Consider the following 144,179-nt stretch of genomic DNA (forward strand, 5'->3'; position numbering starts at 1 on the left):
CCATTAGCTTAGTAACTGAATTAACAAGCATGGTGTCAGCGCGCGCAGGCAAACATGAATAGATCACACTCGATGACCGCAGACAACCACTGTCAGAATACTGGCGTGAGCAAGCATGGCACCAGCAGCAACCGAAGGTTCGTGCGATCTATCGCTTCAACGGAAACTGAGCGGTGAAAGCACAGCCCATACAAAGGTAAGAGCTGTGTGGAGATCGCTTTCAAGATACGGTGCGCATGATAGCCCTCGGCCACACAAAGTACAAGTACGCAGTTGCTGGCAGAGTAGAAGCCTCGCTCCCGCACTGCTTTCTCGCTTTCCTCCTTTCGCGTGGGAGATTGAGTCGCCAGTTCCCCTTGCGCCCGGTCACAAGATACGCATTTGGTGCCGCAGCTAAACGCCAACTCCCATCCCCCCACGGCCTCTTCGCACGACGGAAGTTGTGTTTGCTCTCCGCCGTGTGTTCGCTCTCCGTGAAAGCGCGCGTCCCTCGCGCGCTTTCACTCGCACATACATCATACAGCACAAGGCGACGATTTTATCGCCGTTGGACTTTATACAGAACCTCACGGCAACGACAGAAATGCGCTTGGGGTGTCCATATAGTAATTGCTATCGGAATAAAATACTGTTCTGCATGTAAACTACTATCAAAAAAGGTTGCAACCTTACACTTATTTCTATTCTTCACATACATACATGCCTGGGTGTAGTCAGTATACACTGAAACCTGAACAGGAAGAAACTAATATGTATGCACTTCACCTATAATTACAATACAGTGCAATCTTCAATCATTGTGCCACTTATTAATCTGTAGTCCCAAAGCTGGTATTAAGTCAGAATCATGTAGTAAACGTACATAACAATGTTGAGTGTAAAAATTCAAATGTGTGTTCATGAACTTGGACGTGCCTGTTTTTTAATTTATGCTCATAGTGCTACATCAACGCCACCCGGCCGAGTCATCAGTGACCCACACACAATACTAGATGTCACCTACAATTTCGTGTTTGTTTTACATGGACCACTAGCACCAAGTCAACCACGGATAATGATGGTGTGAAACATTTGTTTTTTTCTTTATTCGCACAGGTTGCCAAACACCAAAGCAAAAAAATGAAGAAACAAACTACGCAGATCCACTGCACATTTTGTAATCTATGTGAAACAAAGCTTTATTGAAACGGTGAATTAAGCGCTATATCAAAGCAATACATTTAATTGTGTTTACTTCCATCCTATGCAATGTGTAATCTGTTGCGATGTTCATGTTTATGCACCACAAAGTTCACATTTTTAATCTCAATACTTTTATGTTCACTTACATCGCTCACAAGCTACGCCAAAATGCAAACACCAAATCAGGCAGATGCAGACTGTGAGACAACTATGCAGTAGGAGTGCGCGAATAGTAATTTTGGAGACCAAACTGAATATGACGCATGTCCATTCTGGAGGATTGGCCACAAATGTGCACATAATGAATGGCTAAATTAACAAAAATCAAGTAAATCGAAGAATCATATAATAGGCTATTCGATTAAGAGATCAATGATACCTCAGGGATGGTAGCGGTCAAGGAAGTTTTGGAGCAGCTCGAGGGAGCAGCAAATTTGGCACATTGGAGCAGGTTTGGAGCATGAACTGTCCGTTTTGGAGCAGTAAATACACATCTTGGAGCAGCTTGGTAAAGGTCAATATGAGTGAAAAACAGGTAGATGAAGAAAACGTGTTCTTTATTTGACTTTGCAGAACACTACTGGTTGGTTTCTCAGAAACTGTCATTAAATTACAAACCGGATGTGCCAACTAAATGTGGCCAAGAAAAAAATAGAGGAGGGCTTTCTGCGAACAGTTCGCACTTGATGTTGATAGGCTTTTGTTAATGCTAGTCGAGCTTTTTTTTCGTTGTGAACAAAAAACAAATATTTAAGTTTAATGAGCTGAAATTTATTATCTTACTTATTCAATAAGATGCCAACGCAAAGGTTGTGGAATATGTCGAATAATGACCGATAACAGCGTATACGGCAACCTAGGTACTTTTTTTTCCGACAAAAACAAAAAGCAAAAACAAGAAAAGCCTGTGAAATTAAAAAAGAAAGGTTTATGTGAAAAAATTTGCCCTTCCCCACACAGTAATAAAAACGGTCTCACAGGTAATCGTTGTCATCTAGTACATTGTGTATATTACGTACGTGCAAACCAGGGCCACGGTCTTACAACGGTTCGAAAAGTGAACCGTTACAAGACTGCACTACCTCGCATTTGATAAGGACTTAATAAGCACCGAAGATGCACACCAAAAACTGCTGATGAGCAAAAAGCGCGGACGCTCGTTCCATGCCCCTATTTGACGAGACTTGTGTAAAGATTGATGCAATCTTTGGTACACAGAAGCGTTGTGATGGTCACTGTGCTTTTATTGCGATAGCAATTATATGGACACTCAAAAGCAGATTTCTGCCGTCGGCGTCGCCGTGAGGTTCCGTATGACGTCATTTGGAGATGAAATAGTCGCCGCGCGCCGAACGCTGTATGTGCGAGTGAAAGGGCGCGAGGGGCGCGTCTTTCACAGGGAGTGAACGCACAACGGAGAACAAACGCGCGTTCTGCGCCGTGCTCGCTTAAGGGCTGCAGATGTAGGCGTCTCTTTTCTCCTTTACAATCACCATATATGTATATTTTTCTAGAGGGTGTTGAGCAAACGCGCCTTCTTCAGACGCGCGAGAGGCCGTGGGGGAGGGGGAGGGAAGGGAGGCGACGTTTAGCTGCGGCACCAAGTGCCTATTTATATCAGAGGCTCCGGCAACAGTCACTAACGCCGCACGCATTTTGAGCTAACGCGGGCAAAACGCCGATGGCGTCGACAACATTTCTGCGTGTTGCCGATGCTGCTGCATGTCCAAGTTTATACAGCTGATAAAGCTAATATCATTACTCCGTATAGCTCTCTACAAGTTTGCTATCGCAATTGATGCTTCGCCTTTCAGGTGAAACTGCGACAACTTTTTTTTTCTTTATTTATTTCACAGGCTTTGTCTTTCGTTAAAAAATAAGGTTTTCACGAATCCTAAGTTGCTTTAAGTGCTGTTATCGTTATTTCTCGTCACCAACAACTTTTTCATTGACATCTTGTTGATTCCGTGAATTTATAAATGTAGCTAATTAAACGTATTTGTGCACAATGAACGAGAAATATTCACAGTTGGTCACCATGTAAACACCCACCAAGGTACAGTTACAGTGCACTGTAGTACAGTGCATGCCATTCACGGTGAACCCTGTGGTAATTTTTATTTCTTGGCGACCTGCAGTTAAGATGGCAGAATATCGCACTATAAATGTGAAGTGACATAATATTATGGTCATTGCATGTTGGCCAGTTCACAGGTTTTCTAATCTGCTTCACAGATCAATATTTTGAATAAGCTAGATTACTCGGGCTTATTCGCAGTTCCACCACAGGCGCCATTAAGCCAATGTAAAACGGCAACCGATAATTTGTGTGCCGAATAACGGTTTATTAAACTTTTTGGTCTCGATCTGCGCAAGTTGTGTCGTGAACATCGTTGCCACGAGTGCAATATCGGACGTTCACGTTTTCGCCCAACTTTTAATTACGACCACCATTTAGACACTAAGGTTGATTAAAACAAAACTTTACATTTTGGCTTGCCTTCTGCGGCGGCAAAAGCCTGATTTTGTGTGGTGTGGCTGTGAAAAAAATAGTGCAGCCCGAGTGCAAACTTCAATGACGATTGCGGTTGCCATTGGATATTTGTGACCAAGAAGTTTCATGAAAGCAAGCAGGTCGTTTGTTGGAGTGCCGCATTATCATCACGGTAACCGGACGTGGTGCACGTGCTAAAGAGTTAGAATAGACAATTTTAGTTGGGTGTCCGCAACAGCTCTGCGTACACAGGAAACCCGCGGAGGCAACAGTGCACATGCGCAGTACGCATAAGCACGTAGGAGATCCTGCGTGCGCACGCAGCTTTCCAAAGCTGCGCAGCGTCCGCTGTCGGCTCTGCGGGACGCTCTCGCGTGTCCATGAGCACGCGGTTTTTGTTATGGCTCCGTCCTTGATTGCATTGCAATTCTCAAAATGCACGACTCTGCGAGATTTTCGTGGTAGATAGGCAATTGGTGGCTTGACTTGCTCGTGGTTCGACTTCGTAGTGGCTTATAACACAGTTTCAGAAGCTGACGTATGGCGGCCCTGAGTAGCACACTACCGTGCAAGTCAGCAATCAACTTCTCAACTATTGCGTCCGGCCAACTATTGCCGTTTCGAGTGCGCACGCTTCGCTACGTACGCACGACCTCACACGCTTGCGTACCTGGGTGGTTGCGGATGCCCAAATCAAACTGTCTAATATCACAACACGGCATTTGCCCATTACTCGACGCGAATGTGCCAATAGAGCGTGAAAGCGAGTGCTAAAATGTATAGCGAAACTATAATGAGCCAAACGCTGAGCAAACTGCACAACCTTATTCATTTCAGCGCGTCTTTCCTTCCCAACTTCCCCATAAAATAAGTGCCAGTTCAAGCTATCTTTAGCTGGTCTGCGTATGCGCAAACACATAACACTTTCAGGTTCTCATTTTCTTGCGGCCTAGTTACAATTATGACAACACACCCACACTAAGGACGCCAGGCACTTAGGCTTGGATCACAGGGCTAAGCGCTAGCCAACGCATGTGTGGTTGCCACTGAACATGCACACCCCGCTAAATTTGGCATCATTCGAAATTAGTGTTTTGGCGCAGCTCGACGGTTTAGCGCAAGATGGGGCAGCACTTCCATCCCTGACAACTGTAGGGAAACCTGTAAGCTGACATTATATCTTTAGGTTTTATGCAGACGTTTTTTTATTATGCAGAAAAGAGGTGCCATTTACTGGCACTACTACTTCATCGGTCAGCATACAGGGGTTATATAAGAATATAGGGGTTAATAAGCCTGTTTCCTCGTACTTGCATATCGATACACATATATCATCTTCATATATGTATCCACAACCATATGCACTCAGATTCTACTGGATCCAACAGCAGCAGCCACACAAAACCCAGGAGGGTTGCGAAGAAAGCTTTGCCTTAAAAATAAAAGGTGCAGAGCCACTTCCCATAGCTACCGGAAAAGTAGTGTTTACTTGGTTTCAACGATGCCATTGCAGCTGACATCTCTACTTTTGCTTCGTGCCAAACTTACTACTTTGCTATGCACATCAACATGAGGCAGCAGTTATGGCAAACAGTACAATCTATGCAAACGCGCCCCTTCAAACAATGGACATGTTCTATACTTGCATTACAGCCACGTGCATTGACAGTAAGAATCATGTTTACACTAGAGTAGAACATTTGTTTAAAGCCCTATGTAGGCTAATACAGCATAGTTTAGATGCGATTAAGAGACGGCAAATAAATTCATGTACTTAAAATGATTTCCAAGAAAGTAAACGTTCAAGCCTCTAAAGATTTGCAGCAAAGCACACTTTATAAACACTGTATGCATTCTTAAGATGCTGAAAAATGAACATTAACATACTTTAATTTGGCCGATGACAAACTGCATGTGGCTATTCTAGACTAAAAAATATAGAAGGCCCTTCAAATTTCCGCGTTCTTCCTGAAGCAGTTGGTGTAATGCGCAGACAAACTCTTCTCTTCCGAACAATGGAAATGCCAACTGATGTACTATAGAAAATCTTGTGCGAGGATTCATAACATCACGATTAATTTAGTAGAGTATCAGAAATATGCACAGTACAAAATGTTTCTGAATACCCAACCAGCCTTAATAAAATAAAATAATAGTATGTGCTGTTTAATGACTAAAAGCTATACTTTAGGTATGAAAGGTGCCCAAGTGGAAGGCTCAGTTTAATATTCTACCCACCTGGGGTACTTTAAAGTGCTATAAAATCTATGTACACAGGCTTCCCTTTTTTTTTTAATCCAGTTCTGAACCAATAGTGTTGGCCATATTCTAGATTTCACATTTTCTGAGATATCACCAGCAGTGCAAAGCGATTGGATGAGCCACTGGAAGTAGGTGTCGCAAAAAAGAAAAAAAATCACCCACCTCCCGTTAGCATTACTTTCATGTTGCATCGTTCACGAGAGAGGTGATGAAATGCCCACGAGACTAGTGAAACATCAAACTCGTGCATCATCACGCAAAAAATGAAAACACCTCCGAAAGCAATAGGAAATATAGCCCCATGAAACAGCACCTGCTGAGTTACCAAAATGGGTAGGCATTAATAAAAATGTGTGAAATTCCATGAAAATTCCTCTGTAAATCAATTTACAAAGTAACTTAATTAAATTACCCTTTAGTGAATCAAAAAAGGTTCACTGAATACATATATATTTTTTAATTCACTGTTCAGCTTGCACTCAGCTCACTGGAGTTGGCAACTGACTGCGCAACTGGTGGTTTCACAATGTGTTGAAGGATGGATGCCATTTTGTGTGTATGATCACAGTCTATCCGACTCTTGGATATGTGTATTGGAGGCAGAACAAACTCCTCACAATCACACTTTGCACCCGTCACAAAGTCAAAGGATCCCAGCCGAGCGTTGCATTCTGGGCAGTAGAGTTTTCCTTTGACCCATTCACCCTGAAAAAAAAAATAAACTACTGTAGATACACAATCACCACTTAAGCTGAAAAAAGAAAGCGGCATTTACACAGGAATCTGCGAGTGAATGGTTCACATAAACATGAGTAGGCAGTGACTCGAATTTTTATCTCCATTTCCCGATATCTGTAGCCAAACTACAGTGCTCAGCAATTGAAACACGATAATCAGCAGGTGTGGTGACCAGCGTTTTTTGCACCACAAGTGATAGAACACGGGGGGGGGCCAAATGCAGTCGCAACGCATCCACAAGAGCCCTTGCTTTCATAGTATACCACAATGCATCAGCACAACGTACCTGGCACCCACCGGTGGCACAAGCGACGGCTACCATGCAGGTCGATTATCGCATTTGTATCAGTGAACATTTATTTTTCAAGCACACAAAAACAAAGGCGCTAGTAAATGTTTGGCAAGCACAAACATGGAGAAAAATGAGTGACTGCATGGAACAACAGGCAGTGTCTAAATTTGGAAACAAAAAACATCAAAATTAATAAAAAGTGTGATCACAGCAATGGCTATTGAGGATGAACTGTCACAAAACCATTACTGGCCGGTCTGCTTCCATGATGTGTATGGTGCAAAAGAGAATGACATCACAGCTATGGAGGTACTGTACATACAACTGTTTCCACATTTACCGTATCTGCACAATTCTACTGCACTACCGATTATAACGCACAGTTATATTACCGCCCAAATATTAAAAAATAACTTGGTGCCGATTCTACCTGCACACATCAAGTAACGAAACCTGAGTTGACGCGTACCATGTTGAAACGATCTTATGAGACATACAAAGGCACACAGACACGCGCACAGCTGAACCTTAACGAGTAGTCGCAATCAGAGTCCGACGACGCCTCCTTCTTGCTGTCTGCCAACCGCAGAAAGTCATCTTCAGTTCCACTTAATGCATTAGAAATGCCACACTTCTTGAAGGCTCATGCAACCATCAGTCTGCGGGAGGGCATTCCATGCACCATGGACCCACCTTGCAATGTCAGTGAGCGTCGCCTTCTTTAGAGGACCCCATTCAATGGCAATGTGGCTAGCTACCTTGCATTGAACTTTTCGCTTTTAGTAAAAATCGATTTCATTGTTTATTTTTAGTAGAATTAGTTAAGACTGCAATGTTCATGCAAATTTGAACGCACATTTTATTGAAAAAAGATGTGCACTACAATCATGCAAATACGGCACTTACTCATATAAGAAACATCATCTGTCAGTCAAAGGCATTAATCTAGCTGTTTCTGTGCCTGCTCCTGTCATACTACATGCGAATTCAGAACAGGAAAAAACGGAACTGCCCATTTATTTGCTGGCATCAACAGCAAGTCTACAGCATGCTACGGAACAGTTTATTTGGATTACTTGCGCCTATATTTCTTTCTCTCACTCGACAGTATCTAAAACATCACCTTTAGGAATATGGAGCGCTAGTAGAGCTTATGGTGTTTCCCACAGTGGCACTTCAAGCAGCAAAGAGGTTGTGAGTATAAACTAGAAATTTTCTTGACTACATCAGCAACTGGAGGTGGTGGTGCGGAGGAGCATTTCTGGGTGTGATGTACATTCTACAATTGCGCTTACTTATACTGAACACAGATATATTTCTTTTCTACTGTCTGTACTAAGCAGCGGTAAATTCACTAAACCAAATGATGCAAACATCTTACATTTGCGACGTGAGCTTTCCCTTACTTGAGATGCTGTATGGCCTTAGTGTGGAAACACCTCTCCTATTGTCCGAACTGTGCATGATGGTTTTAGCATGTGCTCTGCGGTGTCAGGAGACACACCTTCAGATGCTGCATGGTCGCAATAACAACCAATAACAGCCTCTTACAACATCATCAGTCAGCCTGATATTTATGTCCACTGCAGGATGAAGGCCTCTCCCTGCTATCTCCAGTTACCCCTGTCTTGAGCTAGGTGATTTCAGCTTGCGCCTGCAAATTTCCTAACTTCATCACCCCACATCTTTTGGTTTAATTAAAGACTACTTTTGTGCACTATGACGCTTCATCCATGTGTACATCCTGTTTAGAGGTGAAGAGTGGCAGGAACAAAAGTGCCACATGTTTCTGGTGTACAGGAGTCTGTGTTGTAGCACTGTATGAGGGTGCTTGTAGCAAATAATACGCATGTCGCAAGAAAAGAATAGTACATGTAACACAGCTTTTGGAAATACTGTTCAAAAATCAGCCATAGTAGTCTGTGACAGGCCAAGAATGCAGCAGCAAGGCCCCTCTAAGAGAACATATTACACAACCATCATCTTCACGAAAGGGAACATGCATAACGTGTGGCAAATAGCCTCATCGACCAGATGTTACTGTACCAGGGTGAGATGCGAAAACAAAAGGAGAGAAGGACATTGTTCCTTTTGTGCTTGCACCTCCAATGTGAGCATTTTTTCATCTGAAGCATTTCTCGTGACAGGCCCACGGACAAGACCAGTTTCATTAGATTTTGATATGGACACCGGCATCTATTGCAGCATCGCAAGCAATTGGAGGAAGCAGTAAGTGACAGGTAGCATGATTGCCCTATTAGATTCATCTGTTCTCCGTTCGTGAGCAGTACTAAAAGAGAAACAAGGAAGCATGCAAGGGGATGCAGGCACCAGACAAAGATGATAACAGTTCCCTTACACAAAGATGATAACACTACATGCACCAGCAAATCATCTCATCCTAATCTCCATCTCCTTCCTTCCCCTCTGTATCTACATCTCTGCCTTTGCCTCACACTGAAGCTTGTCACACTGCTGAGGGAAGCCTTTTGTTCAAGTGCGAGTGATAACCACTGTGAAAGGGAAACAGCAGTGTTGTACGGAACGGCGTTACTGGAACTAGTTCCTTTTGGGTAGAACGGAGGAATGCCACCGTTCCATTAAGGGTCGGTGGAACTGTAACGGTAACTCGTTAGGTTTACGAAGGAACGGCAGAGGGAACGGCGTTCCCTCTGTAAACACTCCACGGCATTCAACAAATGCACACACGTACGCAGCATATCATGCAGGGCGGATGGGCGACCGCGTGATGCGCAAAGAACTACCAGCTTTCCTGTCACGTGAATATGGTGCATTTTTTTTGTGTGTGAGTTCTCCTATACAATTTTTTATGACTAGGCTTCAAGATTGTCACGTGACGCTCCCTCCTGTAGACCTTCTACATAAACACAGAGCTAGCTGAGGTGACCAAACCAGCCAGCGCAGATGTTGCCACCTTGTCCGCGCCCGAAGATATCTTCTCGTTCGGGCACCAAACCATTTGCAGCCGAGGAACAGGATTAGCTGTCCTGGTACCTGCAGGTACCAGTTTACTACCTGCTGTCAGCAGATGAAGAACTTCGAAGGACTGAACCAACTTTTCTTCAAGTAAAACATGACAATGCCCTCAAGTGCTTCCAGTGGAATGGCTCTTCGAAATTGCCAATGAAGTGCTGACAAAAAAAAAACGGGTTCATTTGTCGGACACCAACATTGAGATGCAACTATTGTCGAGTTCAAACAAGGGACTTTACTAAGTTGTGAATACGTATATTGCACATTTTTTTTTCCCCACTCATACTGCAATACTGAATCATCATTGACTAAACACCTATGTATTGTTCCATTCGATGCTGTTTCTTGTGCAAGTAATTTAATTATATTGGTGCATATGAGTAACTTTCTATTTGCACATCTGAAGCGCAGTATCCTGACTGCGCATTTGAAGACCAAAGTGGAAAGTACCATATGTGTTGCACTTGTAAGAGACGGGTACCAAAGTTGCAGTTAGACATGTCTGGATTATGTACGATGCTCCCTAAACAAATTTGTCTAGGAGTGTTTCATTGGATTCTTTTTATCTCCAGGTAATCTGCTGCTGGCGATGTTCAAATGCGTATAATATACATAGTAAGATGTGAGTTCTAAATTGCTGACTTTATTTCGCCTCAGGATCATCCAACACTATATCTTAATTTTAAAAATCAAATGCAACATTAATGTAACGACACATTCTAATGTTCGATGTGTAATTGGAACGCGTTCCTTTCGTATTAAAGGAACTTGTAACGGGAACTCGTTTCAAGATTGGCAAGGGACGAGGAACGAGCTTTCGTTCCTGTTTTCGAGGAACGTGTACAACACTGGACCACAGGGGCAATTCAGCCTTTCATGGTATCTCCTTGGCAGTGGCATGCACTCACACACAGGACGAGGAAAGGGATTTGCAACGAAGTGTTTTGTACAAGAGGTCAGGCAAATCCCTCTGCTGATCCTTTTTCAAACGACCCATCTGTGCTGGGAGCTGTCATCATACCCACATTTTACAATATTGGCTGTTGGTGCGGGTGGTGCGAAACCAAGGCATGCTCACTGTTGCTGAACTGGTGTTCCTCACTTTAAGAGCCGTTGGCACCTGCAAAAGCACCATTTCCCGAACCGAGGAGGGACGAAGAGCTGGTGCAACACTTATTTTTGGAAGGACTATCTCTTCTATTCTTAACTTGTCACTGACTGAACTGTTATAAATATCACACTCACGCTGTCCAACTGCTCCAACAGCCAGTCAGGAAGCTTTTCGTCTCGGACATACCAGACCGTGTCGACCTTGTTGACTGGGCACGAAAAGGCCACATGACCCGACCATGGATCACCATGGGACGAAACCATGTGGCTGCTGCTGAACAAAGTGCGACGACACTTTTTGCAGCGAAAGCCCGCTTCGTCGCTCATTTCGATGACCACCAAGCTGAAATAAAAATACTAATGAAGATAACCTTTCAAAAAGTGAACACGCGCATTCGTGCCAACGTTAAGTAAGCGAAACACGAGAGATGAGGTAAAACAAATTTTCACGAAATCCAGAGAAACACTTTGAGACTTCTATAAACGTTACTGTATTAAAGATAAATCACAAGAGCAGCCCCCGAAAGCATAACCTTCGAGTGAAAGGGGCAATGTGCCAGTCGCACACGGAGATGACGCACACTGCCTCCGAGTTTCAAGGATGCGTGCTTTAGCTGCAGAAAATGCTTTGCACATCCTACTCTTTTTATCTCACTCGGCTTCTGCGTTCAATAAAAGTTTGTGGCCAATAGCACAATGAAACAGATACTCAATGCCATTCCACACATAAGCGCCCTTCTGCACATAAGCCTGAAGCGCATCGCTAAACATACAGGAAGCTCGAACGTGCCACAACGTTCATGCATTATGTGAGGAGTCCAAAACATCCTTACACCAGACAACAAGCTATCACTTCACAAAACTCAAACCACTTCCGACAACTTCACAGAGCAGAAACGACGAAACCACCATCACACATTGCGCGTCGGTAAACTGGATTGAACTGACTAGGATTGGATTGGACAGAACAATACCTAAAAACTAGCCTCAGTCGTTATGGTAGCTTGTGCTAGCCAAAACAAACATGTAGGTAGCTTTATGCACGCTTGACGGCACGTGCCATTGTCAACTCTGTCTATTTGCTGTTGGTATATTTTACTCACTGCTGTGCAGGCACCAAGCTAAATAGTTTGTTTCCAGACGCACAGCAAAGCAAAGACGCAACTACGGCCAATCTTCACTGCGTGCAGCGAGAGTAAGAAAAATGGTTGTTTAGGTGCCCTTTGAAAAAAACGTGTTCAGCGGCGTGTTCAACACACAGTGACGGCTTCGCCCGCTGCAATTTGTCGACTGTGACAACTATCGCGGATATGAATGGCAACAGGTACAGAAACACCAGACGTCCTCCGTGGCCTCAAAGTAACAACAGCCAGCGTTGGCAGCCCCGTTCAAACGTGTCCACTTTCGGCTACCGCCGTCATGAGCTCAACGAGAAGTCGCCGAGCCCGTACCACAGGCAAGGCGCTTCTGGGGACAGCGTAAAGTACAGTGAAGATGACATTGACTTTGGTTTTCGTAGACAGCAACAGGACAACTTTCAAAGTCGGGATTCCTACGACGCCGACTCTGGAGATGGTGAGCGAACATTCCCCGCGTCTCGCAGCGTCGGCAGGCACGTCGCAGGAGCAGCCGGGCTACGAGGTTCACGATTTGATGAAAGCTGCGTTCGACACCGACTTTCGTCTTTCTCCCCGCCCACATCACGCCTGAAGAAAGACGCAGGCACGATTGTAACTGGAATCCCTATCGGACGGTGTCTGCCACAGCTGCACAACAGAAGCTGCCGCCGCCAATCTTGAAGAACAAAACCTCCAACCCGTGGAAGGCGGAAGAATGCGGCACTGGAGACATCGCCCGCCGCGACACCGCACCGATGCAAGCTCACCAATCGAGGAGTGCGAATGTCGACCGTTCCTTTTTTGTTGACCGCGCGGTTAGCCCAAGACCGCGCAGACCACCCTCAAGAGCACCACCTCAGTGCCCCAGTCCTGTCTCAAGAGCACTGCTACCTACGCCCAATCTCTCGCCGATTCCCGTTCGGCCGAAAACTCCGAATCCCGTTCGGCCGCGTACTCCGAATCCTACTCGACCGCGAACTCCGAATCCCGTTCGGCCGTACACGCCTGCTAGGATCACTTGCCCGGACGAGCCTGCCGGCTGGGAAACGCCGCCACGCAATGTGGGAACTCAAGGTTATTTTGAGTCGTTGAGGCATCGCGAACAAGAGAGAAACCTGTTTGGCAGGAATCATGTACCACAGAGCAGTTTCAGGGTGGACGGTCCGTCTGTGAACTGTGCCCGGCAGACAACGCACCGCGAACTGAATTTTACAATTCCGAGCTCCGACGAGACGCTCACATTTACGGACTTTCGCATCAGGGACGCTAAATCTGGCGGCCGTTTCCTCGGCAATGACAGTGGCCCTGAAAATGTTCCCTCCATTGGCTTTCAGGGAACTTGGAGGGGAAGAGGTCCAGAGGGAAACAAAATGAGTAGTACAAGGAACGTTGTAACTGGCCAGGAGTCCGAGGGAAACCAAGTGAGAAGCAGTTCAAGGAACTTTGTAACTTGCCAGGTGTCCGAGGTGAATGGTGCTACTTTTGCAGCAAGGCCTGAACAAGCTCCAGGTCGTGTGGCTTCCAAGAGGCAGAACATAGGAGATGCCCGCCTCATCCTGGACAAGAAAAGAAAGTGTACCTTTGAAGAAGATAGCGAGGAAAACACAGAATCATCTCAGCACCAGCCTGCTAACCACACGTCCCTTGCGAATGCTCAGCAGTCTGCCAACAAATCATCTCTTGCCGCGGCTCAGTTCCCTAAGCAGAAGGTCATGAAGGAGAGTGTGCAACACAACACAAGGCTCTGGGTTGAAAGTCATTTCTTTGAGGTATCGATAAATTTAATGCATTTGGTGTTACTTGCCTGTGTGATGTAACCACATAAAGCCAACACTGCAACGAAGCCAAGGAAAGCATCAGGGAAATTAAGTGTAGTTGAAATTGGAATGTAGAAAATAATGAAGAAAAGGGGGGGGGGGGGGGAAATGAAAGTGGACGAAAAGATAACTTGTCGCCGGCGGGGAGCTGAACCCGCAACCTCCGCATTACGCATGCGTTGCACTACCAATTGTGCTACAGCGACGGCCATCAATTCGTCCACTAACTTGGGTATTTATGTTTACTAGATCTAGCCCTAGGAGTGTTAGCCAACGCCACTCAGAACCATGGTGGGCGGATGTGGAACATCCTTTTTAGCCCGATGGCGTCACAATACACGTGATCTTGGGAGAGCAGGCTAATAAACCCTCGCACGCGACCTAATGACATCAAGGCTGCCAGATTCGAGACCCTCGTAATGAAATACGAAAGAAGAATGGGAACCGAGGGGGCTCGATTTTATTAGTCATAACCACATAAAGCCAACAGACAACGAAGCCAAGGAAAGCATCGGGGAAATTAAGTGTAGTTGAAATTGGAATGTAGAAAATAATGAAGAAAAGGGGGGGGGGGGGGGAAATGAAAGTGGACGAAAAGATAACTTGTCGCCGGCGGGAGCCGAACCCACAACCTCCGCATTACGCGTGCGTAATGCGCACGCGTAATGTTATCTTTTCGTCCACTTTCATTTTCCCTTTTCTTCATTATTTTCTACATTCCAATTTCAACTACACTTAATTTCCCCAGTGCTTTCCTTAGCTTCGTTGTCTGTTGGCTTTATGTGGTTATGACTAATAAAATCGAGCCCCTCGGTTCCCATTCTTCTTTCGTATTGCCTGTGTGATGGCCACTTATTTAACACTTGTTTTGCAGACACACACTTGGATGTACTTTTTATTTTTATAAATTCTATTTTTTCAACATCTCTTGGCAGCTATGATGGTGCAAACTAGTAAAGAAAATGCATGATGTGTCTGTGTAGCCCAATAGAAATGAATGCACCTTGACAGCTGTCTTCAGCATAGTTGCATTCAGGTATTGTTTTTACTGTTAGTTTACGACGTGTGCTACAAGTTTACTACAAGTTGGTTCTGTCACGGTATATCAATAGTTACAATTTGCATCTAGACAATCGTGTAGCTTCATTGCAGATATTGAACCGTGCTTGTGAAACATAGTTATGCTCATGTGATGGCTGGCCAATCTTTAAAGCGATAAACATTCTTTGTGTACTTCATCTAGTTTCCTGTATGTTTGTCTGTCTGGGGGGGGGTATCTCACCTCTTTCATGCCAACATGGGTCACTGGGTAATAGTCTAATGGGTAGTGCATCAGGCTGCTGTGCTAAGGGGACCGGTTTCGAAACCAGCCATCAGACCAAGTTTGTTCACTGGGTATGCACCGCTCTTCATGCCAACTTTGATCACTGGGTGCGTGCCATTGGGTATTGCTGCGCTGCAAGACAAAAAAATATCCTTTAAAATTTCGGGCGGAATCGAACCCGCATCATGTATATTCATACAGGGTCTGTCCCTAAACTTCCCGTAATTTTTTAAGCATCAATTCAATATCATTTTACAGTCTTTTCAGAACTTTTCAAAGTATTCTCCCTCTGCTTCGATGCACCATTGCCGAACGCTTCACCCAATCATTGAAGGCGCCCTGGAAGCCGTCAATGGGAACCTCTTTCAGTGAGGTCGTCGCTGCTGCTTTTAACGTATCCAGCCTCCCATGTCGTGTTCCTTTCAGGGTTCTTTTGATTCTTGGGAACAAAAATAAGTCCGTTGGTGCCAGATCGGGGCTGTACAGGCGGCTGGGGCAGCGTTACCGCACCCATTTTGGCCAGCAACTCGTAGACAATGAGCACGGTGTGGCTTGACGCGTTTTCATGGTGCAAGATCCAATTGTCGAGAATTTATTTTCGGACACGTCGAACCCTGTTGCGCAACCGTTTGAGCACTTCACAGGAAAACTCCTTGTTGACTGTTGGTCCCTGTGGCACGAATTCACTGTGAACCACACCTTTTCTGTCAAAAAACACAATCAGCATTGCCTTGATTCGCGATTTGCTCATCCTTGCTTTTTTCGGCGAGGAGACTTTGTAGTGTGCCACTCGCTGCTCTGACGCTATGATTCGAGATCATACTCAAAAATCCACGTCTCGTCTCCTGTGATCACTCTGTCCAAAAATTCTGGGTCCGTTTGGTAGCATTCATGCAATTCCTGGCACTTCAACAAACACTCTTTTTTCATCTCACTCATCAGGACTTTTGGCACCATTTTCGCGCAGACTTTCCTTATTTGAAGATCCTCCATTAAAATGTGATGAACGATTGTTTTGGGTATTCCACACACCTCTGCGCTCATCTGAACACTTAATCGCCGGTCCTTATCCAAAACTTGGCGCCCTTTTTGCACCGAGTTGTCTGTTTGTGGTGTCGATGGGCATCCTGAGTGGTCGTCGGTCGTTGATGGACTCCTGACCTTCCCGGAACCTCTTATGCCACATGAAAGTTTGGCTTCGTTTCATCGCGTCGTCACCGTGGACTTTCCAGAAGCATTTCGAGCGCCTCCGCCCCATTTTTGCCCAGTTTCACACAAAACTTGATTACATAACGCTGCTCCAAAAGATTACATAACGCTGCTCCAAAACTGGTCCATTTTTTGACAAGGGTGCAGTAGATAACCTCTGCGTGGAGCGTGACCTGCCTCAACAACTGCCCGTAGGCAACTGAGACCGGTCTCATTTAGAAACTTAGATCCCCCACCAACTTCTCCGCCCGAAGCCCTGCCCCACCAGGCGGCGTTGCCGACTACAAAGAAATCATTCTGGAAAGTTTTGGGACAGACCTGTAAAATCTTGTCTGAATGTAGTGCGTTGCTGCATTACTTCAGTGTGAATCGGATTAACGTCAGCAGTCATTCCAGGATGCTTTCTACCTGAATTTTTTTTTTCCAGGGTGATCCTGCCACAACACATGCGCCTGACATTCATGAAGTTGACGAGAGCAGGCTCTTGCCAACGGGCATCCAACCAGAAACTATCAGCTATGTTGTTTTCCTGGACATTGATAAGAGGAGGCAAGTGCATTTGTAGCCATATTGTATTCACATGGCAGACGGATTAAGTGTAGGGATCATAGCTTGTGTTAGTGTAAATTCAAGATGCACAGACAAGAGACCAGGGTGTATTGAACTTGCACAAAGATTAATTATGGATTTATACCAACTAGGTTGTTGCCAGGTTGGGATTATTTTTATAATAGGAAGAGGTCATCTTTACATCGTTTCTAGCATACGTCTTCCTTATTGCCTTTTAGAATAGCAAGTCTGGGTGCCGCTGCTGAGAAAATGTTGCAGCAAAGGCTTAGAGTCTAACCCCTCCATCCGCAGCTACCGACTGCTGCAAGTGGGTGCAAATGTGTGTCTTGCATAGCAGTGCTCAATTGTGTTTGCTGCCTGTTTTTAACTTGGAACCTGAGCATTAAAGTTTTTCATGCAGCTGCTTTGAGGAAGTCCAGCAGCCTTTCTTGGCTGGCACGCTACTGTACCTGTTCTACAGTGACCCCTCAGTGCTGCTGCCCACGAGGGAGCATCCGTTTTACAAAGATAACCGTGGCAGCTGGGCCCACTTCTATCCGGACTGCGGCACCGAGTACGGCTCCTACCTGGTGGCTGCACCAGCTGTGGTGAGCACTTCGTTGCACCCATGGGCAACCACCGCCGAAACTTTGTGTGCCAACAGCAGTGCAATAACACACAGCCTAGCAGGTGGAAGAAATGGTTTTAGTATAACATGCTGCGACTGCATGTCCGCAAGTTCACTGCTCCTATTGAGGCCTGGCGTCTGACTTGAAAGGGCACTGATGTGCTAGAATGCAGGCACACACGCACTGCGCGAAACATGCATGCTCATGGATAGGACTTGGCTGAATGTGTTGTGCATTAGCCTGCACTGATACCCTCTGTGTTCATTTGAACACAACTTTTTTTTACCTCCCTATTGGATTGTGTCAACATATTTTAACAGGACAGTCGAACTGCCATAGCAGCCCCTGGCCATTGCTGGTTTGCTATAGAGTTTCCCTATAAAAATACTACTGTCTACAGTAGCTGCAAGTATGGTGGGTTTGGCCAGCATGGTAATGACGGAACAGTACATGGGAATTTGTCTAAACTTACTCCTCCTTGCTTCAAGTGGCTTTGCAACTTTGCAAATTGATTGTAAACAAAATATTTCATTATATAGCCTACAACTAGCAATGGTTATGCGTATGTGCAAACATTTATTGCCTTGCTGTGTTTAGAAAACTAGAATGGCTTGGAAAGTAGAAAAATAACGCCGCAAGAATGTCTCAAACCACAAGTACGAAGAATAGACAAATCCATGTGTGCTACTCATCGTTCCCATGGTAGCTGTACGATTGCAATTCCAGATTTCCCTCTAGTGAGTTTTGTAAGAAGCTCAATGATTGCACCAGGATGTACTGCTGGGCAAATGTGTGATGGTTCATCTAGGGGGCATCAGTGCAGGTAGACTGAACACAAAATGGACAGGTTTGCATCGTCCACGTGTCTCTTTCTGTAGTCTACATAAACTGACACCCTTACGATGAGCTCGGCTTGTGGATGTCTTTCTGTGATGATGTGGTCAAGGCTACAAAATCAGATTCGATTGTCATTTTTGAAGTGATAAATGGGAATTTTCTTTTTCATTACAGTAGAGCCTCATTATAACAAAATCGTACCAGCCACAAAAATACCTCCGTTACGTATAACCTATATTCATTATAAGCACACAAGCAAATTGTGACGATCGTGTGATGTCACCCCGGCCATATTTTAGTTGGCCCGCTAGGCTCAGTGGCCCGCCGAAGCTTGGTGGGCAACATTGGTTGACTGCATCTAATAAACAGCACGAGCACAGCTGCTCAGCGTTCAGTCACCGTTCACCACCACCACGCTGTACGTCGTATCTGGGACGCGGGTTCCTCGGCCCCCCTTCCGTTCACGGTTCGGGGCAGATGGTGACACAAATATTGGTGGGAAATCTATGCAAAAGAAATGCAAGCAGGCTGCCTCTGACGGGCCAGACAAAGGATCTCCTACAGATTTTTATAACCCATTGACATCTTGCCGTGCCGATATGAGGCACAGGAACAACACTAAATTACATATGCGTGCTATGCACCACCATGAATACATAACCGTGTGATAGGTAGTATCATGCAGGATCGGCATGATGGCTTGCCGACTTCAAGCCAAGCTGCTCACCAAAATGTGTATGCCGCCAACATATTTATTGGATATGGAGGGGACTACACGTAGATCCATACTCCGCTCTACAACAGTCAGTCTACCTCGTGCATCTGATCTCGTGCTGAATCGTCAGTAAGGTGTACAAGTGCAAACATAATGCACACGTTGCTGACTGACTTTTCGGACACGGACGGGACCGCACGTGGATCTGTATTCTGATACTACGGCTGTCAGTCTAGCCCGTGTGTCTGATTTTGTGTTCAGTTGCCAGTAAGATCCACAGGTGCCAACATACTGGTGGCGAGCTTCTTGACAGCTTATCACCAGCCACTACACTGGTGGCACTGTTTAGGTCGCTAGTCCTAATGAGCACCACTTTGTCAAGAATTGGTAGCCAAAGTTGCTGTTTCGTGCCAGTCGAGATGGCAGGAGCTTTGTTCATGGCCGTCGTGTTTATAGCATCACATCCGCGGTTCATTGCTGAAACACCGTGCGGCGTCCAAAATTTCGGTTAATGCCGTTATAGATTGGTGCTAGGGATAGGTGGCGGGGCTGCACGAACTCTGCAAGTTTGAGAAATCGGACGTCTGAAAAATTTGACGACTGTATTTGACACTTTGGCTACCCGAATACATATTTTGAGGCATACGCAAACAAAAATTTGCTACGCTGTAGCTGATACCTTGTCGGATTCTGCAATTTTTATTTTGTTAAAGCAGTAGAATAATCCATTGAAATAGAGCATGGCCAACCAACTTTTATATTTACTTTACTATATCGTGTTCGTCATATTGAAGTTCAACTTTATAGTGTCTGGTATTTTCAGAAAAAATATACACTACCGACATTCACATTTATGTCTGACCCAAAACTAGATGAGTGGTTATAGCATGCACACACAAAACAAATAGCACTAGGGGACATGGCAACGCCTGTGCCACTCCTTCAACCATTAATTTTTATCAGAAGAGATGAATGGTACAAGACACTCTTTTTCCCTTCATCTTGCCGCACAGCAAGAAACATACAAAAGCTGACCATACTCACACTCACTTTACCTCAAGGCTGTTGCACACCATCATTAGTTAGCGTTGCATCATTGTTGCCAGCCTGTTCGAGTCTTCTGCAGAGCGAATACCTCTCCCAGTGATCTCCAGTCGCTCCTACCCTGTGTGAACTACTAATTTCATCCATTGCCTGCAGATTTCCTAGCTTCATCGCTTTGACTAACCCGTTGCCACCCTCAGGTGTGTTCCCTTCCCCTCCACCCTTTCTATTACTCTGATGGATGACTATGTATTACATGACCTCCCACATTCATTCTCACTGGACATTACATGAGCTCCACCTCTTTATCTCAAAGGGACACTCAAAAGAAACACTAACCCCCGTATTTGGAAATGCACCTTAACTTGAAGCCCACTGATGTGAGCTGTTACCTCACATGTGTGTTTCATCTTTCGTCTTTATTCTCCATTTTTGGTTCTCAGATAAGCTGGATGGACCAGAAGCTGCCTCAGAAGGTCAAATTTCTGGTTCATGGGCACCAGAAACTGCTGCACTTGGACAACCTCTCGAGGAAGGTCATCTACTACCCAACATCAAGGACGCTGGATGTGCAGTTGCTGAACAGAATGCTCAAAGGAGACTTTGGTGAGTACACTGAATATGCAAGTTCTTCAAACATTCCTAGGAGGCAAACTTGTTTTTTCTAAAAAGAAGTATCCATGTGATTACATTACATGAAGTCTACCACGTCAGAGCAGGGATTTCGTTTCAAGGCCCTACTTACAACCAGTCACAAAGCTTTTATGTACAATCACGAACCGATTGCTCAGATGCCGGATTCTTCTGACCTGCCTGGTTATTTGGACCCCACAGCACCTGCCTTCTGAATGAATCTGAATGAATGCTTATTTCAGCTTCTTGTACAGAGCATGTACAACAACTGGGGTTGACGAGAAAAAAGCAGTCTTCACGACCGCTTGACAAGCCTCATTAACCTTACAACTCAGCAGTGGTGACAATAATATAATGAGATCAGTAACTACAACAAAAACAGAAGCAAGTAGCATAATATATGAATATGTTTGGCACAACCGACATAATATAATCTCAAAATAGCAACAACAACAAAACAGATAGCATTGACTACTCCGTAAAGTCAATGTATATAAGGGTGTCAGTAATTTGAGACGCTGCATGGTGTGTTGCTAAATTTTTCGGACTGGTCCAATGCGCTATGTTGTAAATATGGCGGGTGTAAACAAAGTTTCCGCCATTCTGGCTGTCTGCCATTCTATCACTTTCGTTCTTGCGGTGATTCCTTGGCTTTCTAAGTGCCATATGGCCACTGTGGAGAGAGTTCAACTCGCCACCAAACTTCAATTCCTGTCACCGATACCCATCAAAGTGCCGCTGGTGAGGCCAAATCAGCGGTAGTAGCAGATGGAAAACCAGATGGCAACCAGGAAGCTCGCCGTTGACGTGTTACTACCTACCGATAGACTGCATCAGAGATCAAGCGCGAGGTCACTTGCACGGGCTGCACTGAGGGTCGTGTGCACGAAGGGAAGTTTGGGTCTGTGGGTGATGACCCGGAAATCACCACGAATGCCTATAATTAAGTTTATATGTGTGCACTGAAAGGAACAGCGTAAGGCTCGCATGTGGGCATAAAGCTCCAAACTAAATTTGCGCCACAGAGCCTAAACTGCCAGCGTCAAAGATTCAGGGTTGTGTGCGCACAATATCTGCACCTCACGATCTGCAATGCGCATAAGGCTGCACCGTGAGCAACAGCTAAAAAAACCCACGGCTTGGCCATCACAAAATTTCAAATACAGTACAGACCATTTACAACGTAACCGCTTATAGTGCAGGACCGGATATAGTACGGTCTTTTCAGACTCCCGTTAATTTTCCCATAGCACTCCATGTATACGCATACCGCTTACACTGCAGCTGCATGAGAAGAAATACCGGTTATAGTGCGGCTTCCGCGGGAAAATCTCGCCGACAAGGGCGGTAGCGAGCACGCTTCGTAACGAGGTGCGCCCACCAATGGGAGAGGAGATCAACGAGGGTGATGCGGAGGAGGAGCATGAGTCCAAGGGCGATAACATCGTCGCCGTGCGCTGTATGTGCGAGTGAAAGCGTGCGGGGGACGCGCACCTTCACGAAGAGCGAACGCACAGCGGAGGGCAAACGCAACTTCTATCAGGCGAAAGGCCGTGGGGGTATGGGAGGGAGGGAGGGGTGGGCGACACTTTGCTGCGGCACCAAATGCGTACCTTGCAACCGGGCGCAAGGGGAACTGGCGACGCAGTTCCCCTTGCGCAGTTCCCCTATAACTGTCGCCAGTTTCCCTGAACTGGCGACGGTTATAGTGCAGTACCGCTTATAGTGCAGATATTCACGACTCCGGCAACTTACGTTATAAGCTGTCTACACTGTAGATATTACTTTGGTGAAACAGAACATTGAGCAAGGTTTGGTACGTGATTTTGCCGCTGTGCTGCCATTGTAAACAGACAATGAAAATTAATTTACCAGCGAAATTCATTTTTTCTAGATTGCCCGATTGTTCGGACATTTTTGCAGCCACGGCCGTTTTCCTTTGAAAAATGGAAAATCGATTGGCAACTTTTCATCATAGCCAAGTTACTGCCAGGCTAATGAAATTTTGTTTTTGAATAGTAGGTGACATATTGCACCAGAATATCTGCACATTCTGTGAGCGATTCACATTAGCAGCACTTATAGTGCAGAACACCTCATGAGTTTGGTGGCAATTGGCATTAACATTGCCGTAGCTAGTTAAAAATTAAATTATGGGGTTTTACGTGCCAAAACCACGATCTGATTATGAGGCACGCCGTAGTGGGGGACTCCGCAAATTTGGACCACCTGAGGATCGCCGTAGCTAGTATTAACAACAGGGCTCAAATTATTTGTGACTGAATTTTAATGCAAATAGCATTCTTTGCATTGTCAGTTCAATTTTCTTTCCAGCTAGTTAACTATCTAACCAAAAATATGGACCGATCACGAAGTTAGTGCAGTCTAGAAATGTGGGTCTAACCTCATTCACAGTGCTATTCAATAAAAAAAAACTAAAATTTTCTGGTGCTCGGTGGAATCAAAACGGTGTGCAAGTTCCTCGAGCACAGCAGCCCAGCACCTTAGTGGCTGCACCACGAATGCTTGTGGGGAGAGAAGAATTAATTCACAGTGTCAGCACCCACTGGTGAGCTACGCATCTCGAAGAGCACACGCAGACTTCAAGAGCCTGCAGTATACCGCTCATACGCACTGGCACACCACCATTGCAGTCTCGGAGGCCATGCAAAGGACTTCGAAGCGGCACTGCCTGATAGTGCAGCGTGTGTCCAGCGGGAAGCGCAAGAGAAGAGCCCGGCTGTAGTGTGTGCCTCATACATGACGTGTTTCGGCTATTTGCATACTTGGATAGTCACCGTGGATTAGTTCTGTTAGAATTTCTGGGTATTTAAAAGTCAAATTAATTATTTGGCAAGTTAGTATTTGATCTAAGTTAAATATGTTTAGGCTCCCTTCAGCGAGACCCCATGCAGTCGAAATTAATTCAGAGCACTCCATTATGGCATCTCTTGTAGTACCAGGTGTTCCTTTGGCATACACCCTATCGACCATTCATCCAACTCTCATGTTTGTTGTTACTTTGTTACTGTGCAGACTCCGCAAAGCGTCTCAACGCAGCTGCTGCACCTGTGGCAATGAAAACCATCGTCATCAGGAGCGCAGCTGCACCACTAGAAGGCAATCCCTTGCCCACACAAGCCACTAGGAACATTCCGGCTCATTCTCCACGCTCACAGACTCCAGGCAGCAACAACAGCTTGGATGTTCAGCCCAAATCGCCAACAGTATCCAGGAAACGAATGCCCATCCTGGCCCCAGGCCAGTCACCACCAAAGCCGCCAGAGAAGCCGCCACGGCAGAAAGTGCTGTGGGACCTATAGTTGCGCTTGATGATGCCTTACTCATTCATTGCCCATATTCATCACAGTTGTACCAAGGCTATAAGTGCCTTGCAAAGATTTCTAGCCTTCAAACTTCAGAGGGACACCTCATATGTATATGGACCATCACGTTTCTGTACCATTGATAAATCATTGTTCAATGTTTTACTTACCAGCAAAGACGCTGGAGGTATTGTGTAATTTATTAGTGCAGGGCAACTTTAACCTATGCACAAGTCATACCTCAAGTGTATTTCTTTTCGCTTGTCATTACTTGTTTTGTTACTGTTCTGTGATAGTCACACCATGAAGTACATGGAGATGCTTGTCCTGTTTTTCAGAGAAATATAAGCAAGTTTTTGTTATAATAATTCTGTTCTGCATTTAAAAGCCTGCAAGATGCTGCGAGGTTGCCTACCATTTCTCAGTATGATGTTACATAATAACCATACGTGAAAAGCCAATTTCTGTGGACAGTGCCATGAAGCGCGTGGAAATGTTTTTCCTGTTTGTGACGAAATACATGTGTTTCTTTTTTATAAAAGAAGAAATTGAGGTATTTTTGTCTTCCTATTTAAAGCAAGTGTAGAGCTGCAAGTTTATCATGGACCAGCATGTTTACAACATGCAAAACTGTGCTACAAAGTTTCACTGCAATACTTTTGTATCTGAGTGCAGCCATGGATATGCACTTGGATGGACGAAAGGCACAAAAGGTGGTTAAACGTTTCCTTTTGTAGACTGAATAAGCCGTACTGTACACACTTACAATGTTAGTGCTTGGATAACATTACGACAATGACACAAGGTAGTTCTTCCCATTATAGATTTTTCTACAAATTCTACTAGAGTGAACTCTAGTGCTAATGTTAATAGGAGCTGCGAGTTGATAGTTAAGCAAGTGTGGGAATGACAGTCAGCACATGGGTTTACCTAAACTTTGTCCATCAGGCTTCAAGTGGCTTTGCAACTTCAAACATTGATCATTTTCAACAAAATATTACATTGTAAGGGCAACCATTTGCAATGTCATTCACGTACGCAGAAACTTATTGCATTCATGCATTTAGAAAACTATTTCTTAAGAACTTCTGAAGGTCAAGCGTAATAACGGGCCAAGAACATCTATACCTATACACAAGTATGAAGATTAGACAAATCTATTCCCATGATTGCTGAACAACTGCAGTGCCAGTGTGCCCACTAGTAACTTCTGTAGGGAACTATGCTCTTCAGCAGCTGCAAAATAGGAAACAATACTACAAACATGATCATCATCAGCCTATATTTATCTCCACTGCAGAACGAAGGCCTCTCCCTGCGATCTCCAATTACCCCTTTCTTGCGCTAGCTGATTCCAACTTGCACCTGCAAATTTCCTAACTTCATCACCCCGGGAAAGCCCGGGAAACAACGCAAAGCCCATAGCAGCATTTTTTCAATTATTGATAATCCAGATGACCACTTACAATATAATTACTGTGCTAATTAGGTATGAGTTCGAATAACATTTATTGTGTTTTTAGTGTGAGATAATGTCTATGACCATAAATAGAGGTGAAGAGGTGTTAATTTTACTTTATGTGCAACAGTTTGGGCTTTGTGGGAATATATTACTCATAGGGGAAGTTAATAGTAGTTAGGATGTTAGTGGGAGATTAATGTATAAAACATATGCATTAAAACAAAACGAAAATGGGTCAGATTCAATGAGTTAAGGTTTCGCACGCCAGAAATTGAAGTGAGGCAGGAAGGTTGTGAGGTGTGGCATAGCAGCAATACTATCTTCAAAACCACTTCTCCAATGTCGCAGCCTGGCCACAATTGGCTTGGCAACTGGAACTATAACTAAAAAACACCCCAAAACTTTTGTAGCTATCTTTAAGCAGAACGCACCGACGCCTGTCAATAAACCGCAAATACCTACGTGACATCATAAATGGCAATGGTTCCACAGTTTGAGGCATCAAAAATTCGCACTGGCTTTAGTCTTTAACCAAGTGCTTTGAATGCATTCAACTAGTTCTACTGGTGTTATCCACTCTGAGAAGGTGCGTTTACAAGGACACAGACTTATCTTGGTTGGACTGTCTCCGAAATTTGGCTCTAATACAGTTTATGGCAAATCAGTTCTGTGGAAGCCGAAGTGGAGAAAAGTACATGAAACGGAAAAAATGTCATCCACCCAAATTGCGGCACGAAACTACAAAGGAAACCAGTATGGGCTTCCTTTGCAGCTGCATGCTAAAATTTGGATGGATGACAATTTTTTCTTTTCGTGTAATACAGTTACACAATGTCAACCACTTTTATCAGCCAAAGGCAAAAGCAAGTGGCATTGCAGCCAACAGCTTGTTAATTTCCCGATAGAGGAACACCATTTCCTTCCTCCACAGATTGGTCTGAAAACATGACTATATTACTCGGCTTGTGCACTTGGCCTTTGGCTCAAACCAAAAGTGGCTCCAGGTCTAGCTGCTCCGACAGAAAATGTGTATTCCACCAACTAGATGCCATTAGGAAGTTCAGTCCTGACTGCGATTTCCTCTGCTAAGTCCTTCCAGACTGAGGGCTTTTGAGTGAGTGATGGTAATCGGCATAAATTCGAACGCGTACAATTTCGAAACAACTCCAATGCATTGTTCTATTTCTAGGTTCACCTGCATTTGTAAGTGGCTGAACTCCAGACCTACAAAATAAATTTTACATGTAAATGATTACTTGTAATCAATAACATTTTTGGGTATTTTTGTAATTGATTAATTTTTTTTTACATGGCTCACTGTAATTCGGTTACCTTTTTCAGTAACCAATTACATGTAACCAGTTGCTTTACCCACGAAACAAACCGCAACAGGTAATGTAGCTTTGATTACTTGAATGTGGCAGGAACTGCAGTAAAACGCCTGCAGTGGAGCTACGCGGCAGACTCGCATATGCGCCATGTTCAGACAAGCAAGCACAGCACTCTGCATTTGTTTCCTCATCTTAAGTTTCCACCAGATGTAGGTTGCTATAGCTCGATAGCGATGGCCACTTCAAATGTTGATTTTATTAAATTAGCTATAGACAATTTTTTTCAGCTTTTCAATGTCACTATTGGAAGTGCCTTCTCAGAGTCCCGGCAACAAAGAAGTGCTGCACTTCATAGAGGACCCAGATGCGAGCATCGTGGCATTTAGTAGCCACTGTCTTGAGCGTAAGATGTTTGTATAACACCGCCCGTCCATTCAAAGCGCACATCTAGTGTGTTAGCACTGTCATCGCTGATGTCTTCACAAGAAAACGAGAGAAGATGACAAAAATTTTGAAAAGCAATTGTTAGTAAAGGTAACGTGTGAAGGGCTGCAGGCTAGACCAGCTCGTTTTATTTACTGTAAGAAAGTTGGCGAGGAAAATAACAAGTAATCAATTACTTTTGTGGTGTACCAATTAGTCACTGAAATCAATTACATTTTTAATGAAGTATAACTGTAATGGGATACCTTGTTGTTACCAATCTACGCTGATCAACCGCGAGTTCACAGACCGCAGGATCTGAGAAAAAGTATAATATAGCTGCAGGCTTGGAAGACAACCTGGTATTTGGATTTTCAGCCTGTACTGGTACATGCAAACAATGTCGTGTTCTACAATTTTACTGGCTACATTCACGAACTGCTCAGAAATCAGCTTTCTCGGACTCTGCTGTCCGTACGCTTTTGCGGTTAACTGTACGAGTCTGGTATGCTTTAGTATTGGCTTTGAGCATCCAGCTAAAAACAGTCAAGTCCCAAGAGATTTAGTAAAACTGCGGGACCAGTTGAAATATAATTTCGAGCCACAACCAGGGTGCTTTCTGCCCTAATGCAAACTCTGCCAGACATTCAGATGCACATATACAGCCACACTGGAGTACTAAACAAAGCTTTCTAGTTTCAAAGAACTAAAGAGAAGTGCATAGCAGCTGCTCAATCCGCATGCTGGACAGCCTCATTAACTGCCTATGACATACCTACCAGCTCTGCCGAATAATTCGCAAAGTTTAAGAACTTGGGCTTGTTCTGCTTTTACTAATTTTGTGTGAAGTTTTACAAAAAGCAGATTCTCTTAGCAAAAACTGCATCTGAAGAAGCAGTTGTGGGGTACCTGTGCCGCCCTGATGTGGCGGCATGTGACACCATATACCTGAATAACTCTCTTAGGGCAAGTTTATTCTTTGCAAGAACAATGTCCCTAAAGAATTGTGTGGCTTTTCAGTCTTCCGCTGTTCCTAGTTTTCCACTGCTCATATGTGCTGCATCTAAAGATAAATCATCGCAAATAATGTGCGCATGCAACCCCACAAAAGAGGTGTGCTATGGACAATGCTTGCCATCGCACCCACCCCCTCCTCTCTTAGCCATGCCCATGAGATTTCTACAAATGTTGAAGTTCAGAGGTTGGCAGGTGTGCTCCATTCCAAATGGCTGCTGGCTGTCTGGAATGCTGCACGTGGAAGGGAGTTCTTGAGAATGAAATAAGAATTGGCACACCTGACACACATAAACCATTTAACCCCACAAGCCCGAGCTGTGCTTATGCTTCCAATTAGTGCCAATATCGCCGAGGACGAGTTCTACTTGTCCACGCCAGTTCCAATTGCTTTAATCGCTGTTAACGAGTCGAGTCGCATGCATCTGCTCCTCCCACCACCTACAGCCAAGATTGTGCAATTGTGCCCACATTACTTTGCAGCTTACATTTATTTTGCCGTGATGTGGTGAGAATATTTGTGACGACATTTAAGCATTGTGACAAACGAACTTTGATCAAAACAAGGCTTCTTTAATTCTTTTCATTGAATGCCAGAAATGAGCATACTATGTGCAAGGTCTTCGGGAAGTAAAAGGAAAACGGGGAAAATTTTAGGAGTTCAAAGGGTTAAGGGAAGAAATGCTACAGGTATTGCAGCAGCAAATTCCAGCATTAGTGCTCACAAAACGAAAATAAAAAAGCCTTCGTACAAGATGACACTCCAGCTGTAACGACGCTTTTCCAATTGTACCTTCTGCACCTTTTGAACAAGTCTTCTTGTTTAAACAAGCTGCAGACCACCTCAACAATTTTTTCAGTCCCAAAATTCCCAGTTTAATTTTGCAGTTTAACTTGCATTATTACCACATGGCAGCACTAGTATATGCAACGTAAGCATATGCAAATAAAAAAAAATAATTCTGATTACAGCAGTTTATTTAGAAACATTTATTGGTGCATTTGTGTAGACAAATTATGCTATTCCAAATACATTTAAGCCTGGATATAACGAAACTGACAAATTCCCGAAAAACTTTGTTATAAAGAGGATTTCGTTATATGCAGGTTCGGCACAAAAATTCTAAAAAGAAATGCTTACCGTATTACTCGATTCTAACGCGCCCTCGATTGTAAGGCGCACACGTTTTCCGTGATCAAGAGAGAGGAAAAAAAAATCCTTCGCTCAAGATTTACTCCCAATACATTGAAGTTGCGATGAACAAAAAATTCCCAGTTTCGCCCGAAAGGCGAAGCATCGATTGCGACAGCAAATTAGCAGACAGCTGTACGAAGTAAGGATAGTAGTTTTATCGGCTGTATAAACTTGTAAACATTCGCTGTTTAACTAAATTGGTAGACTAATGCCTAAGCACACGTACTACAGCACATGGTCGAAGCTACGGGAGCTAGGCTCGAAGTGCGTAGGAGGCAGCTATATTGAAATGCCGATGGCGATATGGTAGCACAAATTTAGGGTTGTACTCCTGAGCGGCGGGATCAGGTTTGAAGGAAGGGAGGGGGAAAGGTCACGCCTACGGCAGCAAGATCGCCGGGTCAAGGGATGCAGGCCTGCCTCACGCGCGCACGCACACGTGCGCTCGCTTTCGCCTCGCAGTCGCCGTGAATTCGAGCGCGCCAAGCGCAACGCCACCGCTTCGCATTCCGTCGTGGCGGAGAAGGTGCTTCCGGTTGCTGCTCATGCAAAAATGACAAAATTTGGGGCTTAATCTCTATATTGTTGGCGGGGAAATTTAGTTATTTCGAGGGGGTCTTCCGCTGCCACTTCATTACGTAGAGGTCTCAAATACATTTGCTTCTATGGAGTAACGGTGGGGAATAGAAAATTATTATATCCAGTAAGTCGTTATATGGAGGTTTGTTATAAGCAGGTTTAACTGTAGAATCGCCGGGAGTGAAAGGGATAAGTTTGGGCAAAGGAATCCAAGATAAACTCCATACACGAAAAACACAAAACAGACACGAGTTCAAGACGATTAGAACTTGACATGTAGATGCTTTGGTTAATCACTGAAGGTTTTGAATAAACAAGGCTTCTTTGAAGAAGCATAAAAAGGCTGTATTCTTCTAATTTTGCCGGCACTATGCAGTCACTCCCTGTCTGCAGAAATTGCGTTGAATAAATTTCTTTCTGTAGAGACATGCAGGAAAATTATGTTAGTAGTATAATCAAATTAACGACTCGAAAAAATGTCATTGCACAGCTAAGTTATTGATGTACAGAAGTAGTGCCTTACCCGTTACAAGAGTTTGCACTACTGCAGCTTCAACACATTAATTCGATCACTGCTACATTTGCTCCACACGTTGCCTGGTTGCAGCTCGCAGTGGCAACAGGGACGAGTTTCTCCCTTTATGTTCATAACAGCTTGACAAAGAATTACCTTATACAGCAGACATAGCAAGCTGCTGTTCTAGCTCACAATTCTGTAAATTACGTGCCGTCTTGTGCAAAACCTACCCAACCCTGCACAATCGTTTCATAGGTAAAAGTCATAGCAATCCAAGGTCGCGATTTTGTAGCGATGCCTCTTTACGATGCTAATGCCTTTTGGCACTTTCTAGATTCGCGAGTGGTCAAAGCGACACTGCGCCCCGGGCGGAGCATCTCTTTGACCACTCACAGGCGCAGTGTTGGACTACCCACAAATGTGAAGAGCGCCAAAAAGTATTAGCATCGGGAAAAGGCATCGCCACAATATCACGGCCCAACATGCTCCGGCATGAATCTGCTGTTGCCACTCTGCATTTTTGGCAGCGTCCCATCTGGTGTGCACCCACAGACAGTGGTGACACTATCGGTTACACACGTTGGAGATCCGCAAAACTATGTATTCAACATTTGAGCTATTTCACCGCTGAAAGAAGAGACACTCAAGTTCATTGTCGAGCAGTTTTATTATGTCACAGCAGAGAAAAAGAGTTGCTATCCAAAATGTCATTACACAAAAGACAGCCATGTAATATGTACACCTGAAAAGATGGATACAGTATTGCAAAAGCCAAGTTGACCAATGTTGTTTTGAGCTGCAACACCGACTGATGCGACAGGCCGCAGGAAGAACGAATCGGACACACAGCACACACACACGCACAGCACAGGCCAATCTATGTTAGGGCCGCAACACATTAAGCCCACCCACTGTGACAATTAGATGGCAGTCAGCTATAGCACTCCTTTACCTTACAACTACAATGTCCAAATATTCCTGGTAGAATAATTTCGAGGCTTGCCGTACGTACAAGCCGCCAAGGAAACTTTATCTGCCACACAGGTACAAAAGACTACATTAAATGCTCAATGCCCAAAGCTTCGTTGCTATTTGTGTGGCACCACAAGGGTAAAATGTCATCTGCCCCAATGCCATTTGCTATTTAGTGTGATAACCACAATTCAATCATAAAATGTGTACTTTCAGCACTGCTACAGAATGTACTGCTACAGATGCACACATTTCTTTTTAAAAGTAGCCTTGTCCAGGAAGTGGACAAGTACGCATACCTTTTAGCTGCACGAATCAAATCTAAAGGCATAAACTGTAAGGTCTCTAAGCTAGCAAATCTAGCAATCAGTTGCCCTCGGCCACCTGTATAAACAGTGTATTTGCACTATGACTGAAGGCATTTTAACTTGTTTACGGTTAATGGTTGCAACATCGTTTTGTCAAATGATTAAATATGGATGTGTGGCAGTGGCTTTGAAGACGTGACTTTAAGCAACTTGAAGTACTAAAAATTTAACATTCGTTTTTATGCCAGCATTTCAGGATAGAGTAAAGACAGCAACAAAAATCAGTTGGCATAATGTCACCATATAAACATTTTGTCCTAACAATGAAAAGTATGGATCTTAGCACTTTATTTACCCGAGAAAATTCTGCCCTTATGTAAAGCTTGCACCACTTCCCACTAAGGAGCTAAACAATATTGGGGGGGATACACTAAACAGCACTCAAATCAAACATCTGCACCACAGTACAGGCTAAGTTCAGTGACAGCAATCGAGAACATCTGCCAACAGTGTCTCAGTTTTCAAGAACTATGTGCAAAACTATCCTACAAGCAAATTCTTTTGGGATATTCAGTGGCTGCACATGCAGCATAGCAGCTGCAACCAAGAACACAGAGTTGGAACGTAGCCAAAATTCAGGCTCATCATGCAAGGCCAGTATGCCATCAAATTTTTGAGGAGGGGGAGTGCATGTCTTACACACAAGTATGGTACTTTACTGACAGACACTGATTCCTTAACAATATTGAAGTCCTTTTAGTCCAAAACTCTAGATAAGGCTGAACACAAGGTGGGGGGTAGGAGCTTGGCAGCCCTAATCAAGTCACTAAAAGATTCAACCGGGTAAAAAGAGCAAAACATGCAGCTTGCTACTCTTCTCTATCAATCAGGTGTGGGCAAGCAGCAGTTGAACCTTGCTATAGCAATCACTGATATAACAAAACACTGATTATGATAACGTAAATCCAACGTTTGGTTTGTTCATTCAAGGAAAGTCCCATGATGAAGCTAAAGCGGAGTGAGTATGTCCTGTGAATATGATGCCTAACCTTCTAGCTTAGATTCGGACTTCAGTACCAAAAGTGCAAGCGCCACTTACAGGCTGCACTTTGCACTAGGGTGACAAATCACACTTTCCTACAACTCTGAGTGAACAGTTACAGTGCATGGTTCCCAACAATGTTCATTTGGAAATAATGAATTGTTGCATTACAAAAAGTTTGCAACCAGACACCTTCTCTATGCACAAATTTGTCGACTTGCATTGTCATTTGCTGCAACAAGATTCAACTGCGTAGTCTCGCACCAGCAGGTAAAAAAGAAAAGGAGGAAGAGGAAATTCGCTGTGGAACGCCCTCATACACAAGACTGGTGTACAAACAGCCACTCGATTTTCATCACACAAATTCTGGGAGCTGTATGCGAGACGCACCAGAGTCGACTTAGTGTAGTGCAGCCCTTCCAAGACCAACAACACAAGTTAGTCAGCAGTTTAATCACCTTAAGCACGAAAATCGGTTCGAGCACTGCCTTCCTTTTTCTCTCACTCTCTTTCTCTCTCTCAGTGGGCCCCATGACAGAGTCGCTGTACAACGTGACAACACCTCGACGCACCTTGCCAACACGAGAAAACTTCATACTTGGCAAGGTAGTGAACTAGACAACACCTACAACTGCTTCCCACAGCAACACTAGCCTACTCCAATGCGAAATATCACAAGTGGCATCGTGTGACATGGTCAGCTGCTATGTAGAAAGCATACAAAATGGTGGGAAAAAAAAAAAGACGAGGGGGGAGGGGAGTAAGGGAAGCCGGAAGGGGACAACAAACCACAGACAGGCATCACTGGAACTGCCAGAAAAACAGTGTTCAACACCTAGGTGTAACGCATGCACACACACGCACGCACTACTCAAGAAAAAAAAAGCACACTGTATAAAAGACAAGCAAGCACACACTACTAAAGACTGAACAACACCCAGAGGTAAAATTGTCTATGCAAGCTCAAATCAACGGTTTTGTTCCTGTTAGCAGAACATGTCCCCCGAAAAAACCTCCCACCAAATATGGACCCCGTGACTCTTGGCTGTGAAGAAAAAAAATATAAACTGGAAGCACACTCGGAAGATATGGGAAGAAGTAAAATAATAACTAAAAAAAGAAAACCACTTAAAGGGTGCAGAGCCAAGCACAGCAATGGCAACTTGCAACTGCTCAGCGAAGAGACTTAACGGCAAGCAATTCACATCGCGTCCGACATGGACACAAGCCCGGGCCAGCAGGCAACCAACAATGTTTGCGGGCTGATTTTCACTTCTTTCCAAGCAATGCTAAAACGAATGTGGAACACTACCGTCAATAATGTGGGAAGTATTACGACTTCTGGGAGGCATCCAGTACACGCTAATGGCAACCTAGGCACGCTTGCTGCACAATCTACCAATGGTTTGGCTGGTTTCAAGGGTAGCAAGAGAGTACTCCCCACCTAGCTGACACCTTCAAAACTGTGGCAGCTAGTGCATTCAGGTGACTTGCACTTAATGACTAATGCACACAAAAACACAGTGCACAATGAGCACAAGACTGCGCCATGTTTTTGTGTACACTGTGGCAGCCCGTAACTAACCACAAATGAAGAGAACGAAGTACAACACTTTTCCTGACATTGTTACACTAGGTAGTGTATACCATAGATGGCACACACAAAAATATTCAGATAGTAGTTATAAATCTTGTCACTAAATAGATGAATTTGACGTTTCAGTGCACGTATGGAAACCTTGTGTTCAGAGCAAAGAAATAGCTCGCGCAAGGAGAAAGGAAAACGAAGTGTGGCAATCAAAGGGGCGCATGGCACGGAAGTTCTTTCTGGGGTTTTACGTGCCAAAACCAGTTCCGATTATGAGGCACGCCGTAATGGAGGGCTCTGGATTAATTTTGACCACCTGGGGTTTTTAAACGTGCACTACAACAGCAAGCACACGGGCGTTTTTGCATTTCGCCTCCATTGAAATGCGACCGCCGCGGCCGAGATTCGATCCCGTGATCTCGTGCTCAGATGGCACGGAAGTTGATCTCCTTGCTAGAGTAAGTGGCAGTGTAAGACGCACTGCTCTCGGCTCTTCAGCTGTATTGTCCTTCACCGTACTTAAAGCCTGGTCTACCGGACAACAAGGTCCTTGGAACTTTACATCTTGTTCACAAAGTAGAAAAGAAAGAATGGTTATCACTGAAATGGCTTGAGTACTCTTGAATGTGTGACTGAGTGACTTTACCAAGATTGGGTGAAGCTTGTTATCTAATTGAATACGTAATCAAGCGACTTCGCATAGAGGTAAAAGATGGATGGCAATTTTCACCTATCTACGCGACGTCACTTCATCACATATTCCAGAGTACTTAAGCTGTTTTAGCAGTGACCATTTTTCTTTTCCCGATTTGTGAAAAGGTTCACGTATGGGCAGTGTAATGTCAAAATTTGTTGTCGTCCTCGTCAGTGACAACTTATAACTGCTGTACTACAGTCGAATCTCGATAATTCGAACTCGAAGGGGACCGAAAATTTGTTTGAATTAAATGAAGGACGTATTTTTGAAGTATTCGAGCACCATAGCACGATGCACAAACAGTGCGAGTCGTGAAATATCGCGGCGCGCAAGCGTATGCGAGCGGAACCGCCCTTGCCAGCCAACGCTCGGTTTCCGATAACGGCAGAAAACAAAACTTCTGGGAGCGGACGGTGCCAGAATTACGTTGAAGGTGAGGGAGGAGGGCGGCAGGGAAGCAGATTTGGCCTAGGCAACTTCGCCACTTCGGTGGCAGTGGCTTCGGTGGCTCCCCTCGCCCCCTCTCTCAGCTCCCTCACCTTCGACTGTCCCCGTGCGCGCCCGCCGCCGTGCCGGCACCGCCGGTACAGTCAGCCCGGCGCAGATTAGCCCACTCACTAAATTTTAGTTTTCTGCCGTTAAACTAGCAGTTCGAATTAACGAGATTCCACTGTATTAATTTACCTGTCCAGATGGTTCTCCATCACACCCTTGACTATAACAAAACAATATTGGAGAGCTCTGCATAAATTCCGATTGCCTGATGCTCTCTAATGTGCACCCATGTTTGGAACTGGCTGTTTCAGCATTCAACCCCTATTGAAATGTTGGCATACCAGAGGGGTATCGAACCCACACCCTTGTGCTCTGCACAAGAACGCCAGAGCTACCAACCATGGAGGAAAACTTAAGTCTGAATCCTTACTGCCATGGAAAAAAGATGCACGGATAACAGTATCTGCTTCTTTGCTGATCTCAGCAGTCTGTTATATAGCCATTTCAAAAAAGTTACGCCACATTTGAACGTCAGCCTCCAAAGAAGACACTAGTCGGCACTGCACACGAGTTCATGGCACACCGTGACAAGTCTGCTACACCAGGTTTCAAGTGACAATGCCATTGGCAGATAGTACACAAGCAATTTGCCTTGGTGGCCACTCACTAACCCAAGCGACTGTTATCCGCAATATTAAGTTTCAACAAAAGCAAGAAAGCAGTACACGTGGAGATGCAGCAACACAAAATAATCAGCTATAAGGTATTTAAGGGCAAACAGAGAAACGGTAAAGTGGCCCTCAAGTATTGCACACACAGTTGCAGCACAAAGGAAAAAGAAAAAACAGATCTCCCACCAAACTGGTCATCTCCAATACAGACTCATGACAAACTAAAGCTCCACGTAGAAGGAAAAGGAGCTTTTTTTTAAATTCTTTTGATTTCAGAACAGCAAACTGTCCACAGAGTAAAGATTTGATATCGAAGTAATCAAGCAGGTGGCGCATATTGGAAACGGACGAGCCTGCACCCAAATATCAGAAATTGACTAGGGATGCATGCACTTGGTGCACACTAGATTAACTATTTCAGCACAGCGTGTCTGGACTCTGTCCCACTGTGCTGCAATCGCCCGAGTAAATTCATCTAGCTACCAGCCTAAACCAGTTCCAAAGTTCTCAGGCTGGAAGAAGCCAGCATACACACAAACCCGCAGAAGTGCAATAGCGTAAAACAGAGGCTGTGTACAAGCAGCAGAAGCGGCATGATGAGAACAGACGTGGTGTCATCTGCCTGCAAGAATGCATGCCAGCAGTATGGACAAGTAACCAAAACAAACTATCAATGCTCTGAAGTCATGGATTCTTTCTTTTTTTATCTTCTTCTAGTAGTAGACTTTCAGCTCAGTGTCTCGTCCAGTTCACTCTGCTCAAATTGGCATGCTCGGGCACTAAAAAGAACTGCACTGATTTCACATTATACAGCAAACTGTAGAGCACAGCAATTGCAGCAATGCCAACAAGCTGTCCTAGCTGCATTTTGCTGTACAGCTGCTCTAAGCAGTTGCAAGACCACCGAGACAAAACAACCTAAGCAATACTGGTCACTCTTTGCCATCTATAATGTGTAGGTGTTAAATGTTGCGCAGACCTTCCAAAACTATTGTGCTTGCCATGACGGTACAAGTGGTGCACAGTTAACATAGCTGCAACGCAAGAAGCAGGATAAGGTGAACGTCCTTTCCGAAAAACCCATATGGGTTTCCTTTGTAGCTTCGTGCTATAGTTGTGTGGATCACATATTTTCCCTTTGATATTCCACTGCCAACATAGGCACTGTATATGCAAAACTGCAAGGTTTCCTTCCGGCTACTGCTTGCAGCCAGCATTCAAACATGTATTCGAGCAGAGTGAACTATTCATGCGGACCTAAAACTGTCTAATTTCTAGAACTTAATGTGCACAGTAACAACCGTGCTAGTGTTGATGCTCTGGTCACATTCCATAAGGACTAGAGGTAACATCCATAGGTGATATCCAAAACATGGCAGCCATGATGCCGTTTCCAGCTACTGCTATTTTTCTCAGTGCCCGCAGTGCACAAAAAACAAGGCCTTTGCAATCAGTGTCTTACTCCGAAGGAGCCACTGTTGACGGGTAAAACTTGGAAACCACCTATAAGAGTAAAATTGACAGGAGCAACTTTTAGGTAGCTGAAGTGCCAGGCATTCATAAAGATATAATACATACAACCCGCCACCTGGTGCCACAGACATCTGTAGGCTGCTCCTGTAAATTTTGCTCTAATCAACATTACCTCTAACCTAAGCAAACCTAATCCCAAAATCAGCATTACCACAGCTGCGACTACCATTTAGGGTAATGGCACACATGTTAACTTCAAACATTAAAACTTGCACCTTTATGAAGGTTTTCATGATAAAAGCAGAGTTCAGGTGAACTAATGTGAACAAACCGCTCTCAGAGTTGGTACATGCTTTGTTAGTGGACAACCTTATGTTAACCTTCATAATAAAACCTAACGTTGCCAGCCAAGGACTACAAAGAGAGAAGAGCACTCGGAGGCACAATTACATTGCTTCTTTCAGGCAGTAAGTCAGTAATTTTAACATGAACAAAAAAAGCTAGAGAGAAAAGCTATCTGAACCATATTAACAGGAAGCAACTTGCTGCAGAGTGACCACATAAACAGCATTACTATGATGAACAGTCACACTACCAACTATAAATGCGACTTAGTTGATAAGGCTGGCAATGAACCTACCTGCTGCAGGAGAAATACTAAAAAGAGCAAGGAAGCTTTGCGACAACGACAGTAAGAGCTCATGCCTGCAGTGCAGTGACTGTGCCTGCCCGGAAGCAAACTCAACGGCGGAGAACACGAAAACAATGGCACAAGGCAACAAATTCTCACGGCACTTTAAAAAATGAAAGTATGCCAAAAGCAAATGATCACAGCACTGCTTCTTTTTCCGAGTGCCCAACACAGAGTCCCCAAGCTCAGTACAGAGCCGAAGCTATACCAAACACGACGCTTTGAAAATGACTAAGTTCCAAAAGGTGCTTCCCACCAACTGCTGTACCAAAGCAATGAAAAGAGTACAAGTAGTATTAAAAAAAGAAAGCAGGTTACAAGAAAGTGTTTCCTCCAGACGGTGTCAAAAGCACACTGGACAGTCCGTATTATGTAAAATTCTTTTCCATCAATTCTATACATTAATCATCCGAGGCATGACAGATCGTTTAGTATACACTGTCGCCAGAGTTGTTAAATTGTAGATAACGTACTTCAATCACTGAACATAAATGAATCATGGTTGAATCATTGCACAAACATTTTCCTTTGGGTGCATGGTATGCCTTGTTTTGTCTAATTACACACTAAGTGATAGCAAGAAATGAAATTAAAAATTAACAGCGACTAGCCTGGTAAATGTGGCTTATCTTACACTAACTCACCATATTAGTTCATTCTCTTTTATCGATTCTATTAATTTTTCATCATTCAAGAGATGACAAGGGTCGATTGTAAGTACACTTCCGTTTATTTGACTCCGGTCAATTTGATCACAACCGAAGGTATCAGAAGGCCCATGCATTTCTATGGGCCCAAGCTTCCATTTATTTTATCATAAAATTGGCCTTCGCCAGATAATTCCAACTTGACCAGTCAGCACGCACGCACCTGACCCCTATGGTTAACCCTACCGCGATTCCTTTGGCGGTAGCATCGGTCTCAGCAGAGCTTAGGTGATAGTGAATGTGTTGAGCACACGTCCATCTGCGTTGAAAATGCCTATTTAGGGCCTGCCTTAAAGAACATTTTCAAGCAATAACCATATCTCACAATGTCTGATTATGGTACTATTTACCCATTTCTAATGCATGGCCTTTTTTTTTTTTGCTTTCAAGACAATTGGACAGAAAATTGCCTGCACGATGCAATCTGACACGAAACCAAAACCCCCTTCAGGCAGTTTGTATGCTCTACCGCATAACGCGCATTTATTGCGGCGAAGCTGACTTTAGAAAATGGTGCGGTGAAGCTGACTTTAGGAAACCAGTTGCCATTTGCCACTAGACCCTTGCCCATCTTTCTTGCTAAAAAATTGGGTGCGCATTAGATTTCTACTTAGTTTAGAACCTTTAATGTCATTTCTACATTTTTTTTACTTTCAACACAAAGGAAGTGGGTGTGCATTTGATTTGGGGCATGTTAGAATCGGGCAAATGCTGCTAAATGAATCAGCTGTGTGTTTTGGAGTTTTTTCTGCATAGATTTTCTGTTAATTTGCAGATGAATGTAGTTGAATCACTAGACGAACATTCTTTCCAGGTGCTTGGTATGCCTATCTGTCTACCACTGTCGAGTGACAACAAGAAAATAAAAAATTAACTGCAGCAGTTAGCTTGGTGAGGGTCTTTTATTTAACTTTAACAACCCTTTTAAATGCTGCATACAACACAAAGTTCAAACACTACGTTATGTTAAACTAGCACATCTCATAGTGATGCTTCCTTCAGGTGAAATTCACAAAGGAAACGCAATGTTCACCTGTCAGCGTAAAAAGTCATTACCAGAATAAATTGTCTGATGCCCTGCAGGGAACCTTAGGGAGGACCATAGTCGCCCTTCCAACCAATGCAATGGAATTGCACATCTGAGACACGCAGCTACACAAAAAAATGTGCACACAACTGCCAAACCAAAATTCTTGGTGGTGTCCCGTTAACAGACAGCTGGCATAAGCTGTGACCCCCAAAGCTGATGTGTGCACCACACACGACAACCTCGCCCTTAGATAATTATTAAAAACAAGTCGACCTAAAATGACCTACACCTCTTGCCTCCTACATTCTAAGCAAGAAGAACATGAGCCACCACTCTACTGCACATGGGTTATAGCCCCATGCAACTCGCAAACAAAGACAAGGGCACTCGTAAATGACTTGAAGAAGGAATCCTAGGGCCATATTCTGTAAGGATGATTTCCTTCAGCTCGTTGCTTTTCCTCTCTGTCATGCCTAGTGTCACATCCAAACAAGCATGACTTGTTAAAGCATGGGGCATGCCTGTGGCGATCACACAGAGTGGCTAATCGTGGCATAAATGGAGTGTGAAGGTGAATGTGACTGCCAGGAACAAAAAAAAATGTGAAAAGAACGGGTCGGGAGAAGAATTGTTACAAAATATAGCACTGGACACAAGGTTACTTAGCGTAGCATGTCAAAGCTAGGACACCATAGGGAAGACAAAAAAAAAAAGACAAGTACAGACAGCAGTGTTTGTAAGCTTGACCTGTAAAGTATGGCACAGTATAGAAGCACATAAAAAAAGCCAGGAAATAGAAGGGAAGAAAAATACATGGTACACTTGCTAAAAGCTGCATAACAATCTGCGAGTCAGTGATGATCGGCAAGGAATCAAACGAAGCCCCAAGACTACGGCACCAGTGGAGAAAGAACTAGCCACATGCGCTCACAATGCTACAAAAGCAGGTTTCAAGAAGGTAGCAAGCAGGCTTCTGGGATGCTAAGCAACGAGCCCACCGAAAATACTGAATGACACTACTACTTGAAAGATGCTTTCATTAGAGAGTTTTAGCTTGTCCGGTATTCCGGTAAACGCGGGCGGATAGGGCATTTTACCGAATGGGCAGGAGGCGTAAACGTGAGCGAGTTGACGGGTGGTGTCACCCCGTGGTGCAGAGCTGAACCAGACTAACATAGAGCTAATATTGCATCAACCAAGTGTATTCTACTTTGCTGCTGGTGTAAACTTTCAGCAGCAGTGAATCGTGACAAATTACACCGCAGCAAAAATTCAGAGTTGAGCTCTGTGCCACCAGGTGGCCGTACCGCTCCAGCTACTCACGTTTAGGTCTCCACCCATCCCGTAAAAGGCCCAGTCCACCTGCATTTACCGTAATACCGGACAAGCTAAAACTCTCTCTTGCCTCGCCTGTCATGACAGCTCTGAATTCTCTCACTGTGGAGCTTTCGCCCATGTTTCAGAATAGTATGGCATATTGCCCAACCATAATCCTCAATTCCAGGAACATCTCAAGTTCTCAGCAGTCAATGCCCTCCAAGCAAAAGCAGCGCTCACAAAAACCACAAGAGAATGAAGTGATGCAAGTGCAGCATGTTAGCAACACCTCTACAGAAAAAGGGTTATGTTCTCATCTACAGCTATCAGTGAATGTACACAGTGATGGGAGGGAAAAGGAGGAGCTATAGTAGATACCCTGTTTCATCAAAATGAGTGTAGTGTTCCCCCTCAGCCTTTCTGTGTGCGACCCAGTATGCTGTAAACAAAAACTTGTGTTATTACAAAGGAATGGCATTGCTTACCACAAAGACTTCCCTTTTAAGGAGTGGTTGTGCCAAAAATGACATTTATGAGCTACAGGACAAACCATGCGCTTCCTGCAAGATTGTGCTCAATACAACTTTGAGCTTGCACCATAAGCAGTCCTTCAGCAGTTAAGAAGCTAACCATGAACAGGTCGAAGGCCAGAAGTACACTGCACATTTGATGCACACTAACACGAATGGGCTGCGCAGAATCAATTTCGAACTGGACACAGGTCTCTCTGTCACAGCTCTCGATGTCCCAGAAACAATACACCCAGGAACAACCTTGACTCCATGACCTCGCAAATGATAGCTAGAACTTTTAAAAAAGAAGAACATGTATACACACAGTAGATTTGTTTCCTAACACATTGGAACTTCAATCCTGGCTCACAGTGCAGAAAAACATTCAAGCACACGCGGCTCAGAACCCCAGTTCGCTTAAACGTGCTCGCAGGGGGTTACACATATAAGCGCCAGCCTGAATGCCTGAAGCTGAATGGTAACTGAACAGCAGTAGTCGCAGTAGTCTTCAACTCCCTCGCAATTTTGATCAGAAAAACAAAAGAGGGCTCTTCAGAACTCCCGTCAACGAAATTTCTCGCGGCAGAATTTTCACACACTTGTATACATACAAAAAGAAAGGTGCAGTTGTACGTGAGGGGTATGGGCGGCTTTTAAAGCTGACAACTCTTCCACAGTATGCGAGTAAACGATCGAAAGTTCATCCCTTGCTGTGGCTTCTCTCTGGGCTGGTCAGATACACAAGTCAAAAATTGCACCGGATGCAAGCATTGTGACATAACCACAAGCAAGGTAAGAAAGAAGAAAAAAGAAAAAGATCCAACAATATCAACAATATAACCACAGGCAAGTGTTCCGACATTCTAGAATTAACCGGTTAGACAGATGAGAAGGAAATGGCGGTTGCGGGTACAAGACTGTGTGGCACAAAACAAGGAATCAAATGCTGCTTCCATATTCTTCGCCCAAAAGGACACACGTAATCATAAAGAGCAAAAGGCATCTCAACAATTACAACATGTGCAAGTGGAAACGAGCAATGATGTGAGCATTGAACCATACATTCGCAAGAACATATCAAAACCTCCATTTGACCATTTTAAGAACCACGACATGATTTAACATAACCGCGTGCTACCCAGAAGTTTGTGTATTTGTCTCAGCTGCAAGAGGACGACATTGAGTCAGTGATGTGGAGAAGCTGCAACAACTTTCCTTAAAGCTGAACTGTACTCATTAACATTTTGAGAAGCACTGTACACTTCTGTCTTTGACAAGAAAGCCTTCATGCCTATAGTTACAAAAAAAAAAAAAGAATAATAATACATGAACAAGAACAAAAAGTGCAAGTTTCCATTTCTACAATGTTGTCCTTCAGCCTTTTGCTGCAACCGGATCTGGCCTGTTCACAAAGCGGCCAGAATAAGGGCACAGTTCATTGAACAGCAAGACATGAAAGCACATGAAAAACTCAAAATTACATCTTTGCACAAATCCAGTTCTCAAGTTAAGTAGCCCCACACTTACTAACCAGAAAAACAATAATGCTCCTTCGAGAAGCAACAGAGCAAATGTACCAGTGGTAATGCAGTGCTTGCAATCACCACCTCCTCTCCCTATCATGGAAGAAGAGTGTGGGTGGAAACGAGGTCTAATGGCCAAACAACAAGTATGCTTGCCAGTGTGCAAAAGCTCGCTCCGGTGTGGTGTAGGACCAATTGTATGCGTCCATGTTCGGCACAAGCAAGGATATCTGTTCCAGACAGATATTGGGCTCTGGCTGCCCGACTACGGCGCGGTGCAATCCACACTTCGTGAGGCAGATTTCTGTCATGCAAGAATGTGCTTTTTCTTTACTTTTTGTGCTGACCTAACAGCTCCAAAAATAAAACAACTGCACTTATCAATATTTCATCATTTTGAAGCACTGTCTAACAAAGTACGAGAAGATGATTGGCTATGACTGGCTATGATTGAAATGGGCACATGCCTCTTGTAGATGCCAACCGCCATTCCTCGTGAGGCGAGAGCTTGAGCACGTCGGCAAGCAGACGTGTGGTCTGGGCTTAAGAGTTTCCTGCCTCTAGCACTTTCAGAACAGCCGAAACAGTGGTACAGCTTGCCCCGATGCCAGAGACTTATGTGAGGTACGTTTTCCCATTCACGCAGCCCCTACAGCAATCACTAGCCGGCGAAACAAACACCCCCCCCCCCCCCCAAATGGTGAGCAGAAAAGCGACAAATGCTGCGTTTACAAAAGCCGCCTCTCACCCCCGTCTAATACAACAGGCACACACGAGAGTGGAAAAAAAAAATAGAAACTGCAAAACCACGCACGCACACACACACACACACACGCCTGGGACAGGACGCACCGCTAACTGCTACGTCGGGAGGAGGCGGCAGGAGGAGTTCACGACATCGAGCTGCAGGGCACCCGGGGCGACCCCATCTGGGTGAGCACTCGGTCGAGCCACTGCAGGGGGCCGTTGAGGTGCAGCTCGACCCAGCATGGGGTGGAGGTGACCGTCTGGCGCCGGTACTCGGCACCCCAGCCCTTCACAAAGCTCATGCGGATGGTACACATGCGTGTGAGCTGGTACACCGCCTCGAAGCCCCGAGACACTGATGTCGTCAGCAGGGCTGCAAACTCCTGGTTGTTGAAGATCTTCAGGTTGCAGCCTGGGAGAGGGGGGCCAAGAGGAGGGTAGGTAAACAGTGTAATTCTCTGCTTGTGCTACTACTAGCTTGTCCACTGTAACAGTGTGCAAGCTTATAGCAAAACTCAACCCCCCCGGAACCCCTGCCAACAAGTGGTGACTGCATTGCACTCCTCAGAGACAGCTACCTAGAGTAACAGAAACCAATCTTGAAGACCATTGGCAAAGTGCGTTATGGCTGTCAAGTTGAACACCACGTGATTAATTTAGTGGTGTATATACCATATTGTCTGGTCTATAAGTCGTATCCCCTTCAAAACAATGGTTCTACAAAAAAAAAAGTATACAAGTCGCACTGGTGTATAAGACGCACCTGTTTATTCAATAAGCGATTAAAAACAATTACTGACCCTTCACTTCAAGAACGCAGGTCACGCGAAAGTATATGGGTGCTATTCCTATATAGTTGCGATAGCAATGATATGGGCATTCCAGGCGCATTTATGCCATCGTGGTCGCCGCGATGTTACCCATAAAGTCCAAGGGGCGATAACATCGTCCCCACGCACCATATGCTGTATGTGAGTGAAAGCGTGCAATGGTGAGCCAAATTGCGCACAAGGGCGGAAAGCGGGAAGGCAGTGCGGAAGGGAGGGGGGACTGGTACTCTGGTAGCAACTGCGTAGTTTGCGCAGTGGCACGCGCCATATCTTGAAAGCGATATGCAGATGCGACCGCATCAGGGTCAGTCGAGAATCGCGGTCAGCCTGCCGCCGCTTGCGTTGCTGCTCCGTTCTTCTCGCATGGCGCACGGCAGCTTGACCACGAGACTAACCCGGTACCTCCATTGCACATGCAGCGCAGCAACTGCCAGAGGAGGTCAACTCAGCACGCTTTGCGTAGTCATAGCATCTAATTCGATTTTGGCGGCAGTTTTCCAGCGGGAAAAAAAAAACAACAACAAAAAACGTATATGTCACATCGTTCTATAAGACGCACTGACGAAAAATTCAGAAAAAAAAATGCAACTTATACACCGAAAAATACGGTACTCGTTTATAAAGATTTAATCAATGTAAAATTTCATTGGCAGTTGGCGTTGATTTATTTTCAGGCTATATTGCCAGACTCCAAATATGGAACAGACCACACAGCAGCTGCATAGGCAGCTTGAGGGCTCACCTGGAGGTATCTTGCACACCGTAGCAGGGTGCCATCCGTACCGCTGGTTGCAGTTGGGGCTTTGCACAAAGATGCTGCTGTCACTCAGGCACTCTGCAAACACTTCACCGCCAATGTAGTACAAGCGTACGCCACGCCCTGAAAAGGAATTCAGAAAACTGCTTGAACGGATTTCTCGCATCTTCAACATCATTAAATGTAGACAGGAGTTGAACTAGCCCTCGTATCTGCCAACCTTAAAAACTTTACAATTTGCATAAATCCCAGAACTACGACAATGAACTACGCATTTTTTTACAAAGTTTTACCCTGAGGGCAAACCTTTTGTGCGAAAAATACACACTTTATTAACGTTTTTACCTTTAGACACAACACAAGGAGCAGGGAAGACTTGGAACAGCAAAGATTGAAAAGCAATGCGTTGTTTTTATATTACAGTGACTTTTTCAACAACTTCGCTGTTGCCGATTTCATGTTTCAGGAACTTGTCTCGAACTTTCTCGAAGCTATTCCCCTCTAATGTCTGTTCAATTAAGTCCAAGAGGATGGTCAACACTGACGAAGAAATAATTTCGCAAACATAATTTCTTTTGGTTCAACAATTCTTGCACTATTTTAAAATGTGGATTCCACCCATTAACTTTTTTAAAAGAAGAAGAAAACAACAACAACAACAACAACAAAGCTGCCTGACATTCTAGATTAGGTATTATTCAATTCTTTAGTTTCGGTTAACCTTCGTGCACATTTTTAATGCCTGTAGGATCGTTGCTATCATATTTGCAGAATCAAACAAAGAGAATGCATAAACTGAAAGTGGTAGGCACTAAACGAAAGCTTGCTGAATTAAAGAGAGAGGGAGAGAGACAGAGGAAGCCTTTCCCGCACTGAATGCTGAACATGTTCACGTCAAAGAACACGAGAGAAAACGGGATTTTGGGGCAATTTCTCGAACCGGAACTGTCATTCATTCACGTAAAAAAAAGCAAATTTTAATGTTACGACATCGTGGCCCCATCGTTATCGAACAAGAGCTAATAAATACGGCGTTGAAGAGGTACACAGCAGCGGCCGTATTGACCGTAGGCAATGGGATCCAGTCCAGGTGTTTACTCGTATAAGGTTGTCGGCTCCCAACCAAGTTTGTTGGCTTTGCGTGCTGTTACGTTCGGCGACCAGCGGGGGCAGCGAACTTGGAGTATCTCCCAATTGCCTGAGACGAATCGCTTCGGGAAGCTGAAAAAACATCCCACGGGAAACATCAGCGGCGACACCATGCCTAGACACGTTTCCGAGAATACGTTGTTACTAGATGTCACCCGGGTGCCGACCATGACGCAAGGAGTAAGAAACTCTTGGATAAGGGCCGCTTCTAAGACGCTTTCTCACGGCGGCTCGACCGACCCACTGGCTGCCAAGGCCATTCTCCAGACAAACCCGTTGATGGCTGGCCCTTCCAGGGAGCCCAGACGCGCCAGTTCGAGTCAAGCGCGAAGCCGCCTCTCTACGAGTGTTCCCTCCTTTCTGTGGGAGAGTGAGCAGTGTGTGCCCGAGGGCACTTCTCCGAATGTGGTCAGGGAACAAAGGCGCCGCGGGATTATGTGCATCCTCGCCCTCAAAGTAGACCGTTCGGTGACTCAACGCTCTGATCGGAGGAAGATAGGACCACAGCTTGGCCAAAGGGCTTTTAAGCGGACTTTTGCGGCTCCCAAGAGCTCTCCTATCTGCCCCGAGTTGTAGTGTGCGCTTTCGTGTGCTCTCCCATTAGCTCCATCATGTAGCTCATGCTACAAGAACAATGTACGATGCTCCGTACTCCGGCCAGTACGTGTATCCCCATGTCGTGTAAATAAGTTTGCCTCTTCCATGTAAATAAAACCCCTGTTCCGTTTTCCCTACCTCCCGACCTCGTACTCATCACGAAAGAAGCAACCCTTCTCGTCAACTCTGCTCGGAAGACAGCGTGGGCCCGCTTAGCCTCCGTGTGACGCCCCGGTAGCGTAGGCCAGCTATCCATCACGAGACGCACCGGTGGCGTGTTTCTACAAGCACCCAAGCCCAGATTTTGCTGCTGAGCAGGAAATACAGCTGTATGAGCAGGAAATACGTCATGGTGGCCACATTTTAGGTTCACTATTGCTGGCGACTGTCGTCCGGGCGCCGCAACTCAAGAATCGAACGTCTGCACACATGAGATTTTGCCGATTTTGTGCCTGTGTGTGTAGGTAAAAAACAAAAATAGTATGCACTAACCGTTTGGTGGGCAATGAGCAACTACGGCTTAAGCGGTCAGCCAATACATGGGGTTCAAAGGGGGCTTGGTGGGAGAATCTTCGCGACTACGTTTAAACCGCAATTCACATTAAGCGGGTACGTATTAATGAGGTTTGACTGTACAAGGATGTGTAGTCCCAGAGCATTTTTTATCTCCTAGCATGCCTTGCACATTTAGCAGATCTTGTATCACAGGGCTAATAAGTGTATTAAAGGGACTGACAACTAAATTTTATGGTACCCATTTAAAAATTTTTTTAGTGCAGTGGAAATATTTCAGGTCAGAGGATCGAATAATGAAGTGGTAACGTGGAAAACGCTGGGAAACAGTGATAGGTGAGCGCGATAGCTAGCGTATTTAGTTGAATCTAGGCTGATAGTTTTTTTCAAATAATCATATACGAAACTCTAGGGTCAGCTTAGATTCGAGGATATTAAAAAAAGCGCCAGTTTTTAACTGAAACTGATAAATATGGTGCATAGTTAGCGCCATCTAGAAAAGTCAGTATCGCAGCCGCTAGTAGCCCCGCCAGTAGCAAACTGAAGTACACAAGGGACGTTGGCATTTCGACCTGCGTCGTATCGGTATGATGTAGTACCGGCGCGCGGTGTGGCGTTATCGTAATGGCACTAAACAGGCGATGCCACTATAGCGCCGCATTCTAATGAATACCGTATTTACTCGAATCTAACGCGCACTTTTAACGCGACCCTACATCTGCGTTACCACATAGACCTTTTCACAAACCGACGTTTGAGTAGCGCCATTGCCCGACACGGGCGACGTCGAGCATCAGAACATGTTATGCCGCCATTTTGGACTGTGAGCCTTGCAAGAGCAGGCCGGCCGCACTTCGGTTGTGTGATCTTCGCCGCGCATTATTTCGATTGTTTTCTTCCGCTTCGCTTGTCTTGTGCGTCTTGTCTTGTGCCACGCGTATGCGACAGTCGAGGAATGCGGCTAGAACGTTTGCGTTCAATTTACAGTCGAATCTCGTCAATTCGAATGAAATCACGCAGCGGCGCCTCCGACCGGCATTGCTCCAGCACCGCCATAGAGTAAAAGCTTAGGAGAGACCCCCCAATGTCGCGCGCGAAAAAAAAAAAAAAAAAAAACGCGGCGGAAATTTCACCCTCTCTCAAATGGCAAGGTCGCCGATTCTGCGTTGCACCGAAACATACGTGTACGTGCCGACGTCTCAGCCACGCTGCCGTAGCCACGCGTAGGAAATGGCAGTGAACCCTTCTTTCTCCTTTATGCTTCCTCTACTTTCTAGTCACGTGTTGACCTTGCACGCTGTAGCTATGGCTCAGAGGAAAGCAGCGGCGCTGTCCCAGGCCGGCCAACGAAGCTGCCCACGCCGGCAAATGCCCACTTCCCGATAACGGCAGAAAACGAAACTTTGGGGAGCTTGCGCCGGGCCGGCTGGAGCGGCGGCGCCTGCGGGCGCGCACGGTGACAGTCAAAAGTGAGAGAGCTACGAGGGAGGGCGAGGGGAGCCACCGAAGCGGCGGAGCTGCCGAGGCGAAAACCACTTCCCTGCTGCCCTGCTCCCTCACATTCTGCGGTCTCCGCGTGCGCCCTTCGCCGTGCCGTGTCCCGGCGCCGCCCGTTCCCTCCCTGAAGTTTCGTTTACTGCCGTTATCGTGAAGCGAGCCTTGGCCGGCGTTGGCAGTTTGGTGGCCCTCGCTCGCTATGTGCGCCGTGATATTTTCTCGCACTCAAGGTTCTGGTTTCAGCCTCACTGGCTGTTCGTTCGCACCACGTGCGCTTCTCCTCCACTTCCTCTCTCTTCCTCGAGCACTCCTTGGGGCGGCCGTTTGAGGGGAGCGTTCGCCATCTCCGCTGACTTCCGTTCTCCCAGGCAGCCGCACTGTAACCGGTATTTCGTTCCCCGCAACTGCACTATAAGCGATACGTGTATACATGGAGCGCTATGGGAAAATTAACGGGAGTCTGAAAAGACCGCACTATATCCGGTCCTGCACTATAAGCGGTTACGTTATAAGTGGTCAACACTGTATGATTATGAGGCACGCTGCAGCAGGGGACTCTGGATTAATTTTGACCACCTGCACCACATGCACCCAATGTGCCCACGAGCATTCTTAAGGCTCATTCACACCGGCGACTGACAGTGGTCGCGCGACCAAGTTGGTCGCAAAGCGACCAGTCGCAAATGGTCGCAAATGGTCGCTTTTCTCGAAAAGCGACCATTTTGGGCCAGTCGCTCACTGCGCGATTTTTCAGTCGCGCGACCGTGGTCGCAAAGCTGCTCAACCAATCAGCGCCGCGCCGAAAGTGATGTGTGTCGTCGTCCACGCCAAATGCAATGCCCGCGTCACGATTTGCAGGCTACAGGCCGGTAATTGGTGTCTTGTCTTGTGATTCTGGGACGCAGCAGTTGCAGCAACGTGTCGAATATACGCGGTCGCATTCACTGGAAGCTAAACAGCAGGAAAAGAAAGCACAACACAAACCCTTTTTCCAGCTGCCGTTCGTTGGATGAGCACGCCACCCAAAGGTGAACAACGGGTGAACAGCTTTGCTTTAATATTATGCACCGAATAATACGCAATGCGAACTAGAAATTACGACTCGCTCTCTCTCGATAATACTCGTTGTCATGCGCACAAAGTTCGGGCAGGAGGCGGCTTGCGTGGCCGGTCACTTCACGCGAGCGGAGGCACGGGCGCACCCACGAGCGTCGCGTTTTCTTCGGAGGCTTCCGCGCTGCCACAGCTGACACCCCGGCGGAGCACATCAGCACAGAGACGGCGTCTTCCTGTTCGCTCGAATCAAAATCCAGCCATCGCTCGAAACAAAATGCATGGCTGTTGCCGGAACGCGAAACCAATTTACATAGTGCCAGCGAAATGCGCGCTGACTGCGTAGATCCCTAGAATTCTCGCTAAAGAACGAGAATGTCCGGGATTGCGACTTGCAGGTCGCGCTCAGCCGGGCTTGCCGGTGTGAACATCAGTCGCCTTCGGTCGCTTTTTGTTCGCGAGTCGCAAATGGTCGCGCGACCTCCTCAAGTCGCCGGTGTGAATGAGCCTTTAGGGCCCATTCACACTTGCGACTAGTCGAGGTCGCGAGACCAATTGCCACTGGCGACCACAAAACTACTCAAGATGAAACACTTAAAAATGCGACAGTCGCTAAACCGAAATGTATCACGATATGCCGTTCACGTCTGCTTGAAATGTCATCGCCGCGTAAAATAAGCGTGTGCGTATACGGACGTCCTGTTCTTTCGCATCTGATTGGTTCAGCTGTTCTGCGACTGCGGTCGCGCGACTGAAAAATCGAGCAGTGAGCGACTGGCCCGAAACGGTCGCATTTCGAGAAAAGCGACCATTTGCGACTACTTGCGACTGGTCGCTTTGCGACCAACTTGGTCGCGCGACCTCGCCTAGTCGCAAGTGTGAATGGGCCTATAAATATTGCCCCCATCGAAATGCGGCCACCACGGCCACGATGTGATCCCGCACCCACTGGCTTAGCAGCACGACGCCAATGCCACTACGCCACCTTGGCAGGATGGCGGTAGTTGAATTGGAGAAATTAAATAGCACGAGACCTACCAATATGTTTGCGGGTCTGTTCAACGACCGAGTTGCGGTTGACGTTGGACAGGAGACCGAGGCAGAACCGCTCCGAGCTCGAGGGGTCCGTGAAGCCGTCAACGGTGAGGGAGGGCTGTGAAGCGTGGAACGTCTCCCCAACCCGTGTGTTGAGCTCGTAGTACGAGATGGAGCACCAGAAAGCCGGCTCCGTGTACGTCACCGGCTGCACTTCTGCGTAACAACATAGCAATGGTGAGAGTTGTTTTCTGCACAGGATACCAACAACAGAAGGTTTAGCAATTCACACCATGTTGTACAGATGATTGGAATGATAATTTGGCCCAATTACCATTGTCAAGTGTCAGGAGTTATCTGCCCTATACAAATTTTCTCTTCCTTTTTTTTTGCAACCACTTAACGATACATGTCGCCATTATTTTGACAAGATTGGTAACAGACAATGTTGGCTGTTAAACTATAGTATGTATAACGGCCAGTTTACATCAAAGAAAAATTAAAGTGAACAAGGCAATGAGCCAATATTCACTGTGACTTGTTCATCAGTGATATGCATTTCAGTGCCTGCTAAGAGCAAGGGCCTATTGAGAAGCCTGAGAGCATAGTGTCCAAGTTTAAGCCGACACTAACGAGCTAGGCCGAACATAAAAGCTTAAAATAGCATTAATATAGAGCAGCCTCTGTCCAAAATTTCATGTTCGAAAACAAGAGTAGATGCGTTACAAAAAAGCCTACAAAAGCAACTGCTTTTAATGCAAGAACTAAAAAAATTTCCGACAATTACAATACTCCCCAATATGAAAGCTGAACGCAGCTGTATACGCGTTTTTATTTTGCAATATATTGAGGCAAATAATTTGAGACCGAAATCACCGCACCGACTGACAGTGGGAAGTGCCGTCAGCATCTGCACAGAGGGAGGGGCAGTATGGGAACGCTGGCGTGATGAGCGGCATCGGAGCCAGCCGTAAGAAGATGAATGCGGGAGCGTTTGCCCGAGCTCGTTCGCGCAGTTACGCCGATGAGTCAGCTGTGGAAGACGACTAACGCACGAGCAGTGGCAAGAACGCAATCGCGTGGTTAGGCCAAGGGACGGCGACGCTCAACCCAGGAATGGGTGCCTAAGCACTGTGCTCTAATACTATGGCACTACTCGTAGTCTCATGCGGCATTCTGCTTTCCTCCTCACTCCTTCACCATACTCTCCTCCTCTGCTTTCACTGCAGCCTACTCCTCCACTTTCCTACTCGCATTCTCTTCGCTTTCGCCATCTTTTATCTCCCACTGTGCTCCGCATTCGCTCTTTCCTCTCCCACTGCGCTTCGCATTTGCTCTTCATCCTTCGCTGTGCTCGTTCGCTGTGCTATGAGGGGCGGCCACGCTCAACGCAGGAACGACCGCCTAAAAGCTGTGCTCTAAAGAATTCTGTCACCATCACCACTGAATAGAAATGACACAGAACATTGACGTTAACTAGCGTGGCTCCTCGACATGGCCTCTGAGGTTAGTCAGTGCCTATGGAAGCAATCTGCTGGGATTATCATCATATCCCTAATCACCAGGTGGGTGCATTGTCTCCTTAAGTGCCAATTAGAGGCTGTTAATAAGAAAATTGGATGATTACCTGCGCTGCAGCTTTGACAAGGTTGTTTCAGTAGCATATATACTACTCGTTTAGTATAACCAATTCAGAAAAAGTGGAACTTCGTTACATCTGACCAATGATTATGCTACTGTGACCAAAAACAAATTGTTACAAACCTGGTGAAGGGCTGGGTGAAGAGAGGAGTACCGTATCTGCAAAGAATGGAAAGACCACATTAGCAGACCAGTGCTAAGTGAAAAAAAAAAAAAAATAACAGAACACTTTGTTGCACTTTTCTGATGCTTAGCCTACATCATTAGAATCATCTGACTGAAAGTGGTCGATGCTGACAGAATTAAATTGGACTAAAAGAAGCTTTACATTACCGAAGTCCTACACCTCCACCACAGATTTATTCGCAGTGATTGGTCAGCTCAGATTAAACTTGAACATTTACAAACATTCAGCATTGCAGCGTTGGCAATTCATTTGATTGGCTGCAAGTATTTGAAGTAAAAAAAGGTACTGCAACCATAACTTGGCATTCCGGAACATCCCTCACTAGTAGGCAACAGAGGGACAAATGCCAGAATTTATTTCGGAAGCTAAATTAACGGTGTTCTGAACATGCTAACCATAATTTCACTACGTCCGAAAAATTTCGGTGCTCAGAATAAGAAATGCGCATAAAAGTGAATCTGCTTGATAGTCACTCGAAACTCGATGTTCGCATATTAGCTATGTGTCTGATTTTACTGCCTCGTTTTTCTCGAAACTCACCCATGCTGTCAGCGCCATTTTGATCAGTGGTTTCTCCGTCTTCGCTCATGTAACCCGGCGGAGGTGTTTCTGCAAAGACATGGCAGAAAATAGTACCAACTGAGCTGTACACTCTGCAACACAGGGCATCCAGAAATGGGCGATTTCAGAACTTTTATAGCCTAGCAAGTGCACAAATTACTCCATACTCCCCCTTTACACCTTTTCTTCACCAATGCAATACCGCTCAATACAGAACAACTATTGCTCTTCAACCACCCAAGTGAAAATTCACTGCAGTGACCACTTACAATGTATGCCAATAAGCTACACCAGAAAAAAGCAAACAGAGCAACAATTTGTGAGTGGCCACATCTTCCGTCAATGTCCATGTTACCTCGGGGTTTTGCCAACATCGACAACAAAGAGCAAAAAATTGCAGCAGATCCAACACAAATGTTGGCATCTACGTTAAACAACTACTGGTGGAGTAGTCATTTTTTGCAAAAGATGTGTACAAGCACAGTATGCCTGTACACTTGAAGCTCGTTATAGGCAGCGGGTACGGAGGTTCGAGTCCTGCCACCGGACATGGGACTCGAACTTACGGGGCTGAACTTAGACAGAAGACAATGTTGGTACTTGCAGTTAGCGCTTTGTCTTAATTTGAATGATGATCGGTTCTGCCCCTAGTTGGGCAAGTGTGCAGTGCAGAGAAGTGCACTTGCAAATTATGAAAGGTGTCTACTTTATTTTATTTATTTCCAACCTATATAACTGTTTACGCCTTCTGCTTATGCAAACAAGTTCACGCGGCCTCACGGTATGCGACATAGATGCAGCAATTGCCTACAAGTTAATGCAACGCTTTGCAAGTGGTGAAGGAAGCATTGTGAGCAGAGGCATATGTACAGAGAAGTGTGAAACACAGCGATGCATGTTCGACACTTCAACACCTCTGACGAACACGAGGTCAATTACCCACACCATGCAACCACAAAAACCTCCTGCCGACTCTATCTGACAATTTTCTGGCCCTTGGTCCTGTAAATGCTCTTCGTGCTTTCCCTCTCAGCACCACGGCTGTGAGGAAGACCTCGCATACGTCTACTTGGCAAGACACTGACGCCAAACCTAGAGCTAACAGGCAAAGAAGTTGGGTCCACATGCTACACCTGAGGAACCATAATGCCCATGCCGTCGAATGCACCCTCTGTAGGATCAGCTTTCATCGCCAAGTGCATGAAAACCTTTGCTAGGGCACGTACTGCACACTGGCATCAGGGTCGGCCCAGTTTACTATTAACCTGTCTCCAGAATCGGCTAACTTTACTGAGCAATAAACTTAGCTATGTCGAATTCCAGGGAAATAGGCAAAGGAAGCTTTACTTTGTCGCCTTTTCGCCGAACTCGTCATGGACAAAACGTTTTGACCGCGTGGCGAGCGAGCAATGGTAAGCTCAAAGCGAGGCAAACCAGCGCCGTGCGCGCTCTCAGCATTAATAGAGAGTTTTAGAATAGGGGCCCCAAAAGTTTGGGGCCCCAAAGAACTTTGCAGGTGTTAGCGTTGGGGCATGCAGGAGTGAAGAGCTTTAGAATAGGGCTTTGCGTTTGCGAATAGCGTCTTGCGCTCGCAGCGACACTACCGTGTCAAATAAAAACGATTATAAATATTAAAATAAACTATACCATTTTATGATAAGAAGAGTAATTTTGACTTTCGTGGTTTTGCATTTAATTACAATTGAGAGGTTATTCGATTAGCAGCAAGTGGTTAGTTGCGCTTAATTTTGAGTTACCAACTTCACGTGCCTTCACAAGCCAAGCTAATCCATGTTAGGCCTACGAGCCAAGAAATCGACAATCGAATTTGGAATCAGCGGCATCTAATGAATAAATCTTCATTACAAACGTTAGTTGAGAGAAAGCGATAACTGCAGTCACTTCGCCTAGCTTGCGCACTTCACGCGTTACCACGAATCGAGCCATTTGGTACTCAGAGCCGTCGCTTCGATGGGTGCCGCCATGTTTGTTGACACAAAGCTTTTGGGGCAGCTTTTGGGGCTCCCGCTAAATCAGTGAAATAGCGTGCCCAATGCAAAACCCAAACGCATTTAGCGTCTCGCGCATGCGCAGTGGTGTCGACGCTATTTCTTTGGGGCCCCAAAATGTTTGGGGCCCCTATTCTAAAACTCTCTAATATCATTCCAGCACAGCATACCGTATTTACTCGAACCTAGGCCAGCCGCAATTCTAACCTAACCCCAAATCCAGAATGTCAAAAAAAGCTTTCTGAAATACAAAAAAGGCATGCGTCTGCAAAAACAACATGCATTTTATTACGGTTGTTGATGCCTGTCGAAAGCTCATTGTCGTCTTCATTGACATCACTGGCTTCTTTGTCACCAATTTCTAGCCACGGTGCAATGTCCTCACTTCCATCTAGTGCGTTCCAGATGCGGCACTTAGAATGCTTGCATTTTCAGTTTTGAATTTCACTGTATGCCACAGCAATCCAGTTCACTACCCGACTAAGCTTATAAGATTATGGGATTTTATGTGCCAAAACCACGATCTGATTATGAGGCACGCCGTAGTGGGGGACTCCGGAGTAATTTGGACCACCTGGGGTTCTATAACGTCCACCTAAATCTAAGTACACGGGAGTTTTCGCATTTCGCCCCATCGAAACGTGGCTGCCGTGGTCGGGATTTGATCTTGCAAACTTGTGCTTAGCAGCCCAACAACATAGCCACTAAGCAACCACGGCAGGTACCTGACTAAGCAAAGTCGGCATGTTGAAGTACACACAGGCGTCTAAACTTGTCTCGAGCAACGCCTCAAACGTTTGCGGCCTCCCTCGCCTTCGCCTGTACGATCGGACTTCATGAACACTGCCGCTTCTCTCTCTGTCCTGATAAAATCAGGCAACATATTTTGCCACCTTGTGGTGTTGAGTTTCCTGTGGCCATCAGGGTCTAACCGCATCCTCAAATCAAAGTCTCTGTACATCTTGCGTACATTTTGTTTAAAGTATCAACCTACATTCTAGTAAATAGGGCATATGTACTTGTCTTCCCTTTTTTGCACACAGTAGAGTTGGCAACCATAGAAAGGCGGTTAAAGCCACACTTCGGAGGCAATCCAGTACCTGTGAGAGGAAAAGCCTGCACGTCTAGGCTCGACGGAAAATCAGTGTTGTCAGGCACTGAGTTGGCATAATCATCCAAGCTGGGCAGCTCTGTGGGTAAGTCGCCCGTCTGCCTCGGCACAAGGATAGGTGGCAATGCTGAAATACAAGGGGAAAAATAACGATTTTTTTAAAGGACAAGCAGATTCTAACATATACTATGTGCACATTGATCTACTGGCTCCGCAGCAGTGCATCCCTTACTACCTTATCAGCTTAGTAAGCAAACAAACTCCATATGTACAGCCTGAAGCTGTGAACATTTCAGCTATGTTTAGTAGCTGTATGTGGAGCTAAAAAATTACATACACGGACAGCTTCCCCTTCTTTCTTTTTGAAGAGTGCTGCTCCATGTTATTTTTTTAAACTGCCAGCCTTTTGGTTGCCAAGCGACATGTTGGAATATGGCCGCGCACTTCGAAACAAGGACTTAACACAGAGTGAACAAACACGAACACTATGTTCACTCTGTGTTACATCCTTGTTTCGAAGTGTGCTGCCATAGTCCAACATAATTAACCAACTATCCTACCAGTACATGTTAAGCAAGTGACATGTGGCAGCCTTATGTCAGTTGGCTGCCTGATGTACGGTCATTGGGTTATCATGTTTCAACCACAAATTACTCACGCACACAAGCTCACAGGCGTGCACACCTACCTAGACAGATATGGCGAGAATAACTAGGACACGGAAAGCAACACTTGCTAATGCATCCCATGCCACTCGCCCATTGCTCTTGGGTAGATTTGGCAGAGGCCTATCTGGAGAGGTTATCATAAGCCAGCCACAAAAAAAGAAAAGAAGAAGACAAACAGCACGGTAGATCAGGCTCTATGGACCAGGCACTTATCAGCGCCACCCCTACTGAGGAGAACAGATGAGCTGAAGGGGAATGGGGGAAAAAAAAGCCCTCTTTATCTTCCGTTCCATGTTAAGTCTTCAAAAATTCATTCATGAATTTTCCCCCTTGAAGAACACTACACACAACTGAACATGTTTCGGGGATCTACAGAAAAGGTGTTTCATGGCCCTTTAAAGAAAGAGCACTCGGCTTTCAGTTATGTGCCGCGCCCCAGCTAGACATTCAGTCAGCTTCATCCACATCAACAAACCCTAAACTATATAAAGAGACTGCAAAAATTATAAATGGCCATTGAAGCAGTACCTCAGTGCCACGTTTAACAGCAGTAGTAGTTCTGTTGCTTTGCTCTTGCAATGGCTTGCTGTTACGACTTATTGCTATGACCTGTCCCTACGATTACTTTGTTGCTATGGCAACCTTACGACCAGCTCAAAGTCGGGTGGCAAAACAGCTTCTACAGATAGTAGTGGCAACAAGGTTCTGCTTATTTAATATGTTAACTTCTTTCTTCCGACCTGGCTTTAAACAATGTACATTTGTGATATAGTTAGTGTCCTCTTCTCGTTCACCATAGTATATTTAATCGTTTACAAAATGTACATTCGCTTCAAGAAAGAAAAGGCAAAAGAAAAGTGATCTCGCAGTAATGCAAGTCAAGCTACAAGATAGCAACATGGTAGAGCACACAACACAGTCCACAGGTGACATTTCAAAACAGAACAACGGAAATGAAAATCAGGCACACAAAAAAATGATGGAGTCCAGGTTAATAAAGTAAGATGCAAAATTCCCAACTAAGTTAGATGGAAGTATAATGAATGGAAACGGCAAACAGTGCATGTCAAGTACGAGCCTAAGCCAATACCGAGTTTGCATTTTATTAACATAACAGATTGACATGCAAAGAGCAGAGCAAATGGTTTTCGTCAGCCTTTGTCATGAATCTACATACGCACTGCTTTTCACTAAGCTGTGATAGTACAAATAGGCTGGAATAGAATGTTAACAGTTAGAAATAAAATACACCATTTCTTGCACCTAATTACTTGGAACTGCAGTGCAACATCTTGGGCTAACCAGTCACTAAACGTGCACTCGTTCCATACCTCAGCATCTGAACAAATCTCGCCACTTCCACAAACACAGACAAATGTGTAAAAGAGGAATGCACTGCCTAGTCTGTTTTCTTCCCCGTTCAGGTTTCCATCTGGCCTGCCTCTACACAGAGAACGCCAAGTTTTGATTGACAATTGATATTTTTTTATTACACACAACTATACGTCACACAAACCTATTATCATTCTGTATTGATTTGAACATATTTCATAAAGTGGTGCACTCAGTGTGCACCCAGGATCTCTGCCAGGGGAAGTTGAATTTTTGTGGATGGGGGGGCAAGCACTTTGCATAATTTGCAATTTCCTTGCTTTAGCTAAAGGAATCCAACAGCAAATAAAATCCCTAATAATTATAATAATATCATGACACCAAGGATGATAGCGATGTTGATATCTTCAGCATTTTACTCAAAGTAATTTAAGAGTGAATGAATAAATACAAGACAGTGATTTTGTTAACCAGGAAAATTCAACCTCAATCCACCTCCTGAATTGTAATGACAATGTGAACAGAGCACTGAAGGTACACATTGGACTGGTGGGGCTGGACGCGTAGGGGGGGGGGGGGAGGGGGGGAGGGGTACAAATCCTGAAACCACCCCCTCAGTGCACCACTGGGTGCACGTGTCTGCCAGTGACCTCCGCATCTACTGGCAAAGTGCCATCAGGAGAGGGTCAGAAAGGGCCACCCACCGGGTGTCTCTACTCGCTGGTAGTGGTATGGGTTGACGCAGACCTCGTCCTTCTTGAGGTGGAAGGCATACTGGCAGTGGTCGGTGGCGCGCAGCTCGTGGTGGCTCTGCAGGTCGGGCCAGCGCCACAGGCGGCAGTAGATGACGTGCGGCAGCCCCTTGCGGTGAGACACCTGCAGCCGACCGTCCAGCGACCTGCCCACGGCCACCCCCCCACTGATCACCCTTAGGACATCAGTGGCGCACAACAAGGACAACAGCAACAACAGTGCACAGACACAACCAGGCCACACGGCAAGAAACATTCAGGAGGAGGCGTTTGCTCGTTTCTATCACTTACTGTGTGTCAAGGCCATTGTAGACCATCTGTCAATGATACCACTGGTACCGCCATCATCACTACCAGCCATAGCAGAATGAAGCCCTCTCCCAGTGATCTCGTCGTTTATACTCTTTTTATATACTCGTTATACGAGTTTATACTCGTTTATACTCTTACGTTTATACTCCAGGGCAGGATATCCAACTACATTTTTTCTTTGGGTAACCCCTCTACCCTCCAGCTTTTACTTTCTTTCTCTCAAGTTACAAGCCCATCCTTCACCAGCTACACAAGTTTCCCATTTTCATCCCTCCAACTTATCTGCCCTGAACTACATCGCCCTTCCCTTGGCCCACCATCATGTAACTACAACAGGCCATCTGTTCTTTGCATTACACGGGTTATCCAATTGCACTTATTCCTTATAATAGGAACATTAGATATGAAAATTCAACCAATCATCACTATAGACCCTATTATCAGTCAGTCACTTTATGAAAAAGATTTTAAAAAAAATGTCACGCTGGCGGCAGCATGAAATAATGGCACAGTATGCAGGAATTTTATGCCCACTCGGGGTCTGGTGTTACTAGGGTATCGAATCGGTTGAGCTGCCAAGACACCACTGCTGCCACATACACAAGTGCCCATTCGCATTTCGCAGACACTCGATGACACTTATAAGCCTCCCTCATCTCCATGCCTTTGCTCCAAGTGTTCTATTATCTAATGTTGTGTTCCATTATCCAATATTACTAGGATGCCCATTAACACTCATACTGAAGATTATCCTCCAAAAAGTTTCTCGCCCTGTGCACACCAACCTCACAAAGCAACACACACATGCAACATTGCAATTGAAAAATTTAGCATCATTTATTTAAAAAAAGTTTAATAAAATAAAACCTATGCATGCTCTCACAACGTCTTCAGATATCGCACGTCCTTTACGTTCATAGGCAACTACATTGCTTATAACTAGAGACCGGATCTTAGGCAAATGCCTTTTTTGTTCCTTGCGCTCCTATCACCCCACTTTGATATATGAGCATGAATTAGAGGTTAAGAAGGGCTTTTATAGTGTTTTTATAGTGCCTATAAATGCCCATTTTGGCGTTTGTGCCTTAATGCTTATATATGCCTATAAATGCCTACTTTCAATATCGGCGCCTATATGAACACTATTTAGCCTCAAGTTTCGCTTTCCAGTGCAGTTAGAGACCATTATTCATGTTACCGGGCAATATTGACTGTTCGGAACTCTATGGGGTTCAACCTAGTCCTTTAGTTCAACCAACTACCGGAAAACAACTGCTAGCAGCATTGAAATGAGACGCGCCGGCCAGCATACGCCGCTGCGCTGACATTACACGAGCGGTTGGCGAATGCGAAACCGCGGAGAGCCATCGGGGGAAAGGAGAGTGAAGAGCAAAAGAAGAAAGAAAAATGTGATGTGCTTGCGGCTTTTGTTTTGTTTGTAATTTGCCTTGTAAGGTGCTCACCGCCCTCGGGAGTTCCTTCTCAGCGTCCGAAATCATTCTGAGTGACAAGAGGCACAATTTTGAATCCAAAAATCTGGAAATGGTGTTAGTTTGCTATCGTTTCCACAATCTTCACAGCGATTCTTAGACTACGTTCCGCGTTCTCCCCAAACAGATTTCTTCAAACATGGGCACTTCAAATGGGCGGAAGTGTATTTGGCAGCGTTGGGACGTCTGGCCTGTACAATTCGGATGTCATTGTATATGAGGAAATTGCGAAGAGCTGTACCTAACAGTCCTCATGTAAGAACATGCTAATTTCTTAATAAATTGTAGTCTCTCTTGCATTTGTTAATTGTCTGTTTTTGTTGCATCTTAATTTAATTGCGTCAGGCAGACATAAAGTATGGGTTTTTTTAATCAGTATTCCCAGCTTTCAAGTATTCTTTTTCATGCCTGTTTCACTATATGCGACGCTCCAGTACAGTGGCCATTGAACATGAATATGAGCAGTGTGCTGATTGAATGAAGCCAATTGATCGTCATTAGTCCAACAGTTTTATCGGACAATTGCACGGCTATGTTCAACTGTTGGTGCCTTTGTGCCATCATAGACAATAACATTTCTTGCTTTCCTATCGTAGATATAGGCGCCGCGCACGTCTTCGTTTGAAATTATTTGCATTTCTGTAAAAATTTATTATGCCTATATTTACGACGTTGGAGGCCTAAAACATTGTTTTGCCTGACTATTTTTGGCGCCTAAAACGCGCGTTTTTAATGCCTAAAGATCCGGCCTCTACTTATAACAAACAAAAGGTTGTAAAATGCCAGTCAGTATATTGAAACTTTTTTCACAGCTGTGCATGACAAAATGGGGGCAGCATCCAGACATAGACGAGTATGCTGGCCTGAACTCAAAGCTAACACCTATGCTGTAGAAGTGATGTGATCATGCTAGATCTTACTAATTCCATGCAAATTAACAATAGCTACCAGTTTTGATTGAGTCCAAAAGGACTTCCGTGCCCATGACAAAGCATTTTCAAGGACTAAAGCAATGTCAAGTTTTGACAGCTTAAAAACAAGGCTGTCTACAACAATACACAAACTTATTTCATTAACACATGTAAAGACTGCGTGGAACAACTGTTGCCCAACTGCCATAAAACCACTAACCAAAGTGTATTGGCTTGACTTCTACACTACACCAACTTTTTGGGTCACCTAGATGTCCAAATAAAATCTGCTCAGATTAGCAAAAAAAAAAAAAAAAAACGACATTCCAAGGATTTTTAAGCACTTCATAAAGGTTTAGTTCTCAATCTTTTCGTATTCACACGTTTCAAACACAGCCACAAACTGTGTGCACTATGCTTCAGCTGCACAATGCAACGATATTTGAGAAATTTTCATATTAAAAAGAATAAATAAAAAAAAAACAGCAAAAATGAAGTCCCAGGGACGGATGGATGTGTACTACCAAAATTTTGTCTAAATGTGGAACAATGCATCAGGCTACATAGCACAGTTTAATATAATTGGAACCACAGACTTTGCTCCTTGCACAAAAAATTTAGGCAAAGTTCACTTCGGTTCCTTTTCAACACTGATTGCATGCTTTTTCTTGGTTTTCCCCACGACATACTGGCCACAGACACAATGCACAAACAGAACTGAGAATTGTTACAAAACCGAAAGCTCAGCAACTTGGTAATCATGAATTCTGTCCTCGGTCTTTCGTTCTCTCGGCATTATACAAAGAACTAAGAAACCTGAGTCAATTTTATAATACGTACTCAACAAACATTATGGGCCTCCCTAGCTGTGGCTAATGAGCATGACTAAAGATTGCAAGCTGCCCCTGCAACAGCTTATTAAGGATTGAAATACTGCTAAAGACAAAAAAAAAAAAAAATAGTGAATGCGGTGTTGCCCATCTTTCAGTTTGGGCTCATGAAAACATCCCTGCAAAAAAGAATGAATTGTGTCTAGTGGAGTTACCTTTAGTGGATATTTATTCTGGCCTGTTTTACTGTTGGTGCATTACTTCACTTACCCAAAACAATCTGCAAGGCCGATGCAAAGCATTTACGAAAAGTTTCTTAGTACTGCTTGAGTAGTAAGAAACCTCAGCCATGTTTGCAGTGTTGTTTACAACACTCGATTCACAATCCTAGCACTTATAAAAACATTCTCACTGGCCATTATGTGGCCGTGCAGTCATTGCAAATTTACAGATATACGTAAAGCACACAATACAAAGCATGAGCACTGAACAGTTCTCTCACAAAAACAAACAAAAAGCTGTACTGATTTAAAACGGCACGCCACAGTGAGGCGTGCTGAACGTGAGGCGCATAAGTTAAATTTAGAGCTTAACATTTCGAGGCAGCCCACAAGCAATGATGGTCACTGCAGTGGAAGGATATGGATATTGAAGCACACCCAAGACACAGTAGAAGAGTGTTTTTACATTTCACCCTCTTCCAAATGTGGCTGCAAATAGAACCCACAACACTCTGCTACTTGTGCCCGCTCGCATTTTTCTTACGCCATGCCTCACACTTTTTTTGTAGTTCTTTGCCAACATGCAACACGTTGCCTAGCCATTCATTCTGAACACTACGATAATCCGCTATCTAGGATTGCATTCATCAAATATTGTTGCACACGAAACGTGGTGACAGATCTGGAATTATTAGGAGGTAATTGTTTCCATGGATCAAGTAACAACACAACAAGTCACATTAAAATTAATACATGTGTTCTAAAGGAATACTGTGTTTATTGAACAAAGTATAGGTAATGTGAATACTGTTCCAACTGCTCAGCTGGTGACAGCAGCTCTTCAGCAATTTACAATGTTTGACCTTAGTGAGTCTCCGGCTCTCGCTTATTCTTACAAATTCAATTCTGAAAGCTTGCCAGGATTTCAAAATTACAAATTAAAATGAAAACATGACATGCAAATATGCAGAAAGCCATGGCATGCCTTCAAATAGGTTGAAGCAAATTTATGATCCTGCAAAGCAATGCACAAGCAAAAGAAGGTAGATTGTAATTTACTTTTTGCAAAAAAAAAAAAAAGTGTTTTCCCACTTCCGCATAGGTTTCTATCACGGTTCTCAAGTGCTGCTGACTGGAGCCTCAGAGAAGCTAATTGAGCAGACCGATCACCGCTGCTCATGGGCATTTCCGAGCCTCTTTTCCACGATGACAACCTCTCTTGTTTGCGCACTGGTGTTTCAAGACATCCGTGATAACGATAGAAGGCCACGCCTGACACAGACCTGGCATTGTGTTAGACCTCGCTCACTGTGCAAAATACCCCACGACGGTAGCGACAACAGGCAACAATAAGACAAGCGGCGACTACGTGCGTCGCTTGCATCTGGCGGCTATATTATCGCGCTGCGTCTCCTTTGCCTCAACAGATGCGCGTTGTTGCTACGTGTGACAGACGAGGCACGATGCCAAAGCGCACGTCAGTTAGAACTCGGCGAAATCATGTTTATTTTGTACTCGACGCCTTTCTGTCGGAAAAGAGCACTAGAATGCATCACGCACGCTCGAGAGCGTGCTTTTGATCCACGGTGCTATGATCCTCACTGACTTCAGTCGCCAACAGTTGGGCTCAGCCACACCGCACGTTACCGGCACCGCGCCACTTTTCTAGTACTTTATTATATTCTCTCTCTCTCTCTTTTTTATTTGAATGAATGGTGACGGTTCGACTCGCATGCCGAACAAACACGCGCAGGGGGCACATCACTGTAGCGACAAGCGTCAAGAAAAATATACGCTCTAGAGCTCGCTACAAACAGAAATAGTGCGCGAAAAGAATAAGAACAGAAGGCAAAAGACCAAAACGACCATCTCTCCACGCGTGGGAAAGCCCGCTCAAGACCCGACGTCCACGGGAGACGTTCGGCAGACAGCGGGGGAGGGAGCAATGCACCCTTTCTTTCTCGGCTCGGCAGCCGAGCGATCGCGTTAGGCTTAACGTCGACGTCGCTCTAGACCGTCGAAGACGTTTAAAAAACTGTGAAACAGCGAGCGTAGCAGTCACCAAATCGGCGGTAGGACCCTGCACACGCTTCCCCGACGTCCGGACTAAGCCACGGCGCCCTAACATCGGGAGAAACGGGCTGTCGCCACCGGCACGAACCACACGATTGCAGGCGCAGCACCTCCGAACGAGAGTTCGCCGCGCGGGCAGTGCGACCGCCGGAGCGGCACGACACCGTTCGGCCCGCCCCAACACCACATGCAAGGGCAACACAGGCACGGTTGTACTACCGCCGATCAAGGCGAGGCGGGTAGTCGAGCATGCGTACGACTGACGAGGAGACGATAGGCTCACCGCCCCTACCTCTAAAACGGGGAGTCACTTGTTGATTTCGATTTGCACCGAAATTTTGTCACACGGGATACCGCCGGCGTCAAATCCGCAGTGTGTGGAAAACGGCTGCTTCCCGCGGTTAGCTTCGCACCAAGCTCAAAACACGACACACCGTCCTGCAGCTTGCGACACTTTCTTTTTCAACCCTTCGACACCGGGTCTGACTGGCCCGCCAGCGAACATGCAAGCGCAGCTCGTCTGCACGCTGTGCTGAGCGAAAACCCGGTGGGAGAGAGCAAAGGCTTACCGCAAAGGCCTACCAACGCCACCGACCCGACCAGCGCGCCGCTTCGGCCGAAAAATTCGGCAGCCCACCACTCGTGTCAGCCGCAACAACAAAGGCGAAAATGTCGCGCGAAGCCTTGGTCACCAGACGCGACACTCGAATACGCACTCGCGCACCGAACTCGGCAACGACGACGAACCTTTTCGAGCCCGTTTTCACGGCTGCTGCGACACCCGGCCAAACTGTCCGGCGCACGCTCAAGAAAGCGTTCGCGAGTTAGGCTTGACTGCAACACAAAGCAGCCCGCAGGCGGCATGTGCTGCTCTCTCTCTCTCACACCCTCGCCCCAAAAGCAGATACGAGGAGGAGAGGTATGCGATGCGTTCATAGCAGCAATCACGGTGGCGGCGGCAACTGCCGAACCGACCCGACCAAATTCCTCGATTAACGACGGGCCAGAACGAGGTCGAACGAAGGAACGCGACAATTATACACCAATTACGGTCTCGTGGAAAGGAAGTAAATAATGACAGAAAATGGAACAGGCACCCTACGACGTCGTGAAGTTTGCAAACGCTGTGTTTAAACATTGCGCGCCCAGCCACGCACCAACAGCGGCGAAAATATGTTTCGGTTGTCGAGGTGGACTATTTGTGCCGCGCGGGTAGATAAGGCCAGTCCCCTAGGTCTCTTCAGTTAAGAGATAGCGGAACGCAGTAGCTAGCAGCGCCATGACTACGGCGTCCTAGTAGCTTGTCCCCTATGCGGCTCCCTTCGCACCCCAAGCGAAGCGATCGCGCTTCGGACCACAGCTTTTATCAAACCCTCCAATGATAAGAGGGAGGCGACTCGAGAAAGGCAGCGGTCTCTCATCTTTACTCTGGGTGCAGCGTTCTCGCATTACGAAGCCTTCCGTACTCCGTGCCAAAAGATCACTTTCCGCATAAAACGCGTGTTTTTGTTGTTTTCGTCCTCTTTTAGGACAAAACTGCAGGTTCCAGCAATTCGTCGTGTCACCAACACAAAGGTACATCGTGAAGCAACTGAAAAACTGTTGCCCAAAAACAATTCGAGTCAAGAACACACGGAATGACAGATGTACTACAACGTACAATACAGTCCGCTACAATACCAACCTGGGAATCGTGATGCACGCTGTGTGGGCATCTTGAGTCGAAATTGCCTTCTCGAGTTCGTCCATTCCTCCCGATTTCTTCAGCTTCTTCACCAAACTTTTGACGGCTTTCTCGCTCCATTTGTCTTCTCCTTCGCCCTTCTTCCAGCCCAACAACCGCTTAACAACCGGGGGTGTGAAGGGTAAAATCGATATCATTTTGAAGGGCTTCGAGACTGCACAGCTATTTCTTCAACGCAGACGCATAACTTAAATGTCGACACCGTTGCAACAGTTCAAACGCTCGCACTGGGTATCCGGCAGCAGCTTCGACGGGCAGTTTAGGTGGCTCCGATCACAGTGAACTGTCGAGCATAGCCACACTGTAGATCACAGAATACCTCTTCTGCGCAGCGCACGTGAACCGCGAGCTTACAGTGAGCAGTTTCGCATGTCCCGGAGAGTTCGCTGCATTCTACGGCGCTTGGAGGATTCCAGGTTGTGCTGGCGTTGTAAACACGATTACACAGCTGCCTGAGGCGACGAATTCGCTCTAATGCGAACGAGCGACCAATACCACAAACGAAGATGCAATGAAAACACACATACGCCGACACCACTCGATAGACCAACGCTTGCCTCGCGTGATGATAACAGACGGGAAGAGAAAGATGTCGCCACCTGTTTTAGCGCTTACGAAACCGCTTAGAAGAAAATAATTTCACAATCCAAACTTATTAAGTCTATCATATTTCTTTATTTGTAACAAATATATGTACAACTGGCTATTTTAGTCAATATAAATAATTTATGAAGTATGTGGGTGTGTGGCGGCAGTTGAGTTGAATCAGCTGAGCTAGCAGTCAGCTGGCTGCCAAGTGCGTTGGCCGAGCGTGAGTGATGTAAAGAGTGGTGCCGATTTCGAGCTCGTGGCCGTTCTCTAATTCGGGCTTTTGTTTTTGAGGCCATGACACGAGGCACGCGCGTGACTTTAAAAAACAAAACAACACTACTAACAGGTTGAAGCTCAGCGAAATACTAATCGGTCACATTTTCAATTCAACAATTTTAATTTGTCCGACGAACTGCCTTTTGTTTTGTACTTCAATTTCCATACCAAGGCTAGCACAGCTCAGGGCAGAGCGTAGTACTTTTTGGAGGCGTGTAGCTGTCGAGATAGCGCAGGCGATAACTTGATCGGCGTGCGTCGCCTGTCTCAGCGAGTTTGATTCTTTTCCTTTACATTACGATAAGCAGTCCGGTTACATCATGAATGGTTCATTACGGTGTCTACCGCGTCTTCGACGCATTACGGCAAAATGTACCCGTCGGAGGAAGCGGTTCCCGCGGCACCTGTGATTCAAGCGGGTGACTTCATTCCCCTGCAGCCCCTTTCGGAGAAAGGGACAACTACTGGCCTGTCGATAAGCTCAGCGTTTGAAGGGAATGTCACCGTAAACATGCCTCCGCCCAAGCCAGGTGTTTTCTTCTTTGCCTTGCTGATTTTGGCCGCTGCGTGGACCCTTGCTGGTGTCGCGATTTTTGGCGTGTGTTTCTTTTTTTACAAGCACTACCACGCGGCGATATGGGCCTTGGCATCGGGTGAGTGACCCCGGTGTATGGGGCCGTTTATGATTGCACTATATATTTATTTTTATTTTGTTCATTCTTGACTTGCAATTTGTCGCGTCAAATTGTGTAAAGGAAGTTGCCGTACTTTTATCATGTTTATGATGTGTCGTCAAATAGTCATGTTGCGAGTTCTGCATGTGCTTATGAAGATGTTTCAGTTTTGATGCTGCCTTCTAAACATGCATGTCGGATAATGAATTGAAGTTAAACACCTTCCAGAGTATTCGCACTGTATTGTTCGCTTCATATGGCAGTAACTGTCTGTAAGCAACGCGTATGTGCTAATCGCATTGAATACAGAAACATTTTGACGTTCCGACAGATTTTGTCCCGCCCCTTAGTTCTTGGCTTACATAATCGCATGTGTTATCTTGTTCCCGCCGAACGTGATAGTGAATTAACACAATCGGTGACTCACAATAGGGCGGTCTGCCCATAACTACGCAGTAAATATTTCTGTTCTTGTTCGTGCTTTATTAGCCTGTCAAACATGCTTGTCATAGTTTTTAATATAAGTAGGTGGTGGGGGCGTGAACTGTGTGTGCTTACCATGTGACCAACAGTGGCATATCAAAGCTCTAAGCTAAATGCCGAAATACTACTATTATAATTAAGTCCAGGCAATATTCTCTTGTGCATAACGAATATATGTGTAACTTAATTATTGTGACCACGTTGTGCTTCAGCAATCTTTGCAGGAGGTGTCCTTCACCTTCAGATTCTGCACCTCGCAAAAAGGCTTGACATGTGGCACGATGTGCACACGCTGGGAGGACTGAAGGTTCTTGGTGTCATTGTGTCTGCTGGCAGCCTTGTTTCATCCACAGCATACTGGGCCTTCGTCATCACTAGGCATGAAGGTAAAAATGCATACTGTTCATTAAATTTCAAGTACAAAACTGGCCATGCACACTGAAAGAGAAATGCTCACTGAAAATTCCTTAGTCTGAACTTTGTTTCTTCACAGAACACTGCACTGCAGCAACCTGTGATAGAACTTACCATGTTGACAGTATCATACCAACACACAGAAGCTTGTGGAAGCAGGGGCTTTGAGCTGAGGTCTCTCATACATACTCAATGACACTTTGGACTGGTGGCTTCAAGCACTTTGGCAGTACACTTTGTGTTCGGCTGATTGAAATCAAGTGCTCGGAATACATTTGCCCACTTCATTCAGAGCACCGCATTCCAGCTCGGAGAACTTGATGGTGCTCTCATTTTCGTTCTGAGAGCACTTTAGTGGTCCTTCAGATTGGTCACGTGGCTGCTCCGGTTGCTCTGGGAGCCGCTGAATGTTTCACTCAGCCAGGCTTTCTCCGACTACAATCTCGAGAGGGCTTCGCATCACTGCAAGTCTTGTCAAAATGCAGTAGGAACCAGTCGAATATATTGTCAAGCAGAAGACGCACAGTACAGCCTGACATCCGATCTGGCACATGAGTTGCCATCCCAAGAAGGAGATCCAACAGATTGCCCAATAAGTCCCGACAAGAAGTGCCCGTATGATCTGGGGTACGGCTTGTACCAAAAACCAACGAGGTCAGACGAGATATGCCGCTGGGATTTGTTGGGAATCTGTTGGGGATGCGCTTTTTGGCACAAGTTGTAATGCCAGATCATACCGTGTGCCTCCAGCTTTAGTTTGTAAACAAGAGCACTATATCACTAGTGCACGGGTGCAGGAGCACAACAAACCATCTGCCATTATATCCACCGAGGTTGCCTCACTTGCAGGCTACAGGAATCTGCAGCATAGGAACATTTTCTTACTGCAATAAAGAGGCCTGCTAGTTAAAGTTGCATGCTAAGGTTACAAACTAAATGTAAATAAAAGGGGAGCAGCGCGAGGCATGACACAGAGCACAACTATCGGCAGTTTATTTTAGGGGAAGAAAACAACGTAAGTGGCAACCTTACATGGGCAGTGACGTATTAATGGAGCTGCTATCGTGTTGCATCAAACCAACTGACCGATTGTCAAACTTTCCTTAACCACATCAGACCGAGTGTCCACGAGCACAAGTTGATGGGCTAGTTGATTCAACATACTAAGAGAGCAATGCACGAAAAACATGGACACAAGAAGTGTAAAACTGACACCATGAGCGCTGACTGACGAGTTTTATTGTCGATAAACCAACATATATAGGTAAAGAATATCAGTGTAATGAGCAAGGAAAAAAATAAACATCAGAAACACAGCATTCATGCCATCAGTCTTACATTTCTTGTGTCCATGTCTTTCTTGCGGTGCTGCCTTAGTAGCCAGTGTCCATGCTCACAGACATTGGCTTTCCTCCATTCCAATATAAAATTGGAGAAAATAAGATTTTAAAAATCCGGCACAGCATTGAGCTAGGTACAGGAAACAACATATATCAAGTGTTTAAACATTTTGCTGCCAACGCTTTTCAAGAAAATGTACAGGTGCCCACAAAATAACTCGGAACACCGGACCGGTGGCCTTTCGCCGGAGGAGCGTGCTGGTGAATAAGTAGTGCCAGGGTCTGCGCATGCGTGGTCTCCCTAGCAAGCTCGCCTCGCTCCCTAGTGCATCTAAAGAGGCGTTGCCTTGCTCCAAAAGAATAGCGTTGGCTGCCTTTTACCGTTGTATCAGGGGGTCTTTTGCAGATGCGGTCTCTAAAACGCTGCGTGCGCTCATGCGTGCGTGTTAATGGGCATTGACGCCTCTTAAAGCGAAACGCTTAACTGGCTCATTAGCCGCGGAATGTGACCACTGTCGACAACACTTGCGGTAGCAAAAGTCTGAAAGCGGCATACTACACCTCTACAGTTCAATAAAGCATGTAAAAGTGAATTTAGCGCCAAGTAGCTAAAAATAATTAAGAGTAATTCATGATCCCCAAAGAGTAAATAGAAGTAATTAGGGTAATTAAAAAGACCAATACACAGACATTATACGACACCTTTATTAAAGCATGCTAAAGTGAATTACTAAGTAACTAAGAATAATTATGATTAATTAAAAGTAATTATAGTTGCAAACAGTAATAGAGACTACTTAACATCAATTCGAGACTCTGTGGTAAGACTGGTCACGCCAAATTAGGACTAATTAAGAGTTCGAAAGAGCAGTACATATTAAGATCAATTAGACTCCGTAACAGCAAGTAAGAAAACAATTAAAACAAATTACAACCAATTATTAGTTATTTAATTTAATTAACCAGCATAAGCAAACAATCACAAATGAAATGACGTCAATGCATTAAAGCTTTCGCCGACAAAGTCGTCTTAGCAATCGATATGGGACCCCACTGAACGTTTCTTTTTTCGTACGCATGTAACTCGGACAGCTGAACACCCTCTTGATTAGCAACGTATCACCACACTGAACGAAAAATTGAACGTTTCCGCCAATCAACACAGACACGCTATCAAATGTTTAGAGTACTCCCATACTAAAACTGTAGCGAAGCGGCCAGATTTCGTAAATAACGCACCATGCGATATTCATTGTGACTGCGAAGCATTGAAGAGACCTTTATTATAGTGCCATGCATAAAATTAATTCCTGAGCATGAAATTAGTGTGTTGGAATACGCCATCTGATGTCATTTTGAAAACTTTTATTACTGCACACAGTCCTCCTTGTTAAAGGAGCCGTCGTGTTACAGTCAAAGTTCTGATCTTATTCCCAAGTAGTAAATGCGGCTCGGAATATGACTAAAATACATCGCGCAACACGATAATCCAGTTGAAAAGTGTGCTACAGTGCTATTATAGGCGAGCCATGGCGCTCGCCCACATGAAAAATAAGCTATGAATTCATAGTTTCTTTAGGCGGAATAATTAACTTCGATATGCAACACATTAGGTATAATTAAATGTAGAGCATGGTGAACTCACTGGTCACCACTCAGTTATAAAGGCTCATGGATTCCATCCACGCAAGCTATCCAGAAAGCATGACTGCAGATTCCGACGATAATACGTCACAAGGATTACACGTGCGTTTAGAGATTACGCTGCATAGCGCGCGAACATGCTCTAGCCTACAGGCCCCGATTCCCCCCCCAGATGTGTTGTCGCAGCGCTAAGAGGGACAAACCACAAGTTTTATGACGCAAGGCAACGCCTGTCTAGATGCACGAGGGAGCGAGGCTTGCTTGCTAGGGATGCCGCGCACGCGCAGACCAAGGCTGTATTTTTCCGCGGGCGTGCTCCGCCGACGAGCGGCCACCGATCCGGCGTTCCAAGTTATTTTGTGGGCACCTGTACACTTTGTGTGAGGCATACCACTGTATTATCACAATGTATAGTAGTACATTTCAAATGCCACGTGATGATGCAGCAATTTAGGATGAAAGGCAACAGTAACGAACTGCCACGTAATGTTAAACCTCTGTCTTTGTCTTTAGGCAAACAAAAGGTGTTCTTATTTCAGCAAACTGGAGAAATGGATTCGAGAATGGTTGCTTGCTTGGCTAGTTGGTTCATTGCAACTCGTGTAACAGCGTGAAAAAATAGCAAGGAAGGGACGACGATAGAGACAGAGTGAAACAGCGGTCTTTTCACTCTGTCTCTATCGTCGTCCCTTCCTTGTTATTTTCTCGTGCTGTTACATAAGTTTCATAAGAAGTGGAGAAATGGACTGTTTGTCCACATACATGGAGGCACTACTGTGTGCATGTACACTTGTGCAATCTCATCATGCCATTATTTTTTCACATTCTTAAGAGACCAGTTGCTAATTCTATTTGGTCTGAGGAGGATAAGCTTGGGATGTCAAACGAATCTGGTTCACATGACTGAATTTGTTAGCAACACATCATTAACAGTAAACTATATTTGTGTGCCATGATGTTGAGGATGCTTATGTAGTTTAAGGTAGAGATATGTCCCGTTTGCTTCCTTTCCCAGCACCCTCACCAACTGTCATTGCTATTAGTGGTTAGTACTAGGCAGAAACTTTCAAACTGGACCATTTAGTGCTTTTTAGCCTTTCATTGGCCAGCCATTTAGTAAAATCCTGGTTAAAGGGCACCTCACCAGGCCACATTGGAAATTGTGGTTATATACTAGGGGATGTAAAGGGATAAGTAGTATTTTACCGAGTAGCATTCTACCACAAAAATTTCTGAAAAGGGTTTAGTATTTGCTGAGATAAAGTAAAGCAATGTTGTGAAGCAGTGGTGCAAGGAGGCAAGCTACCCTTCTCGCACAGAGGCTCTTTCCTTATGCCTCGACCAGCACCCACAAGCGACATTTCTCCCCTGCCTTCTCCCATACCGAAGCCGAGGGCCCACCTCCTTCTCTCTCGTCACAGCGCTATTTGTCTTTTCCCTTCCTTGCCTGCTGAGCAACGCATTTCCAAAGGTGGCTTTGTGTGCTCTGGATATCGCAGGAATGCCTGAGTTGTTGCCATCGCTTCTGCTGGCTAGTGGCGCGCTACAGGCAGCATGCGACATGGCAGCACCGTGCCTGTTGCGTCATCTTGCTCGCACCCAGAGTGGTTCCTTCGAGAAAAAGAGCATGCAGGCTTTTGTTTGAATTTTCAGATGGTTTTGCGGAGTACATCATCACCGCTTGATATATGCACTGCAAATGTCTGTTAGCAATGGCCAAACCTGGTGAGGGGCCCTTTAAAGAGGTGAATAAAGGGGCATGACAGCAGCAATATGAAAGACAGGTGCTACCCTCAGTGTATGGGCGTCCAGTTTGGTCGAGCATCCCTTTCGAATCTGTGCAACGGAGCTCATTCTAGAAGTTTACCTTTATGTTGCATTTCGGCTATCACGCTCCATAGTTTCTGGTGACAAGGCATCAAATGTTTAAGTGCTCACATGCACTAAGCTTAATTAATATAGTGTCCAATGTTCAGTTTGAGCAGGTTTGTGAACCCACCTGTAAAAAATTTAGACACCTGAGTGGCTGCTGGGCCTGTCAAAACCACAACTCCATTTGTGCAGCACAGCAAAGCACTAACACACCACAGATTCAGGAGCACGAGCAATCTTCCATGTGAGCTCATTCACAAACTGCCTAAATCTGAGCACATCAAGCATGCGCAACAACTGGCATAGGCATGCAGCTCATCTTGTTTTTAGGTCATTTTTTTTTTTATGAGGCTGGCTTTGGTGACTAGGCACTGAATCTTGCAGCAGGTTAACCGTAGCAGGTTAATGGTCAAATTCTTTATGATGCATCTGTGATTCTGAGTAGCCGTGCTATACTTGGGTTGGTGCAGATAGGTGATGCACATTTCATTCAACACATCACAGCTTGGTTTGTACAGTTCTGTGAGAAAACAACTTGGGAGAACCCGCTTAGCTGCCGTGTTCATCTGCCAATGTGGTCACTGTAATGTTGACTGTTATAAGGCTCGGTGATTCTTTCTCTCTCCAAATCTACCATAACTATCTAAGGCATTTGTTAATTGTAAATAAATTGGACAGTTTTTAAAGCACCGCTGTCTGTTAAAGTAAAAAGCGCCCAGCAATGCTATGTGCATCATTTTCAAGTATTGCTGTGAACAAAGCTGAAAAACACTGAGCAGAGCTGGTATTGGTATATTGGGCATGGTATTAGGCTATTTTTTTTCTTTATCGAGCAAGAAATAAGCAGTTTCTTCTTTTAAAACATTGTCGTGTAATACGTTTTACACGTGGTAAATAAACCTGCTAAGGGTCGTTAGACAATACTGTCAAGAAGTATCATTCCTGTAATACAGTTGGTAGTCCATAACTTCATTAGAAAGGCTGCCATTTCCACCTTACTACAAAGGATTAAACACAGTGACTATAGTGTAATCATTCATTACATGAACTGTATTTCGCTTGACCTTTATCAGTGTTTGCAGGACAGGGCCTGTATTCGCAACTTTTCTTACATAAGCGCCTACCGTGATTGGCCATTGCTTTGGCAACCATCTCATTGTCACACTGGTCACTAGCATCTTCATTGGTAGGCACGAGACTCTCGCCAAATGAGCGGTGTTACAAAAGAGAAGCTTGTTCACCCCTTCTATATGTCAAGGACACACTGCAGTACACTTATCGTCACTCATGGAAGAAACACTGCAGTGCACTTATCGTCACTCATGGAAGAACAATGGAAACAGATGTCCTGTGTGATGACTGACAAGGTTATCAGAACTTTTTCAGATCGATACCCTTATGTGTGTGCTAATTTCCTTCAATTAGGTGTGCGAATTGAGGCACACCATGTCTATCTACAGTTTCTTCATACATCCACTTCCATCATTCAGGAATACAATATCATTATGAACATTGTAGCAGCACTCTTTCTGCTCGTCTGCTAAAGCTATGTCCTAATTTCTTGTTTTTACACTCGAATGAATTCAACTCATGCATACACACAAAATTATTAAATCTAGAATTTCAGCCCTTTCCAATGCTGGCAGTTCCACTGACAAGGTCCATCTGTCATATTTTTACGCTGCCTCTGTGATCGTCTGGGATGGTACAATATATCAACTGATCAATCTTTGAATCATAATAAGTGTCATGTTATCTTTGCAGTGTTTTCCATGGCCAGTGGCGCATTGTACCCTCCAGCTATTCTGAGCACCATCACTCTACTCTGGGGCCTTCTCCTCTACGGCAGTGCCAGGCATTGCCAGAAGCGCGTTGCCGATGCTCACCCAAGTCTTCTTGCCTACGGTGGTTATGGCGCCCCTGACGCATAAGTGTTGCTTGGACTAAGAACTCTGTTTTAGTTTAACTTTTTGTACTTTTGTACAAATATACATGCAATTGCTGGTGCTGTGCGCTGCGCTCTATGCATTGGACAGGCCTCGAAAAGTATTTCCCCCTTGTAAATAGCAAACTTTTTGATCTTTTAATACTTTTGTAGTTGTTTTCCCGTTGCTGTATAGTATTGATTCCATAAATTAAAGGCTTTTTGTCATTTTTCTTATCAGTAGTCTTTCACTTGTGGTTTCGATAATCTGTGGTAGGTAGGTGGTCCTGGGTTGGAGTCCCGTACCAGGAGGAATTTTTCTTCAACTGGTCTGGCATGGTGCATTTTTTAAAATCAAGTTAGTTATTTGGTTTCAGGGTATGATGGCACAAGTCCAATTCCTGTGAAACAGCATTTCAGTTGAGATGAGATGCAAAAAACAGCATGTCACCTTGCCATTGTTAACACTGCCATGTTTACAACACCAATCACACTGTTATGTTTCATGTTCCTTTTTGTTCCACAGAACAAAACCAACATCTTATGAAGCCTCAAATGAGAACTGTGTGTGTGTGTTGAAATGGTTCACAGAGAGCACAGAAAAATCGCTCTTGTATGCAGTTGACCCACATCTTGTGTACCAGCTAGACCCTCAGCTTCCACGACGCAATGACACCCTCTTACATTGTCTTAGCCTCAGAGCTGCTTACACAAAGCACGTTTGTGGGGCCACGACTACGAGGATGTATACCACAGACTCCTTGGCATGTCCCAGGCACATTACACAGACAGAGCCTTCAACAAGAACTCCGTAACTTGATTCACAGCAAACTTTTTTTTGCCCGTGTGCTTGCGTTGTAGTGCACGTTAAAGAACCCCAGGTGGTCAAAATTAATCCGGAGCCCTCCACTACGGCGTGCCTCATAATCATGACTGGTTTTGGCACGTAAAACCCCAGAAAGAAGCAAACTTTTTTACTTGCCAAAGTGTTAGGCCCATGCCCATCAGAAGTGCTGCATCGCAAAGCAATGAAATTGCTTCAGTGCTTCTTTGAAGGCATAGGCATTTGCGATGAATATTGACTCTACTGCACTGTGTGTGTGTGCGTGTGTGTGCATGTGTGTGTCATTTTTCCGTGTGAACCTTGTGTAATTTGCAGATATTTTTAGTGAGAACTTTCCAGCGGAGACTTTTAGTCTGTGCTGTTATATGTTCTTCTGTTTCATTTAGGTGCAAGAATTTTTTTTCTTATTCTACATTATTAACCAAGTAAAAAGGCAAAGCCATCACCAGCAAACTGCGACAACTCATTTGTTTATCTTGTTCTCAATAAAGAAAACTGACAAAAAAGGCAGTAAAGTTAGTTGTCGTTTGTTGGGCTTTGTGGGGAAAAAGAAAATTGCCAACTGCCAAAAAGAATATACCAACTAGCCCAACAAGAAGCTCTTCTAAGATACAGGTCATATGCCTTAGGACCAGTGGAAAGCTTCTACCAATGCAATAGCAAATAATGGGAATATAGTCAAAACTGTGGCATCAACTAAGCTTTGTGCCTGGCTGTACCTGCATTTCCATCTTTTTTTAAGATAATTTTTAGCAGCTTAATACAGTGACTCACTCTGGTTGGTAGACAAGTCGTCCTGCCAACTACACTGTTCTCCACTAATAGTCTTTGCTTTGAGACTTTTGCACTCTCAGTCAAACCCTTCTTTGTCTAGGCCTTTTTTGATGCTAATGCCTTTTCGGGTTCGATGTCACTTCGGCTACTCACAAATGCCAAGAGTGCGAAAAGGCATCACTACAAAATGGCTGCCTAGAAACTTTAAACAGTGCACCATGACAGGAGGAACTCTGAACTGCCTCTTGAGCTTGGCGTACAAAGAGTTGGGCACAGAATTGTGAAATTCCTAGCCAATTTGTAACAACCTAGGGCAAACAAATGACACCCAAAGCTGTATTACCCCACTTCTAAAAAAATGTGACTCTTTCCTATAGTTTGGCTTGCGAACTGATGTCAGGTGGGATTCCCATAGGTGTCTGCCATAAGTAGATCAGGATAAACAGTGCAGAGAGGGCTGGGGGTCGAGGAGGGGGTAGTGCCTGCCCTTGAGCTGCCTCACCAAATATCTGCAGTGGCAGTAGCCACAAAGTTAGTAGAAGCAACCACCCCTCCTTGACGAAATGGGTGCAGTATTTCTTCCAGTACTACCCCACCGGAGACAAAAAAGAGCTGGGCAGGAAAAGGGAACATAACCATTGTGTTCTTATTTTATCATCATACCGTACCATCGTAGCTGTAGCGCCAATATCCGGTCTTATTGAAAAATGTTTGAAACATATCTCTTAGGGAGCACCCTAATCACTCCAATGTTTTTTCCCAAGTTGGACGTATCGGTATTTCAAGGCATTTTTCAGGCCTTGATACTTGCATACACTAGGTGAGTATCTGCCAGCAACTCAATGGACCTGAAAGCAACGTGTGCTTTAGCTGTCACAAGGAATGAGACATCGCAGTTTGTTTTGTTACTCCCACATGCACAATAGAGGGTGCCATTCTTGCAAACTTCTGGCAAAACAGATGCATAGTTCTCGGCCAGCTAGACAGCCATATTGCCTCTCTACGAGGTCAGATAGCAGCGCTGCTTCACAGTTTGTGTCCACGTTTCATGTACACGGGCTCACGCCTACGCAATGTCATGTACTATCATGGACAGGTGAAACACAGTAAAATTCAAGCACTGAAAATAATATAGTTCCGACGACAGATTTTAACATGTTCACTGCGGCTGTACATTTAGAAGTCCAGATTCCTGTGCGATGACCCACTGGTGAGTCCCTTGTCATATTCCTGTGGTGTGTCGTGACCTACCGGTGAGTCACCAGGGGGTTCTGCCCCTTTGAACTTGCTCAAGGTGCAGAGATATGGCGTCATGACGCATTAAATCAGAATCGGAAACATATTTTCCTCTTCGTTGATTTCTTGAAAAGACGTTTTGCAGGAAAGCTTTGCACTGCCGCTCGGGGGAACAACTGCCGTGACCCACCCATGACCGAGGTCGCAGTGAACATGTTAAATAAATCAGCGATTCATATTCCCTTTCAAGGAACTGCACATCAAAGTTTAATTTATATCACTAATGTGCCCACTCTGTTGAGTACAATTTCAGACTTGTGTTGTACTGACCCAATCTTCTCCTGCATGGGTTTTATTTGCCCAGGGAAACGGAAGAGTCACCAATACATTTTCGACCTCTATAAAGATATGTTACGATGACTGTGTTGTGGTATCTTGGCACAAAGACGACAAATTCTAGCTTACATCTATTCACTATATGCTCTCTCGTACCATACCTATCATCCTAGCCTAAATTCTACATGGCATATTCTAATACAAACTCGTAGTGTGCAACAAGTGTTATGCCTTTGTGCGTATGTGCGATTTGTGATGAACCACCAAATTATGCATGATTAGCAGTGAAACACCACTTGGGAGATCTAGATGACACTGAATACTTTTTAAAGGCCCTCAAACAGTGTTGGACGGCAGTAAGCATGTACTAGAGTGATATACATTCCCACTATAGCCATGATGTATAAAAAGTTTGAATACTATGTGCAAGGAAGGGGGAGCAAAACTGATTTTATTAACAAACCAAACAGTAGTTTTAGCCCATAAACCACTCTGAGCTCGAAAATTTGTTATACAGTGGCAGCTGTGTACCATTCTGCAACGAACGTACAGCTGCAAGAATGTTTTGAAATGATACCACAAAGCAAAGTTATTCACACTTTCCAGCACCTATAGGTGGCATAGCAGAAGTTCAACATCATGGGGATAGAGGGGTCAAGCATGCGTCTCAAGAAGTAGACGGCTTACAAGTATTTAGTGTTGCTCAGCACATCCTTTGGCCCTTCTAAACAAACACAAAGGTGTTTCATCGAACATCAGCTGCATTTAATGCCGTCCACATCTATCACGGAATTAAGGAGATCAGAAGCACTGTAGTCCACTTTCAGTTTCTTTGCTCGCAAATAAGCGTAGTGAAAAGCTCGCTGCATACAAACAAGGTTGAAGTTTGCATTGGGACCAATGCTGTAAACATCATAAAAACTTTTTTGTGTGTTTTCTAATATTTTTCCGACATTCAGGAGTATTTAGGCACCCAGAAGTTAGTTGCACGCTAGGCATGGTACACCTCAGGTGTGAACAAAGCTAGGGCTGGTAGTCATGCTGCTACCTAAAATAAACATCACATTCATTCATGATGAGAGGCATGTCTAACTCCATCACTTTAATTGTGCAAAGCTTTTTAAGACTCCTGAAAGTAATATGAAACCAAGGCCTAGTACACAAAGTTTCTTGTTTAAAGTATCGTTTGGCTTTGGATAGCAATCTTTGCTTATAATATGTTCGACATCATGACTGGTTGGCATCTACTATAGCACGAACAGTTTAAACGTAAGCACTTTTTGCTTGTTGGAATACAGGCTCAGTTTAGTCGAAAAAATATGTACGTGAGACGATCAGCTGTGCCAGCATGTGCTGTCACAACTGTCAATGTGTACATTAAAATGTGTGCATTAGGTGTTTTTCGCATGCTCAAGTTATTTGGAAAAGGGCTTTAGGGTCAAATTTTGTTCAATGAAATTCTACCGGATAAATTGTATACTTTTGAAAGAACTTTCGTCTTCAACCACGTTCACCAGGATGTTAACTTAATTTCAGCAGCCTATCACAATAACTTTAAAAAAAAAAAGGAAGGAGGTAGTAATGAATACATCACAACATTCAAAAGACTTACCAAAGTGGCCCCCCATTAGTCTTTTTCAAATATTAGCTGCACATGACCTATTTAATTGCTGACATTTTTTTTTTTTTTTTTGCAATATGAGCCTTTACTGCGTACTTCTTCTTTCCTTTCTTAACCTTCGGAAAATGGTGCAGGCTTATTTTCACAGATATTCCTCGACTTTTGCACTGTAACAATGATAATGCGCCCCCCCCCCCCCTTTTTTTTTAGCCATTCAGAAAGGCGCTGACACGCTCCGGACACCGCATAAGCCGGTATTCGATCACCGCTCTAAAGCTTCGGTAAAAATCCGCGCTGCGGCGCCAACGTATCTGGAATTTGGTGAACGACTACACGGTCGCCACGGTTTCTCGCTCGCATTCGCTAGCCTCCCCACTGACGCTCGCCGCATTCTCTCACGAATTCCATGCAGCTAGTGCAGTGAAAGCTATATGGGTCGCGTTAACACACTAGAAGAAAGAGCTCCTCTATTGTACGCCGCTAATCGCGGCCCTCGATCCGCGTGACACCGACCGAATGGAAGTTTGATAAAGGTTCAGGTGGTGCGCAGTGGCGTAGCGGGGTGACACACCAGGCACGTACCCCACCACCCGAAATTTCTGTGTATCAAGGTTTTAGTATGCGGCCTTCCAAGCGGCCCTCGCCCCCCCCCCCCCCCCCTCAAAAAAAAAAAAAAAGAATGTCTGGACGCAACGGGGGGTACGAAATGGGTGAATCCCTCTCCATTCTCTGCCGTTCTATCGTCGGTTGACCAATCGACAGCTTGGGCGCGATCTTGTACGCGTTCCAAAATGGAACGGAGGCAGTCCGTTCCATCGAGCCGCACACGATTGGTCAATTTAATCGTCACGGTTCAAATTGACCAATCGTGTGCGGCTCGATGAAACGGACCGTCCTCCGTTCCATTTTGGAACGCGTACAAGATCGCGCCCCTTATTACCCTGGTGACGTCACGAAGTAATCGAAGAAGCACGTGCGTGCGGTCGGACTGCAATTGGACACCGCGCGCGATAGTCCAGTGCGGACAGGAAAATCGCGGAGTGGATCATGGGATTGTTTTTTTAGCTTGTGGCGTCCCCACGCGCGCGTACATATTAGCGCACCCTTGTTCGCGAAATATGATTCCCACGGTACAATGTACAAAAGTTTACACTCTTTGGAACGCACACGTACGTATCTTGCCGTCAAACACTATATATCTGCCATCTTTCGAACTTGCTTTTCCATTCTGGAAAAGTATACACGCTTTCCTTGTCAAGAATGCTACGAGGCACATGCCGTTCAAGGAGCGCAAACTTTATTTTAGAGCGCAGCTTTAAGCGCCCATTCCTGCGTTGGCGTTGTCCCTCGTAACCAAGCGAACGAACACAGCGAAGGATGAAAGCGAACGCGGAGCGCAGCGGGAGATGAAATACGGCGATAGCGAAGAGAGAGCGAGGAGAAAAGCGGAGGAGTAGGGTGCAGCGGAACCATGAGGCGGAACGGGGAGGAGGAGGGTATGGCGAAAGCGTGAGACGAAAAGCGTAGTGCCGCGCAAAACGGGCTTAATTTTGCGGTGACGATGGCTATCAGATGTCGCCAGAGTAACGTGCGTCGTCTGCATGGAAACAAAGCGCTGCATGAGCGGAGGTCTGTCCGCTGCGGCTGCTGTGAATCGCGCCCACGCGTCGCCCACGCGCCGCCTCTCCTGATTAGCGAAGCAGTCGCGCCACACTTCGCTCCGTTTGCAACGTGCTGCACGAGACAGATTGTTTGCGCCAGCCAATATATCGTGAAATGAAAACACGTATAGAGCTGCGCTCAAATTTCACATTAGGGAGTATTGTAATCGTCGGTGAATTTTTTTTAGAGTGTACTGCATGTATACGCGATGCGCGTATTTAAAATTTACAACCCGCACATATATGAGCGTGTGTGAGTGCGCGCGCGCTATACAAGTTGCTGCCCTATCCATCCTCTCCTCTTCACTGAAGTGGTGCATATCTGGAAGGGGGGGAGTGATAATAATGTTGCTTTAGGTAGCCATGGAAGCAACTCCCGAGGCACTAACCTTTACTTTTACATAGTTTAATAATTACATTGTCAAATTGTGATACAATGACCAAGAGTGAGTAAAGTTGCCGCACAACATAAATTTATTATTGTGGCCTGTATACAGGTCGCAATAAGGCGAGTATGTCAGGTTGCAAGCGTAATTTTTGTCATTATTAAAGCTTTGGAAGCACATCTTTCGGCAAGTATTTTGGAAATATTATCGCTCAATGCGATGGCAACTAAAGATGTATAGATCCAGTTTATATATAGTTGAAACTTGTAACGACGTGACACCCGGCACCCCAAAATACCTTCCTTATAAACGACCTTTGTTATAAGCAGATATTCGTTACTTGCCTACATCGATGAGAACCATTTTATATTTACTCCTTATATCTGACAATCCGCTATGTCCGTGATCATTATATCGAGGTTCGGCTGTGCCATTGTTTCTTGTCTACACACCTACTACACATTTACTGCTATATCTTACACAATGCATTGCAGCAACTGCTTTCTTTATGAAGGTGCAGTTTGTGAGGAACTTGTGCAGCATATCCGACATGAACTTTCGAAAATCAACTGTCTGTTTTACGAGATAATAATAATAATAATAATAATAATAATAATAATAATAATAATAATAATAATAATAATAATAATAGTAATATCGTTATATATTATATTATCATTATAATATTATTATTGTCATTATTATTAGCGGAAACATGGTACTCTCACAGCTCGCAAGGCTATCTTGTCTCGTTTTGCGCTGTTTAACAAGATGGAACACCAACTAACCCTATATTATAACCTATCGCAAGAGTGAACAGAAAGGCTAGCGAGAAAGATTCGTTATATGTGAAGTTCGTTCTATCCAAAATTATGGTCAAGATATGTTGCGAAATGAAATGGCAGAATGTGTTGTGTCATGAAATAGCGGGATTTCACATATAAATTAAAATGATTGATAAACGAATTAACGCGGTAATCGCACAACCATGCTACAGCGGCAAGGCGCCTTGCTGCCCGCCATTTTGTGGACCCTGCTTGGCTGCCGACAAATGGCAGTTTCCCCGCATATAGAGCATATATGCACAAACTACACCCCACACAACGACAAGATTTTGCTAACAGCTAAAAAATGGGTTCAAGCGATCTGCCCATCGCTATGGCCGTGCCGGCCACCACTTATGAATGCTGTAAGAAAACATCTACGATCTGACAATGCCAATGTAGAAAAGACGTAAAATTGAAAAACAGTTGGCGACGCCGCATTGAAGTTCCCACGCCAGCTCGCCATGACGTCATGAATTTTCACGTCTGCTCGCATCTAGTGGATTTATTATCGGTAAAGATAGATTTCATTGCGTTCTGGAGGAGCCAAAAACTGAACTCAGCATTTCAAGGACATTCAATGAGCCCACAACGGCCAAAACACGAAAGATTACTTTGAAATTTGGGACGTCACACCCGAACATTCAAAAAAGTTGACTTTGACCTTCTTTTTCTCACCGAATAATTAGCCTATTGCTGCGAGTTGATGAAAATAGTGTTTTTTTAAAGAATGATTTATCAGTCTAAAGTGATTTAGTGTTTTTCTTTAGTGCCGCTTTAACGTGCCTTGCCCGAAAGAAGAAAAAATAAGAGAGATGCCATACGCAGGGAACTGCCATCTGGCACTACCACCGGAGAGAAAATGTTTTGAGGAGGAATGAGGAAAAGTAAACATTGCACTCTTTATACCTACATTATTATTAGGTAGTCTTGAAAATCAATTTTGCGAGAATATATACTCATTGAAAGGGGCATTGCCACTCACTCCAGTGTGTTCACAGTTTTGAAGAAGTGTCGCAAGGCCCCTTTAAGGTTCTGATAGTTTTTTTCACAACCCTAAAATTATTTGTGTTGGATGTCTTAGACTAAAAACACAATGCCCTTTAAATCTTAAGAATATGGTGCTGCCAATTGACCCCTTCAAGATGTCTGGATTGCTAGACACCGCAACAATGGCTTTACAAATTTTCAGCTCTCAATGAAAACAACTTTCTTGCACATATGAATTATGTGACGTTCTATGGTATCTACAGCACAGTTCAAGTCGTAAGGCATTGTGTACACAGCATTAGAGGCTTTTTGAACAAAATTTATCTGCCAGTACATATCAGATCATGACTCTGATACTGCCAAACTATTCGGCCTGTTAAGGTACGATCAGAACCAAAGTTTGCAAGCAGGTTTGCGTTAAAGAAAATCTTAAACACAACATCTCCAACTGGTAATCTTTTTTAACATTCAATAAAAATCCACGCCCTTCAAACAGAAGAAAAGATACAGCGAATGCCAGAGAACTTTAAAATATTTGCTATTGTACTCGTTTCCATGAACCAATTACAGTTTCCGTACTCAGGAGATGAAGGTGAATCGTGATACACTGGTTTGCTCCACCTGTGACCGCTGCCACACGGCAGCACAGCCAAAGAAACACATGCAGCTTTCTTGTTTATATTTTATGAGCAATTTCATTATACTTTGCAAATTTGCTAACACATATGTCAGCAAATTTTGCCCTGTGTCATGACCTCATGATAATGTCAATGCCACCAGGTCCAGCCTTTCAACACCAGCTTCAGTATCAAATTAGGACATGTTTTCCAGCATTCATACTTTCCAAGTGCCACCCTTCTACATGTGAGACATGTCTAGTGGGGTTTCTGCAACTCTGAAGATATCTGTCAGTACTCTTTTAAATGCCAACCACTAACAATGAATTATTAACACAACTATGGTTGAGCCACCACTCTTCTTGAATGTCCCTTTCCATTCCATTTCATTTTGTGCCTCCAGAGGCATCGTTGAAATGGTGCACTATGCCAGTGTTCTTTCCTCCATACAGCCTCTTCATCACTTTTATCTTCTCCTTCTTCTTGGCTGAAAAACAAATTGGCGGATTCCATGCATATGCGGGAATCGGTTATAAGCAATGCTTTCTTAATTCAGGGGTGGGACTGCCCAAAGTCATTTCGGAGCCATTTTTGGAGCAGGTAAAGCTGCGTTTTGGAGCAGTTTGGAGCAGATAAAATTTCATTTTGAAGCAGTATGGAGCAGGCGAATCTGAATTTTGGTGGAATAATGGAATATGGCAGCGCACTTCGAAACCACGGTGAAACACAGAATATACCAACAGGAAGCACATAGTAGACGTGCGCTTTGCAGCTATAGCATACTAGAATATGGAAGAGTGGGTCGAGCGGTGGCACGGCACATGCTTTTCTGTAAAGCCGAAAACATCAGGGGCACTACGATCGAACTATGTATTCCCGCACCGACGCTCATGATGATAGTGGAAAATGTTTTCAAATTATGCGGTCCAATCGCCGTGGGAAATAATTTCTGGGTCACCATATGTCACCGCAGACCCAGATAGCCACAGTAAACAATGGGCTGGTATAAGGTAAAACTATTCCAAACTATTTTTATTGGGATAGCAATTATATGGACACTCTAGCGCATTTTATTGCGAGAGCAATTATATGGACACTCCAGGCGCACTTTTGCCGTCGCCCTCACCATGGTGTTCCGTATCAAGTCCAAGAGCGATAACACCGTCGCCGCGTGCCGTATGCTGTATGTGCGAGTGAAAGCACGCGAGGGAGGCCGACTATCTCGGCTCAGTCTGGCGCGCGCGAGGGAGGAAAGCGGGAAGGAAGGGAGGGGGGAGGGGCAGCGCTGTGCTCCCGCAGCAACTGCGTATTTCTCGACCGGGCGGGGAGGCAGCGCGGGAGGGAGGAGCAAGTTGGTTCTTTATTCTATGGAGGAGCGGCGGGCTTCTACTGCGCCAGCAACTGAGTATTTTGCGCGGCCGTGCGCACTCGCGCGCGCGCGCGCCGTATCTTGAACGCGATCTGCAGAGTGATCATACCTTTATTGTGTGTGCTGTGGTCTCGTCGCTCAGTTTGCGTTTAAACGATAGACAGCACAAAGGTCCCTTCGCTTGCTGCTGCTGTCGCGCTTGCTCACCTAGCGTTTTGACAGCTAGCGTCCGCAGGCACCGAGTGTGATGTGATGTGTTCATGTTTGCTTGTGTGCGCTGACAACATGCTTATTAATTCAGCTATTAAGCGAATGTTTCCAAGCTTATAGGGCTGATAAAACTACTATCCTTACTTCGAAAAGCTGTCTACTAATTTACTATCGCAATCGATGCTTTGCCTTTAGGGCGAAACTGCGACATTTTATTCCGTATTGGCCCTTCGTGATAAATCAAAATGGCTGAGGCCTCACCGATATGGGCATAAACGCGGGCAACTTTCTGTGGCAATGAAGGGAAAGCTACGGAGGAAAAGCGCGCACAAGTGAGAGCGCTTCTGAAAAGAGTCCTGCGTTTTATTCTACACGTTGGTTTAGGCTGGGAAGAGAAAACATACATACCTTATTACTATTAGCAACAGAAATAGAACAGAACACACTAATGGGTGTAAAAGTTTACTTATTTTGCGGCTTTTCCCTTCCGCGTCTGGGCAAACGCGAAACCGTCGCACGTGGAAGCTGCGTCGATACAGCGTCTCGTTGCGCTGCTGAGCACGAGATCGCGGGATCGAATCCCGGCCGCGGCGACCCCATTTAATTTCGATGGAGGCAAAATGCAAAAACGCCCATGTGCTTGCGTTTGTAGTGCACGTTAAAGAACCCCAGGTGGTCAAAATTAATTCTGAGCCCTCCACTACTACGGCGTGCCTCATAATCAGAACTGGTTTTGGCACGTAAAACCACATGAAAGAAGAAGATTCAGCAACCAAGAGCACTGTCAAACGCATGCCGGACTACTTGGCACGATAACACATGTGCAGCATCCACGCGCCCGTAGCTTTCCCTTCATTGCCACAGAAATAGTCCGCGAGTATAGAATAGTTTTAGGCTATATCGGCCCTGGATACAAAGACGCCCGCCCCCTGCGGCGCGCCCCTCCCGGCCTATATTATCTAGTTCGCTCGCAGTGCACTCAGCCTACTTTTCGTTCTTTTGCGCCTCAGTTAGGGAGCGTACCATGTTATTTATGGACACTTCAAGCGGATTTCTGCCGTCGCCGTCGCCGTGAGGTTCCGTATAAAGTCCAAGGGCGATAAAATCATCGCCGCGCGCCGTTACGCGAGTGAAAGCGCGCGGGGAACGCGCGCTATCACGGAGAGCGAACGCACGTCGGAAAGCAAACGCGACTTCCGTCGCGCGAAATGCCGTGGGGGTATGGGAGGGAGGGAGGAAGGGAGGTAGGCGGGGCGACGCTGTGCTGTGGCACCAAATGCGTATCTTGCAACTGGGCGCAAGGGGAACTGGCCACTGAATCTCCCACGCGAAAGGAGGAAAGCGGGAAGGCAGCACTGGAGGGAGGGGGCAGCTTCTACTCTACCAACAACTTCGCTTGTTCTTTGCCCGGCTGCGGCGGTCGCCCGCACCGTCTTAGAAAAGCGATCTCCACACGTCTCTGACCTTTGTATGCGCTGTGCATTCTCCGCTCAGTTTCCGTTGAAGCGATAGACCACACGAACCTTCGCTCTCTGCGGCGGCTGCGCTTGCTGCCAGCGTTTTGACACTGGTTGTCTGCGGTCATTGAGTGTGATCTATTCATGTTTGCTTGTGCACGCTGACACCACGCTTGTTAATTCAGTTAGTAAGCGAATGAGTCCAAGTTTATGCAGCCGACAAAACTAGTATCGCTATTCCGAATAGCTCTCTACTAATTTGCTGTCGCAAATGATGCTTCGCCTTTCGGGCGAAAGTGCGACATTTTGTTTTTCTAGTACGCTCTATAAACACAGCCTCCCTGGTCGTTCCAACCATAGGCGGAAAGTTTTCATTTTTCCGAAGGGGGGGGGGGGGGGGGAGGGCTGGGGCCCGACCAGCTTTCCGAAACCTACCAATGTATATATATATATATAGTGACACGTCGACCGATGCAATGCCTTTATTTCCGAGCAGTCGCCCGAGTCAGAGACGAAGCACCACACGAGACAAAGGATGATGATGAGTCGTATGTACACATGGCGACGACGATATGCACAAATAGCGCTCACACAAGATGATGAGTCGTTTGTACAGATGACGACGACGATATGCGCAAAATGCGCTCACACTAACTTTCCCCCCTTCAGGAAAGTGGTCAGCAAGACCGCAAGCTAGAAAGGGTAGGTATGGCGCATGTAGGGTTTCAGGCGAGATACGTGAACGATTTCCGTAGTGCGGCGGCGGCGGTCAGTAGCTGAGCTGACAGGAGTGACGCGGTAGTTAACGGCCGAAGTTCGTTGCAAAACGGTGTAGGGGCCGAGATATCTGTAGAGAAATTTTTCACAGAGCCCCGGTGCGCGAACAGGTGTCCACAAAAGAACTTCGTCGCCTGGGCGGAACGAAGCAGCGCGACGCGTCGCATCATAGCGAATTTTCCTTTTGTCCTGAATGGTAGCGGTGTTGGCGAGGGCAATTTCACGGCACCGGGAGATGCGAGCGGCAAATTCTTCAGGAAGAGACGCGGATAGAGCAGCAGGTGCTGAAAGAAGTGTAGTGTCCAAGACGAAAGACGGCGCACGACCGTACACAAGGAAGAAGGGAGTGTAATGGGTTGTACGTTGGACGGCAGTATTATACGCAAACGTCACAAAAGGTAGGATGGTGTTCCAGTTGGTGTGATCGGGTCGAACATACATTGACATCATGTCAGACAAAGTTCGATGAAAACGCTCCGTAAGACCATTTGTTTGCGGATGGTACGATGATGTGGTCTTAGGGGTGGTGTCTGAGGCCTGGAGGACTTCACGTAGGACATGCGATAGGAACGTCTTGCCACGGTCACTCAGGAGGACACGAGGTGCGCCGTGGCGCAAAACTATACTGTGCACGAAAAACTCGGCGACTTCGGAGGCAGTACCAGAGCGAAGAGCAGCTGTCTCAGCGTAGCGCGTTAGATGATCCACTGCGGTAACGATCCAGCGGTGACCAGCGGGCGTGAGTGGGAGGGGCCCGTACAAGTCTATGCCCACAATTTCGAAGGGGGTGGACGGGCATGGTAGAGGCTGCAGAGGACCGGCTGGAAGGGATGTCGAGCGTTTTCTGTGCTGGCATGACGCGCAGGATCCAACGTATTGGCGACAGAGGTGGAAAGGCCCGGCCAGAAACAACTGCGTTTTGATGCGGTCGTAGGTCTTATGAAAGCCCAAGTGGCCAGCCGTCGCGTCGTCGTGAAATGCTTCTAATACTTGGAGTCGAAGTGAGCGAGGTATGACTGGTACCCATCGGTTACCGGAAGGATGGTAGATTGATCGAAATAACGCTCCACCTTGAAGCTTAAAACGCGAAAGTTGTCGTCTTAAGCGACTGTTGGGGGGTCGTGCCAAGCCAGTAAGTCGGTCGATCAGCGTACGGCAGTATGGGTCAGTACGTTGGAGTGAGACGAGGTCAGTAGACGGGAGAAAGTCAACTGAGGCAACCGACTGTCCCGGGCTACTGGGCATGTGCTGAGACGTGGCTAGATGGTGACGTGCATACCGAAGGTGAAGCATGGGCGTTTGGGAACAGCGGGCAGCGCGACAAAGCGTCGGCATCTTGATGTTGTTTGCCGGACCTATACGTGACAGTGAAGTCATATTCCTGTAAGCGCAGTACCCAACGGCCGAGGCGTCCAGACAAGTTTTTCAGGGACGACACAATATATATATACCCTCTGCTAACAATTTTCTATTTCTAGCTTTATGGCGAAAGCAGTTATATCGACACTCTGGCAGGCAAATTCTCACTGTTGTCGTCGCCGTGATGTTCCGTATTAAATCCAAAAGCCATATAAATGAGCGACCCATACACTGTGGGTGCGGGAAAAAGCATGTAACAGTGAGCCGAAAAGGATGGCGGCTTGATGGACATTATCTTCCCACGCGCTCAGTATTCGGGTTAATTGTAGGTCACGTAATGAAACGCGAATGGGAAGGAGAGCACGCGTCTTTTTCCTCTAGCCCTGCCGTAGCTGATGACGTAGTGAATGACTGTGCGTGGCTGACGCTGATGCTTCCCGCGTGCCATATCTAATTGTTGGTAATCATTGGTGGGTGCAATGACAAAGGGCGAGCAGGGATGGCTGCTAAACTTCATGCACGCTGTCTTCCTTGCCGGGCTGTCTTTCCGCGCCTCTATTGTTGCAGAGCTAAGAGACAGAGGTCATTGCAGATCACTGACAGAGGCCGTTTGTAGTGGACATAAAAATAGGCAGATAATGATGATGAATCTAATTTTCGGAGTTGCGGTGAATCACGCGGCTGTATGAACCGTTCGCCTCCGCTGCCGGCGTTCTTCATAATGCTTGCGTTGTTAAAGCGAGTGCTCGAAGTCATCCAGTGAGGTATTTACAGGTTTAGATGGTCCGTGCATTACACTATGCTTGCTATTTTAATTTTAGGCAAACGTTTACTACAATTTATATTTAATTGTACGAGTCTAACTAACGTATAGACTCATACTATTTATATGGCCACTATAACGTATAGACTCGTGTAAGGGCCGCACTTTTCTGTTGCGATTTTGACGGGCCTTTCATGGGACCGGGCCATTTGTCATTTTTCCAACTACGAGTATGAAATCCGCCGTAAACCTACGCGATCACCTCCTCTCGACATCCAGTAGCGACGCGCGAAAGTACGCTGCGCGCGACAATTCGCTGTTGAGCCCGATCAGAATCAGCGCACTGAACGCGATTGCTTCTCGGTTGGATGTCTTTCTTTTTTTTTTTTTTTTAATACTGGCTGTCAAGTTGGGGGTGCGGCCCTTACACGGGTGCGATCCTTCCACGGATTTACACGGTAAGAGTGTTCCTTCGCGTAAATGTCTTCTATTTCGCTATCACTAATACTGCTTCGCTTTCCCGGCCAAACTGCACTTTCTTTAGTACTTTGAGTCCGAGTATAAGCGCTGCTGCACATGACTTCTAGACTTCTATTTATTCTGATTTCGAGTGAATCTGGCTTGGCATCATTTCGGCTACAGAGTGAATTCCATATACAAGGTGTTTCAGAGAACACTTTAACAAAATTTTAAAAGTTGCCTGTGGCAGATAGCACAATTCTAGTTCATGAGCTGGTCTACTCGAAGAGGCGGACATTATTTGCACAAAAAAAATTGAAATGCATAATCGACTAATTAACAAAATTAACAAATTAAGTTTTTAGCTAATTACCTTATGGCCCATGTTGCAATTTACAAATTCTAGCCGTGGAGTTCGGATCCACTTGGAACTAATTCTCAGGCTGACACCAGTGTCGAGATTTTAACAATTCTCTAACCTTGCGGAGAAATGCATTGGCATGCCAGTCACTTTCTTAACAAAACGTCGTTTTATGCATCGAAGCGCAAAAGTATTAATAGATATATAAATTATGGGGTTCTACGTGCCAAAGCCACGATGTGATTAATTATGAGGCACGCTGTAGTGGTGGACTCTGTAATAATTTAGACCACCTGGGGTTCTTTAACGTGCACCTAAATCTAAGTATACACGGTGTTCTAACATTTCGCCCTCATCGAAATGCAGCCGCCGTAGCCGTGATTTGATCCCGCGACCGAGCTCATGCTTACCAGTTCAACACCATAGCCACTAAGCAACCACGGCGGCCGGGTGAGCACAAAAGTAACTGGAACACCAATGCATTTCTCCGCAATGTTCGTGAATTAATACATCGAAACTGATGCCATCCTGAAAATTATTTCTTAGTGCATCCGCCTGGCCAACTCCACGGCTAGAATTTGTAAATTGGAACATGGGCCATAAGTTGATATGTTAAAAACCTATAATTAATCGGTGAATTTTTGTTAATTAGTCGATTATGCATTTCAATTTTTTTTGTGCAAGTAATATCCGCCTCTTCGAGTAGACCAGCTCATGAACTAGAATTCTGCTATCTGCCACAGGCAACCTTTAAACATTTTTTGAAAGTGTTTGCTGAAACACCCGTATTACAGTGTACCCGTATCTATGGCCTCTGCATGCAAAAGGCGATGTGTCCATCCCTAATGCGAAAATGTTGTAAATAATTAAAATACCTTTTTTTTTTTTTGTCGCCAGTCGTTAACATTGCCTACTGGAAAGAGAATCAATATTGAGACACATATCACTCACGTGCTTTTCACACGCCGTTGATAGAAGACTCTGCCAAAGGGGTCACTGAAGTCTGCAGGTTTTTTTCAGGGTCAAAAAAGCAAGAAAAGTAATTTGAAGTGAGGTGAACATACATCAACATATTCATTCTCTAGGCAAATGCTATCCATTTAGTTGGCTACCTCTTTCTCTTAAAAAAAAAAAAAAAACATAATAAGCTTTGTCCTGTGTATATACTTAAATATATTGTGTTTGTGCATGGTGTTCTCAGCGGAAAAAAAAAAAAAAAGCTGTTGAAGTGAGGAAACACGGATGATCGAGGTAGCCGCCACTTATGCGCTTGTCCTCCTATTGTCAGGATTTGCCGAAATATAGCGAAAGTATAAATTAAAAGCCGTGCACGTCCGCGCCAACAATGATGCGTAAGCTTATAGCCAACAAAAGTGAAAAGGTAGAGGCAACGCAAAAGAATCCTCAGATTACGTGGGTAACAGAACTTCGGTAATGACGGTAAAGGGGCGAGGGGGGCGCTACGGATCACCCCCCCCCCTCCCCCATAGCCAACAGAAGCGGCAACAGCCGGTAGTGGCCGCGCGCCGGCCACTTGCGGAAGTGCCGATAAGTCCAGTTTTAAAAGCGCGAAAATTACGAGAAACTGCGGTGGGCGCCGTTGCGCGAATGTGCAGAATGTGATCGGCTGCACTCTTTTTCGGAGAACGAATCCGCTCGCTGCTTATGGCCACCGGCGGAGCACACATGCCGAAGCCGTTCTGGCGCAGCATGACGCAGTTTCGGTCAATTTTCTGTGTTTGACGCAGTTTGGCGCAGGAATTTCCGTTTGCATCAAAATGGCGCAATTGGCGCAGGAGTCCCACCCCTGTTAATTGTTTACTGAAGTGACCTCACTACTTCTTCAGTTGTATGTAGCTCAATGCCTCTCGCTCTATGCATGCTCTGGTCCCATTCTGTTCCATTTACTTCTTTCTCAACACTCGGCTACTTTTGATGCCGACTTTTTCACTTCTCTATAGCCACCTTCTTACTTTTTAATTTCTTGCCTCTCGTTGTGGTTGTCTATTCAGGCACTTACCAGTGGCATGTGGCCATTCCGAGGGATTGGCCAATAATGTTCGCATACCCAGTGGCTCAAGTTTCCATTCGGGCACATACCGATGTGACCCAAGTTTTTGTATAATCGGCAGGACAGCAGCAGCCGGCACCCACAAAGTGAGCAGAAGAGGCAAAGAAAGCTTTGCTTTAAAATATTGTTTCTTATAATAATTTAGGTAACACAAAGAGCCAAGCAGCCCAGAGCTGAATACATTATCACAGGAAAAATTTTGCGGTAGTCTCCATAGCACCTGTTTAGTTATGGCTGTTCCTTGCTGCTGCAACTATGACACAGGCAGACTGCGAAAATGATTTTATTGTAACGCATTTGGGCAAAATTAACAAACAGTGAGCTATACTCTGACTCTTGAGAAATGTTTCAAAATAATATGTGGAATAACATAAAATTGATTCAAATTTATTCTAATAGTAACAGCTGTGGCATAAAAGCAGATGCACACATGAAAAGCTTTGCAAAAAAAAAAAAATTCATCATGTGTAATACAAAAACGAGTGCATAAAATGTTAAAATTTCGAAGTTATCAGGCAGTCCAAAACACATGTAGAAAATTGCAAAATTGATTAGAATTAAAATAAAATTAAAGATAACATGTACTCAAGATAGTAAAAGCTGTGGCATTGTGAAAAAATTTAGCATAAAATCAAATTATGTGTATATAAAAGCGAGTGCATCAAACATTAAACTTTTGGAAATACCTGGTGGTCTTAAAAATACATTGATGTACAACAAGGAATTTGACCCACAATTCATTGGGCTTAGTACTCTGTGATATCGTTAGCAGAAATTAGCTTCCAGAAACTACAAAGGAGCTGACCAGTGCACGGTCACACCAACCACACATTACAGGACAAATGCAAATAGAATAACTACTCTACAGAGTCCTAGAGCCTTAGGCGCTTTTTTACTTTCTTGACCTTGGGTTCTTCAGTAATTATTTCAGGAGACAATGCTTTGGTGTGCACAGGCTGGCTGTTTTGTATGCCTGCTTCCAATGTGCTTGTCTGCTCACCAGCTTCCGCAGGCGATTGCTTGTCGGGTGTGCTGCCTGGAAGAGCATAGCGCACAAAACGTTACACTAGCAAAACCTAAGAACAAATGAACACATAAGCAAGATTGGCTAAAAGTGCTCCTACAATAGATATGTATGGAAGCATGGTGGCTGCGAGTCGAGACAAAAATAAAAATAAATTACGGGGTGGGACGTCCCAAAGCTGCACAATGGGTTATGAGGGGCGCCGTAATTTAGAGGGCTCCAGATTAATTTTAGCCAAATGGTGTTCTTTAACTTGCACTTATATCCCAATACGTACACAAGTGTTTCTGCATTTCACCTCCACTGAAATGTGGCCACCATGGCTGGGACTCGAACCCATGCCTTTGTGGTAAGCAGCAAAATGTCATTGTCACAGCCGCTTAGCTACCACGGCAGGTTGAGACATAATGCATGGAGAACTTATTTGAAAAAGATCATGGTATGAATTTGTACGCATATATACACCCATGCACTCAGAATTCACATCAGCTGAGAGACTTTCCACATTTAGCGAACGCAGTTCTATTTAACAGGAAAGAAGATATGTTAGAAGTTATTTTCAACAGTAGTGCATGCTGCCACATAAATGCAAATGGTCATCTGTAATTGCAAGTGCCTGATTACAAGTAAAGGTTCCATCATTTTGGAATATCCTCACCTGCATACAATCATTATTACAGAATAGATTGATATGAGCTGTTTGTTAAGACATTATGCACAGGTAACGTAAATGGGGCATGCGAGATGACAGAAATGACGAGGACATGTCCGTAGTGTTACACTGCCATTGTCATCATGATGATCAGTCCATTTTATGTCCACTGCAGGACAAGGGCTCTCCCATTGGCAATTACCCCTGTCCTGTATCACTTGACTCCATCCTATACAGTCAAACCTTGTTTTAACAAACTCGGACATAACAAATTATTGGATATAATGAAGGTGTTTTCGTGTCAGATATGACTGTGTTGGTTATGACCTTGCTTTTAATGTTTTGCTTAAATGAAAATTCCCTTATCTCCCAGCACTGCACATAATACACTGTGCATAATAATCGAAATGGGGCTGTGCTCACTGCTCCCTTGCTTGCTGAAGCAGGTATTTAATGCCCCAATATGATCCCTGAAAAGTGCTGTCGACTGACGGTACCATCCCTGAAAAGTCATGTGGTTGAGCAAGGAGATAACAGCTGGCCTGCTTTTCCAAGAAGCTTGCGCATACCGAAACATAAGGTTCTTGCAAGAAATGTTGATACCTTGTGTGAGAGCCACACACAGAAAAAACACTATCCTTCATTGTGCTTGTACCGAGGCCTCTATCTTAGACTTAAAGGAGTTTGAGTATTGCTTCCCTTACTGAATATATGAAGCAGTTTGAAGAGACATGTGCATATGCATTGTGTTATGAGATGTAAATATTGTAATGGGATGTCCATACATGCCATTACAATGGCTAGACCTGTAAAGTTTAAACCTCCTATGCATTCTAAACAAAACAAGTAAGTATGAGCTGCAAGCACGCCTGTTACACATTAGGCACAGCAAAACTTTTTAAAGGGCAGCTGAAGCACTTTAAAAAAAAGTGAGCTTTCCACAAATTATGATAGTTTTTCACCCCCTGAATACAAAAATCATAGTTTAACAGGCCAGAAGTCACCGCTAGTTGCTTTAATTTAGCAAAAACAAGCCGCAGCGTCTGCGGGAGACACCGCGGGTCGTTTAACGGGCTCTGATGGCGAAGACGATCGTGATGTCATCTTAGGCATCGACGAGCGAGCGTGATGTCATCCTTGTGCCCGGTCTTTCACCCCTACGCTCAGCGCGTGAACGGGGGTGGGGGGGGGGGGGAGCTTCAACATAAATTTAAGCTGCGATTGCGGCGCTGCTACGCGCATAATCGAGAAAATATCTGCAGGAATTTAATTATACTGTGTCAGCCTTCCAAACCCCCATAAAACTTCCAATTCTAAGACCTCTTCAGCTTCCCTTTAACAAGGTAGACCTGTCATTATTCAAACGACACTGCTGGAGAATGTTTCAACATGGAACAAATCTTACTGTGGCAGCCACTTCTTCAAAAAGTGGTTTTATATTATTGCGAAAAGCAGCTATGAGCTAAGAATGAATTGACTATGTCCATCTGTTCGCAAGAATTTCGAATGACCTTTATACAACATAAAAAAAGATTGCGCAGTGGTGTGGCGAATCAAACTAGTGGAGGAGGAAATAACTTTATTGAGTCCTGAGGAACCCCTCCCCACCACTCTTAGTTTAGTGGTCGGCAGGGGCCGCGGGCCGCACCCACGTTGGGACGGCAAGCCCGTGAGCCTCCGCTCTTTCGTGAGCCCTCTGGACGGCCCGGAGCTGGGTCTGGTGGTCGTAGCTTCGCAGGGCATTTTACATAAATAAAACTAGTGTCTCTGCGTTTTCAAGCCGAGCGCTCTAACTTACTTCATTGCTGCCTTCTACTGCGATCAACCATTATAAGCTAAGGAATGGGCTGCACATGTCTGTCCCCAGCTGTGCACATTCCTCAGGCTGCACACAATGATGCGCAGCAGAAAAGATCTTCAGCACAGTGGGGCAAGAGATGAGTATTAGGAGGAAGTTTTCGGGGTTAACTATGATTTCTTTATAAAAATACATGTAAAAGGCAGGAATGCTGTCCTCAGAAAACCGCTGAACTGATTTCAATGAAATTTATTGCATTTAAAAGATAATTCTGAATTCTACCAACTGTAACAAGCAGAATTCTGACTTAGCGCCTCTTCTGCGAGCCACAAGTCAAAGTGTGTGTGTGGTTGGTTGAGACATTTGCAGTTGTTTTCACAGCAGTTTATTTCAGCTATGCTTTATTCTGTTTGCATGGAAAGTGCACTTGTGCCACAGTTGTGAGATGCATCTGTGAGGCTTCAAGAAAATGCAAAGGCAACATAACAGCACTACAGTAGCACAATGATAAATTCTGATAAAATGATAAATTCTGACGAAACATAGGCCTGATGAAGCAATATAGAGAGATCTTGCCACCCATCTACACCATACGGCCACCACCATACAGATCTTGTATGGTGGTGGCCCTACTTTCTGGCACAGAACACCACCACTGCGCTGATGACATATAGCTATGAAGGATGCCTCTAGTACCTTTTGGTGCGTCTATACCTTCCACTGCATTAGAACCAAGAAATAGAAGTGTGCAAGGCATGGTGGGGAGGGGGGGGGGCCTACATTTAAGTGCCAGTAACTCTGCTCACACAATATGCATTCAAAATATTTTTCAGGAGATTTGTGAGGTGCGATGCCTTCTACTCCTTTCTTCAAAAGTGCTGCAGGGACCTTTTAAAGGTTGATTCACGTGGCGGATGAAATCATTGATTTTATCTGTAGACCGAGCACAACATCTTTTAGCAACACCGAATTGTGCAGCGTACAAGACTAATGATACCAGTGGCGCACCGACGGGGGGGGGGGGGGGGGGGATTCGGGGGTTGGAACCCCCCCCCCCCTTGAGGCCGACTTAACCCCCCCTTTTGTTTAACCCCTTTTCTTTCCTTACGCATTTGAGTACTGCAACTAAGATGTAAGACGCACAATCATCTGCACACTCGCAAAAAGCGCATTTTTTGAACAATTTACCGTGAAGAAATCGAAATTAGTGCTGTTTAGATGGTATTGGCAAACTGTCAACCCCCCCCTGGCAGAGATCCTGGGTGCGCTACTGAATGATACTAAAAGCATGTGGCATAGTTTAGTGCTACTGGGCCATATCACGTTCAGTCTGCAGACTGAATCTGTGATTCTGTTTGTCACGTTAATGTATGCTGAATCGGAGTGCGATGGTCTGGATTAAACTGGCCATATTTTTTTTCATCAAGCACTGACTTGGGCTTCTAAAGCACCAAGGTCAAGCATGTGGTCACTGTTGGATTGCCAAACCTGACTGCCCCAGTGACATTACAGAAAAAGATCGAGACATGCGCCTGCAGCATCAAATGTTGAAATTTAATGCAAAGGTTATTTTATATGCAATAGTGTTTTTTATACAGTGAGTGCAGTGTTAGCAATATGCAAAAATCATACATGACAAGGGTACCGGTATGTCTTTCTTTCTGTAACAGTCATGAACTGCAGTAAACACATGCAAAGAATAAACATACTTAGCGATTTCTGTTCACTTGAGGCAGACAGCTCTTGGTAAACCTTCATTATTTTTTCAGCTTCATCGCCAGCAAACACACTTGCTGGCAGGTTTCGGAAACGTTGTTTCAGGACCTGTGTACACCAACAGACATCGTTCGACTTCACGTGTATAGCAAGCAATATATGAAATGAGTAGTTCTGCATCATCCAAGTAACTTATGTACCCCTGCGCGAGTCGTCTCCTCCTTGAATTCTTCCTCGTCAAAAGGTGACGTGCGAAGACTTTCTGAAAGTTGAAAAATGTATCTTCATTAATTATGGCGCGGAACTCAATGCGGCGCCTGTGGAACGCACATGCACTTACTTTTGGAGACTCCCACGCCTGATGCAATATAGCCCGATATCTCAGGCGTCTTTCTTGGTAAGCAAAGCAAACAACCGCTCCCGCTGTTCCTTCAAGGCCGCCAGCGTCAGAAGCATCGGAAGCGTGACCTGCGAGTAGAACTGAAAGCGAAAATGCACGTTAATCGACGTGACACTAAACGAAAGGCAGAACTTCAACTTACGTCATCACTACTCTGGGCATCCATCGTAAAATTCCAGAGGAACTTGACCTCCCCTATTGACATATTCAAGGTGAAGATCAACGAACTTGAATCGATGGTCACTTGCAGCTCGGGCGAGTGTTTAGAGCTGCGTTCAATTGCAGCTGTCAATCCCTCAGAAAGGTGCCTCACGAGGCTTTTCGTCGTAACTTCGATCGCGGGGTTCAGGTCCTATAAGAAAAAGAAAGAGCTAGATTATTCCATTTTATTGATGCAGCGAACGTCAAACACAACAGTGAAATGCGCTTACTTGCCCTGCATCTGTCTTGAAGGTCGTCTTCATCGAGAACTTCTCCATAGAGGCACCTGAAGTCTGTCGCCATAATTCTGACAGTAGTCGGCGTTGTAGTGTACTTGATGAGGCCAGAAAACTTATCACAGGAAAAGCTTTTCCATGATATTGCAAACATTTCGTCAAGCGCAACAGCAGACGATTCCTCCATGTTATTTGCCTTTGGATTTTGTTTTGGCTACTCAAGACTTCAAATGGAAAGGAAAAACCAGCGTGTTGCTTCCGGTTTAGGTGTTTCTTTGGATGCTTTGGATCCTTTGGATAGGGTAGTTACAGTGACTCAGTAGTTTCATTGCTGATTATAATGCACGTTTTTGTAAACTACAAACCTAACCTTTGTAAAACTACCAAGAAACCGAATGTTCACTATCTTCACGATCGACTGTGTCCTAGGATCTGGGCTTGAACTGGCTTGCATTCGGGTGGGGATAACACAAGTCAAAGTCGCAATTCAAATTGGTCGCGCTTTCTGTTTTCCGAGTTCCGCTGTTGTGCAGTTGCAGAGCTTTATTCTATGGTCAGAGACCGCAGCCCCCGTAGCTGTGCAGTAGTTCAAGCTGGGTCTAGGTTGTTCCTCCTCTGTTCTTTGTTAGCTATGGTATTTCACTGTACGCTGGTCTGCAATCTCTGTGGGCGGAGATCGTAGACAGACCGCCATAGTTGAACAGTACGGTCGTCGCCGAATACCGTTTAGACGCGGACCATAGCATCTCCCGGTGGAACGCAAATTTTCTGGTCAAACGGTTGTCGGGAGTAGAAATATGGGTGAAGACCTACGTGTCACGGTTCGTCAACTGGAGGCAGACCTGAAGCAGGCGGCCGAGATTGGTAAGTGAAACCACATTTCATATTTTTACTTCATTGGACATGTTCCCTTTAAGCTTAGGCGTTCAAATATTGCAGGAAAAACTCTCATAACCAAGAATGGGCACTTGGAGGAGGAGTTGGAACACACTCACAAACGCTATGTCGCCAAGGTCGAGGTACGTTCTGTTTACTCATGTGCGTTTCTCGCAGCTCTGAGGCCGTACTTCGTAACGACCCATTCCATGCTCTTTTCCTGTTTCCGGGGAGCGGTGCGGGGCAGGCGGCTGTTTTTGCACGCCGTTTTGTGCCGGATATTCTTGGCACACAGAAATTTCGGGCTTGAGGGGCACTTGCCCAGTTGCACCCATACAACAGCACCGCAGAACTACTACCTCCTAGATAATTGCAGGAAGCTCTACAATTGCAGCCGCTTTGGATGCTTGGTCCAATCTGCTGGTGTGGTTACTGGGCGCTCATTGATGGTGCTCATTTATCCAAAGCAGAGTGCCTAGTCGTTTCGCATGACAGCAAGTGCCTAATTTCAAGTACACAGGTCGGCATACTCACTCACGAGCACCCCTCCCCTGACTCATACTCGCTCCACACTGATTTCACAGGCGTAAAATAGAGCGTCACTGAGTGAAGAAAAGAGTGAGCGGACGTGAGTTTGAGCAGGAGTGAGTGCCGGTTAACGTCAGTATGAATGAAAGTCACTGACGGTGGTTTTAAGTCGATGTGAGTATGTGAACGTGACTGTTGGCGAGTGTGCGTGGTCGTATGTATGCGAGTGAGTGTTGGTGATTACAAGTGGGCGTGAGAACGAACATGAGTGAGTACCGACGAGTGTGAGTACACGTGAGTGTGAGTGAGTAGAGAGCCTGCAAAAATATTGGTGAGTAACCGTTATTCAGTCGACCTATGCTCAAGTATGTTCACTGAATACCAACAGCTCATGCAGTGGTCGGCAAGTGACTGGTCGCCAGAAGAGTTGGCACACTAGTTACTAATACATACAAGTAGCTGTTGCATGAGTTCATAAATTAGCACAGCTTTGAGCTGCAATGGCTACCATATTGTGTCTTGCACTTTCAGCTTTATGTACCTTTCCTTGAAATGCAAAAACATGCCCATTCAAATGCCATGTCTGCTCCTTCATTGTATATGGTAACTTGAAATACCTGTGTTCCTATTAAAAAGTTAAACTGTACTACTGACACAGTGGTACAAGCAAGGAGGCAAGTTGGTCAAAAATAAATCTGGGGCACCCAACTGTGGCATTTATGATAGTCTCAGTGTAGCTTTGGAATATGAAACTTCGTTAAATAATAAGCAGCGAGTTCCCTAGAGGCACCACAGTTTGTAATGGGTGAATTTTGATGAAATGTGGTTGAAGTGGCAGTGACTGTATGTGAAAATGTGAACCTGTGTTACTTTGCAGAAACTCGAACAAGAGTTGCACAGCACGCGGATGAAGTTGGAATGTAGCATTGAAACGGAGAAATGTCTCAGTGCTGATCTGGAACATGCCAGGGATCAGCTTGCTAAATCAAAAAAGGAGTCCTTGGCATGTCAAGCGGCACTGAAAAAGCTTCAAGCTGTTCTTGATGAGGTGAGACATACGATCGTTGAATCATGAAACGACTCTGTAGCTGCATGTTTTTGAATGGAAATTTCTGTTTCTCACTTTTCTGCCTTTCATTTCCGTACCGTTAATATTACAGTCAGTTCTTGATATAATGAATTGCAGGATATAACAGAGCAAATCTTAAATGTTTCTTGCCAATGTCAGTGTGTAGTAAATATGCTTGCAGCAAATATTAGATACAACAAAAGTATCTTTACAGCGCATGCAACTTCATTATAACAAGGCTTAACTTATTATCTTTTAAAAAACATGTTTCACGATTCAATTAGTCTGCTCCTGTCTTTTACATTTTTCTCATCCTGCAGTACTACAGCATGAGAAAGTCTTTCCAGCCCTGGGGATCAGAATGCTTTATTCTCACTTTTAACCATCGTCATTCTTGTTTAATCTCTCTCCTACATTTATTTCTGTATTTTCTCTACATTTGTTTTTTGCACCCCTTTGCCTCCTGCCTTTGACGGAGCTTTTAAGGGACCGCATGGCATTGTCTTCCACTGTTGCTTCAGGATGGCCATCTTGACGGCTAGAGAAAACTGGATTTCAAAGGGGTGTTGTCACATATTACAATGGAACCTTGATTTAACAAACCTGGATATAATGATTTATTGGGTATAATGAAGTAAATCTAAACTTTTTCTAGCCGATATCCAGGATGTAACGAATATATGCTTGGAATGATAATTGGATATAACGAAGTTATTTTCATGTAGCATGCTGTAAGGTTTGACTGTGTCTTGAAAAAAGGTTAGTAACGGGAAGCCCTGGATTAGCTTGTAACCAATCTGGGGTTCTTTAACGTGCATCCAAAGCACTCTCCACGAGCGTTTTTGTATTCTGTCCCCATTGGAATGCGGCTGCAGTGGCTGGGAATCGAACCCACGACCTCATGCTCGGCAGCGCAATGCGAGAGGGACTGATCCACCACAGCAAGTCATTATGTCATGTAGTAGACATTGGCATTAGATATGTCAGTACCAAAAAGTACAAGGGGCGTACCAAAAGTAATGCAAATGTAGCTAAAACACTCTTAATGGTAATAACTTACATAAGCCATTCAAACTGTCCTTGTTTACAAGGTGACCTTTTCTTGTGCACTGTTCATGTACAGGAAATGTCCGGCATGAGAAGTGTGCATGAAGAAGTTTAAAGAAGGTTAAAGCAGCATGCATGAAAAATAACATAGCAGCATACAGAAGGATTAAGGTGTGGAAAAACAAGCATTAAGAATATACATCGACAGGATGTGTTCTTTGTCTTAATTTTTTTCGCATCTTAATCATTCTGCCGGTATTTCAGACCAACTAGCTAGAGCAAAAGTTCTGAATCATGTCCGCTGCGAGCATGAGCAGACGACCTCATTCAGGCAGACAGACTTGCAAACTCTGTGAGCACCTGTGAGCTCTGGGCAGAAATGGACCAAAGTCGCAATGCCAACAACATATTGTGAAGGACTTAGGGTATGGTAGTGTGTGTGTAAAGTAGGTTCCTTCGCAGCTGATACTGAACTTCAGCAGGGAAAGCTGGAAGTCCTGTCAGATTTTAAAAATAATTCGAAGGCATTGAAGACACATACTACAGTGATAAGACTAAGCCTTGGCATACATTTAACAAACAAACAAAAATCTATCTCTTTGTGGGCATCACATGTCCTCTCCTAGGAACCAGCAGTCAGTGCAAAAAGGTCACGGCCACTGTTTTTCTTTTTTGGGTCCTGTGTTTCCTCAAGCCTATATAGATAGGTGCACTATAAACAGTGAAAGATACATTTAATCCTTAGAGAATTCATCCAGAGAAAAACAGATGGAACAAGAATCGTAAAGGCATGCAGATTCATTATCACAACTCATGACCACACACATCTGTGCCAACAATTGGGCAGAGGTGTGTGAGCGAATTTCATCAAACTTACCTGGACACCTTGAGTTGTGTAATGACTGTGTAAGGACATGAATTCAACTTCAAATTCTGAGTTGTGAGAGTGGTGAATAATTTGGTGTCTGAAGCAAAGGCATACTTGGAGATGCTCACTTAGGTGTAGGGGAGTAGAGTGGTCATCCTAGCTCATTTGACAGAACAGTGGATGTTTGCAGCAACACATGTTCTTCAACGACATTCTCAAGAGATTGGAAGAGGGATTTATGAGGTGTACTGCATCGCACAAGAGCACAATAACAGTGTATGAGCATGGCTTCAGTATTCCTGTTACAAAAAAATATATATATAATATGGTCAGCATGTTTTGACTGACGTGCATGTGTAAAGTGTTTGCACTGGTTTTATATTTGTATTGTTAACAATCATTTGATCTTTCTTCTCTGGAGGCCTTTGCCTTTCTAGATTATCGACCACTAGTTGATACTGGTGCGTGTGTACTGCATGCTGTCTTGCAGAAGGACAACACGTTATCAGACAAGGCCTTCGTGGCTGAAATAGAGAAGCTGCAGAAGCAAGTACGTCGCCTCGAAGAGCAGCTGTGTGAAAGTCGGCAAATGAATGAACGCCTCCTGTCTCACAACACCAGCGCTACAGCGAGCAGCCCGGATGCCCTGGACTCCTCGCGAGCCGCGTGCGAGCAGGAGATGCATCTCGTGATTGGACAATTGCACAATGAAATAGACGAGCTGAAGGTGAGAGCACTCACAACGTTGAGGCACTGGGGGGCAGAGTTGCAGAGTGGCGCACTTCATTCTGGAGAGTGGAGGTCCCTATAATTTCACTCCTTTTAACTTCTCAGAGTGGTGAGAGTTGGACCACTCCCACACCTGAAGTGGCTGAGCTGGTCTATTCCATTCCTCCAATTCCAGTAAACAAAATGCTTTCTCTATAATTGTTTACTACTTGTGCTTGCATGCCTGTTGACAAAAGAAAACACAAGAAAAGTTTTGGAAGTGTAACAAATAATGTTACGTACAATGTTCCCCCACAAGGACAAATACCAATTTTAACTGAAAGTTGCTGTCTTTAAACGCATTTAAACATTGTAATGAAGAAAGGTTTCTGCGCCAGAGGTAGTCACCTATAAGTAGATACTGAAAGAGCCTTATGTAGTAAAAATTGACAAATGTCATAAATTGGCCAAGTCTAGTTTAGTCTCGGTAATTGGCAAATTTATAACGGTGTCACACAGCCACTTTTGATCGCAATTGAGCCCAATCTGATTCGAAATTCTCGATCTTGATTGGTTCCCTTCCCAAGATTTAGTAATGAAGCCAATCACGACTGAGAAATTTGATCCAGATCGGGCTCGATCACGATCAAAAGAACACTGTGTGACACCCGTATTACTGGTTTTGTAGTCTAGTTTAATATCAACACTTAGCGCTCCGAGACTTTGTGTCCATTCCAACTTTATTGGAGAATCCCAGGCTCCCATTCGATTGCATCTGTCGTACTGGTGTCATCATTCTGTTCCACTCCAGGCGTTTCAAAACCTGCAATCATTCCAACTCCGGAGTTGGTACTCTGCAACTCTGCTGTGTAGCAGCATACGGACATGCACCACTACGTTTCTGTACAAACTAGAAGTAGTGCAATGTCGTCAGTGACAGGACAAGAATTCACTGGCAGCTGCCCTTTGAAGGGAATATGCAGATGCATGCACCAGCAAAATGCCTTGTTCTGGTCCCCTTCTTCCCCTTCCTCAGGGCACTTTATTGTCATTAAACTTCACACCCTGCTCGAGGAGCTTTTCTGCGGCAGGTTTAAGTGATATCCAGGTCTATCAAGGGGATAAATTGGGTCATTCGGCATTTCCTGGTACATCGCAGTCGTGGCATGCACACGCGCATGCATGCACAGAGGGGGAGGGAGGGCAGGCGGGATTCCACAAAAAGAAAAATAAAGCATATTAGCTCTTTGTGGTCACACACATCACCCAATTTGGGGTTGTCCCACTCAGGAGCATTCTCGCTCATTTAGATGCCATGCAGAAAAAAGCGCTCAACTAAACAAATGCATGTTAAATGACCCATTTCAGAAAGTTTATTCCCGAGGCTCTCAATGGTATTTAGCGCTGTGTGGTAGCACCTGAAGCACGCTTGTAGTGCTTTACTGCAAAGGGTTAAAGGATTCTCTTCGACCTGCTGAAATACTGAAATGTAATGGCACTGTCACACTTTGGTTTAGTGCTGTTTAGTGAAAGGTTTGATTAGAAAACACAGATGCACTGAAAAAAAAAAAAAACCCTTTCAGGTTTTAGTTGACAGTCAGTGCTTGCGTATATCGTATCGTTTTTTTTTGTGTGTCATCTTGTTTGTGCAGTAAACATAGATCTGAACCAATATATACATAGCCGAATATTTTTACAGCTATGAATTCGTCATTTCATGCTAACAGGTGATGCCTTAACTAGCGAATACTTTGTGCTGATAACCTTGGTGCTCACGGTGGAGAGAGTTGAGGACGTTGTTGGCATTTACTTGAGGAGGTACCATAATGATTTCTTCACAGAAAATCTTTCTATGTGATTAATCAGTTTTGGCCGCTGTTCTGTGAACAGTCTCTGTGAACAATCTTCTGTGACCAGTCTAGTGAAATGTGAAATGGTGCTTTGGTTTGTATTCTTGAAGAATACCTTGACAGAAGTTTGCTCAACCTGTCGTATTTTTACAGGCTGAAAAGGAAGCAGCATTGCAGCACCTTGGCGAAGCAGAAGACCGACTGAAAGCGACCTTGGATGACTTATCCGCACAAAAAACACTCTGTCAAAACCAAGAGGATGAATGTGCAGAACTCCGTGCACAGTTGGAGAGCCTGCAGATGGACCAGGTGAGATACCTGATGACATGAGGGTGACATGAGTGAATTGACCTTCGTGCGGTCTATCGCTTCATCGCAAACTGAGCTCTGAGAACACACAGCACGCACAAAGCTACGAGCCACTGGTGCACCTAGACTCTGCCCCCAACGCAGATCGCTCTCAAGATAATGCCGTGCGACCACGCACAGCCACCACATACGCAGTTCCAACCAGCATAAAACGCTGCCCCCCCCGGTGCTTCACAACGTTGGGTGCCTCGCGCATGATGGAAAACGGCGCACTTCTTGCCAACTTTCTTCTATTTAGCGCGGGCGAGATTGAGCTGCGATCACCGGCTCTCCCTCGCATGCTTTCACTTGCACATACAGCATACGGCGCACAGCGACAATTTTATCGCCCTTGGACTTTATATGGAACCTCACGGCAGCGGCGATGCTGACGGCAGCAATGCACCTGGAGTGTTCATATAATTGCTATCGCAATAAAAACGCTGGTTGATTTGGAGTGAAATGTTATCGGTGAAGAGCAAGTTCCCATGAGCTGTGCCTCAAGCATCATTTTACCATGCCAGGTCACATTTTCAACCAACTTAAATTTCATACCATATAGTCTCACTTTAGTTCACCGAGAGACAGAAAATATGGAGAATTGTATCTCGTAATTTACAAGTCCAATACTACACTGAAACTAACAATCATAAATGTTTCAAAGGGAGTTCATTCGTTACACCAATAGCACAAATATAACAAGCAGCCCTTAAGTTTTGTTATCTTACACCTTATTAGACCAAAGGTGACCATATCCGCTGTCCCAATTGATTGAGTGATTAGGTGTTTTTTCTCAGTAGCCATGTTTGCCACTCTATCTCCCCTAGTATAAGGTTATTGTTTTATTTATTCAATATTTAGTCAATCTCGTTTCTCTATCCCTCAGCTTTCATAAAGTTGTGTATTTATACTTTCACTCACAACCAAACAAGTCTTGATAAAATTCAGTTTCTTCTAGAGGCTCTCATTTTCGCTTCCCTTTTCTTTTCATGTGTTCGAACAGCAGATCTTATTTGCAGTTTTGTGGAAAGATGGGCCCACCGCATTGGATCAGTTTCTACTTTAGTCAACCCTGCTTCTTAACCAGCGGTAGTTCCCCTACTTGTTGCCTATTTATAACAGTGACCCCCCCCCCACACACACACTCTTAGTTGCCTTCCCCCCCCCCCCCCTCCGGCCCCCATTGAGTGTGGGGGAGAGCGAGCTAGGTCTACACAAAAATGCTGCTAAGGAAAGCAGTTGCTGCTCTGACAAAGACAAGTCTTCTTTCCAAAACGTTGCCTTCAGTAACATTCCTTATTCTACCAGTGTTAATCACTTCAATCCTCCATCTTCCTGTGAACTGTTCTCGTGTTTCGGATTGTTTTATGTCGGCATCATTCCGTCTTTCCCTAACTCAATTGCAGCTGGATCCCAAGCGGCGAGGTAATTCCCTCTTCTCAGAAGTGGAAGACCGGCGGCTGAAGCAGGAGCAAGAGCTCTTATCTATACGCACACGCTATCGTGCGCTGCAGGAGCAGGAACGCTTTTTGCGGGAGGAAGTTCGGCGTACTCGGAACCAGATGGCCCTGATTCTGGCCACGGGATCAGTCAACAAAGCAGACGCCCGCCAGCTACGTCTGCTTCAGGCGAGTACCTACTTTGGTGGCTAGAAAAGAAATTTGCATATTAATAAACAACTATTGCATGGTACGTTGCTAAATTCGAAACACTTCTTGGTACTTCAAGTAACTGCACCTGCTGTGGTAAAACATATCGCATTCAGTGGCGTAGCCAGAAATGTTTTTCGGGAAGGAGGTGAGGGGCACGCACTTAACCCTAGGGATAGGAAAAGAGAAAGGGGGGCGTCACGTGTCCTGTGTGCCCCCCTCCCCTGGCTATACCGCTGATTGCACTTCATCCGAATTACAACAGTCCCCCTTATACTCTTTCATACTTGGCAGGCGACGCTGTGGAAGCTATGCAAGCAGTGTGGTAATTGATGTTTCTTTCTGCGCGTCTCACACTGCAGTTCTTGATCTGCGATGCTTTCTACGGAATAACTAAATTGTGTATTACAACTACAACTTGTGAAAGCAAGTTTACATCAAATGAAGTATTATTTGTGCACATTTGTTCTTCAAGTACGTGGCGTACTATGTTTTGGTTGCGAGTGCTGTGGCCGCTGGTCGCAGAAACTTCACTCCTCTCATATGGTGGTGGTAAATAGGTCCAGGTCTCCAATGCCTTTCATGTAATAAATACGCAATACTTCGGGACATATAAGTATGGACTTAATTTTACATTTAATTAAGGACGCGTACCTATATTTTTGATACATGGCGCACTACTTTATGGTCGCAGATGTAAACAGTGAGAGAAGTGTCCCTTGCCTGCCATGTTTGAAAGGGAGTAATAGTCAACTGTTTCATTCATTTTAAAGCAAAACCTTTTTTTTTGCCTCTTCACCCATTTTGCGGGTGCTACTTTCTTGCTCAGTATACAACTTGGGTCATTGGGTGTGTGGCCAAATAGACAATTTTTTGCTCGCTGCTGCCATGTGACCAGACAACTTGGGCCACTGGATATGGGCCAATTTTGTCCTATCCCCCTGAAATGAGTATGTGCCTCTGTGACACAAGAGGCATAGAAACCTTAAATGTATGCTTAGATGTGTGTCTAACATCTCTGTGCACACACCTCTTCATCAACTCTTCCCTCGACATGCATCACACATTGCCTTCCTGTTCATGACGGACAGATAACAGCTATAAGCCATGAAGTTGTGCTCGTGTCATCCGCTACTGCTGCTACCTCACTAACTCGAACAAGCTTCACAACATTTACATTTAAGCGTTGCTATGGATCTGTCTGTTTCTTTTCTTTTTTTTAGTCTATAGCTTTCTTTAGCTACTTCGGATGGTTGGGTGACCCAAGTAGACCCATGCTGAGTGACCCAAGTTCTGTACTAGCTTGGGCCGTCAGGTATGTGCTGTCTTGCTGAGAAGACATGGGCCACTGGCTATGTGCCCAAATAGATAACTTGCCGCTAGCCATTGTCTGCTGGCCTAGCAGACAACTTGGGTCACAAGGTATGTGATATTGGTATGTAGCTATTCTTGGCCAGTTCCCCAGAATGGATGTGCCATTCACAACAGACACCTCCGCGTTGAGCGCGGCTGCTTGTTGGATATCCATTCGTTGCAGCCAGGAAGCTTGAGACAGGGGGGGTTGATATGGAGTTTCTATTTACAGCAAGATATACTGTGTTGATCGCCAGTCAGCCTCTAGAGTCTGTAAAGGAGTACGTTTACCTAGGTCAATTACTCACAGGGGACCCTGATCACGAGAAAGAAATTTACAGAAGAATAAAATTGGGTTGGAGTGCATACGGCAGGCATTGCCAAATCCTGACTGGGAGCTTACCACTGTCGCTGAAAAGAAAAAAGTGTACAATCATTGCATTCTACCGGTGCTAACATATGGGGTAGAAACTTGGAGGTTAACAAAAATTTTGCTCGAGACCAAGTTAAGGACTGCACAAAGAGCGATAGAACGAAAAATCTTAGGACTAACGTTAAGAGACGGAAGAGAGCGGTGTGGATCAGAGAACAAATGGGGATAGCCAATATTCTAGTCGACATTACGCGCAAGAAATGGAGCTGGGCAGGCCATGTAATGCGTAGGATGGACAACTGGTGGACCATTAGGGTTACAGAATGGATACCAAGAGAAGGGCAGCGCATTTGAGGTCGGCAGAAAACCAGATGGGATGATGAAGTTAGGAAATTTGCAGGCACAAGTTGGAATACGCTAGCGCAAGACAGAGGTAATTGGAGATCGCAGGGAGAGGCCTTCGTCCTGCAGTGGACATAAAAATATAGGCTGATGATGATTATGACTCCATGATTGCTGGACATATGAGCATCGGTATCAAACAAATATTAAGCAGCAACGTCGCCCCAAGATCAATATTGTCCCCACAGTAGTAAGCCTGGACTATGTGTTATACTAGTACTTGGGTGGTCCAAGGATAGGGAAATGAAAAAAATTAACACCTTGGAGTTTTAGCTTTTTCATTTTTGAGAGTCTGTTTGGATGCTATTCGATAAACATTTGGTGTTTTGGATTATAACTATTCAGATTGAGAACTTAATTGTATAGAAACATATTTCATATTCCTAGTGTCCTACACTACAATGTCTGTTTAGACCATGTGTAGCTTTCAGGTGTAATATTCTGTTAGTTATTGCATAATTAAAGCAGGACATTACCTGGTAAAAGCGTGTTTTTAAACAAGCAACTGAAAAAAGAAGAAAGGATGTTTAACTGTCACCAGGAAAAATTAGTCTTTTGTTCCTTCTAGATGAAGTAATCTTATGAAAACATTCGGGGTTGAGCTTGCCACATGGAGGGTGGACTTGGTTTATATTGTAGTACTCTTCAATGGAGCACACTAAACAAACTGATTTATTGTGGGCGAACTTGCGCCCGGAAACTTAACACTAAAACACATTCACACAATAGGCAAGCAGAGTTAACAGGATCCCGTTCCACAGTCAACCACGTCCGAAGATTGAGCACATGTGTAGCCGCGTTCGCGTGCACGAGAGACACGTGCTGTCTCGCCATGCGCGAGGCGTTGCTGGTGCTCTTCTAACGACGGTGCGATGAGACGCCTGGAAGGATACTTCGCATGGAGAGATCTCTGCGGCAATATGTGGCTGGTTTATTTTTTCTGTACTATATTAAGTGATAAAAAATGTCTTTATAAAACTGTAATTAAAAAAAAAAACTTTCTAGATTGCATTAAAAATTTTTTTGTAATGCATAACATAACATGTGGTGGTTGCAGTATTTTTCATATGTTAAATTTTGTTGTGGTAACATAACATTTGGATGAAGTTGTTGCTGACATTGTTGAACATAGTCGAGTCTCCACAAAACAAACATGATATAACCAATTATCTGATGAAATGAAGTATAAATCTATATAATACTTTTCGCTGATATCAGCGTGCAATGAACATATGCTTATAATGAATGTCAGATACAACGAAGGCATTCCAGCATTGAATGCAACTTCATTGTAAGATGGTTTGACTGAATTGCATATCAGGCTTTCATGAAACCCTAATGTTGCTTATTGCAGGAGACCCTAACATCCACCAATGCCGAGATTTCTCGCCTCACTGGTGCTTTGGCAAGGCAGACCAGCGAGCAGGCTTCACTAGACAACGTACTGTCGGACGGTAACCCTCTGGCAGGACTTCTGAAAATGGAGAGGCAGCGAGTGAGGGAGTTGGAGAAGGAGCGAGCAGCGCTACTGAAATCCATTTCTGAACGGCAACTGCGTGAAGATCGCCTGCTCCGGGAGACCCACGAGGCTGCTCAAAAGGCCGAAGCCTTGGAGGCCCGTCTACTAAAGGCCATGGTTCGCAAGAGCGAGGAGCAGCCCTTATCTGCAGGTGAGGAAATGAATTAATGAATTAAATGTATTTTACATCATGGGCGTTGTAGGCGGTCTAAAACAAAATGCAAGGCTTGGCAGGAGCTGTAACCGCCATAAAAGGCTGAGGGATTACAGCAGGGCTCTGCACACAATGTACTAGAAGGTATGATGACTATTTCTGATGCTTTATGTATTACAGTAAAAATAAGTTAAATGTGTAGACAATACACCACGCACATTAAACTCACGTTGATAAAATAATTAAACTAGGGTTTTACATGCAAAAACCACAATATGATTACGAAGCATGCCATAGTGGGGATTAGACATTAATTTTGACCACTTGTTGTTCTTTAATGTGCTCACCTAAATCTAAGTACGTGTATGCACTTGTACTTTTGTCCCCTATTAAAATGCGGCTGCATTGATTACAGACTTTGAGCTCAGCATTGCAGCACCATAGCCACTAAGCTACCGTGGCAGTTCATTCATATACAAAGAAATACGAAGGAAAAAGAACGCAAGACAACGGGAAAAAAGGGGGTAACTCTCACAAGAGTTGGCCATGAAACGCTCCAAATGGGCTTGCCAGCTGCCATTTCCAAGCAACGGGCCGCTAAAGCGGTGTTTAGGAATTTTCATTATGCGCTGGGATGTAAAGGCTTTCCTGCTATCCTGTAAACCCTGTCCCGTCTCCTGTGAGCGTTGCTACCACATACCCGTCAATTTATAACCTCCTCAGTCGCATCGCACTCTGTTGCTCTTCTCTTGGTACTCATATCAATACAGTCGAACCTCGATTTAATGAAATTCGCTATGTAACGAACTGTTTTTATTTCCCCATCTTAGTTCTATTAAATTAACGAAACCTCGATATAACGAAATTCTTGATATAACGAAGTTTCTCGCTGCAAGCACAACTTTGCTATATTGAGGTTTGACTGTACTGTAACAGCTAACCACTTCTGTGCATTACCTGCTTCCGGTCTACATCTTACTCTCCTAATTTGGACTGTGCTTGGTTGCTTGTCCAGGCTACTTTCTTTCCTTTAACATATTAGAGCACTGAATTCACGTTCTGTTGCTCCAGCCGTTTCTAGGCAGTACCTGCCCATTTCCTCAGATTTGGGGTGACTCGTTTCTGTCCACGTGTGGCAACATAAATAAGTGTCTCCCATTAATTTCACTTGTCGTTTGTCGTGAGTTGCATTTAGAGGTGTTCCTTCTGGTGCTGGATGTTATGTAAATGTAGTGACCAGGAGCGTGTCGACTTCTGTGTCGTAATATCCTTCCTTATAGTGTACCCACAATGGCAAGATGTGGAGGTCATGCACATTTTGAAACTGGCATTAATTTAAGGATGCCTTCTATGTGGCCATGCTGGCAACTTTGACTGAATGCAATTCTGCCCTTGTAACATGTTGGCTCTTTGGTTCAGATTGGTCTTCGCTAAGTAGATGCACACGGGAATCTGGCGGATGTACAGTATGTGGTCAGGATGGCCCAGTGATTGATGGTCGGGACATGTGATCTGTGTTCAATATGACACAGTGCAGTGTGCATACCATCACAGTAATGGTGACCATTTAACTTTGAAAGGAAAAATGGTCATCCATCCTAGAGTAGCCACGAAGCCTCAGAGGAAACCCATACGAACGAGTCCTTGAGAAATTGCTATACACATCAGTGCACAGAGCTTAAATGGTCTTGCAAGCCCGTGTCTAAGACTAGTATTACAAATTCATGAGCGAGCTCTGCTGTGCAGCCTGAATATTGCAGCTATCACGGTGATGCTTCAGTGGTAACAAATTTCAATTTACCAGTCAGTTGTCTCTCTAGCTGAGCTACACGAACGCTACTGTCTGTGAAAGCTGCTCATATTTTATCAGTTTATATCAACTGTCTCTACTCTCTTAGACACTGACTTGCAAGACCATTTAAGTTCTGTGCACTAATGTGAATAGCAAGTTGTATTGTGAACTGTAAATCAAAAATTGCTGCTGAGCTGATCCTTACCTAAATGCCTGCATGAGTTAGTGTTGAGACACTATTCAGAAAAGGACCATAGTGTACCATTCTAACGGAGTGTGAGCTAAGAACAAGTGCCTCTTCTGCAGTTGAATCCAACTTTATGTTGTTAGCGACCTCTTGGAGAAGTCTCCAGTATTTTTATTAATAGAGTAATTATAGTACAGATTAACGAACATCTTAAGTAATTTATGGCTGCAATGTTACTTAAAGTTTGCAAAGCACATTTGAAAACATCACTTTCAGTTGTTTGTAACATGTTACTGTTTACATAGCTCTTTTTCTTGTGCATCAAGGAAAACCTGCAATACCTTTAAAAAGTCACAGCAGCCTGCTGCTTGCATGCCATAGTGGCTTTCTTTTAAATTAGGAAAAAAGAGCTACACAATAGGTAGCATGTCGCAACCAACTGGCAATGATGTTTTCAGGTGCGCTTTACAAACTTTGTATTGACATTAATGCCATAAAGTTAAGGAATTAATCAGCACTTAATTGGACACAAGAAATGCCGGAGGCTTCTCCAGCAGGTTGCTAACAACACACACTTGATTTGATCTGCACAGGCTTTGTGTTCTTTAAAAATTGCTCTGTGTAACCAGAACATTTATTATGTTTACCAGATGGTTTCATGCTGTGCACTTTCATTATACAGCTTGCTGAGGACAACAGAAATTTTCTGCACATCTAAGTCAAAATGTGTAGAAGGCCAACTGTTGTACGCCTCATGAAAATGTCGTTGTCCTCTAGGCTTGGAACACAGGAAAGAAGTCTATGAAAACCTGGGCATGGTCGAAGACAAGCCACCAGTGCTGCGGGAGGTGATACCAATGCAACCAAAAGCTGAAACCATCGTGACTTTGGCCTCCAAGTCAGCTGACAGTTCTGAAGGCTGTGGTGAAACAGAGTCGAAGGGCCGCAGTGGTGCACGCCCTAAGGTTACATTTGAGGAGCGCTGCACTAAAGAGAACGAGCCTGACACAGAGGCTGACAGCAAGAAGTTCAAGCGTCGCGGCACTGTCGTGAAACCCAAGCTGCAAGTGCAAAACTCTGGAAAGGTAGTAACTGAAGTGCCAGAGTGTAAACAGCAGTGATGGTGCATTTATTCTGATGTCTTTATGTGGTTTTATGTTAGTACCTTTTACTTCACTGCTCTTAATTCTCTGAAAGTGCTAGATGTATATTTCTTTATACTGTCCGCGAGGAATAATCAAGAATGAATGTTGTAATTAGTATGCCACCTTTTTTGTCTTGCACTACAGTCCAGCATCAATAACAAAATCAGCTGGAAATTGTAAAGCTTTGTTACCTATCCTTAACTTGGTGTCAAAAGCTTCTATGTACTCCCTGGTGCAATTTTCTCATCTTGTGTATACATTTTATTTGTACTCTTTTACTTTATTGACAGGGGGTGTAAGTTGTGTATATTGACTCGAAGTATTGTGAACCAGAATTTTAAACATTTTAATAAAATTGTTTTTGCACACAATGTTTTTCTTTCATCCGATAACATTTGTGTAGCGGCTGCTTACCAAAACCTGCGGCCATAAGTGTCATGTACATATAACTATCCAAAAATCAAGAAGGGGGCCGACAGATCGAGTAACACACTGCGGTATAAAAGATACCACTGGGATAAGGTGCCTCAGAAAGGCTGGTCTACGTTGTGATAGTGGGCCTATCTTTGATAAACGTGGCCTTGTCATCCTCGGCTAGCTGTAAAGGAAGAGACAGAAAACAAAATGAGCGCTGTCATTTGACCTTTCCAGACATGGTTTCTAAGACGAGGGGAAAGGAGCGAGGGAGTGGGGATGCAGCAGGAAAAGAAAAAAAAATAGGACGGAGAGGGCTACACGGCGAGGTTGTTGGGGGAAGGAAGAGGATGAGAAGCCTTCAGAGGACTGAACCAAAACCATAGGTATTGTGGGCAGTGTGTGTTCGTGGCTTTAGAAGAGCCATTCAGTGCGGGAGCAGCAAGAGAGGATATGAGTTGAAAGAATGATCTGACTAGCTTAGCATGCAGTGTGCAGGGAAATTTTTTAAAGGTATTAAGATGGCGACGTGGAGTCTGGTGGAAAGGATGGGGGGTGGTTGGAAGAGAGCGGGTTGGTCTTTCAAGGGACATTAACCTCAGTATTTCGGCGTAGGCGCTGTCGCGGCGATATACAGAAGTGGCATGACCCTGTGTAGTGGAGGCACCAAAAAAGACATGCCGATGTTTAGGACTTCGGAACGTAAGAAAAAAAAAAAGAAGAAGAAAAAAATAGGAGTGAAGCGGGAGGGGGCAGGTGTACATGGGAAAAGGGCTCGTGTGATTGATATATACATAGAAGCGTGAAAGAAAATATTAAATTGAGTGGTAGGAGAGGGGCAGGGAAGAGCTGGAAAAGGAGTAGGTGAGCTTAAGAATCAAGGTTAGCTGATAGCATCACATGGTTTTGTGTCTTTGTTAATATGAAAATTTCAGGTTTAATTTATAGCTTTTAGCGACTCTAAGTTGCCACATGCCAAATTTATTCGTCAGGTGTAGGCATATTAACTATACCGTATGAGGTATGGTTCCATATATTTCCTCTCGTGCGGGGAGCGGAAATTTGTGGTATATAGAACCTTGCGTCATCGAATATATGGTTGAGTTAATTGAAGTGACTGGCAACTGCTTTTGGTAAATTTTGTTTTGTATCTGCACAGTGGCCGTTGAGTCTTGTATGAGTTGGTTGTCCTGTCTCACCTATGTATTGGCTACAAGTGGCACACTTTACAACTGGATAGTAGACTATGTTGCTTGACTTGCAGGTGAAAGCCAAAGTTACCTTGTGAAGGTAATCTGATGCTGTACTTTTTACTGTAGTAGTAGGTTGTATATGCTTGCATGGAGATATGATCTTGGGGTGGCCACAGGAACCCGATGTTGACTTTGTCTTTTTCCTGATTTTGGCATGTACAAGAACGTCCTTGAAGTTAGTCTGTAAGCTATTCTGGGCAGTCGGGAAAGATCCCAAGTTTCTGACTGCTGGTGAGAATTGGGTAGTATTTCTTAGGATGTTGTTAAAATTTGGGAGTGCATTTCAGAATTTAGTATACTTAGTAAGAAGAGGTGTTCTTGTTCATATGATCTTAGTGCGGTGTTTGAGGACCTCGGCTCGCTCAAGTTTGGCTGCATCGGTGTAGGCTTTTTGAAGGGCAGGGTTTCGGTGGTTCCTCTTTGATAGGGTTTCTTGAAAGTGATCTAGTCAATGTAATCTTCGTTTTCAATGAAGATGTAATGTAGTCATGTGGCTTGACCTTTAAAGATATCTTGTTTGCAATGTCTGGATGATGGCTTGCATATTCTAGGTATTGTTGTTTGTCAAAAGGCTTCCTATACAGCATTCTCTTTAGTGTCCCATGGTCAGTATGTATTGTTTGCAAAAAGCTAATGGCACTCAGTTGAAGATTCCAATGTGAATTTTATTGTTGGGTGAAAAGAATTTAGGAATGCTACAAGTTTATATAGACTAAGCTGACCATATATTATAAATATGTCATCCATGTCTCATAGGTATGTGTGCGACTTGTCTGTCCCCATAAATATGTTTGCATAGGTTGGTGTAAAAGGTGTATCTATACTTGTCCCATGTATTTGTAGCTAGTAATTGTCATCAATTCGAAGTAGTTATTCTGTTGCGCGTGGCCTCCGAGGTCGCACTGGCGTGCTGCTTAGCCTAGATACCACGGCTGCCACGGGGTGCCGCAATGAGCCCTAGCTCTCGTTGTGTCTCGACGGCGAGATGCATTGACAACCACGTGCTCTGATTGGTCTCTGTAAAAGACGTAGCGCGAGGCATCCGAGTGCCCATCTCACGTCGAGTCCGACAGCACGCCTCGCACGCCTAAACCCGAAGTAGAGTCGTAAAGGGGAAAAAAAAAAAAGGAAATGCCCAACTTTTGGGCGGGGCCTGGCCCTCTTGCCAGTAGCTTCCAGCGCGCTAGTGGAGACGAAATGAGAGAATGTTTGCGACAGGCGATTCGCGAGGCGACGTCCTTTAATAAAGAGGTCATGCTATAGGATTATAGTTGGTTTCAGGGTCCTTTGATATTCATCCTTTTCCTTCCAACTAAACAAGTGCAGAGTTTCGAAAAATACTTTACCAATGTAAAGTTATTAAGGTTTATTTTTGGTCCAACGAGATCACGTAAACTAATATTGTTGCAGAAACCATCGAAGTTGGTTGTCAAAGTAACCGACTAGCTTATGTGGGCCGCAGAGGAGGAGGAGGAATGAATGTTTATTGTGAGAAACAGCGAGAAAGTGTTCTTTCCTCGTCCTAGGTGGGCGGCTCTCTTAGTCAAGAAAGCTCTTGGCTAATGCCGCAGCCCGGGCCAGGTCCACCAGACTTCGCTGATCCTCCAGGCTCTGTGCTCTTAACATTGCCTCCCACGTTTCTTCGATGGCTTGTAGCAGTTCTGAGGCATCATCTTGACTGCTTTTCTCTCGGTGTGGGCACACCAACACCAAATGTTGGAGGGTGTCTGGTACATCACAATATCGGCATAGGTATGAGAATTTAGTGGGGTGAATCCGGTGCATGATAATTCCATGGACATAAGGTAAAAAAATTAAAAAATTAGCGTACCTTGCACTAGTGGCGCAAGGCTAAAGAAACAGTGGAGCTGATCGGCACCTAGCTGGTCCTGGCCTTACTGGTTATGCTTTTCCGGAATTTATTGATTATTGATCGATTATTGATTACCTATTGACTGACAGCGCGACGACGACGGTGTGATGATATGATGGAGATGACGGCGCGACGACAATGGCAGCATGACCGAGACAGCACGACGAGAGCGTGACGACTAATGTCATGCCAACGGCTGTGCACCTGGGCTTTCTTCACTGCTCGTTTCACCCCACGGAGTCATCGTGATGTGATGGGTGCCAAAGAGAACAAATAAACGATGCACCGTTTTTTTGGCCCGTCCTCTTCTCTCAGGTGTTTTGTTTGGTGCCCATTACACCACGACAAATCTACCAATTAGCCCAAATTTTAGTTCTATATGCTCCACAGAGGCCACACACTCCCCCGACCATTCACTTTAAAATCGTGTAGATCTGCCGCACTGTCGAAGTAGGTCTAAGCGAAGCTGTGGTGAGCAGGTAGGATGCAACGGCGCATCTCAACAAGGAACGCGAAGCGCACTTCGACGACGGACTGCACTCAGTCTCCGTAAGCATCAGCTTACACAGTAAACCGACTTACACTCCTCGCGGTCCTTAAGAATGCAAATCGGTCTATAACTTGCATACTTGCAACCGTAAAGGTGTAAGAGTGTAAGTTATATACTCTCAAGAAGTTTGCACCCTTTGGGGCTTATCTTGTCCCAGAACACTAATCTATATTGCCTGCATTTCCTTTTGTTAACGCTCCGCGCCCGGTACTTCCACACCATGAACGGCATGTCCTTTATCAGCGTGCCATATCATTCACGACAGGAAGGCAGCGAGCGCAGTTTTGATGCGAAAGCGTCAAATGGCCTATCAAGCAAAAAAGTCGGCATCTGTCATCTGCAGGAGCGAAACGGCACCTCATTTCCCACTGGCTGCGACGCCACGTCACGAGCTCGCCTCGACGGAGCAGAGCGGGTGAAAGGGCACACATGATGCAGCGATAACGCGCCAGGTGTCGCGTGAGGGCAGAGGGCGTCGCCGTAATGCCATGTCACCCTCGCTGTCGCTCTTGAAAGCCTGTGTTAGCCGCGCAAGCTCTCGCCTTCGTTCTAAATGTGCCTCGGTAAGGCCGAATCAAAACGCGCTAAGCGTCTCAGCGCGCTCGCTTGCCCGCAAGAAGTTAATAACTCGAAGGAGCGCTCAGCGGCTTTAAATTGGACATTACTCTTTTCGCATTCACAACTCATAAGTGCTTACGTGTACGCAGATATTTTTAAAAAGAAAGTGCAAGCAGGGCAGATGTCTATTGTTTTCAGACAAGCCCCAAGGAGTGTAAACGTTTTTAAGAGTGTAGACAGAAAACACTCTTAAGGGTGTAAATCGGTTTGCAGTGTATGCGGCGAGGAAATGCGATGACCGTATGTACGAGTGCTTATTTTTCAGTGATGTGCACGCAATTGGTGGGCCATGTAAAGTGACGTAATGCGCAAAGCGTGACAATTCAGTGCGCGTTCAATGCCACCGTAACGGTGTCATGGTAATCGAGAGAGCAGAATTTTTTATAGTACCGTCGATATTGAAAAAAGCTCCTGACGACGGCGTTATATGACACCCCCCTCAAGACATGAAATAAAAGAACATCGTTTGCTCAACGGAGCAACGGCAGTAATGAAAAAAAAAAAAAATTACTTTCAGTTCACTGCAAAGTAAATTTACTCCGAGGATCGTGGAGTTAAGATGCGCGTGCGTAGAGTTCTTGCAGCAAATGCTCTGTTATCTTTAATCATCTTCACAGAAGTGTTCGAAATGAGTAAACACATTTTCTTTGGAGTAATTGCTGAACTTACCCTACTATGACTCCTTTATTTTTTAATGCTAACTCTAAAACAAAGCTTACACCCTTTGGTGCGTATCTTGTCCCAAACAATAATCGTTATATGTCTTGCGTTTCCTTTGTCGAAAACTGCGCTCGCTACTTTCCTGCCAAGAGCGCCATGCCACGATGATAACACGCATGACGTTCGTGGCCTGGAAGTACCGGGCGCACAACATTAAAGACAGGCACGCAAGAGAGATGATAATTTGAGGACAGGATACGCCCCAAAGGGTGTACTCTTAGGGTGTGTGGGCGGAGGGACAGTACATCTATCGCTGTACGCATCGTGCGGTGGCTGTATAAGCTAGGTATATACCGGTGGCAAGGTTGTCTTTGCTGCCACTTTCATTTCCCTTTTCCTGTAATAAATAATTGAATAGTTTAGCATAACAATACCATTGCTGCTTCCCCCCAGCTGTGCACGCGCAGTAATCCTCGCACATGCGCGTAGTGGGTAGTAGGAGGTATCGGTGGAACGTTAGCGCTACGCTAAAATACTTTGATGATAAGTTGATAACTTTACCGAGACTTTAATTCTTTCGATAGAACAAATAAAGAAAACTCACTTCCCCTATGCCTTCCTAGGATTGTCTGTGGCTTCAAATGGTTGTTATATAACTGAAACCAAGCCCCTCGATTCCCCATCTCGTTAATTTTAGAACCCGCCGGGGTGGCTCAGTCAGCTAAGGCGTTGCGCTGCTGAGCACGAGGTCGCGGGTTCGTATCCCGGCCCCGGCGGCCGCATTTCGATGGAAGCGAAATGCAAAAACGCCCGTGTGCTTGCGTTGTAGTGCACGTTAAAGAACCCCAGGCGGTCAAAATTATTCCGGAGCCCTCCACTGCGGCGTGCCTCATAATCAGAACTGGTTTTGGCACGTAAAACCCCAGAAAGAAGAAAGACGTTATTTTAACGCGATAGCGTTTAGGGCCCCGAGTCGTGTCGCAGAAAATCCGGCGTCGGCAACGGGCGCGTGATCAAGGTGGCGGAGAAAATCATCCAACCACACCGACCGCGCAGGCCCTCCACCTGGTGCAAGGTTTTGGTGAACAAAAATTGAATTTCTCACAGTGAAGTCTGTCTGAAAAATGTGATTCGGCGTCGGATTTGCCGTCGGATTGTTTACCAATCGGCGTTGGATTGTAATTTGAATATACGAGAAAACCTAATTCTGCTACGAGGAAACTCAAACACAAACCTCTTTTCTAGCATTTCTACCAGACCTGTGCACGTCGGGACAATAGCAAACAATTAATAAAATAATAAAAAATGGCGCTAGGGCCTTCACATTTTAATATAAGACCACTTATATTGCCCCTGCAAAAACGACTTTCCAGCAATGCATTTCAGTTTAAAAGTGAAGCCGACTTTAAGGGAATCGGTGTAAGCTTGGTCTTTGTAAGCTGGCTTTCCCACGTTCAGTGTTGCAGTGAATGAAGTCTACTTGCCGTATGCGAAAGATGCGATGCGAACGGGTCCCGATAACGATATCGCGTTCTACTCTTAAAGGCGAAGCTTAAGCATCCTCCAAGTTTTTTCACTGGAGAGCTCTAGCCAGTGGAGACTTACTAATGTGGACTTATATGCAGCATAAACGAATAATAAGAAAAATAAAGCAGCGCTGGCGGTGACATCTTGCGACGTGTTTTTAAACCAAAGTGCGATGAATGGTGCGATGAATCTTTACTACAATTACCGGCTGTAGTCCACTCATCTTCTTGCGTAGACCTTTCTGCAGCGACCTAATTACGACGACCGTGTTTTAACAGTGGAGCTGTTTAAAGAGACAGACAGCAGCTCAGAAAATGAATTGAGAAAACCCTCCTGGTGGAAAGATCGTCTATCGTATTGCCTAGAGCTGGCCCTGTTTTTCTCATTAAATGATGGATTTATATTTTTAATTCTTCGCTAAAAGTCGAGAAAAATGACCTCTGGCGCCGCACGCGGCAAGAAAATGAACATGCTTATGAGGTCTACCACGTGACCTTCTACTAGTGTACGCGGTTCCTTGTCTTTTTATTAATATTGAAATGCAGTCACATTCTTTCTATTATAAGTCTTTTCTAACTTACAATGTGCAGATAAGCGGCGCGAGTAGTGAGCAGAAAAGTGGCGCTGCCTTCACCTTCGTTTTCGATTAGTTGGCTTGGCTCGTCTATCGACAGATTAACGACTGCAGGGGCCAGCATGACGTAGGCGTGTACTTGGGAAAAACGCAGTAAAACTATAAGGTCTGTACAACGACGAAAACTTATTGTACCAGTCTATTTACCTTGAAAAAGTGGTTGGAAAGGTGACAGTATAGGTGGTTAATCACAGTTGCACTCCCTCCACTGAAAGCGGGACGATGGGCAGCTTTCACAATTTACGAGGCGGGCTATCGGCATCGCTCTCACTTCTCAGAGGTGCTGGAGAGGGACTCTTACTTTTTTAGAGGCTGCTCAGATCGAAAAATTCTGCTTACAAAATATGCACGCGCTCTTGGAAGTAACCGCTGCAGGTGTAAACACTACCGAGGGTGAGCTTTTCGTTGCGCCATGAAAAACTGGGTCCGTAAAAATCGGTTGTCAGTCCCTTTAAGCTCTTGGTTGCGCCGCGTAGTGCGAACAAAAACTGCTCCTGGCGATGACGTCACCACGCGTTACCTAGCAACCATCTCAGGGCGCGGCGTGTGCTTCGCCTCCTCTCCGTGCCGTGCACATGTTGCCTTGGCATGTGACGTTAAGGAGAGGGAAGGAGAGCATGCGCGTGGCGCGCGTTATGCTCGGGAGAAAGAGAAGATGAGAGCGAGAGAAAGAAATTGTAGCAGCACCAATGAGGCAATGCGCAGAGCTGCTGCCGACGCTGTCCGCGTTTCCCCGCGTTCGCCTCGAACGCGCACGGTGTACGTGACTGCAGCAGGCGCCTTTGGCGGCGGCTCAGCAGGTTTCGACCAGCCACACCCCGGCAAGTGTGGAGGCGCAGCTTGGCTGTGACATCACCAGGGAGACAAAGCTCGGAGCCACCGCGATGGCAGCAGGACTCTCGTTGACTGTGGCGAGTACATGTAGCCTTCACATATGGAACGACCAAAGAAGATCCGGACACCCGAAGAAGAAGCCGCTCATCTTGAAGCGCGTCGCGCGGCCAAGCGAGAATCTGCGCGTCGGCGGCGAACTTATTCGGAATACCGTGCCTAGCAGCACTTAGCATTTCCTAGCAAAACTTAGCCAAGCCTAGTAAAACCTGGAAGAAGCTAGGTCGATCACCAGCTCCGCTGTTTACTCCAGCCTTGCACCACTAGTGCATTCTTACAAAGAGTTCTGCAACACAAGAATGTTTCTAGCACATTATACTTGATCAGCGTGTTACAAGATGTCACCACCTGCACTGGCGCACCGGGATAAGTCTTCCAGTATTACCGTCTACGCTATATGCTAAATCTGTAATCTCTCCTATGCATCTGGCATTATCTACGACAAGTGGCGCTCCTACTTTCCTATAGTGTGGAGAATGCGCGGTGAATGTGGTAGCACTGCCAAGGGGCGATCGTAGGAGAGTGCACTTACCGTGTTATCCTGAATTTAGGCCCCCCTTTTCCCGTTAAAAGAACGGGACATCCGGAAAATAATTTGCACGGGAATATTAAATGCTGTTCGAGTTAATCTCTTGACGTATTTCCCAAAAATGTGTGGTCCCAAATACGCTCGATAGAACAGACAGTGTGCACGACGGATTTGCGATATTGTTACGAGGCGTTTGAACATGAATGGCAGTGCCTTGCAGCGCGAAGAAGACAAGGTAGAGAAGCAAACGCAGAGCGAGCTGTCATTCTGCGGATTTTAAACATTTGTTATACCCCTAGAAAAGTAATCCATTTCAATCGAGAAAACGTGAAGTATTAGTAGGCTCCGCTGTCGCGTACCTTCTTTAAATTTCTATTTACACAGAGCTGGTCTGGCGCCCTCACCGATTTGTCATATGTGTAGAGAAGATGAGACCATAGAACATTTTTTAATTCCTTGTCGACGATTTACTAGCCTAAGAAAGCGAACCCTAGAAACACCCCTCCATCTACTTGGATTAGATTTAACTGTTCCGAATGTTCTATATTTGGTTGCCTCCACACTTGGGCACAGCGACGGGAAGGTTGTCGCTGCCTTCCAAGACTTTCTTTTAGGTTCCATGAGATTTAAAATCTGAATGAAAAATTTTTAAGCCTCATTTTTTTGACCCAAATATAATTTGAATTGCTTTATTTTTATGGTTATGGTAAAATATTCATAATTACAAAATCACGCAGGCTTTAATTTCCATCTTCCGATTCTAACTTAGCCAGTATAAAATTTTGCACTCTATTGGACATTTCATTTCTACCTACCTGGCCAATCCTACCTACCTTGGCCAATCCCCCGGAGTGGGTACGTGCATGCCATCCCAAAGATCTACATCTACATCTACGTCAGTCGGTCATGCGGTTTTGACAGCCTTGTATATATTGTAAAATACTCTTTTATCTTGCCGTCGTGACAACGCGAATCATAATCACCATCACCAGACTAATTTATGTTAATTACAGAACGAGTACCTCTCCCAGCGATCTCCGAACACCCCTGTCTTGTAGTCAGCGAACTCTATTCCATACCTGCAAATATCCTATCTTCACCACACCAGCTAATCCTCTGCTGTCCCCGCCTGCGCTTCCCTCCTCATAGCACCCGTTTTGTTTAGCATCTCTAGATGGTATATGACTATAATAGACCAACGGTTATCTGCTCTAGAGCAGCGTTAGTAGGTATGAGGCATTTGTGCTTTTTAATATTTTAATTTTTTTATTTCATCAATACACAAAGGAATAGCCGTATGAACATAACGCAAGAGCTTATGTGGCATATCTTAGCAGTACAGAGCCGTAACATCTGTAAGAACTTAATAGAAAAATAGATTAGAAAATGCACAGATCGCTCCACACCATGCACCCTGCCTGCAGGGAGGAAATGGACAGTTCCTGGGAGGAATAGGTCAGTCAGTGGCAGTTCGCAAAAGTAGTTCTAATTAGCATTGTACGCTGCGAGGTCCAAGTCAAACACGGATCACTACTGTACCTTCTTCGTTCCTGCTGTTTGCTTAGGATTCGCTACTTGCAAACAACATCAGTCTGGAGTAAATTGTTGTGTTCACCTGGATGGGAAAGTAAAATTTCTGACTATTTTCAATCCTGCTGCACATCTTCAAAGCACCATCAAAATTCTGGATGTTGTGTATTGTCCCGGCATAGAAGAAAGATATCTTTCTTTGAAAGTGTCACGAAAGCAGTCTTTCTGTTCCAGCATCACATCATGGCTCTTTCAACCTAATTTTTGTAGCTCCTCCTGTTCTACCGAACGACGTTCGCTTTCTTTGTGCTGACTGGCTTTCCACTCATCTTCGCCTCAGGTGCTTGTTGCTCATTGGCATGTCTTCCTTCTTGCTCGGCGCTCTGTCTGGCTTCAGCTTTCACCTTCGATTCTTTAAGACGTTTCTTCCTCGACCTCTCAGCGCATTCTTGCTCAATGGCTAATTTCACTGACGGTCCGGTTAGGGCTATGGTGCTGCCTTTCTTATGCCCTGTACGAACTGATTTGCATGGCGCCGTTTTTGGATACAGACGGAAGTCCCCCGGAGAGTACACTATTTCAACGTGGTCACACAATCTGGCTTCAAGAATAAGGCTGTCATTTTTGGCTGTCTCGAGGGCTTACCCACGAGATATGTCCTTCTCTAGAAGGGCATGTGACCCGCTTGCTTCACTGTTCACTGTGGCTGTCTCCTTTTCTACATGTTCGCAGTTGGTTGGCTCTGGTCAATCGGTTGCAGAAGACATCATGCAATGTTCACCATCTGTGAAAGTCTCACTGATGAATGGATTATGCAACACTATTTTGCACAGAATATGAAAGTGGGACAGTGTGCCTTTCCTCCCAGCCCCTAGCATGTCCCACTGCTTCCAAGCTGCTCTATGCGCGTAAAGCGATTTGCTTTCGATTGAAGGCTTGCGGTTTCGATTGAAAGCTTACGGTTTCTGTGCAATAAAACAAGTAGTTAGGCAGCTATTAACGAGGCTACTGCGCTTTTGGGCTGCACGAGGCAGTAACAGTTTAGGACGAGAGCAAGAAAAGTTGGATCTGGTAACTTCGGGTGGTCGAAAACATTTTAGCACCGTATATATCGAGCATCGCTTGACGAGCGCAGCCGACATCAGACTGATAGCGTGACCTTGAGTCACGCCATCTGTGGAGAGGCCAGTCAACGTTGTGAGAGGTCAGCGAAATTTCTCAGTCCTCCCACCGTCCCATGTCTGCCCACTCTATACCTTACGCATTACTTATTGGTTAACGCTCGTTTGCTCTAATCCACACCGCTGCCCTCCTTTCTCTTAACGTTATGCCTATGTTTTTTTTTGTTCCATTACTCATTGCGTCGTCTTTAGCTTCTCAAGTTTTAGCCTCCAAGATTCTGGCATAGGTCAGTGCGGGGAGGATGAACTGATTTATATGGTATTTATTCAAGGATTTCGGTACTCAGCCGGTCAACACTTGGGAGTGGCTTTCATAGAAGCTGCAATCCATTTTGATTCTTGTGGAAATTTCCATCTCATGATCCGAGTCCCCTGTGACTGAGTAGCCTATATAAACTTATTTTTGCAAAACCTCCAAAGGCTTACTGCCGATCACGAATTGTCCTCGTGACGGGCTATTGAACATTACCTTAGTCTTATACATATCAATTTTCAAGGAAGAAAGCAGACACTACAAGCACCGGTAAATAAATCCAACACTGACTTCAGGGAAGCCAACCTGGGTAACACAATCGCCGCAGTGCCAAGACGTGCGTCCGACACATTAAATCTTCAACCGTACCCTTAGACATTGTCAGCTCTCTTCACTGAACAGGACAATGTCCATCTGCAAGCCACAAGGTTTTCGCTCAGATGTTAACTTTTTATTGCGATATCAATTATATGGACACTTCAACCGGATTTCTGCCATCGGCGTCGCCGTCGCCGTTGCCGTCGTCGTCGCCGTGAGGTTCCGTATAGATAAAATCTTCGCCGCGCGCCGTATGCCCGAGCGGAAGCGTGCGGGGACGCGCGCTATCACGGAGAGCGAACGCACTCAATCTCCCACGCGCAAGCAAGGAAGCGGAAAGTCAGCGCCGAAGAGAGCGGGGGGGGGGGGGGGGCACTTCTACTCTGCCAACAACCGCGCTCGTCGCTCGCCCGCACAGTCTCTTATCTCTCCCACGCGCAAGCAAGGAAGCGGGAAGCCAGCGCCGGAGGGAGCGGGGGGGGGGGGGGGCGCATTTCTACTCTGCCAACAACTGCGCTCGTCGCTCGACCGCACCGTATCTTATCTCCACACGGCTCTGACCTTTATGCACTGTGCATTCGTCGCTCAGTTTCTGTTGAAGCGATAGACCGCACGTACCTTCGCCCGCTGCAGCGTATGGGCTTGCTGCCAGCGTTTTGACAGTCGTTGTCTGCAGTCATTCAGTGTGATCTATTCATGTTTGTTTGTGCGCGCTCACACCACGCTTGTTCATTCAGTTAGTAATAGTCGGGCCACATTTTTCAACGCACGCTACACATGTAATGCTGCCCGGATCGGCAGTGCAGCGCTACAGGTGTGTCCCTTCACACGCGCTGCCCACGGGAAGCGCTTCTCATCAACACCACCGTTTCACACGCGCCTTCTCGTGGTCATCGAGTCTCTCTTCATGTCGGTCTACTTACGCCGCAGCACACCTGCTTACTTAATCAGCTCATGTTTACTACAATTCATATTGCTACCAAAGCCGCTCACCTTACTTCGTATGACATTGCTGTGTTGCTATCGCATTCATTGCTTCGCCCTTAGGGCGAAACTGTCACATTTTTTCCCCCCCACGCCTAATCCTTCCCTGTCTAACAGCCTTAATACTTCTGAAAGGTGCAGTGACAACGAGAATAATCGACTATAAATAAATGTCATTATTTACAGCGTTAACAACAATTTTGCCTGGATATATCTATGCAGCTCTTTAGAAATCATACATCCCTACGTATCCTTGTATAAAAGCCTTAAGAAGTGTCTAGCTAAGTCAGTCCTTATTCCGAAGACAAAGGACATAGGACAAAAACTACAGAGAAGTCCCGGCGCCACTACACGGTCATTTGATGTTCTGAGGCTCGATCGGAGATATTTGTTCAAAACGCGTTCTGTTCAGTTGCTGCGACGTCACAATGTGGCAGTATACAAAATATTTTGAGAACGGGAGTGAGAGAGCAGTCAATCTGCAAGCGGTGAACCATTCCGTAGCCGCAGCCGCCGTCTGGATCCAATCCAATCCACCAGACGTTCTATGCAAAGCCAGTTTCGTAGCGAGCGGATCATCGCTCGAACTTCGATCATATCTCTCGTCGCGTTCTGCTCCTATCAGACGACATGCTCGTAATCAAAATGATTGACAGGAGCGTGTCGTCATTTTGAAGTCCCCGTAAACGACGAACTCTCCGGGCGTTTGTCATCCGGGGAGTTCACCGCTTCCCGATTGGCTGATCTCTCCCTCCCGCTGTCACAAATTTTGCATACTGCCACTTTGCGACGTTGCAGCGACTGAACAGAACGCGAAACGAACAATGATCTCCGACTATAATAATTATAATTATAAGTCAGAGATGTTATAATCGAGGGAATACATTTCTAATATCTTAGGGAAATAAATTTATAACTATTTATTTATGTATTTACTGTACCCTCAAGGCTCTACAGCATTGTAGAAGGGAGGGACACAGCAAAAACACTCGCACATTTCATAAATATCACTTTACATAATAAAGAAAACACAGCGACAGCCCACTTGAATTAAAGGTGAGTTTTCGTACCTCGAGCGTTTTTAGAGCGCAGCTCTTAAGCGCCCGTTCCTGCGTTGAGCGTCGGCGTGCCTCGGCGGCGTAACCGAGCGAAAGGGCACAGCGAAAAATGAAAGAGCGAACGCGGAGCGGGAGATGTAATAAGGCGAGAGCAAAGACAGCGCGAGAAGGAAAGCGGCGGAGGAGGGTGTAGCGGAAGCATGAGGAGGAAAGCGGAGGAAGCCACCTTGAAGCACCACCAGATGGCGCTCACATCCGCGCATCCGCGGCAGCGGCGTGATGGGGAAAGGAAAAAAAGAACCAGAAAGTTCGCATTCGCGCATGGCGCTCGCCGCAAGCGTTTCGCGGTTACGGAAATGTTTGCGGTTGCACAAGCGGTAGTTACCGGGAAGCGCCAACTGTGTGGCCGGTTTATATTAGCGCGGCATGTCGTGGCTCTACCAGTAAGTGCGGTGATCGGTGCCATGCCTCAATATATTGCGAAAGTGAAATGAAAACACGTATACGGCTGCGCTCAAATTTCGCATTAGGGAGTATCGTAATCGTCGGTGATTTCTGCTTTACAAGCTTCAAAGGTGTAATGGCGCAAAAGTGACATTATAGTATGGGAAGTTACAAAGACAGATGTACCACAGACGAACACGAGAACTTGCGAATGAAACGGTGGTAATATGACGAATCAAAGGCAGTATATCGAGTACATACATACCGATCACCAATAATGCCAGGACTTGCGTAAGTCGCTGTATCTTTGGAGAAAATGTGCCAGGGCGTGCCCATATAGGACGAGAAATGTTTCTGCGGTCATAGCGAGGTTTAGCTTAACCATCGATCACTATTTTTTAAAACTGATTCATGGATATTCACGGGGTTAAACATTCCGAACCAACGCTATAAGGCTATAATGAGAGCCAGCGTAGTAGAGCTATCCGGATCACTTTTAGCGTGCACATCAATCTAAGTTAAGTACACGAGCTTTTTTCTCATATAACTCAAATCGCAGAGGCCGGGTATCGATCCCGTGACCTAGTGCTCACCCGTAGAAAGCGTGACGCACGCACCGCCTGCAGCGGAACATTTTTTTCCCGCCATGCTTTTCAGCTTCATTGCAGGAAAAAAAAAAAGAGTTGTAGGGCGATTCAACGTCTAGTTGACGTCGATGAAATACAATGTCTTCCTGAGAGAGTTCGGGGTGAGAATGGGTTGCGTGAACCATAGAATTTAATCAGAGGTTCCCAGCGTCTCAAACGATAGCATCTACGACTTCGACCACAAGCGCAGCGTCCCAACGACAGCGCCTCAAAACACTTGCTGCCACGAGGGAAGAATGCGAGAACGCTCACCTTAACGCCGGTACCGCGAATACCGATACCACCAATTACCACTGGGAGCACCGGTACCAGACATATCTTCGGGACCGGTACATATTTTTTTTCCTTACTGCACTATCACCGGGATCGGCCACCCAAAGAGACTATAGAAACATACTCGATAGGTAAAGGTGCTGGTAACTCGTCAAGAAAGACCTTATCCTTAATATTATGGTTTGTAGAACATCACAATACTCTCTATTTCTCTCAATATCCGTGTCTTCGGACATGAATATCCGTGTCTTCGGCTTTTGCCATCGGGAACACGTAGTCAGAGAAAACGACGCTTATATTCGAGTAAACACGGCAGTTCTCGTGGCTCCACAGCCTGGCCACTCAAATAGGCTCTTGAATAGGCGACCCTCCATCGTGCTTCTTGCGCGGTCCTCTCTATAGCATCAAGCGACCCTGGAGTGTTAGGACGGCGCCACACGAAAGTCGAGCGGTGAGCACTAACCATCTCGGACCAAACGCGTGAGCTTATTCTTTGTTGTTTTCAAGAAGACGCACTTGTGCTTGTTAGCGAACAGTTGTTTCATACTTCGCCATGAAGACGCGTATAGCGGAATCGCGTGTGTAGCTTCGCAAGATGTGAAATCGAGCGCGGAATCAACATTTAGCTAACGCTTGTTCTCTTTGTGTAAGTTGGTATACTTGACACGCGCTTAAGTACCCCCCTCCCTCAAAAGTTTTCGGAACACGGGATCAGAGTAAAATCTTAATTTAATCTCAGCCTAGGCACAGGTCCTTCAACCGAACGGTAGAGTTGATACGAATTCTCCGTACAATCATCACATTCCTGACATACATTTCACACACTGTGGTGAAGTCGCGAGAAAACTTGTTCTCATTTTCTGTGCTCCGAAATATTCTGAGGCCGGCTGTACGTACCACGTTATTGAACCGTTACGACCTGTTCTCAGCACAATTATGTTTCAAGTGTTCTGGTTGAACTCTATAGGCCTCGTGAAACACTAAATAGACGATCAATTTGGGACCTTTTTCAATCGCACTTAATATACTCTCTTGAAATGGTACAGAATAACGCAGCACGTTTTATATGATCTATACTACCATCGCACTAGCAGTTACCACGTCGATGAAACGCACCCTTTCATTGCAGTCACTTGAATCACGTCTTACACTTTTTCACAAGATATATCATCATCCGGTTTCGAAAGGTCAGTTTGTTACGACCCTGTTTTATGTTTTGGCCCGTTTAGATCATTACCATAAGGTACACGTGGCTAATTGCTGCACTAACACTTTCTCTTATTATTTCGTCCTGCGCACGTCCAAAGACTGGAACCATCTTCCTTAGAATATCGTTTCCATTTCAAACTATGACTTGTTTTGTTCATCGATTCACAGTTATTTAAATAATAACGCGTGAAGTGAACGTTCATTTTATTTTTGCCTTGTTTGTATACACTGTACTGCGCATCGTATTTCACTTTTTTCAGTTATGTGAGCCTTGAAAATTGCATTTACATATGTGCCTGCAGATGTTTATACATTTGATGTTTTTTTGTTATCTTTGTGTACACCACTCCCCTCTGTAAAGATTTGTGCGCTTGAGGGTAAATAAATAAATAAATAAATAAATAAATAAATAAATAAATAAATAAATAAATAAATAAATAAATAAATAAATAAATAAATAAATAAATAAATAAGGTGACATTTGCACTTGAATGTTAACTATAGGTGCAATGATATGAATAAATTAGCAGACACGCTAGGTTTTCTCGCTGCCCAGTCATGAAATTTTAGCTGAGAAAGACTACAGCGTCTTGAAATTAATGAAGATGTTTACGGTTATTTGATTACAACGGCAATTTTGTTTACGATAGACACTGGGTGAACAAGGCCGGAAAACCGCACGCTGGAAGCCAACGTTTCGATAGAGAAAATGCTCACTAAGAACGCAAGCTGCTCTACTGAACATTTGCGTATGCGAATGGTGCTATATGCGTTTCCGATATTATTATTATACGGACATTTTACGGAATCACCACTAATTCCTTAAACTTTCTTGAATTTTCTACACCACTAATGTCAGAATTGAAGTATAATTTTTACTGTATAGTTATACCATGACATTGGAGTGGGAGCTACGAGGCAGCCTGCTCTGGTGGTCTATAGACCAAGGAGACGACGCTCTAACCACAGAGAAACACGCTAGGCGTACGCGCGTGCATTCGTACTAATCACCCTCCCGATTGGCTGAGACAAGCTGTACAACCTTCTCCGAGCGCAGACTGATTAAAAAGAAGGCGATGACGGTTGTTAAACGTTGTCTAGCATTCAGCGGGGAAAGCGGCGACTGCAGCATTATTAGAAAACGCTGTTGATATGTGGTCCATTTCGTGGTTATACCGTACCTATAGTATATATAGTATATAGTTATACCGTACCTATATAGGTTATACCGTACCTATATAGTTCTTCTGGGTGCAGTGCGGACTGTCATCTCTCTGTTTGTAAATTGACACCCCTTTCAGTGCAAAAGCAGAAGGAGCTTGACGAAAGGAGATATGCTTCTCTGTAGCTATCTGTTCTGCGTCTTTTTTGTCCTGCTGCAAGTTGGCTCATCTCTACGGTAAGCTCTCGCTCTGAAATGTTTCATTCTGCGCGCGGCTGTATATTTAAAGCGCACGCGGTATATAGCGCGGCAGCACAAAAAACGCATTCGCTTACCTGGCCGTTCACGTGGCTTGCTTACCTCAGAGCGCTTACCTATAGGTGCTTTCTAATGTCACGTACTGTCGCTGACTTTTAGGGGAAACACCTTGCTATTCGTTCGATCTTGCACAAAATTGTATCAAGTTTGAGGGGGGTGAAGGGGGCTGATTTGATGCCTAACGTAACGATAAGTATTAATAGATTTAGCGCAGCGTTCCCACTATAACGCTACCGATACGACTTTGGCTAGCTTGGCCCGTTGTTACCTAATTTGCGCACCGCATGCACTGCTGGATGGCGGCAGGTGATCGAGACGGTAGGGGTGACGGTATACGAAGAGCAATGAGCATTCGAATATACTTCGATTTAGGCTTCTAGCTATCAGCGCTTGTATACTAAATAGTTTTCCATAAGAATGCATGATTCTGAACGTGATGCATTGTAAGGCTCAAAACTATCACTTCAACACTCGGATAAAGTAAAAATGGGACAAACAGCCACTATACCAACTGTTTTCTGAGGCAAAAATGGAAGCACATACCATGTGTCCACCTGTAACTTAACCTAATAATAATAATAATAATAATAATAATAATAATAATAATAATAATAATAATAATAATAATAATAATAATAATAATAATAATAATAATAATAATAATAATAATAAAGAACTATACCTGCAGCTAAGCAAAGAACACTTTTGGAGATGCATTATTTGACCATCTTTATTATTTGGGCTCTCAAACGACGTGGCGTTAGGTTGGTCGGTGTGGTATAGCCTCCGTATTACATAGTAACGCTCTGTTGTTGCCCGTCTTCCACTTTGTGGGCTCCGTTCTGCGCACATGTGCGGCTATTTGGGCTCCCGCCTAAAACAAGCCATTGACCTGCGTGAGCCTTTGTAGTTGTCAGTGTGGCGTTTACCTGCTGCCTTTCATTTCATCGCTTTGGCAGACACGCTGATGTTTGCCACTTTGCCTTATATCGCTTTCTGTTGCTTTCCGCGTGTGGGCTTTATATACACGCGGATAGCGATAGAAGCGATTTGTTAATTTTGGTTCGAGAACACAGGTTGCAATTTTTAATACATGCCTAGAAACGTTCAATGTCAGTGAAACTGTAGCAACGGGCTCTCCAGAACATGAAGTGTTTTTCTTGTGATCTAGCTACTTTCTCTAGAAGCGGCCGGCTACTCGTCAGACGTTTATTACATCTTTATCGTTACGATGCGGAACTATTAGGTCTTTCAAAATATATTATTCATCTGAGTGAAAGTGTTACATCTCCTTGATGACGACTACTGGACCTTGATAAGCACAATAAAATCCCATTGCAATGCATATGCATCCGTGTGCCTGCTAGCCAGTAAAAACGCACTTTGCAGGCGTATATTCATAAATAATTGTGCGAGAACAATTTAACACTGTATTCGTTGAATAAGTGTAATGGCAGCGAACGGCCACCGCCACACCGTGACAACTCTTGTATATGTTGGAGTTAAGGTTATGAACATTCGCTTGCAAGCAAGAAGTTAAAGAAAAATTAAAAAAAAAGAAACATCAAAATCAAATTTGCTGCAGGCGAGCACCGACACGCTTCGGTGACGAGCACGTCGCCTCCATGGTCTGCCAAAGTAACTTGTTCTTCGCGTTTGTAACATATTATTGTGAGAAATCGCGCCTGTAATGCTTAAACCTTCGCATGATATGCGGAGCATTGCAATCATTGCGCTAAAGACAGCAACGTCCACTCTTGCGTTTCAGAGTCTATAACCAAGAGCGGCACAGCAACATCCTTAACACCATCTTCGAGAAGAACGCCTACGACAACAGCGTCCGGCCGCCGAGCGTCAATGGCACAGGTAACGAACCGAGCAAGGTTGAGAGAAACTGTGGATACACTGAAAGGGCTGCTCGGCTTCTTGTTGATATTTCCTTATATTCTAGTTCTCTTCGTTTTTGTAGGTTATTCAAGCGTTACGTTGCCTTTGCGTGTGTGTTTGGCTTTGATGCGGCCTTATAATTTTCTTGTGGTATACACCAAAACTGTGTGAAACCTCAGTTTCGTTTGTTCCACATTTAAAGCGATGTGTCTTTCTGTATATAAAGTGCCTTTGAAAGTGTTAACGCTAGTAGACTATTTTCTTCACTCTCTGTTTCAGGCTATGCATAAAATCATATTTTTTCATTTTATGTGCTCCCCCTCCCCCCCCAACACACACCTTTTTCTTTTTTTTAATTGCATATTACTGCCACATATTTGGTAGCTAACTGCTAAATAGCTGTAAAGCACGCACTTAAGTTAAGGTCAAATAAATAAATAAATAAATAAATAAATAAATAAATAAATAAATAAATAAATAAATAAATAAATAAATAAATAAATAAATAAATAAATAAATAAATAAATAAATAAATAAATAAATAAATAAATAAATAAATAAATAAATCCTTCCATTTTGGCTTAAGTTTGCTCTGGAAAAGCACATTGAAGCACCTGTGTTAGTGCAAGTACAGTACTAGTGGCAATTAAGAAACGAAGCCACTTGTGCTCTCGACCGGTTGCACGGCTGCAGGCTGAATGAAGGTTCTCAAGAGAGAAGCGAACTCCACCGTGCTCTGCTAAACTTTCCGACTCCAATACAGCGTGCTTCTCGACGTTGCACGTAATATGCTGCACGGGTCGGAATAATGAATCTGTATTGTATTCCAATTTTATATCACTTTTCGTACTATGCGGCTATACTCGGCGTCTCCCCGCCTACACCATCACGAGGATCGACCAGTCCGAAGCAGTGGACTGTGAGATTGGGGTGAAAATGAAGCAAACAGAATCGCTGAAAGTATACCACTCTGCAGGGCTACAAGTAAAAGCTCGTACGCTCTAATTGGTTTTATTTATTCTGCCAACCAACAATTCGCTCGAACTTGTGCGCCGTCGCCTAAACATGTTTTTTTTTCTTCTTTTCTCTTCCCCTAACCCTTACGTGATTCAAAAGGTCCTGTTCGCGTCGAGGTGAGCATGTTCGTCCTCTCCGTACCCGAGGTGTCGGCAAAGCATATGGTAAGCAAGACCTCGTTATGTTGTCTATATGGTGCCACTTACGGGGATAACGGTACACCGCGGAGTCCTGCTCGTAGTGGTGATCATGGTCAATGAGGTTGTAAAAATCGTTGGTGTGGCACTCACCACAACCCCATAAAAAAAGGTCGCCGCGCCAGTGGAAACCAGCGCAGAGTCTGAATACTTTTGATATTGCCTCAAATAACATATTAAGAAGCATTTGTGGGCAGCTTAAGCGCTGCTGCGAAGTCGGCGGTCCGAGCGGCTACGAGGGTTCCATGGCTGGTGTCGGGCCAAGTGCCGGGAGAAGGAGATGTCCAGAGCGATGAGAAAAGCGTTTCATATACAAATGTACATCATAGTTTAAAAGAAGGGCTACATGATGATCGGAGCTTACTACATGCTAAGTCGTTGCATGTTCGAGCGTCTACATGGTCGAGCGTCCACACAACACTCAAGCTCGGCTTTTATTGCGATAGCAATTATATGGACACTCCAAAGCGGATTTCTGCCGTCGTCGTCACCGTCGCTGTGAGGTTCCGTATGAGGTCAAACGGCGATGAAATAGTCGCCGCACGCCGTATGCTGTATGTGCGAGTGAAAGCGCGCGAGGGACGCGCGCTAAATTTACGGGGAGCGAACGCACGGCGGAGAGCAAACGCGCGTTCTGCGCCGTGCTCCCTGAAGGGCTGCAGAAGTCAGCCCTTCAGGGCTGACTTCTGCATATATATATATATATATATATATATATATATATATATATATATATATATAGAGCAAACGCGACTTCTTTCGTCGCGCGAAGGGTCGTGGGGGGACGGGAATGAGAAGAAAGAATTTAGAAGGAAAAATCTGTACGACAACACAAAGGGCAGTGACTTGCTATTTGAGGCTCGAGCCGGTTGCCTAAGGAACAAATATTCGGAAGTCGATGAGGCATGTGTATGCTGCAGTAAAGATCCAGAGACCACTCAGCACATCCTAATGGAATGCGACGGGATCCACCCAGCGAGAACCGTAGGTAACGTGCACCTCCCAGAAGCGCTAGGGTTTAAAGTGGAAGGAAACATCAACAGATTATATAGAACATGTATAGTATGAGGTAGAACACCCGACTTCAAATCTGAAGGTCGTAAGTTCGAGTCCTGCTCCAGTCCACTACATTTTCAGGCATGGAGCGGTGCCTGACACCGGCAAAAAAAAATATTGCCGAGAGCTAGTGGGGCTATACTAATTCAGGTGCAACCAAACTAGGCAGGCCCACTAAGCTTCATCAAAGTCACTCCCTCATCAGAACAGGAATTGGCCTCCCTGGTGCAGTATTCGGCCACTACCTCCCTCATGACTCCGACAATTAACACATGGCCCTCAGTCCCCAGTGGCTGCGGAGCACCTGACCAAGGCGGCGGTCAGACCTGCGACGTGGCAGAGGGTGCTAAGAATCTCTGGGTTCGAACAGGCCGCCAATGGAAACTGAACCTGGCAACGTTCAACACGCGCACCCTCTCGAGTGAGGCTAGCTTAGCAGGAGTATTTGAGGAATTATCAGGCATTGCCTGGGATATATTATTGGCCTTAGTGAGGTTAGAAGAACTGCTGAGGCTTACACAGTGCTGACTAACGGCCACGTCCTCTGCTACAAAGGTCTTCCAGATAAGAGAGAATCCGGGGTAGGATTTCTAGTTCATAACAACATAGCGGGCAACATTGATGAATTCTACAGCATTAGTGAGAGGGTAGCAGTCGTCGTAATAAAGCTGAATAGGAGGTACAAAATGAAGGTAGTACAAGCCTACGCCCCAACTGCAGTCACGATGATGAAGAAATAGAACAGTTTTATGAAGATGTCGAATTAGCAATGAGAAAGGTGCAAACTCAGTATACTGTAGTCATGGGCGACTTCAATGCAAAAGTGGGCAAAAAGCAGGTTGGTGAGCAAGCAATTGGCAACTACGGCATCGATTCTAGGAATGTAAGAGGAGAGATGTTGGTAGAATTCGCGGAAAGGAATAGGCTGCGAATAATGAATACATTCTTCAGGAAGCGCAGCAACAGGAAGTGGACCTGGAAAAGCCCTAATGGAGAAACCAGGAATAAAATAGATTTCATACTCTCTGCTGATCCAAGCATACTGCAGAATGTAGAAGTGTTAGGTAAGGTAAAGTGCAGTGACCATAGGTTAGTGAGGTCTAGGATTTCTCTCAATTTGAAGAGAGAAAGAGTGAAATTAGTCAAGAGGAAACAGGCCAACCTAGACGCAGTAAGGGTGAAAGCAGACCAATTCAGGCTGGTGCTCGCAAACAAATATGCAGCTTTAGAACAGGAAGATGAAGATAACATAGAGGTAATGAATGAAACCGTAACTAGTCTGATCTCACAAGCAGCAATTGAAGTAGGAGGTAAGGCACCAAGGCAACCAGTAGGGAAGCTCTCCCAAGAAACAAAGGACCTAATTAAGAAACGTCAAAACATGAAACCGAAAACATGAAACTCAAGAGATCAGATAGTATTCGCTGAACTGTCGAAGCTGATCAACAAGAAGAAAGTAAGGGATATTCGAAATTATAACGTGGGAAAGATTGAGGAAGCCGTAAAATATGGACGCAGCATGAAATCAGTAAGAAGAAAGCTTGGCATAGGGCAAGGGAAGATGTATGCACTGAAAGATAAGCATGGTAATATCATCAGCAATTTAGATGACATAGTAAACGCAGCGGGAGAATTCTATACTGACCTGTACGGTTCCCAAGACAGCCAAGCTAATTCCATTCGAAAAAGTGATGAACCGGATACAGAAGCTCCTTCTATAACTAGCGACGAAGTTAGAAGGGCCTTGAAAGACATGACCAGGGGAAAAGCGGCTGGAGAAGATGGAATAACAGTAGATTTAATCAAAGATGGAGGAGATATGCGGGAAAAGCTTGCAGCCCTTTATACGCAATGCCTCACAACTTCATTTGTACCAGAGAGCTGGAAGAACGCCAACATTATACTTATCCATAAGAAGGGAGACGTTAGAAGGGAGACGTTAACGATCCCCCTGGTGGTCAAAATTAATCCGCAGTCCCTGACTATACGGCGTGCCTCATAATCAAATAGTGGTTTTGGCACGTAAAAGCCCAGAATTCATTGATTGCGCTTTGAATGTCCCTTTATATTTTGAAGACTTGAAGTGCCACCGGGGTGTAGTAATAGCGTAGTAGAAGCACTACTACGCGAGTAGTAGCTGTCCTAACTATACTCACGACACTCCACCCAGGACTACACGATACAGGCGTACTTCAGGCAGAGCTGGCTCGATCCTCGGCTGGCGTTCGACGACCGCGCCGGTGACGTTCAGTATGTCACCCTCCACGACGCCGAGAAGATCTGGACGCCAGACGCGTTCTTTTCCAACGAGAAAGAGGGCAACTTTCACAATGTGCCCCGGCCCAATTTATTCGTCCGCATCTTCCCGACGGGACGGGTTTTGTACAGCGCGAGGTAGGTGCTACTCTCCTGTAAAAATGTAGAAAAAGATTGTCAAATGTGTTTATAGGTTCCGAGTAACTTTAGTTATTACACGCTCGAGTTCGAGGTGGTTCATATAGTTGAACCTGCGGTGTTCTTAACGAGATATGATGCCTATTCGACTTTGTAATGTCCGCGTTGTGCATAGATCTGCCCGCCGTACACAGTTGAAAGACGATCAGTCGCAGAGCATTTGCCAAATTTTAACAATCAACCATTGCTGGGTCCTCGTCGTCGGCGAGATGTTGTAAAGGATACCAAAACAAATTTCGGCACGAAAGTGGCTTTGATTTGAGACCTTGAATAGAATTCATAGACTTCGCCGTGTCATGTACATTGAGACCCCCCCCCCCCCTTTTTTTTTTTTTTTCCATTTCATGCTACTCCCATTTGTCTTTCCCAGTACGTTGCTTCCAGTAACTTTTATGTTGTGGAGACAAAACAGATGACAGTAGCCCAACAACAAAGTATGACTGGAACCAACAAGAAAACTTTAAACAAACATAATTATGTATCAAGGCGAACAGATCATGATTTACACATACCAGGGTACATTGCTTAGTAGCTGGTGAGAACTTCGATTTAGGCCGACCTCTCAGCTCTTACATCGTAATAAATGTATCTTTCTCTCTCTATCTCATAATTCTCAGTACTACATCATTTATCAAATCACAGGTCGTCCTTTGTAATTAATCCCAATTCTATACCATCATTCTTAGGGTAGTAAATAGTTATTATTAACAAAGCATTAACAAGCATGCGAAGCTCTCATATCTCTCTGTGTCACTTTGTTTTACAAGCCTTCCGATTAGTTTTTCTAACTAAAGATACGGAGAACATTCGGAAACATTCGCAATGTTTTCGTTAACTACCATAAAAATCAGATTTTAATAGTGCGCGTTAAAGGTGACTGGAAACAAGACGAAGTTTGGGCAGTAGGACACGATAATTGCCCTTATTTATATGCAGAGCTTTCGATTTTGAATCGTCAAGCTAACTACTGTGTGGACGAAACAGGTGGCAGTAGCCTAATAACATAGTATGACTGGAATCAACAAGGAAACCTAAAGATAACATCATTATGTATCAACGCGAACTCATCACGATTTGAACATTCGGAGCTGCACGTATAGGAGAAAAATGTTTGCAAGCTCATTTTTTCAAGTAATTAGACAAGCCAACTTATAGGCAACTGCGTTTTATCAACAAACGTGTGTTTTATTCAATGTTGTGACTGCGCGTGTTGAAACCCCCTTGGGCACAGTGAGATGAGCACTGAATGAAGGAACTAACGAATGAAGAAGGTATAGGATACCATAATAGCGCTGCGCTCCCGTTTGTTTTGTCCTGCCGAGTAGGTTGATATTCACTGTCGAAACTGCATTCTCGCAGGAATACGAATATTATTTTGACGGCCCCGCAAGGAACGCCGGCAAAGGCTAACTTCCATCATGTTCAGTAATTTTCCTTTAACTTGTCAGTGATACACACGCAGAGTTGATTTACGAACACCCTCGAGTTACAACAGTCACTGACACCACAGTCAAATTGAGGTAGCAAAAAGAAGACACGCTTTCGGATTGTACAATCTTTTAGTTGTTATAGAATTGTTGGGCCCAGCGGTGATGCGGTAAGTGTCCCGAGCACTTACTCATTACCACTTGGCATAACTCCCGCTCCCTAACATTCGCTGTCTCAGCACAGCGGTGAACGTACGTGGATGGATAGGGGGCATGCGATTCTGCATGCAGCATTGTTTGTTGCACAGTGCTCGCTTTCAAGCAGCACGCTTAAGCCACACAAAACAACCAACGACGAAGCGAGAAACTCGAATGTACCAACTTCACTGTGCTGTTGATTATACGACGTCGGTGCAGTGACTTCGCGGTATACTGTTGACTATGCGTTCAATATTCGTTTCCAACAGACTCACGCTAAAGCTGTCGTGCCCGATGAACCTGAAGAGGTACCCCTTTGACATGCAGAGTTGCTCAGTCATCATACCAAGCTGTGAGTATAGTGTCGCATTTCCTGGCCCACGACTTCCTGTATACTTGATGCTCGTACTCTCACTGTAGAAATGTTTTCTGCAGGACGAGCTTTACATGCGTGTGGGGTGACTATGGTCTCTATACTGACTGTCCCGTGAGAGCATGCGTTCACCGCGGCCTTTCCCGCCTTTCTCTGTCTCATTCTCTCATACTTCT

General features: G+C 44.9%; 6 protein-coding genes, 1 long non-coding RNA gene and 1 pseudogene across 10 annotated transcripts in view; 4 read left to right on the top strand and 4 right to left on the bottom strand.

Moving 5' to 3' along the window:
- Positions 1-6,380: 6,380 nt before the first annotated feature.
- LOC119455810 (E3 ubiquitin-protein ligase RNF180) lies at positions 6,381-11,399 on the bottom strand. Its single transcript, XM_037717284.2, has 2 exons — positions 11,208-11,399; positions 6,381-6,643 (listed from the first exon to the last, which is right to left on the bottom strand). Exons 1-2 carry the CDS (start codon positions 11,397-11,399, stop codon positions 6,407-6,409), a joined length of 429 nt encoding a protein of 142 aa, XP_037573212.2. The 3' UTR covers positions 6,381-6,406.
- Positions 11,378-68,353, bottom strand: LOC119455808 (mothers against decapentaplegic homolog 3-like). Of its 3 annotated transcripts, XM_049669342.1 has the most exons (9): positions 67,781-68,353; positions 60,212-60,426; positions 57,497-57,634; positions 54,367-54,435; positions 53,763-53,798; positions 52,002-52,214; positions 46,140-46,277; positions 44,673-44,979; positions 11,378-11,415 (listed from the first exon to the last, which is right to left on the bottom strand). In XM_049669342.1, the coding sequence occupies exons 1-8, from the start codon at positions 67,975-67,977 to the stop codon at positions 44,711-44,713; spliced, it is 1,275 nt and encodes a 424-aa protein (XP_049525299.1). In that variant the 5' UTR covers positions 67,978-68,353; the 3' UTR covers positions 11,378-11,415; positions 44,673-44,710. The 3 variants fall into 3 exon arrangements, with proteins under 3 accessions (XP_049525299.1, XP_037573211.1, XP_037573209.1); XM_037717283.2 differs by lacking the exon at positions 11,378-11,415 and having other exon boundaries at positions 31,443-44,979; positions 60,212-60,405; XM_037717281.2 differs by lacking the exon at positions 11,378-11,415 and having other exon boundaries at positions 31,443-44,979.
- On the top strand, positions 12,071-24,814 carry LOC119456815 (uncharacterized). Its single transcript, XM_049669345.1, is given in 6 exon segments — positions 12,071-12,790; positions 12,793-13,959; positions 16,968-17,089; positions 17,511-17,697; positions 20,758-20,920; positions 23,984-24,814. Coding segments are annotated over 6 exon segments (2,334 nt in total). The 5' UTR covers positions 12,071-12,382; the 3' UTR covers positions 24,271-24,814.
- A 346-nt stretch (positions 68,354-68,699) lies between the features above and the next one.
- Positions 68,700-77,301, top strand: LOC119455811 (uncharacterized). The gene is made up of 3 exons (XM_037717286.2): positions 68,700-69,360; positions 70,077-70,250; positions 76,899-77,301. The coding sequence occupies exons 1-3, from the start codon at positions 69,078-69,080 to the stop codon at positions 77,063-77,065; spliced, it is 624 nt and encodes a 207-aa protein (XP_037573214.1). The 5' UTR covers positions 68,700-69,077; the 3' UTR covers positions 77,066-77,301.
- An 18,146-nt stretch (positions 77,302-95,447) lies between these two features.
- On the bottom strand, positions 95,448-100,625 carry LOC125946384 (uncharacterized). Its single transcript, XR_007467532.1, has 3 exons — positions 100,564-100,625; positions 100,357-100,471; positions 95,448-96,209 (listed from the first exon to the last, which is right to left on the bottom strand). It is a non-coding gene; the product is annotated as an uncharacterized LOC125946384 (long non-coding RNA).
- A 43-nt stretch (positions 100,626-100,668) lies between these two features.
- On the bottom strand, positions 100,669-101,392 carry LOC119456816 (uncharacterized; annotated as a pseudogene).
- A 169-nt stretch (positions 101,393-101,561) lies between these two features.
- Positions 101,562-117,682, top strand: LOC119455813 (protein Spindly-A). The gene is made up of 8 exons (XM_037717287.2): positions 101,562-102,064; positions 102,140-102,219; positions 103,482-103,652; positions 106,079-106,315; positions 108,300-108,455; positions 109,901-110,122; positions 113,626-113,941; positions 116,701-117,682. Exons 1-8 carry the CDS (start codon positions 101,998-102,000, stop codon positions 117,042-117,044), a joined length of 1,593 nt encoding a protein of 530 aa, XP_037573215.1. The 5' UTR covers positions 101,562-101,997; the 3' UTR covers positions 117,045-117,682.
- A 15,420-nt stretch (positions 117,683-133,102) lies between these two features.
- Positions 133,103-144,179, top strand: part of LOC119455814 (glutamate-gated chloride channel-like) — a 16,720-nt gene continuing 5,643 nt past the window's right edge. The window contains exons 1-6 of one of the 2 annotated variants that reach the window (XM_037717288.2): positions 133,103-133,185; positions 135,216-135,313; positions 137,163-137,260; positions 138,398-138,462; positions 141,722-141,945; positions 143,900-143,982. In XM_037717288.2, coding sequence (XP_037573216.1) covers positions 135,249-135,313; positions 137,163-137,260; positions 138,398-138,462; positions 141,722-141,945; positions 143,900-143,982 — 535 coding nt within the window. In that variant the 5' untranslated portion in view covers positions 133,103-133,185; positions 135,216-135,248. Of the gene's footprint in view, positions 133,186-133,819; positions 133,893-135,215; positions 135,314-137,162; positions 137,261-138,397; positions 138,463-141,721; positions 141,946-143,899; positions 143,983-144,179 lie in introns of those variants that run through there. The other variant, XM_049669338.1, reaches the window with a different exon arrangement.

Source organism: Dermacentor silvarum, chromosome 6, assembly GCF_013339745.2.
Source record: "Dermacentor silvarum isolate Dsil-2018 chromosome 6, BIME_Dsil_1.4, whole genome shotgun sequence".
In the NCBI taxonomy this organism is placed as follows: domain Eukaryota; kingdom Metazoa; phylum Arthropoda; class Arachnida; order Ixodida; family Ixodidae; genus Dermacentor; species Dermacentor silvarum.

Excerpts from the sequence above, each read along its gene's own strand:
- LOC119455810 (XM_037717284.2), bottom strand. The coding sequence starts at position 11,399 with ATGAGCGACGAAGCGGGCTTTCGCTGCAAAAAGTGTCGTCGCACTTTG. Across the intron at positions 6,644-11,207 it reads TGTTGGAGCAGTTGGACAGC|GGTGAATGGGTCAAAGGAAA; the intron begins GTGAGTGTGATA and ends TTTTTTTTTCAG.
- LOC119455808 (XM_049669342.1), bottom strand. The coding sequence starts at position 67,977 with ATGATATCGATTTTACCCTTCACACCCCCGGTTGTTAAGCGGTTGTTG. Across the intron at positions 57,635-60,211 it reads CCAGCGAGTAGAGACACCCG|CATTGCCACCTATCCTTGTG; the intron begins GTGGGTGGCCCT and ends CTTGTATTTCAG. Across the intron at positions 44,980-46,139 it reads GGTGTGCAAGATACCTCCAG|GCTGCAACCTGAAGATCTTC; the intron begins GTGAGCCCTCAA and ends CCCCTCTCCCAG.
- LOC119455811 (XM_037717286.2), top strand. The coding sequence starts at position 69,078 with ATGTACCCGTCGGAGGAAGCGGTTCCCGCGGCACCTGTGATTCAAGCG. Across the intron at positions 69,361-70,076 it reads GATATGGGCCTTGGCATCGG|CAATCTTTGCAGGAGGTGTC; the intron begins GTGAGTGACCCC and ends GTTGTGCTTCAG. Across the intron at positions 70,251-76,898 it reads CGTCATCACTAGGCATGAAG|TGTTTTCCATGGCCAGTGGC; the intron begins GTAAAAATGCAT and ends TTATCTTTGCAG.
- LOC119455813 (XM_037717287.2), top strand. The coding sequence starts at position 101,998 with ATGGGTGAAGACCTACGTGTCACGGTTCGTCAACTGGAGGCAGACCTG. Across the intron at positions 103,653-106,078 it reads TTCAAGCTGTTCTTGATGAG|AAGGACAACACGTTATCAGA; the intron begins GTGAGACATACG and ends GCTGTCTTGCAG. Across the intron at positions 113,942-116,700 it reads GGAGCAGCCCTTATCTGCAG|GCTTGGAACACAGGAAAGAA; the intron begins GTGAGGAAATGA and ends GTTGTCCTCTAG.